The sequence below is a fragment of the Mchenga conophoros genome, linkage group LG19, assembly GCF_057382185.1.
Source record: "Mchenga conophoros isolate Kocher_MC1m ecotype Shallow Benthic linkage group LG19, M_conophoros_male_GT1.1, whole genome shotgun sequence".
Taxonomy (NCBI): domain Eukaryota; kingdom Metazoa; phylum Chordata; class Actinopteri; order Cichliformes; family Cichlidae; genus Mchenga; species Mchenga conophoros.
The window spans coordinates 9,824,407-9,933,377 of NC_140544.1; the positions used below are offsets into that span (position 1 = coordinate 9,824,407).

At 45.1% G+C, this 108,971-nt stretch overlaps 4 protein-coding genes and 1 long non-coding RNA gene across 7 annotated transcripts; 1 reads left to right on the plus strand and 4 right to left on the minus strand.

Moving 5' to 3' along the window:
- Positions 1 to 383: 383 nt before the first annotated feature.
- On the plus strand, positions 384 to 55,974 carry pxdn (peroxidasin). 3 transcript variants are annotated; one of them, XR_014890072.1, is made up of 26 exons: positions 384 to 752; positions 9,243 to 9,314; positions 9,540 to 9,611; positions 12,260 to 12,331; positions 16,515 to 16,586; positions 17,745 to 17,816; positions 19,024 to 19,193; positions 20,937 to 21,054; positions 21,142 to 21,311; positions 22,354 to 22,626; positions 22,710 to 22,985; positions 24,064 to 24,176; positions 24,383 to 24,539; positions 25,144 to 25,252; positions 25,909 to 26,066; positions 27,445 to 28,451; positions 28,651 to 29,147; positions 29,232 to 29,366; positions 29,456 to 29,664; positions 30,836 to 30,947; positions 31,486 to 31,618; positions 31,894 to 32,007; positions 32,701 to 33,283; positions 54,652 to 54,723; positions 54,837 to 54,970; positions 55,105 to 55,974. XR_014890072.1 is itself a non-coding variant. In XM_085258402.1 (23 exons), exons 1-23 carry the CDS (start codon positions 589 to 591, stop codon positions 32,824 to 32,826), a joined length of 4,401 nt encoding a protein of 1,466 aa, XP_085114528.1. In that variant the 5' UTR covers positions 384 to 588; the 3' UTR covers positions 32,827 to 35,791. The 3 variants fall into 3 exon arrangements, 2 of the variants coding, with proteins under 2 accessions (XP_085114528.1, XP_085114529.1); XM_085258402.1 differs by lacking the exons at positions 54,652 to 54,723; positions 54,837 to 54,970; positions 55,105 to 55,974 and having other exon boundaries at positions 32,701 to 35,791; XM_085258403.1 differs by lacking the exons at positions 12,260 to 12,331; positions 54,652 to 54,723; positions 54,837 to 54,970; positions 55,105 to 55,974 and having other exon boundaries at positions 32,701 to 35,791.
- On the minus strand, positions 46,293 to 52,956 carry ccr6b (chemokine (C-C motif) receptor 6b). Its single transcript, XM_085256943.1, has 2 exons — positions 52,794 to 52,956; positions 46,293 to 48,167 (listed from the first exon to the last, which is right to left on the minus strand). Exon 2 carries the CDS (start codon positions 48,156 to 48,158, stop codon positions 47,055 to 47,057), a length of 1,104 nt encoding a protein of 367 aa, XP_085113069.1. The 5' UTR covers positions 48,159 to 48,167; positions 52,794 to 52,956; the 3' UTR covers positions 46,293 to 47,054.
- Positions 55,260 to 57,479, minus strand: LOC146551743 (interferon-inducible GTPase 5-like). Its single transcript, XM_085258404.1, has 3 exons — positions 57,389 to 57,479; positions 56,452 to 57,017; positions 55,260 to 56,351 (listed from the first exon to the last, which is right to left on the minus strand). Exons 2-3 carry the CDS (start codon positions 57,014 to 57,016, stop codon positions 55,729 to 55,731), a joined length of 1,188 nt encoding a protein of 395 aa, XP_085114530.1. The 5' UTR covers position 57,017; positions 57,389 to 57,479; the 3' UTR covers positions 55,260 to 55,728.
- A 24,369-nt stretch (positions 57,480 to 81,848) lies between these two features.
- LOC146551744 (uncharacterized) lies at positions 81,849 to 83,128 on the minus strand. The gene is made up of 3 exons (XR_014890007.1): positions 83,058 to 83,128; positions 82,827 to 82,967; positions 81,849 to 82,761 (listed from the first exon to the last, which is right to left on the minus strand). It is a non-coding gene; the product is annotated as an uncharacterized LOC146551744 (long non-coding RNA).
- Positions 83,129 to 102,924: 19,796 nt separating this feature from the next.
- On the minus strand, positions 102,925 to 104,827 carry LOC146551745 (interferon-gamma-inducible GTPase 10-like). Its single transcript, XM_085257767.1, has 2 exons — positions 104,227 to 104,827; positions 102,925 to 103,775 (listed from the first exon to the last, which is right to left on the minus strand). The coding sequence occupies exons 1-2, from the start codon at positions 104,759 to 104,761 to the stop codon at positions 103,708 to 103,710; spliced, it is 603 nt and encodes a 200-aa protein (XP_085113893.1). The 5' UTR covers positions 104,762 to 104,827; the 3' UTR covers positions 102,925 to 103,707.
- Positions 104,828 to 108,971: the final 4,144 nt, after the last annotated feature.

The following is a 108,971-nucleotide window of genomic DNA, read 5'->3' on the forward strand; positions in this document are numbered from 1 at the left end:
TGCTGGAACATAAAAGTTGCTGGAACATAACAGTTACTACAATATAAAAGTTACTACAATATAAAAGTTGCTGGAACATAAAAGTTGCTACAATATAAAAGTTGCTACAACAAAAGTTGCTACAATATAAAAGTTGCTGGAACATAAAAGTTGCTGGAACATAAAAGTTGCTACAATATAAAAGTTGCTACAACAGAAGTTGCAGGGATGTTGGAGCCGTGAGCTCGCTGAGCGATGGTACTGCTGCATATGATCTCCTTTAGAAGAAAGCGGGAGGACTGTGTGTGTATCCGGCTGTAAACATGTTTGTTTCTGCTGTGAAGTTCTAACATGCGAGTGCACGGGGCGGACTCCCTGCTGCCCCTGCCGGTGGGCAGAGAAACTGCAGCTTTGTCCTGCTCAGAATCATTGGTCGGTGAAACTTCAGAAAGTTTCCTTCATTGTTTCAGGAGCTCCGCTCAGAGAAGGACAGCCGGGCTGCGAGCTTCCAGCCTGCGTGTGTGTGTGTGCTGCCTCTCCTCCTCCTCTCTGAGTGTGTGTCTGTGTGTGTGAGGGGGCAGCTGGTCGCTCGGCTCTGCTCGGTTAGAAATGGCGCTGCGGGCTGCGCTGCTCTCCTCTCTGCTGCTGCTCTGCGCGGTTCGGCGGTTCGGCCTGTGCTGTCCGAGCCGCTGCCTGTGTTTCCGGACCACGGTGAGATGTATGCATCTGAACCTGGAGACGGTGCCGGCGGTCTCTCCGCAGACCACCATCCTGTGAGTACTTTCTCCCGGCGGAGAGCGGCTCGATCCGCAAGCCTGCGGAGGGGGAGGCCCGAGACACGGTCCGAGTTAGTGTTAGTGAGGGTGGAGGGGGACGTGTGCACACCGAGCCGTGCTGCTGCAGGTTCTGGGGATCAGAGAGTGCAGGAGAGGCGCTTTTAGGGTCTCCGAGCTGGAGAAGAGGAAATCTTTCAGGACACCGCAGGCTGAGCTCAGGAGGAATCCGATGGATCCACCTTAAAAGTCGATCTGTGAGGTCACAGGAAGCCTGCAGGTCTTTGAAAGAGGTCCAACCAAGCTGGTATGAAGCTGAAGTTAGATTCTGGGGCTTGTGTCCCCCTAAACGGTCCCAGCTGGTGTTTTAGGGACACACCAGCAGATCCTGGTGTTGCTTTTTGCTTCTTGTGTGTTTGCATTTGTACACCGGAGCCAATCAGGGGTCTCGCACCGTTTGTGTTCTTCATATTTGTCCCAGCGACGTTTCCAAAAACTGCAGTTATGTGATTTATAGTTTTTCTGAGTAGAACAGCTCTGACGCTTTGTTCACTGTAAATATAAAATAAATATGAGAAAGATAAACACAGTGAGGGTGGGGGTCAGCTGATGTCCGGGTGGGTGTGGTCGTTTTCTAGCTGTGACGTCAAAGATCTTTGCTTCAGTTTTTTATTGAAAATGTAAATATGTGAGTTATAGATGTGATTATTCTGCTGTGCTTTCATTCTGGGCTTTGTTGAGGCCTGAGCTCGTATCTGACGCTGAGCCCGACCTTCAGGCCGGGTAGGAAGGTTTGGGTCAGAGTATTGGGCTAAAAAGTCCTCTGGGGGGGCATTCCCTCCCCAGCTGTTCCCTGCCCAGCTGTTCCCTGCCCAGCTGTTCTGTGAGAGTTCAGTTCTTCCTTGTTTATTGTTTATTGATTGTTTATTTATTTGTTTATAATCATGGTCTCTGCATGCACCTGAATCAGACGTTTTGCCATACCGAGCAGCTCCTCGCTGTTCGGTTGAGGACAGCCGTCCCTCAGCCCGAGTGTGGAGAAGAAGAGCCACGCTGGAAGCAGACTGCACATCGGGAGCACGGACGTTTTTCCACGCTCTGACGGCCATTGTGACCGGGCATCAGGAAACAGGTGGTCTCAGAATCTCTGCATCAAGCACGACTGTCTTACAGCCTCAGCAAGGAGCACAACATCTGATGGAGCGTCCGAGGAGAAGAAACCACAGAAGAAGGATGGAGAGGGCGGAGAGACAAAGACTTGAGAGAGTTTCAGCGAGCGAGGGGGCGCAAACTCTCCCTCTGCTTTTAAAACGGAAGCCTCGCCTCGCACATCTGGATCTGCTCGCTTTGGCGTGTTTGGAGGAGAACCACTGATGCTGTCACGATGCTGCGTCTGCGTGCGGCGCCTCGTGGCGTTTCAGAGACACGTTAGAGCGGCGAGGATGAGTAAAAGAAAGATGAAGACGATTGTGAGCGGCAGCGCTGCTGCCCTTCCTCGTGTTGGCTCGTTTCTCCACAGTGAGCTCTGACCCTGTGGCGGGCCTCGTCAGCACCGACTCCCAGCCTGGGTCAACTGACCTCTCCCAAACCGAGGCCCTCACGCCCACAGCGTCCTCGCCGTGGCGTAGTGCGTCTCAGTGACCTCCCCTTCCTTCTCTGATTGTCTTTGGAACTTTTTGTTGTTCATGTTTTTCTTCCTCTGCCATGAAAGGACGGAAATTCTCCGGCATGCGCTGGTCAGCATGTCATAGCGGCTCGGCTCAGCGGGAGAACACACAGCTCCACATCTGTCCGTCCCAAACATGTGGCCCCTTTGTCTTTAAGCGGGCACGTCATACGCCGCACTATAAATAGCTTCATCCAGGACAAAGGGGGCAACTCAGCCAGGCGTGCCAGAATTAGCCGTTCCCTGCCCGTCAGCCCTCGGTGGCGGCGCTGCCCACATACCCCAGAGGAGGCCTTTCATCTGTGTGTGGCCACAGATGAAAGGCCTGTTCAAGCGCTGATCTCAGCCTGCTGGTCGAGGTGTAAATGCATCTTCAATGCTCAGCACCGGTCATCGTCACCGCTGCGTGTGACGCGACGAGCCCTTCATCTGAAACTCTTTCACAGTTTCTACCGTGAGCTGTGAGGTGGTTTCAGGACGAGCTCGCAGCTGCTGCAGATTCTTTCTGACCTCCGTCTGTGGCTCCACAGGAACGGCCCCCGAGTCCAGCTGGCGGCGTGCCGTGGGAGGAATTTAAAGTGATAATATCACAGAGGTGGGAGATGATGCTTCACGTCAGCCCGTGTCTGTCCTGCTAAACCTTTACTACCTTGGTATTACAGCTCTGTTCAGATATTTGTGATTAGTCGAAACAGCACACGTGCTGTTCACGTGTTTATGTGAGTGACTGTTAGAGATGATGTCGCTCTCCACGAGCTCCTCCCAGCACCGATTGGTCTGCTTGGTGTGAAGGTGTGGGCTCAGCTGGAGGATGATGATGTTAGAGTCACAGAAGCTGAAGTTGATGATGTCATGTAAATATCAGGCAGAGCTGACTTTGTTTGTTTAGGCCCGCCTGATTCGATGATGTCACAGCCACGTCAGAGCGTGCAGCGCTGTTTTTTGCATACTTGTCACATTTAAATGTTAATATTAGACAAAGATAACTGAGATAAATACAAAGTGCTGATTTCCTTTATGAAGAGGAAAGATGATCTCTGTGTGAAATGTCTTGTTGAATCTGGGTCACGACACAAAGACCGTCCTGGTTTTGTGCCCGCAGCGTTCCTGTTTGGCTCTCGGGCCTCCACACATGGAGGTTTGTGTGTATTTGTCAGCTGTGTCCTCTGTGGACGCCTGTTTGAGACTCACGGTCTCTGCACATCTTCTCAGGGATTTGCAGCAGTGGGACGAATGGTCCTGTTTTGCCAACATGGGGTATAAACTGGTTGTTTTCGGTATTAGTGGCTCACACAGGGATGTGCGCTGTGAGTCAGCTCGGCGTGCATTCGTGTCACGGGGCTGAGACACTGGTAGTGTCCTCTCCCCAAACGGCCCGATATCTGCCTGCGTGACGGGCAGCGGCGCGGCCGCTGGAATGTGCTGTAGTCAGGGTTTGTGGGGCTCGGTGTCGGCAGCACAGTGGAATGCAGAGCCAGAAATCCCCACAGCTTTGCTCGCTCAGGCCGACCGGCCGAGATACAAACCAACTCCTTGGGTCTCGTGTCGGGGCACAAACCTGCAGTCGCTGAGGGTTTAACCTCGCCTCTCACCGCGCTGCAGGACTCCGCCCTTAAACTTAGAAAGCAGTTTTGAACTTCCTGTTATTATTGGAGTTTGTTTTTACTGGATTTTTGGTTAATTTGAACAAACACTTGCACAGCCGGGCTCTCCGCTGGGCCCCCACCTGCAGCCACGCGATTCATCAGTGGGTCCGTATGGTGCACGTCTGTGATTGGCTGTTTTGGAACACGCAGGCTGATTGTGGATTGTGTGGGGAGCGTGTCGGTCAGTGCACGTGTGCACAGACGCCTCGTCAGGCTGAAGGATGTGTTTTACTCCCAGCTTTAGTTCTCTGCAGGGAGCTGTAACTGTAATCACATTACATCTTTTTGTAACTACACAAACCAACATGCCAAACATGGCAGCTCACATGTTGTGACAGGTCACATTCTTGTTTTTGTGACTGGAGTCTGAAGGCTGCAGTGATTCTTTCAGGTATTTAAAATCATGGGGGCGTGGCCTCCTGCTACAGGTAACGCATGCATAGAGGCTGAACTCAACATCCAGCCTTACGCGGGATGTTTTCCAGATAAATGTCACGGCCATGTTTGGAGCTCCTGCTCTGCGAGGAGGCCGTTATGTACTCGTTTAACTCTGTGATTCGTACAGGCCCGGCAGCCGCTGGCAGCTCGGCATGCAAAGCCGAAGAGCCCGTCGAGCATGGTGAGGCGCACACGTGGCCCTCAGATGCTGGAGGAGCTGGGAGGCAGCCAGCTCCGCTCGCCGTCCGGCTCACGCCACATTCATAGAAACCTGAAATCCTCCCAGCTCAGCGTCAGAGCTTTAAAGAGGCGAACAGAAAATAAAAAGCCAGCAGGTCTGCGAGTCGGTGCCAGACGAGCTGCAGGTTCCTTGAGTGACCTGATCTGGGGTCAGATTACAGGTGCGTGCAGCAGCTGCGGGGCAGACGCCGCACTTTCACACAGGACCGGTTGCTTTTGTCTGGGTTTGTGTGCCCACCAAGTCCTGCATGATAATTGGCTTTGCCTCGTGTTTGTGATCTGGACGCCGGCCACGTCGGCCCCGTTCACACCGCTCGGCTTCTGCTCCTGCAGCTGATGTGCAGCCAGACGGGCGAGAACGTCGGAGGCTCACATTTACTCACCTGTGTGGCTCAGCGGCTTCACCTGGCTGCAGTGCCAGACCTCCACCTGCTGCAGGCCCTGGTCTCATGTGTTCGTGGTCTTTGTGAAGCTGTGAACTGATTTCCTTTCTTCGCAGGAACACCGTGCTTCACTTCCTGCGTGTCTTTGACTGTTTACATGTCAAACGGATCACAGCAAACACAATGACTTCCTGTTACTGTGGCAGAGAACTGTGAGTCGCATTATCGTGGAAATGATTCACAAATCTCAAAGAAAAATTCTGATTAGTCCATGAAACTGGCTCGGTTTCCATACCAACCCATCCAGGGTCACCACAGACCTGCTGGAGGTCATCCCAGCATCTCCTCTGATTACTGAGCGCGCTCAGAATGAACCGAGCAGAGCCGACGATGGTCAGGGTCAGAGGAGCGACTTTCAGAGACTTGTCAGAGGACGGGTGGCTGGATGAACATATCAGCTGCAGTGATTGGCCGAGTCGGTGTTTCTGCCTCGTTCCTGCTGTTTTGCTCGTTAGTCGTTCCCTCAGAGTTGGTGTGATGTGAGGGGACAGGCTGTGTGCAGTGTAGCATACATGGATCTGTTTGAGTGTTTCAGGTCGTTTGATGGGAGCAAACTTAGAAGTTCAGCAGTGGATGAGATCAGGATTTGCCTCCCTGCACTTGTGTTTGTGTACCTGAGTGTCTGAGTGAGCCTCTGTGTGGGAAATGCCGATCTTTTTCCACGCCTCCCTGCCTTTGCTCCCATTGTTGTTCATTTCCCTTTATCTGTGACCTGGGACGCCGTTCTCAGACTTGCTGTTGTGTGGGAGTTAGCCTTGCTGTCTGCCGGTTCCTCGAGGCGTGGGACCGTAATGGCTGTTATCTGACTCATTAAATCAGCTCTGCCACAAATAGCATTAAAATGCTGCGTGTGGATTTTGGGCCGGCCTGCAGCGCTGCGTGGACGTGCATGTCTACAAACACTGTTTACTGAGCGTGCTCCGCACTGTAATTTCCCCCTTTATGGACTGACTCACTCGCCTCCCCTGCTTTTCTCCGGTTTCTCCTCTTTCTAAACTATCGAGCGGCTCCAGAGACCGCCGTGCTCCTCGGGCGAGTTATTACATCCTGTTTGATTGTGTTGAGACAATTGAGGTTTTTGCTTTCGTGCTTGCAGAAGCAAGGCAAGGCAAGGCAAGTTTATTTGTATAGCACAATTCAACAACAAGGTGATTCAAAGTGCTTTACAGAGACATTAGAAACAAGAACAAATAAAAAGCATGATTTAAAATTGAATAAAACAAGCAAATAAACTAACTAACTAGTTAACAAACAAACAAACAAACAAACAACAGTATATAAAATCAAAACAGATAAAATCAGAAGCAGCGTCGACGTGCACGTTGCAAAGCTGCCTCCTCTCTCCGAGCGGGGATTAGACGTGGCTGTGGTTATGATGGATGGGCAGCGTCGGGCTTTGGCGCTCACGAGGGTTTCATTAACAGATCTGCAGACAGAACGAGCTCTGACACAAACACACGATCCAGCTGTAGGACAGCCAGCTTTCAGTCTGTCTCCTCCCGCTGCATTGGAGCGCTTGTCGGGGCCTCGGGGCTGATTTCACCGCCTCCCGTCCTTCCAGGACATTCTGGTCAGCTGAGCCTCGACAGCTGATGCTTTAAACACACCCGCAGACAAAGCTCTGCTGACCTTATTTAGCCTTCTCCACAAAGAGCCGCAGTCATGCCAGCCATGAAAGCGGCACACACTCGCACTGAGCCAGAATAACACAGCCACCGAGCAGGACGCGTTAAATCCGGTCCAGTTAACGACCTCACAGCCATCGGCAGCTCTGAGGGCGGGGTCGCATGTACGATATGGGCTTTTCAGACCTCCTAACAGAAGTTCATTATAAGGAGAGCTGCCTGATCCAGCACGTAGCCCCCCCTCCTCCTCGTCCTCACAGCTGGGGGCGGTGTAGGCGCGACGGCCTCGGCGTGTCTGGACAGAGCGCTCTGTGGGTACCGTACCTGCTCTTTCCTCGTGGACCCTCACGGCTCTGTCTTTGAGCTGCAGAGCAAACCTTTGGTTTGAGACTATGCCTGTCCTTAAGTCTCCGTTACATTTACTCTCACATGCATCACAGCACAACAGCAGCAGGTGTTTGATTAGACTAGAGGTGATGGTCTAATATTCACACATTAACTATAAAAGAATAATTTCTGGGATTATTAGACGTGGTATATTTCCTCATGTCTGCCCTGGTAGGATGTAAAGCAGCGCTCAGCCCTCATTAAACAGCAGAGATGGAGGATGCTGCAAACAGTCAGGTGTAGTTCAGTTAAAGACGGGAGGTCCTGCACCCGGCCCGGTCCCAGCTCTCTGGAGCGGGTCCTTTAAATATTGGCACGAAGGAATTTGTGAACAGGAATGCTGACAGGAGCCTTCAGTTTACCCAGAATGCACCCTGTGTAGATTTCTTCAGTGGAACTGATCAGATTTCAGGTGTAAGCTTTTGGATTTTCAAGTTTTTGGATTTCATAGGATGAGTCTTTAGAGTTGGGGGGGCTGTCGGGCTCTCAGCAGCCGGATGTCTGTCAGTTTGGGTCTGAATGACCCAGATGACTTCCTCTGCCAGGTCGGCGGATACGAAGAATGCTGGGAGCTCTGCCGGGGGAGGAGTTCTTCTAGAGGAGGAGGAGCGTTGATATTTTCCTGTCTCGACTCTCAGCTCCGTGACGATTCGGCCTCGTGGATCCGTCCTGACGCTCGTGTCTCTGTGGCGCTGAAAGAACATCACGGCTCAGATGTCTCAGAGCCAAAGACACAACGTTCAGATTTCACCAAGCTGGAGGAGTGGTGTGTTTTCAGCTCGTCGCACCGACGGCACGCTCGCTCTTATTAAGGCTGATTAGTGCCTGAGCTCATTACGAAGCCTTCTGCTTGTTATCTTTGGGGCTGATGTGCTTTAAATCGGTCCTCGTGATTAAAGCTCGATAAGAGCATTCCTGCCACATGAGTAAGACGCCCAGACATGCCTCAGGATGAGAGCGTGGCGGCTCTGCGCTGGACTTTATGGTCCCTGTTCAGCTTTTATCCAGTACTTACATCCTGCTCTCCTGCATGTTTTATTAATGAAGCACAGCTTTGCATTCATAGGTTTGCTGATTTTGAGCCTTCATAGAAGTGCTGCTTATTCATTTAGCTTTTTATTGATCGATTGATTTTCCTCCTGCATTTTCTCTGATCGTCATTTGGCAAAACTCATTATTAAAAGCAGCATTTAAAACAAAGATAAAGGTCGTTATTATTATTGATCTTCATTCATGCCAGTGCATTATTATTTATTCAATTATTCAGTGAAATAAATGAATGAATAAAGTCCAAGCAGACAAAATAATTAATAATAATAATAATTAATAAAGCAGGAAATAATTATTTCCATTTTATTTGTTTCTGTATTTATTAACTTATTTTACACAGATGCATAAAAAGAAAAATAAATGACACACAAATAAATGAAATGAGTGATATTATGTAATTTCTGGATCAGTTTCGTGCTATGCACATGAATTAACAGACGTTTACACTCAGGTCCATAAACACTTGGACAGACTTGGTTCTGTCTCAGTGAATTTGAATGAAACAGCTCAGATTCAGCTTTAATTCATTTGTTTACAAATGTGAGGATCACATGTTTAACAGTTCCTTCATCTCAGGGGCTCAAAAGTAATCTGACAACTTAAATAAGTAAAAATGTCCACGTCATACTTGGTTAAAAAGCCTCTGCTGGCACTGACAGCCGAGTCTTGAACTCGTGGACATCAGCAGGTTTCCTGTCTGTCTGAACTCAAGTCAAGTGGCTTTATTGTCATTCAGCCATGTGCAGGTGTACAGTGAGACCGTGGTGCTACATATGACAGACAGTCAACACGGGACTACATAACCTGCAAAAATGGCAAAAAAACTAAACGAAGACGGCGCAACAGAAATGTGCAAAATGTGCTGTTTAGATGTTTTATGGTCCAGTCTTGTCTTTTTAATAGAAATCTCCCAGAACAAACTGGTCTGAATGGATAAATAAATGTTATGCTCGGCTCGTGTTCCTGATTATGAACATGCTTTCTTCTATTTTCAGAGACCTGAGGTTCAACAAAATCAAGGATTTACAGCCGGGTTCCTTCAGGCGACTAAAGAACCTCAACACCCTGTAAGTGTTCTCCAGCCAGACGCACGAGCTCAGCGTGACGACGGAGCTGAAAGGTTCATGCTGACAGTCATGCCTCGTTCTGCTGCTTTCGCACGCGTGCAGGTCGGCTCGAGGAATTGAACGTCTCACCTGAGCTCGCTTTGCACCTCTGACCTGCTGCGGCTCTTTGCTAAGCTAACACAGTACAGGCACTGACACTGAAGCAGTTTGTTTGTTTCCCCTCAGCCTTCTCAACAACAATCACATCCGGAGGATCCCCAGGGGGGCGTTCGAAGACCTGGAAAACCTCAAATATCTGTGAGTTCAGCCGTCACTTCCTGTGTTTGCTGTGTCAGACTGTTCTCAGAAGCTTTTCGCTCAGTCAGCAGAAAGGCGCTCGTGCTGGAACAAGCCTCGCCGGGCGCTTCAGAAGCCGTGGACGGCTGAGGCTGCGTTGCGGAAATTGTGCGAATGAAAGGCCTCCTTTTGTCTGATCCTCTGTACTTATGTGTCTGGACGCGGTGACCTGCAGGCGTGTGAAGCCTCGGGCTTGGCTTTGTGAGTCACGCGCGCGATCATCCCGCGGCCTCAGCTGAGCTTGCAGCCGAGAGCTCAACTCGACTGTCAGCGCCAAACATCGGAAACTTAACGCCATCTTTAGTTCCCCTGCTCTGATCCCAGATCAGCCCCGCTGACCGCTCTTTAGTCATGGAGATGATGGAGCCCAAGTGACCTGAAACATGTAGAAACCAAACGTCCCTGATCCCCCACACCCACCCCACAGCCGTTTCTACTCAGTAAGCCAGAGAGCAAACATACACATTCCTGAAATACATGCCCCCCTCCACACACACACACACACACACACACACACACACGCTCACACACACACACACACACACACAGACACACACACACACACACACGCTCACACAAACACTCACACACGCGCTCACACTCACAAACGCTCACATACACAGACACACACTTTCATGTTGTAATGAAATCCTCAGCTGCTTTGATTACAGAGCTCACTTTAAAGCACAGTGGAGGTGAAGAACTGACCCTTTGAAGATGCCCCCCCCCACACACACACACACACTCTTCTCACCTCTTCACTTCCTTACAACCGTACAGCACCTCCCCCCAGCACTCCTCTTTATTTAGTCCTTCTTCAGCTCCGTCCTGTAAGCTCTCTCTTTAGTGCTTCATTTAGTTTTCTTTATTATGCATATGTGGAGAACCTTTGGAGAACCTGTGGAGTCCGGTCCCGACTCAGCAGCTTGTAGCTCCTCCTTCAGCAGCAGTAACCTGCAGTGATCGGTCTGTGTCATCACTGTGGGCGGGCTTTGGGCCGCTCTTCTTCAGGTCGTGCAACCCTACGCTGCCATGTTGTTTTAGAGAGAGTCTGAGGTCTGACCTCAGGGTGAATTTTTATGGGACGTCCACTCCTGAGAGGATTGTGAGTTAACACAGCAAGACCTGCAAACTGCCAAAACCTGTGCTTTCATAGAGGAGCTCATGCTGATGATGATGATGACTGTAGAGGTTGGTGCGCACCTCGATAGTTGGCTGTGTCAGTAGGTAGCGAGGTGCTTGGAGGGGGAGGTAGTGTGTTGTCCACTTTAGTGTTTAGGAGGCGTTTTACTGCTTCGTGCAGCAGAGCAAAGCTGAGTGCAGAGAACAGAGGGGGGGCAGCAGGGTGGGCCCTCATTCTTCCCCACAATCATGTTGTGCTATTAAACTCATGAGGCAACCGCGCACGCTCCCACCGCCGCCGCACTGCCAGCGGTCGTTACACAGCGATGTAACACGTGCTCATTAGCTGTTAGCATAACCAGGACTGTGAGTCTGACAGGCTACTGGTCCTCCCCTCTGTCCTCCACACTGTGTCCTCCCCTCTGTGTCCTCCTCTCTGTGTCCTCCACACTGTGTCTTCCTCTCTGTGTCCTCCCCTCTGTGTCCTTTCTTCTGTGTCCTCCACACTGTGTCCTCCCCTCTGTATCCTCCCTTCTGTCCTCCTCTGGCCCCTCCCCCCTGTGTGGGCGTGAGCAGCTCTGATTGGGACAGAAAGCAGATCTGAGTTCTGACGAAGTCCTCACCGAGATTATGGGCTGAGATGGCGTTCCCATGAATCCTCCCGTAAATTCCAGTGAAGATTGAAGGTTTTCCTGCGGGAGAAAAAATTCTTCCTGATTTTATTACTGTGATAAACTCAGCTGTCGAGCTAAAGGGAGCAGCCGGGCTGTGGTTCTGCTTCATTTCCATGAAAACGATCACTACAACAACAAAGTCCAATGAACGCAGCTCGGGGAGACGTCACTGCCGAGCGGTGGCGTGAAGCCCGACCGACACCGTGAGTCAGGCAGACGTGCAAAGAACAGCTCGTCACGAGTGGACTGAGGAGGGAGGTGAAAGGTCAGGCAGTCATTAGCTCTTATTTTTTGTCGCATTTCTTTCACATGTGCCACGGAGAAAAAACATGCACATGTCAAAGGTCGTGCAGCACAGGAACAGGAGACCTGAGAGCTGTGAGAACCAGCACAGCTCCACTTCCCCTGCCTGTAAAAAGTTCATGTTTTTAAGTTTTCAGGTGAAAAGTTGTAATGCTGTCATCAACGCTCATCTGTCACTTTGTTCCCGTTACACGCACACAGGCCACACCCCCCACCTCTGCAGTAGTAGATGTTTAGGATCAGGATCAACCGTGTCGTAAAACATCTCAGAGAGTTTAAGAAAGCTCGCGTTGCCGGGCGGTGCTCGCAGAGATCGTCTCACCTGAAGCTTGAACCGTTTGCTGCCTCAAACACTCACCTGCTGACCACACCTGTCCATGTGAAGCAGGACGGGCTCCGCCCCCGAGACACGTCTGAATACTTCTACAGACAGCAAACGTTTATCCTTTCTGTGTGTGTGTGTGTGTGTGTGTGTGTGTTACTAATGATGCTGATTATCTCTCCTTCCAGCTATTTGTACAAGAATGAAATCCAATCAATTGACAGACAAGCATTTAAGGGGCTTGTCTCTCTTGAGCAACTGTAAGTGACCTACTTCCTCTTCCACCTTTTCCTTCTGCTCGCAGCACCACTCCTCCTCCTTCTCTTCTCCAGCTGTAAATGCCTCCACCCCCTCCCCCCTTCCTGAAAAACAAACACTCCATAAAGCCTGGCAAAGTCTCCGTCATGTGACGTGTTATCTGCGAGCATGTTCTTGTGGCATGACTGCAGACTTTGCAGGTGTCATGTTTCCCCCACAGTGTGCTACGCCCACCCTTCATCCACCTTTCTGCTGCCACCGTGCATGCCGTGACTGCAGCCCCCTCGCAGCTGCGCTTGCCTCCCGTGACCCTTTCTGCATGAGTCACCAGTGTTTCCTCCACAGCTGCCCCCCCCCCCCCCACCTCTAACACAAACCGAAGGATGGACTCCGCCTGTTTCACGTGCACTCGTCACAGTTCCTCCGTTGGCCCTCAAGGGTGAACGTCGTTAGGTTTACTGAAGCCGGATCACAAACTCAGATCCCGACTCAGTGTGCGTTCTTCAGATCAGCTGATCTGAGCATTAACAACCACATGTACTGTGAAACCTGGACATGAGTGGGGGAAACACTGGCTTCATGCCGTGCGGTCAGGATGGCGGCGACGTTGCGCCCCTCCCTCCTGTGAAGCTTGCAGCATGAATTCACCTGCGCTGCTGGGACGTCCAGCACGGCTGCTGTGGAGCAGCGTGTCTGCACGCCACAGCCTGACTCGCTTCTGTCCCGCTGCAGAAACAGCTCCTGCTCTGATTCGCTGTAAATTTGCTGTTTCTTTGTGTGAAATCTGCATCGTGTGTGTTTAATCTGTGTGATGCAAATCCTGCCTGTCAGAAACACGTCGAGCTCCGTAAACCTGCATGTCCGACAGACGTATGTGTGGCTGTACACGAGGTCGTAAATGTGCCGATGGTCTGCTGTTAGGCTTCTGCTGCTCTTTCTGCTGCGTCTGCTGAGAAACTCAGGCTCAGTAATCTGTGAGGAGCCTGTGACTCACTGTTCTTCGCTGCAACAGAGAACAAATGGCCAATTCACCAAGTGCACTCCAACATCTGTTTTGAGTTTACGTATATGTGGGTTTTGAGTTTTAATGGTCCTGCATCATCGGGCGACGCATGCCAAAGGCTGAAGAGTAGCCCAACAGCGCGCGCCGTTCGAGTTTATCAGCGTGCCTGCGGTTTGTCAGGGAATCGGACCTGTGACGACACCGGAGCGAAGAAACCTCAGGGCTGAACGCGTCACAGCCCAGAGAGCCGCGGATTCATGAGTTATCAGCTGATCACCGATGACATCAGCCCGTCGGCAGACGTGATGGGAGTCACGTATCGGTGACAGTTTTTCAGTCAAATCTAGAAAAATGAAATTTTAAAACGCCCAGAACATCATCGGTAACTCCACCGTTTTATGTCATCGCTGTAACTGAGCGTGCTCAGACGGAGAGTTACTGATGTCCCCGTGTACGCGAGGGTGCCTGGATCGTCATCGTAATGTTGGATATCACGCTGTAGTGATGTCATAGTTTTGCATCATCACCCCCCACCCACCGAACTTCCAACCCTGACCCCGACTCGGACCTTGAGCGCCCAATTTTTTTAAAAAATTTTTCTGAGTGGACGTAAGCAGTTGCACAACTATGACATCACAGCAGTGTGACTGTTAGGGCTGCCACGATTAGTCGACTAGTCATGATTACGTCGACTATCAGAATCGTCGACGACTAATTTAATAGTCGACGCTCGTTTGAAGCTTTGTAAGATCACAAAAGACGCAGGAATGAGTAGTAGGATTTAAGAGTGTAATAACGGACTGAAACAGAAGATGGCAGCACTGCATGTACAAGGATGCCAGCTGCCGTTAAACCCCGAAGAAGAAGAAGCTGTGTCCCAGAATTCATAGCGCGGCCCAGCTCAGTTTCCAACAATGGCGGCAGCTAGTTAGTTTTAATATTACTCTTATTATTCTTTCTGGGTCACAAAATAAACGTTTAACATATTTTCAGGCGAGAATGTAGCTGTGTAAACCTCAAATATCTGCTCAGTTTATCAGGACACCACATATTTTCAAAAGCGCTCTGACATTTTCGGAGACGTCTGTTACCCACTAGCTCGATAGCTAGCCGGGGGCTAGGCTCACTAGCGCCGTGAGAACACCGGACTCCCGGCTTCAAACCCACCGCCGTCTTTCACTACTCAGGTTAAACATGATATATAAGGCACTTAGATAACTTCAAAATGTTATTGTTCCTGAATAAATCGGTTTGGCTGAGATTAAAGTTATAGTTTTTACACAGCTGAATAAACGTCAAGCAGACAGCTGATTATCAGAAGTGTGAGATTCTCGAGAATTTACTCCGGTGTCCTGTTATATTTTAGATAGCAAGGAGTTTATTAAACTTCACCGAAACAATCTGCACATTTCATTAAAATTTAATAAACTATCATCTTGTCTTTATTTTTAGTTAGCACAGACCTTAAACACTTAAAGCTGTAAGCTAATGATAGTTATATAAGAGCAGATGCTGCTGGTGCAATAAGCTGTATGGATGATGATCTGATTAGTCGACTAATCGCAAAAATAATCGGTGACTAGTCGACTATCAAAATAATCGTTTGTGGCAGCCCTAGTGACTGTGCACTTGAAACCTCGACAAACATGAATTGTGATGATCCACAAACCAACACTGGGACATCAGGTGCCTCGGACGCCCGCTGCTTCCTTCCTTCAGTACAAGGAAAGCTTGAATGAGCAGTGATAACCTGCTTTCAGCACTGACCTGTGTCTGAGTTTCTCCTGGTTCTGCGTTTTGTTCTTTGTATAAAAGTGAAACGAGTCGCGCCTCAGACAGCGACAGTAAGCTCCTCCCTCTCTGAGTGTTGGAGGCTTCGGCAGAGCTGACAGGCTTTCGCGACACATTCGAGGAAACGTTTCACCGAGTTAAATATTTCCAGCTCGTCTGCGTTTGTTTGGTTCCCGTAGCAGCCACACTGGGATGGTTCTGAAAGCGTGACGATACGATCGGTGCGCTCGTCTGGAGGTGTTTCTGTTCTAAACTCAAAGGTGTGGTGTACATGACGTCTGCTCTGCTGCTCTGACCCTCACCCGGCTGAACCTCACAGCTGTTGGATTTGTTTACCCCGATCTTGTATATGAGCTTCATTCTGTTTGCTCTCCAGTAAACAATCAGCGTCCCTGCTTTTCACTCAGAATCAATGATAGAGAGTCACACAGACAAACACAAGGGGGTGTCCAACTGCAGGCCTCGAGGGTGTCCTGCAGGTTTCAGACGTGTCCTCGATCCAACACAGCTCAGTTAACCTCGTCTCTAGAGGCTGGTAATGAACTGATCATGTGACTCTGGTGTGCTGACCCAGGCTGAGAACTAAAACCTGCAGGACCCCGGCCCTCGAGGCCCCTGCTGTAGACAAAGAGCCAGATTTACTAAAGACTGCTTCAGCTTTAAAAAGTACTTTTGTGATTTACAAACGAGTGTCGGTGGCGTTTGTTACACAAAGGTCTGGGTACAGTTAATTAATTGTTCCACTTGATTTAGAGCATTTAAACCACACAAAGGTGCCTTGTGAAGGTTTCCATCAGGCTGCACCATCGCAGCGTCACGGCGTGCTGCGCTGGCTGTAATCTGTGATTTTTCAGTCTGTTTGTTGGCCACAGTTGGCTGTGAGTCAGATTCCTTCCTCTGACTTTAATAAATCCCTGCGGCCTCATGCAGCACGGAGAGAACAATGACAGCGTGCACGCTCATGCACGTAGCGCTCTAACGTCATTAACACACGTGGGTCTGACAGTAATGCTCAGTGTTCTTCTTCTGCACATCCTGCGGGATGGCTGCCTGCTGCCCAGCCTCAGAGACCCCACCAGTTTCCATCAGTTTGCCCTGATGATAAAATCATTGATTCTCTCAGAGCTGCCTCCATGATCCTAACAGGCGGCGGTTTCCAAAGAGGCAGAGACGAGTTAACGCTGCCCTGTGTTTGTGTGACCTCATCAGACCTTCTTCATATTACAACCCAAACCTTTGCTCTCCCTCTGTAGCATCTTCATGGTTGCAGCCTGCGCGAAGTAAATCTGGCCCTGTAGCTTTAAGATAAGAGCCGGTGAAGCTCATCAGGACACTAAAATCACATAATCCAGTTTTACTCTGCTTTATCTACATTCTGCTCTCTTCTGCAGGTACCTGCACTTCAACAACATCGAGTCCTTGGAACCAGAGTCCTTCACTCATCTACCAAAGCTGGAGCGACTGTAAGTTCATCCTGCCTGAGCGTTCACCAAAAGCTTTTCCGAACGGTAATTTTAAGATCCGTGGAATAATAGAGCCACCGGTGCGACTGGATTTACTGTGACAGTTGATAGAAACCAGAAAGCAATAACTAGCATGATGTAGTTGGCGGGGAATGGAAGGAATGGCTTGGAAACAAAGAACGGAGAGGCTCGCGGAGCCCAGATCTGAATTTGAAGCAGACGGTACATGCCAGGAAGCGCTCGAACATCCTTCAGCTGAAGGAATGTGGACTGGAAGAGCGCTCAGACATTTCACTGATGTCAGAGGCTGCAGGACGGTTTCTGAGGAACGGCTGCAGGAAGTCGTGCAGGGTTGGTAGCACCGTCGCTCCCTGCATGTGTGTGCTGCAGGGTGTGCAGGGCTGTGTGCTAAGCCCCTCCACACACACACGGTTTCAGGACCTCGACTTTGGCTTTCACTATTTCTTCAGCAGTTTTGAGACAAATCAAGTGTGATTATTTTTGCCTGACCAGTTTTGACCATCAGTATTATGGGATACATCCCAGTTTAACTATCCTGCAGCAGTGCACTGCTTGTGCTGTGCACACTGTAAGCACCTCCTTACAGTGTAAACGCGGCGCGCACAGACGTGTGCCGACTTTCAGGCGTGACGAGCGATCGGCAGCAGGTGTCCTGATCTCTTTCACTGTTTATGAGCCAGCAGGGTTTCCACTCCTCCCAGTCTCCTGAGTAAAGGAGAGGAAGGACACCTGCTGCACGGGGAAAACACCTGAGGGTGGAATTCCCAGGCGCACACTCCGGTCATGGTTGGGAAATTTCTCTGCGGTCAAAGCATCGAGAGAGAGATGGAGAGCAGGATGGCGTTCCTGAGGGCGGGATGGAAAATTAATGTCATTTTGTGGTATTAAAAATGTGTTTGGCCCGAGACTCGTGTACACAGGAAAATGTTTTCATGCCTGCGTTTTAGCCAGCGTGAGTCATCATCTGGGAAAACGATCATATTTCTTCTCCCATCCCAAAAGATGCTATTAAAGGCAAATATGTCCTGTTATTAGTTGAGCAGATCGATTTTGGGACTGTGTGAGCCCTCAGAGTGTTTCCTCACTGAAACGACAGATTCCTGCTTGACGACTGTGATGTTTTTCTGCCTCTCTCAGGTTTCTGCACAACAACAGGATCACCCAGCTGGTGCCGGGAACTTTCTCTCATCTTCAGGCCATGAAGCGACTGTAAGTGGAAAAGACAAGCTCACAAACACATGCGAGACTCTGTGCTCACTATCAGACAGGCGTGTTTATCGGTTAGATGCCATGAAACCGCAGCGCGCTGTTCTCACGCTCGCCTGCAGCGCGCTGTTCTCACGCTCGCCTGCAGCGCTCGGCCCTCCCACAGCTTTTCCTCCCGTTGAGCTGCAGCAGATCTGAGTCCATCTGAGACGTCGCTCATATAAATGACTCCATTTAAGAGAATACGAAGTCTTTAGAGTTTGTGCTTTTCTTTATTTTCTGTCGTGTCTCTCCGGCTCACGAGTAAGTGTTCATAATAAACACGTTTCTGTGAATCCTCCTGAGCCACAGGATCTACATGATGTCATTAGGAACAGACATGCTTACATGGTCGCACAGCCCCGCCTACCGCTCTGCATATTTTCCTGGGTAATAACGATGTCATCACAGCATGTTTGTGTGTCTCAGAGGACTCTGATTACCAAACAGAGACTTCCTGTTTGCTTTAGTTACCAAACAGCCTGCAGCTCTTTGATTCCAGACGTCACGTTGTGCCGCACGCCGTTTACAGCGCTGCCGCCATGTTGCTTTTGTGGAGCCAGAGGTGACCAGATGATGCAAGCAGACATGTATCTGTGTCCAAACAGTGAAACTGGAGCTGCTGTTAGTACAGCAGCGATGTTATTGGTCACATGACATCGTTAAAATGCTCCAACAGCACAGACACTGCTCAGAGGTCCTGTTAGCAGACAGCGAGCTGCTGCCACCTGTGTCACCAACCACCTGTCAGTCAAAGAGGCCACGCCCCCAGTTTGCAAACTTTAAGCCTTATTAAAATTTAAGCAGACTGACTCACTGCTGGAGCCCCTGCTGGATGCTAGAGGTACTGCAGCTGGCTCAGACATGAGCGGAGGAGTTTGGCTCTCAGTAATCATGATGCTGATGTAGAGCAAATAAACATACAGAGCTATGAGCAGGTGGAGGAGGCTCCACAACAATAACCAGGTTTCCTTTATTACTTATAAATGAGCCTCGGTCATTTGTGAAGTTTTAGATTCAAATAAATATTCGAGAGCCTCGTCCCTGAAAAACCTGTGCTCACGTCAGGAAGGGGGCGTGTCCAGTGTGAGGGAGGGTTTACTGCTTATCCAGACTGCGGGCTCCATCTATCCACACATGCCCACTTGTCTCTGTGTTTCTGTGTGTGCAGGCGACTGGATTCCAACTCCTTGAACTGTGACTGCGAGCTGCTTTGGCTGGCCGACCTGCTGAAGCAGTACGCCGAGTCGGGCAACGCTCAGGCTGCTGCCACCTGCGACTACCCGAGCCGCCTGCAGGGCAGATCGGTGGCGACGCTCACCGCTGAGGAGCTCAACTGCGGTACTGAGAACAGTTACAGAATGAGTTATAGAAACAGTCTCCCCCCATCACTGGCTATAAAGTGGAGAAGTTACAGCTGTTTAACAGCAGCTGGATGTGCAGCTTGCATTCCTGGTTTCCTGAACGTCTCCTCTCATCTCTGCTGGACAAAGGAAGCAGAAAGCTTCAAGACTTTGGAGCCTAACAGGAAGCACGTCGGAAGTCATGCGTTACACACATCCACTTATTTTTATAGCCAAACTCTGCAAACTCTCAGACAGCCCCCCCAGCCCCCCTCCCTGCAGGTAAGCTGAGACACACACAGGTGTATCCTCTCTTTGTGTCTGCAGCCCCCACTTCCATCCTTCACACACCACAAACAGTCTGAGGGCGAAGGGAGCTCAACGTGTCTGTGGGCCCTGCGTCAGACCACCAGCAGCTGCTGAGATGGGCTGGCTGATAGCTGTGTGTGTGTGTGTGTGTGTGTGTGTGTGTGTGTGTGTGTGTGTGTGTGTGTGAGGATGGAGGCCCACAGGAGGCCTTTGTCCTCATTGTGAGACACTTTAGTTTGAGAAGTGTTTAGTCTGGTGTGAAACCGTCATGTTAGTATTTTGCTTGTTTTTCTCATCAGTCGACACAAAAATTCATATTTTATTTAAAGTTGTTTCATCAGTTAACAAGTGAACTCTGTAAAGTTTCATTTCTGTGCAGCTGAGTGCCGTAAAACAAAAGAGAAGAAGAAGAAAATCTGTTGAGCTCTGTCACAGAGAGGCTGCTTCAGCTCAGGTTGAACTGCTTTTCCTCGCTCGTCTGTGTCCTGATGTTCACCCGGTTTTATGAGCAGCTGTAAATCCCGCCGTCTCAGTTCTGCGTTTCCTGCGGCCATGGCTGCACGCTGAGCCGGCTGGCAGCTGCTTGTGTCTCCGCCACATTTAAACCTCAGCAGCTAATTCGATGGCCCCCAAACGTGCCCGGGCCTGCTTGGCGTGGCCCTGTCTGGAATGTCTGCCTGAAAACGCGGTGGAAGCCTTTCCACGCCCTCCTCCCCCCCTGCACGGTGGGTGGAGGAGCTGTCAAAACAAAGCAGTGGCTGGAGGTGAAGTGCCATCTCCTCACACGAGCTGTTTCTGGTGGGGACACTCGCCTCCTGTTGGTGGAGATAAACAGGAGGGCGGTGTGAAGTGTGTGGAGGAGGGTTTCCAAAATAGTCTCCTTTATGACTTAAATAATGACCAAAATTGACGAAATGAATCCCCAAAACCAGCATATCTGTAACCATGAGGGTCGCCCCCTGGTGGTCTGTAAATAAAGTGCAGCTTTAAGGAACCTGGCTTCACTTTTCAGATCTGGACGTTCATATATCATCCCGCTTGTGTTTGGGAGCTTTGTGTCTGTTTGTGCTTCAAACTCAGCACAAAGTCTCCTACCAACCAAAAAACAGGAAAAAATGAGGCCCTAATATTGAACCCTGGGGGACTCCTCCACTGGTCTCCATGTGCAGCTGCTGAACGAGTCATTCTCCGCTCTGTGGGTCAGAATGACGATGATCTTTGAACAAAAAGCCTCATGAAGTTTGCATCGTCCCTGTCCGACCTCCCTCTGGATCTGGATTTTAGCCCTGATATTATTGAGCAGGTTCAAAAAGACAAGACAGACTCAGCAGAAGCTCGATTCAGTAGGCTAAGAAATACATATGAAGAGACGTGTGATGCTGTGTGCTTGCTTATACATTACATCGGTTTTCTGTCTGATCTTCTCCTGCAGAGGTTCCCAGGATCACGTCGGAGCCTCACGATGTGGACGTGACGTCGGGAAACACCGTCTACTTCACCTGTAGAGCCGAAGGCAACCCTAAACCACAGATTATCTGGCTCAGGAACAAGTAAGGCTAACGGGTGGGTGGGTTAACATCGAAACGCATCGCACGCATTTACGAGCTCTGGTTTTTATCGGTGCGTCTTCCTCGTAGCAATGCGCTAAACATGCGCGACGACAGCCGTCTGAACCTGCTGGAGGACGGGACGCTGATGATCCAGAACACCAGGGAGACGGATCAGGGAGTGTACCAGTGCATGGCCAAAAATGTGGCCGGAGAGGTCAAAACGTCCGAGGTCACGCTGCGATACTTCGGAGCTCCGTGTAAGTGTGCGCTCCCGAGCCCGTTCACTGTGACAGCCTTAAAATACACGACATCCCACTGAGACGTTTAAAGACGGTGTTTGCACCAAGAGTTCCGAGGTCAGCAGGTCAGGTGTTACAGAAACATTCACAGCTACAAACTCTCAGCCACACATACAGTCTGATTTCATTAAGTTTCATTACTTATTACTAGTTACTTCCTGTCAACGCTCCAGACTAATTAAAGTTACTGTGGTTACCTGTTTGCGTATCATCTTCACACTGATGTCAGTGAAATGTAGGTGCCATGTTTTTTATGCACTCTATGCAGCTAAAGCTGTGGATGCAATGCATTATGGGATGCAGTCCTGTTTGCCTTTTTTCATTTCTGTTTATTCTTTCATGCATTTTATGGTCATGATTGATGTTGAGGCTGGTTTCTAAACGCTTTATGAAACATCAGTGAGTTTCACATCTGGTTACCAGAAGAATCAAAGATATCGTTTCACTTTTATCCCAGAACCAGTGTGAAAAACTTCAGTGCACTTCTGTATATGTGAGGGGCTTTTATTGTGAAAAGAAGCAAAAGGAAGAAGCCGTGTGTAGAATAACCAGGTTTCCTGTATGGATGTGGCAGCAACAGCAAGTCTGGAGTTCATGGCTGACTTATTTAACCTGCATCAGATTATCTGTCATGTTTCCATGACAACTGAAACTACAGCTAGCTAAACTGGTATTAAAGTTGCAAAGCTTTGGGAAAAGGCTGAAACCACATGAATGAGCTAAAATCTGAGCTGAAGGTCACGGCCAGCCTCTGGGAGCAGATGTTGTGCATTTCCTGTCTCTGTGTGGCTGTAAACCTCAGGTCCCCGGCTGTGTACACACTGCTCTGACTCCACTGTAATCACTGCCAAATAAGGACAGGGCACAGCTGCGTGCCGTGACAAACGGGGATGGTTTCAGAGTGGCATCATCGATCCCAGCACGAGCTGCCGCTTCACATCTTCAGATCTTTATTTTTGAAAAAGTGAGGTCACCACCGTTCCCATGTCTGCTCCTCCAGCACGGCCCAGTTTTGTGATCCAGCCCCAGAACACGGAGGTCCTGGTGGGGGAGAGCGTGACCCTGGAGTGCAGCGCCACGGGCCAGCCGCAGCCTCGGGTGTCCTGGACGAAGGGTGACCGGACGCCCCTGCCCAACGACGCCCGCATCACCATCACCCCCTCCGGAGGGCTCTACATCCAGAACGTGGAGCAGGCTGATGGAGGACAGTACACGTGCTTCGCCTCCAATAATGTTGATACCATACACGCTACGGCGCACATCATCGTACAAGGTAAATCAGAAGATCGATGAAAGGTGTGGGTGCTGTGTGCCTTTGTTGACCAATTAAAACATCATTTCCTGCTCTGCCTGTAGCGATCCCTCAGTTCACCGTCACGCCGCAGGACCAGCTAGCCCTGGAAGGCCACACGGTGGATTTCCCCTGCGAGGCGACCGGCTATCCTCAGCCGGTGATCGCCTGGACTCGAGGGGGCAGCCCGTTACCCTCGGACCGCCGTCACGTGACCCTGCCCTCCGGCACGCTGCGCATCACTCGGGTGGCAGCCCACGATGAGGGCCAGTACGAGTGCCAGGCAGTCAGCCCCGTGGGCACCACGCGCACCGCCGTGCAGCTCAGCATCCAGCAGAGAGGTGAGGAGGGGGGCGGAGCTTTAGGCTCTAAGAGCAGGTGGTGCATAGATGAAATATGGCTGCCAATCACAGGCTGTTTGTTTGTGTAGGTGGAGGGGAGGGTGGGAGTGGTGTGCAGCGTTTAAGTCACAGCTCATTGGAAGGTGTGTGTGTGTGTGTTCGTGTGCGTGTGTTTGTGTGTGTGCGTGTTCTGCAATGACAGGCCTGGCGTGGCACAGGAAAACACGGCAGCCTGTAATCCTGAGGTGACGCCATGTTTTTCCATGTTGTAATGCCTGTTAACACGCTGCAAAGTACTAGTTGCGTAATGGTTGCACACTGGAGCACTGTGTGAGCCCACAGCTGTTTCATGGAGAAGCCGACGTAGAGAGCGTGAAGTGACACGAGCGCGAATCATGAAAGCAACGGGAAAGTCCCACGTTTATCCCGTAGGATCAAGCCGTGTACAGTTTTTAAACACGTTTTAAAACACATTCATGTTTTATTAGAATTAAGAATATCTGTTTGCAAAAATATATATTATAAATATAAAACATGAATATTGGAAAAGACCTGCAGTACTGTCAACGACCACCGGGGGAATGCCTGCAGAGGTGACCTGTAAAAATTAGACAACCTCAAATTCAGCCGTTAGCAGCACGCCGGCGAGTGTGGGTCGGGTGAACACGCACAGAGAGAGTTCTTCATTCTCAGGCACAAAGACTTTCAGGTGTTTAGATGTCGATGAGTCTTTGTGTTCGTGCTGCTCGCTCTGCACAGGAACCGCAGGGGGCGGGGTCAAGACTCTGACAGTGACGCAAGGGTTCAATCAGAAATCTGTTTGTATTTATGTAATATGACTGTCTGTCTGTGTGTGTGTGTGTGTGTTCTGTCTTGCTCTGAGCTTCACATTAAGCTGATTGATGCTCCTGTGTGTGAGCAGAGGGAAGCAGCAGCTCTGGTGAAGCACAAACACTGCGACAGTAAAATGTTTGATGTCGGCTGTGATTGATTACAAAATGCACTTCACATGTGGACCCTTTGCTGCCCGCTCATTAACTTGTGTGTGTGTGTGTGTGTGTGTGTGTTACTCATTCAGTGACGCCTGTTTTCACGAATGCCCCGAGGGACCTGACGGTGGAGTCCGGGCAGGACGTGCAGATTCCCTGCAGCGCTCAGGGCCAGCCGCAGCCGGTCCTCACCTGGAACAAGGTGAGCGGGTAAAGAGGCGACCTCAGTGCAGGTGCAGAGGTCAGGAGGTCAGGTCAATCAGACCGAGAGGGTCCTAACGCTCAAACCAGACGCTGAGAGCCTTTGTAAAACTCAGACGTCTGTGTCCTTACACAAGCATGCACCGAGGGCTTAGTTCAGGCACCAGCTCTCAGCACCGTGACCTCTGACCTCTGTCTGTCTCTCAGGATGGCGTTCAGGTGACAGAAAGTGGAAAGTTCCACATCAGCCCCGATGGTTACCTGGAAGTGAAGGACGTGGGCACGGCTGATGCTGGACGCTACGAGTGTGTCGCACGCAACCCCATCGGCTACCAGGTGGCTAGCATGGTGCTAACTGTGACAGGTAAGCAGTGATATCAGAGCGCCGCCGGGACCAAAGGTCTGTGGCGCTGCTCGGTGTGTGTGATCTGCTGCTCAGCCGATGTAGCCGCGCTGTCGGGTCTCGGAGTGTGTTGCTGTTTCCTGCTGAGACTTTTGGAGGTCAGCGCTCTGCAACCGAACCTTAAACTGCATCAGCTGCTGGATGTTTTCAGTGGCACACGAAGACGAAGGAGCGCCAGAAATCACTCAGGAGGGAAGAGCTCACAGGATTTCAGTGAACTAAAGAACACCGGTGAACTGGAGCTGCTTACGGCCGTTACTTAAATGTATGAAAGATGGACACGACTTCCTGTTGGGTTTAGACCGCAGTCTGCCTCACGGCCTTACTCGGATATACCTCCGTACTTTTATTTTGTGGCTCTACTGGAGCAGCTCTGCACGATTCATTGTTTTTATCTCATAACAGGCCTTTGTGCAACTTTGTGCATCACTGTGGGGGAGGTGGGCGGGGCTTGTGTTAGGGATGACACCAACCTCTTTATTGAAAACTCTGGTTCTGTTTGAGATGTAAACCCTGGCCGAGCTCTGCTCGTGCTTGCTGATGTTCCACCTGTGTGTCTCTACAGTGCCCGCCATCAGCAGGGAGGGCGACACCTTCGTCAGCACGTCCATAGAGCAGGCCATCCGTACTGTGGACAGCGCCATCGAGTCGACGAGGAGGCGTCTCTTTGACGGGTAGGATATGACAAACACGCGATATGAGACTCTGACCCTCACGACGGCCTCGAGGATAAAAACCTGGAAGGCTCTGAAGTGTCTCCATTTTCCTACGCCACCACGTGTGTCCCTCTTCCCTGAGCCTGATCTTCATCTTGTCGTTATTGCTGCAGTGCATCATGGGATTGAGTGTAATGGTGAGACGTATGATGGGTCAGGATGAGAACATGTGTACCGGTGAGGTGTCCTGGGGTCATGTGACCAGGTTAGGAAGTCCTGCTCGCCAACAGCGCTGGCGTTGACGGCGGCGGTGTGATCGTGGCTGCAGCACCTCGCTGAGTTTCAACAGCCCGAGGCTCAGTGCAAGTTTAGAATAGCTGTGCTGAAAACCACCGAGCTGATGTTTGGAGGAAGCAGGAACGACAAAGAGTGAAATGATGGCGGCGACTCAGCTGCGCAGTGACTCAGACGCTGCTGCGTGTTTAAACTCTCCGACCTGCACTGGAGAAATTCCCGCCTGATGTTCTAGTCCTCGAGCTCTAACGGAAAATCCCCAAAGACCGGAGCAATCTTTCCTCCTGCTTTTGTTTAACCTGTCTTTGTCTCTTACTTCCACACTTACTGTCTCTGTGATCTGTCATATTTATTGTTCCCTCTCCTCCCTCGCCCTGCAGTCAGCCTCGCACCCCCGGGGAGTTGCTGGCTCTCTTCCGGTATCCGCGGGACCCCTACACCGTGGAGCAGGCGCGGGCCGGAGAGATCTTCGAGCAGACGCTGCTGCTCATCCAGAACCACGTCAACCAGGGTCTCATGGTGGACACCAACGGCACCGGTGAGCAGATTCAGACTCGACACGCTGCTGAAAATGCAAAACCACACCCTCGTGAACACTGAGCGCGCTCGCTGATCGGTTTAAACTGATCGGTCATCTCTGCTGTGCTGATATTTTGGGCACATATGCAGTTTCAGACTTTGCAGAATGAAGCTGCTGTTCAGCTTTCCTGAGTGGAGTCTTGTGGTGCCAATAATTTAATTCTGTCTATGAATCTCTCGTTGCTGTGCACGCCTCCATCCGTGCGCCATTTTCTCCTCAGCGACAGCCGAGGGACGGACACGTGACCACGGCCCGCTGACGAGGAGCCATAAACACTTTTATTAGTCCTCGGTTGGCCGCAGCGCCTCACCTACGTGGTTTGTGTTCACACTGGGTCAATTATACCTGCGCGTGGGGGGAGCACGGGGGGATTTTGATGTTTATGTGCAAAAGCATGTGGGGGGGTTGTTTTAGTTTCTGGCTCATGAAGCAGTCGTTGTTCTGGGGGGTTAATTTTAACAGCACGAAGGTCAGCTGATCTACATTTCACCATCAGTGTGACGGGAAATCGAGTTTTTCTTAGTTTTGAAATTAAATTTCTGGCTTTAATTCTCCTGAATCTGCAAGTTCTTCTAAAAAGTTTTGTTCATTTTTTTGTCATATTGAAATGTGTCAGTGTTTCCCTCATAAATCTGCAGTTTTCTCTTTGCAAGATTTTTATTTTAGTTAATTTTTTCACCATTTTTTCACTTCCTGTTTTTGCTCTTTGGGATATTTTCATCCTTGAAATGATAACAAAGGCTGAGTGTAGTTGACGCCTCATGTGGTGTAAATGTAGTGAGACCAATAGTGACAGTTTCAGGTTCACGGGGAAACGCAGGAACAGCGATGAACACAACAGACGGCGAGTTTGAACAAACGTTCGTGGAGGGAAACGCCAGCTCCCACGTTCTCCTTTTAACTCCCCAGTAAACAAACACGCAGCAGTGATGTGTGGGAACGTTCACACAGGAAGTCTCACCTCACACACGCTTGACACTTGCTGTCATGCATAAGTGCAACGCTGCACTGCTAACACACCTGAATGTGCTGTGCTCTCATTTCAAAGCTGATGGAGGGCGCCCTGTGGCCTCTGTGGGAGGGGCTCCAGGGCCTGATCCTGTGGATTACCTGATGAATGTGAGCAGGTCTCTAACCCGCGGCGTCTCCAGGAGGCGCTGTGGGCTGAAGCTGGAAGTGATAGACTGTATATAAAAGATGGCCATATCCACCGTGACATCTTAGGCTTTGGTTTGGGAGGTGTTGGCGTTAACAGAGGGGGCGGGGCCGAGTGTAGTAGCCGGGCTGCTATGATTACTCTGTGATGGACGTGTAAGCGTGTGTTTCCTTTCCGCAGCGTTTCGCTACAACGACCTGGTGTCCCCCCGCTTCCTGGACATGATCGCCAACCTGTCCGGCTGCACGGCCCACCGCCGCATCAACAACTGCTCGGACATTTGTTTCCACCAGAAGTACCGCAGCCACGACGGCACCTGCAACAACCTGCAGCACCCGATGTGGGGCGCCTCGCTCACCGCCTTCGAGCGGCTGCTGAAGTCCGTCTACGATAACGGTTTCAACCTTCCGCGAGGCGCCACCGACCGCGTCCATAACGGCTACAAGCTGCCGCTGCCGAGGCTGGTGTCCACCACCATGATCGGATCGGAGACCATCACCCCCGACGACCGCTACACACACATGCTGATGCAGTGGGGTCAGTTCCTGGACCACGACCTGGACTCCACGGTGGTGGCTCTGAGCCAGTCCCGGTTCTCCGACGGCCAGCTGTGCGCTCAGGTGTGCACCAACGACCCGCCCTGCTTCCCCATCCAGTTCCCGCCCAACGACCAGCGGCAGCTGCGGAGCGGCGCCCGCTGCATGTTCTTCGTCCGGTCCAGCCCGGTGTGCGGCAGCGGGATGACGTCTCTGCTGATGAACAGCGTTTACCCGAGAGAGCAAATCAACCAGCTGACCTCCTACATCGACGCCTCCAACGTCTACGGCAGCTCGCGGCACGAATCGGAGGAAGTCCGCGACTTGGCGAGCCAGAGGGGTCTCCTGCGGCAGGGCATCATACAGCGGACGGGCAAGCCGCTCCTGCCGTTCGCCAGCGGGCCGCCAACCGAGTGCATGAGGGACGAGAACGAGAGTCCCATTCCGTGCTTCCTCGCCGGAGACCACCGAGCCAACGAGCAGCTGGGTTTGACCGCCATGCACACCGCGTGGTTCAGGGAGCACAACCGCATCGCTACAGAGCTGCTGAGGCTGAACCCCCACTGGGACGGGGACACCATCTACCACGAGGCCCGGAAGATCGTCGGCGCCCAGATGCAGCACATCACCTACAGCCACTGGCTGCCCAAGGTAACGGCTCCGAGCTGATGGCGCCCGCGCTGCTCAGCTGATCATCAGGTGAGCTCAGGGTTAGCATGAGTGTGACAGCCCGGGACACAGAGAGAGGGAGGGGCTCACTTCATTCAGCTGTTTAATGTAAAAGTTGCAGCCAATGAAACGCTTCTCTGATGATGTCACAGCAGGCAGACTAACCCTCCTCTTCTCTCAGATCTTAGGTGAGGTTGGCATGAAGATGATGGGGCCGTACGGGGGCTACGACCCCAACGTGAACGCCGGCGTCTTCAATGCGTTTGCCACCGCCGCGTTCCGCTTTGGCCACACCCTCATCAACCCGATCCTGTACAGGTTAGATGAGGACTTCCAGCCGATCCCGCAGGGCCACATCTCGCTGCACCGGGCCTTCTTCTCGCCATTCCGCATCGTGAACGAGGGCGGCATCGACCCGCTGCTTCGCGGGCTCTTCGGCGTCGCCGGTAAAATGCGTGTCACCACGCAGCTTCTGAACACCGAGCTGACGGAGCGGTTGTTCTCCATGGCCCACGCCGTGGCTCTGGACCTGGCCGCCATGAATATACAGCGAGGGAGGGACCACGGCATCCCGCCGTATAACGACTACAGGACCTTCTGTAACCTGACGTCTGCTCGGACCTTTGATGACCTAAAGAACGAGATTAAGAATCCGTCGGTCAGAGAGAAGCTGCAGAGGTGGGCGTGGCCTCAGACAGGCTCAGTGTGACTCGCCAGAGTTATGGTATGAGCTCAGCGTGTTTCTATTTCCTCGTGTTGCAGGCTGTACGGCACGCCTCTGAACATCGACCTGTTCCCCGCCCTCATGGCTGAAGATCTGGTCCCCGGCAGCAGGCTGGGCCCCACCCTCATGTGTCTCCTCACCACTCAGTTCAAACGCGTGCGTGACGGCGACAGGTAGGTCAACCTTTCAGTACCGAACTGTCGCCGAGCGTCACGTGACCGCAACAAATGAATCCTATTTCTCTCCTTCCTGCCGTGTTCAGGTTCTGGTACGAGAACCCCGGCGTGTTCACGCCTGCCCAGCTGACCCAGCTGAAGCAGGCGTCCCTCGCCCGGGTGCTGTGCGATAACGGCGACAACATCACGCGCGTACAGCGCGACGTGTTCAGGGTGGCCGAGCTGCCTCACGGCTACATCAGCTGTGACGACGTCCCTCAGATCGACCTGCGCATTTGGCAGGACTGCTGCGAAGGTAAGAGTCAGCAAACGCTCGCTTTATTCTTCAGTTTACTCGACAGCTCAGATCACGACGACCAGGATACCTTAGCAGACGTTTGTTGTTTTCAAAACACAAACATTTATTTTAAGCTTGAATAAATTAAACTCCACTGAATAAATCACTGGTTGAATATTAGCATTCGAGTGTATCCCAGATGTGTTGAACAGCTGCAGCCCTGAGCAAGCGCAGAACAACAAATAGAACAGCCTGCAGACCCGTGAGGGCGAGAGGAGCTTTCAGGACGTTGTTTGGTTTTGGTTGTTTTTCTGATCTTCGCTGAGACAAAGTGGCTCTGTGGTCACAGAGGTCGCTGTCTCTGCTTCAACCTTTTAAAGTTTATTTTTGGCCCGTAGTGTGAATTTGTTGCACAAATCTGATCCCAGTTTTATTATTTTATACTGGTGCATGAAAACAAACCTCCATTATTAAAAAGAGGTTTTTATTGTGGTTGGAGTGATCTCAGTGTTTGATGTAAAGGTTTAGTCAGGAGTTTAATCACAGGATGGAAACATGTTTTCTTCTTTAAAGAGGAAGCAGACGCTGGTGATGAGTCTGCTCTCTGACTGCAGCCTCTTACATACTGCACATATTCACTGTATGAGGAGAGCAGAAACAATAAACAGAGAATATAGCTGCGTTTGCTAACAGTGACACGTGTGTGTTCGCTTTTATGTGTCGGCACAAGAGAGGAAGTGTTGTTGTTCTCGTCTTCTACACGCAGTCTGTGAATCAACCGCAGCTGAGATTTGAGCGTTTACATAAAGACCACAGCTTCCAGGCTCGTAAACCTGGAAGCTGCGTCACTGTGACAGTGGAGAAGGGTTTGTCAGTTTTTTCATCCTCCAGGATGACAAAAGCGGGATCGTTAGGGGGGTCGCGGTCGTCTCCCTCACAGCTCGATAAATGGGTGAGTCGTCTGCATAGCAGAGAGTCTAAAGGAGCTGATACAGTGCAAGACGAAGCACGTCAGAGAAGATTTAAACAACTCGCGCTAAGAGATGAGGGTACCGTGTGCTCCTGTGGTTGATTCCAGCACTTCAGCCTAAAAGCACTGCAGTCAGGTCATAAACGGTCCTTCTGTTGGCCTCAGCGACTCTGTTTTCTTCTTCTACTGATTTTCAGTGTGTTGTGTTTAACCCACCAGACTGCAGAACTAAGGGCCAGTTCAACGCCCTGTCGTACCACTTCAGGGGACGCCGGTCAGCTGAGCACAGCTACAAAGAGTACAAACCTGCCAGCAGCTCCCAGGAGAACAGGTAACAACACCTGTAAACTTAAACTGCTCCAACAGCACAGACGTTGTCCAGAGGTCCAGTTCAGGGACTCTGGTTACCCGAGTCCAGCAGATAGCTAGCAGGCCACGCCCCTAATCATGCAAACCTTCAGGAAGTATCCATGGAGACCAACCAGTTTGTGTATCAGGCTGTAAACATGTTTATATGTGCTGTAAAGTTTGAACATGGCTGACTCACTGCTGCCTCCTGTGTAATCTTACAGCGTTCCCTCGGTGTCAGCGGTCCTGGAGCGTGGGAAAGTCTGGCATCAGTTTTTAGGCCAGAAAATTCTTGTTTTACAGCAAAAATAAAAACACTTGTAGGCCTCAGAAACCTGCGACATACACTTACAGATGTGTGAGTCAGGTGACCTGCGATGTGGCGAGGAATGTTGTCCTGACAATACCTCGATAACAGATATTTGAGGTGTAGAATAAGTAAAACACTCATTTGTGCATCTTTGTCCTGTAAACTGTTAACTGTGAACATCTTCAGTCATTTGGTTTGTGTGTGTGTGCAGCTCAGTGGAGGAGACCCCGGGCAGTCTGGGAAATGTCTCTGCGACTTCCAGGAAGAGCACTGAGCCCTCCATCAACGACTTCCAGGATTTTGTCTCCGACATGCAGAAGACCATCACCAGCTTACGAAAGCAGGTGTGTCTGCATCCACAGACAGATGTTTGCAGCTGTTCTTTATCCTTTAAATCCAGATTGTGACGTTTGTGATCAAAGTGTCTGAAACTTCTAACCATCTTAAAAACGTTGCCATGTCTCACTGCTCAGAGCACAGTTAATTCCTCAAGAAGGGGTCGGCGTGCCGAGGTCGGTGTGCTGGCTCCGCCCTCTGGTCAGCTGCAGGTGTCAGTGTGTTTGGGGAGGTGAGGTGTGTGTTCTGACTTTTAAAATGTGTTGTTCTCATGTTTCTGCAGATTAAAAGACTTGAAGCCCGTTTGAGCACCACTGACTGCACTGACAGCGAAGGCCGCGAGCGAGCGGACGGCGAGCGGTGGAAAAAGGACCCGTGCGCCACATGTGAATGCAGAGTGAGTGTAGCGGGCAGGGCTGTGGGTTAACACGTGAACACGTCCTCTGTCAGACGCCGTTTAAATGTTTCTGTGAGTCTGGAAGCGTCTCGTCTCTTCGAGCAGATCTTGGCATCATGTTCAGTTTTCGTGTCTGACTGTGTTGCTGCTGGCGATGGCGCTCCGGTGTCAGACCTTCCCACCTCCTGCAGGCCTGGCCTCCACGCCGCTGTGTTGCCATCTTTCGCTCTCCTCTTCCACACCTCTCTGCATTCAGAGGGATGTTTGCAGTAATTGAGCTTGGCAGGCAGAAGCAGACGAGGAAGACAGTCTGCGAGCAAACAGAGCAGTCTGTGGTCGTCACGCACGACGACACAGCGAGCATGACGGGCAGGTCAGTCCCAGGTCAGGTGGTCCTGGTAGCAGGAGGCGGAGTGACCGGCTGAGGGTCACATGGTGTTATTGTCACAAGCAAACAAACAGAACCCAAAATCAAACCTGGGTTTGAACGCGATCATGTCGACCTGCCCTGGTTTGCAGCCGTGTGATTGGCTGTTGATCACGTGAGCTAAATGATGTCAGTTCTTATTGAACAGTTTAAGTTTTCTTTCCCGTTTTGGTGTTTTTGGCGTCTTTTCTGTCAGTTTCGCCTCACATCTCACACGTAACGACGTCATGACTTGTCGCCCTTGTTGTGTTTTCCCGCCCCGACAGGACGCCCAGGTGACCTGCTTCGTGGAGTCCTGCCCAGCAACCGAGTGCAAACGGCCCGTCAAGCTAAAAGGCAGCTGCTGCCCGGTGTGCCTCGAGCAGCTGACGGCGCCCGCCCGCCGCCCGTAACGACCCTCAGGACCCCCGCAAACACGCCCTCTGGCGTCTGAACGTCACACGCTCGCAATCAGACGCACGGAGAGGACATGAGACTCGTGAAATCGCGCGGCTCCACCGCCGCCAACAACCTCGACAGACCCAACAGCCTCGTCTCAGTTTTTCGTTTTCTTGACCCAGGGAGGGATTTTATTTTGTTTCCTGTTTGTTGCACCCAGCGGCGCGAGGCCTGCTTCGAAATCCTCCGGCGACGAGCCGCTGTCACTACGTGGATTTATTTCTGACCCGCCGGATGGACGAGCGGGCGTGAGACGGGCCGGCCTCTCCTTCCTCCCTGCGCCGAGGCTCCCGAAGAGCCGCGACCAGCCGCCGTTTGCCGTCCTGCTCCTCCCGCTCGACGATAAATCACAGGACAGGGAAGTAGATGGAAAGGCGGTCGCCATTTTCTTGTCTCACACAATATTCTCAGGTTAGAGATGCCGAAAACTGGTGCTATCCCCCGATTTTATCACAGTTTAATCACTAAACCTTCAAAGTATTTTGTTGTATATGCAAAGCAGCCTATATACACTCAGTATGTCCTTAATGCTACATCACAGTTGAGACGACTGTTGTACTTATGAGTAGAGTTACTGCATCTTTAACCCGCGGTGCTTTTTATCATGTTATTCTCTTCTTTTCCCTTTTTGTATAAATTGTTGCATATGAAGAAAATGTGAAGCCCTACAAAAATGTTTGTAATGCAAAAGAAATGTCTACTGATCTCTGCTCGTCGGTCCACTGACGACTCCCTCGCTGTGTGTGCCGGACGCTCGGCCGGCTCTCGCTCCGGCGCCTTTGAAAGAAACCCTGTTTGTACCACTGTGTTCACGTGCCGCGGACTTTATTCCAGTATTTTCCTCAGTGTTTTAAAGCCAAAAGTATGATTTTATGAGTTTATGTTTGAATGTTGTCCTGGTTCAGTATTCTCACTTTGACATGCTCATGTTCGGACCGGTGCTTCTGCAGTCGTGGGAAGATGAGCTCAGTAATTTCAATGAAACAAATATTTGACTGGATCTGAACAAGTTTTAGCACAAAGGCTTAAAGCCAAACAAACCAGTGTCTGTTTATTAAGTAGCTGAAACGATGCTTACCTGCCAGAAACACTCAGCCACAGTCGTGTGCGCTAATATCAAATATAAACAATTCGATTCTCATCAGGTGTCTGAATGAGGTTAACACAACCTGTTATCATCTATTGTGCAGACGCTAATGCAAAATGCAGAAACAACGTGATAAACCGAGTCCACTCTTAATGCTTCTGCAGGAGTCAGCGTCAGCGTGGAGCTGCCAATCAGATGCATTGATTAATTAATCATCATCATCGTCATCATCACCAGCGCCTCTATAAAAGCAGGAGCTGTGTCAGTTTGCAGGTCTGGATCTTCACAGCAGTGGACGTCCTAGAAAATTCACCGTGAGGTCAGACCCAAGAGTTCCGGCTCAAACTCAGCTAGCATGTGAAAGGTTAAAGGTCACGACAAGCAGAAGAAGACAGAACAAGCATGGGTCGTTTGGAAGCTGAACAGAGGGCAGATGTTTGTCCACCAACCTAACAGCTGGACCATGAACTCCAAAGATGCTGAAAACTCACAGTGGAGAGACCGACTGAGGCGGTCACACAGGAAACTTCCAGTGCTCCTCCATGAATCACAGGCTGGACTCGCATACACGCCGTCTGCATGAATAATGAATTAATGTGTCGCTTATTCCAGGTCGTATTTACCTAATTTTACAGACTTTATTTTGCCCTGATATGTAAAACAGAGAAACTTTTCTTTCTCTTGATTACAGTTATAAAGCTGCACATTTAAAGGTCAGCGTGACAAACAATGAACAGCTGAAATATAACAGAAATGGCTGCTGTCCATAACAGACTTAATGCTCTAATAAGTAGCAGAATATTGCTGCCAGTTTGTGCATTTATGGACAGTTTGGCTAAAAGTTGTTTAGATCCAGTTTAAAAGAATAAAGTGAGAGGTGCTGGGGGGGCGGGGTCACAACCTGCGGCTCCGCTGGCGCCGACGACACCGTTGGAGGACTGCGAGCAGCTCTGCTCTGCAGCTCTCTCGGTCCAAGGACACGCTTGCATTCCTTTGTCCAGCAGCCCCCCTCCTCGCTCCCCCCCCCGTTGGGTGTTTATATAGGTTAGGAATGCTCTGAGATATGGAGGATGACGCCATGTAGCCGAGCATGTGTGGCGCGGGCCTCTGACCCTCATTCCTTCATAATTGAAGCCATATGAGAGAGGAAGTGATGTTGGGGGAGGGGCGCTCAGGGTCGGGGGGGCTGTTTGTCAGACCGATTTACCGCCTTTCACACGTACTGTACTCCTCGTACTCTCCGTGCATTGACTCGCTCCGTGCGACACAATTCCCGATCTCGTCTTCCTGTTTTCCTCCGATTGTGTCGGAGCGTGTGCAGTTTTCCTTTCCTGTGTTTTCTTCTTCAGTGGTAACATCCTGCGAGCTGAGGGGCTGATCGGTGACAGTAAAGATGTCAGAGCACCAACAGTCACACTGGTAAACAGTATCACCTCATACTGGACGAACTGTGTTTACAGTGGTGCCTCCTTCTCCTGCAGCACCATGTTACTGTGTGTTCGTGTCCCCGTGTCTCGGTCACAGCTACTAGCTTTGGCTTGCGCCCCGAAGCTCTGTGAGCTCTTTGCGTTACCCGTCTGTGTGTGTTGATAGATGTGTGTATTTGTGAGTCCCTCTTTTTATTTCCCCTTGAAAAGGTTCCCAGTGTCAGTGGAGCGCACTGCCCTGCAGTACTGAACGTGTGTTACCTACACTGTCCTAACCAGTGGTCATTGTGGACAACCTAGTGCCTGTCATGACAGTTGTATTGTACCTTTGCCAAAGAATGGTTTGCACTGTAATGTATGCCTCTCAACAGTAATAATAAATAAAAAAGCCACATTTGAATTACAGTCACTTGTTGGTGCCTGTTCTTTGTCAGCTCATCATTAATGAGAGGACTTTTTTATTTGCTCATCACAAAATGACTTTTGTTTCACTGAACATGACTCGTCTGATTTAGTGTTCTGGTTTAAAGCAGATACTTGATCAGGTCCAAACTACAGAGTCTACAAGTTTGCATTTGACTCTGATTACTCTCAAGTTCCTGCACTTCCTGTTTGGTTTGTTAGTTGGTCTGTCAGTCATGACTGGATGGGTCCCATTACAGTTTTAGACCCATCCATCCCACTTATCCTTGGGGGGGGGCTGAAACCTATCTCAGGACGAGACGATGTGTCCGCAGACATCGACTATCAGTACGGTGAGTCCACCTCCATCCATACCTGTGAATATTTAGCCTTTTAGGAACTTTTTGAAATTCATCTTGACCACAACTCTCACGTGCAACAGGAACTCTGCAGATCTGTCCTCACATAAACTTCCTGCTGAGGTTAAACTGTCATCTGCATATAAAATGAAACCTGTCAGTAGATTTGGGGCTAACAGTAGTTAACCCTTTAGTGTAGTACCCACCTGGTCTAATCTCAGAATCATCGATGACCATCAGTTTTTCATTTGTCCTCTTCTAACTGCTGAAGTGCATTTCACTCTTTGAAATCAATCTGCTTTTGGAAACTGTGACCAGCAGACAAAACAGGAAGTCTTGGCTGAGATATCTGCTGCTACAGCAGACGCTCCAGAGCGGACCCAGCAATTCTTTGCCCCAACAGCCACATGAAAAACTGGGACTGTTGTGGAGGGTCGCACCAATAAGCTCATAAAGGGCTGAAAGTGGAGCTGAGCTGAGTTCAGTTTATTGGTGTGACTCTCCAAATGTGAACATCATCTCCTACCCAGGCTCCAGAGTCAACGGCCAATTCATGCAGCAGATGGAAGAGGACGTCTCGGCCCGAACATCTGATCGTCTCTGAAAACTCGTCTGCAGGTTAAAAGGCCTCAGTCACGCAGGCCTGCATGTTTCATGCAAACATGGAAACTGCAGTAATCTGCAAACATCCTAAAACCTCACAGGAGCTGTTCTGCTCTTTGCTACCTTCAGGCTCCGGTTCAGTAAATAACCTTCTAACCTGTGCTCCACTGTGTCAGGTTAATCAGACCCATCCTTTGCTGCAGTCGCTCACCTCAGCAGGGACACCGCCTACTCTGTGTTGCTAACAGTTGCTCCACCTGTTGCTACCGTTCACCGTGTCACTGACCTTCAGTGATCGCTGGTCACTCTGGCAGCTCTGTGGATGAGAGCAAATCAGTAACACACCTGCAAACATGAAGGCGACAAGACTGAGCATGCTGTGCCTTTAAACATTAGCATGTTAGCACACTAACTGCCAGCTTTTGCCAAGAGCAACAACAGCATCTAAACTATGTGCAGACAAGCAGAAAGCAGCTGTGAGGGATGTTTGCAAGGTGAGTAATATTAGCAGCTTCAGACTGCTGGCCACATGTGGGTTGAAGTAAATGAACTCTGCTCTGGGAGTTGTCTCGTTGAACTCTACGCCTGGTCTTCCACGCTTCTCCCCACAGACTCGGCTCTGGCAGCCGGACCGGAGTGGACAGAGCCTCTGGAAGGAAAACCGGACAGGGAAATGAGGTTTCCAGTGCTGCACAGATAAAAGAGCCTCAATCTTTGGCAGGAAAACACATTATCGCCCTGACAACAAGGGACCTGGCTCACTTGGAGATCCAAACAGGAATACACACATGGACTGTGTCTGGTTGTTTCCTTGTCTGCTGCAGAGTTTAACATGAAAGCCAAAGGTCCAGACTGAGCGATTCAGAGAGAGGTGGAAAATCTGATTATGTAAGTGTTGTGGACGGGCTAGATTAGACCAGCACGTCTCACACACACACTCAGCAAAGCAATGCAGACCTACAAAATCTAAAGCAACCCTGAGATCTGGATCGCCATACAGTGTGTGTCAGAGTTTGAGGCAGAGCACTGGAGCTAAACTTCAGGGTTTGGAAAGGACACGAGTCTGCAGCTGCACAGTCCTGGCTACCCGGCGAGCCGCCTGCTTCCCACTCATCACATACTGGAATTTCATTTAGGCAATTGGCCCTCAGCGATGCACCTCTCGCTCGCCAAGGTGGGGGATTCTTTCCCCTCGCTAATAGAACGTCATTCTCATTTCCAGAGCGGGGCGGATGAAAGCCAGAGAAGTGGTGTCCTGCTGAGGGAAAATGGGTTTTGCATCCCAGCACTCAAAGGACTGCGGTGATGGCTTGTGACCCCCGGTGGGTAGGAAGTGTCATGAGATGGATTCCCGCTAGCGTTTTTGGCTCTGACACATGAGGCAGAGAGTTTACAGGGCAGGTGTTTGCATAAAGCAACTGCTGAAATCACAAGAGATGCAGTTTAATGTGCTTCACCAAGTTATTAAGAATTACAGGCGCTTTATTTCATGCAGACGTAATCTTAGTCCTGCTGGAGGCACGGGGGGGATCTTTTTGAGAGCTCGTGGACTTGCAGCTTCCTGTGAGCGTCCTGCCAGAGTCCAGACAAGCAAACTGTAAGCAGGTCTGTGCTGATGGACTGCAGCTGAGTGTTTATCTTTTCAACAGCTTTTCAAAAGCTCCACACTCTCAACTCTCGTCTCTCCCCTTGTTGACATGAGCGACCCGCCCATTTCCTGCCTGTATGTTCACTTTATTCTGGTTTATTACTTTTAGTCTATTGATGTCATAATGTCATTAGTTATACGACAGCTTTGTTGGAGTTTGCTTCTGCTGCCTTGAAGTAGATCAAACGTTTATTTCAGGTTTACAAAAATACATGTAAATCATCACGATACCATGTGTATGAAGTGTAATCACAAAACTGTGAAAATACGTCTATAAAAGTCAAAAACCTGAAACCTGACCATGAGGTGCTGGCCTGTCACTGGAGCATGCTCAGTTAGAGACTGAGGCTACCCATAATGCACCAGTAAAAAACAAAGGAAAGCAAGCAACCAACACAATCACTCCCCACATGAATCACTCATCACATCTCTCGGCCTGTGACCTGTCCCACTTCCTGAAAACGAAACTCAAACTGGAGGATCAACGGTTTGACTCGCGGGAGGCGGTCGAGCATCCGTCACAGAGAGAAGAGTACAAGAATACACAGCAGGACTGCAGGAAACAGTTCACACTGCGAGGACGCGCTGATGTGCAGCGTAGTCTTCCTGCACACGGAGTGAACCTGGATGAAACTGGTGGTTGGGTTCAGACTCGCGCTGTGATTCTTGTCCTGAGAATTCTAGCTGCAGACGCCATGAGTGGGCGTGTGCTCCGGTCCTATCTGCCCGCCTGACTCGTCTCTGTGGTCACAACAAACTGGACATATCTTTAGGTGCTGGTTCAGAGCCAGGTCTGCCTCACTGCCTTAGTGAACAGATTATAATCACGAGCAGATGTTGGAATCTAAAGGCTGCATCTGCTGTGTATTGGTTCCTGTGGGAGCCCATCCCGTAGCCACTCACATGAGTCACTCAGACTCTGTGTACAGGCTTTTTACAGGTTCCAGGTTTAAAACCAAGAACCCATCAGTCAGGGAGCAAATCTGCTGTGAGCCCCACAGAAAAGTTCTCATCCTTCCTGTAAATGTTCAGATGTTCTGACTTCAGTGCACAGATTATTAGTCACCTGTGCTGCAGTGCTGAATGCAGGATTGGGCAGATTTTACTAAGACTGCATGTAAAGTTCATAAGCAAGCTTCACTCTAAATGCTTGCGTGCTTATCTGCCAGCGTTAACGATGGCAATCCAGAGCTATCGTAATGGGAGACAGTGACGAGGAAATGTTTGCATGCTCAGTGGAAAAGTTGTGCTCATCAAACCTGGCAGAGAGCTTATTGGCCTCATTTGCAGTAACTGCCTCTCAGGAGGTCTCTGTGGAGCTTCAGCCTGATGTCCTCAACGTTTCTGTTTGTATCACATCTACTGTGATGTTAGCATCAGCAGCTAACTGCTAACAAAGCATCTTTTCATTCAGCATGATTACTTCCTGTTCTTTGTGTCCAGTGTGCTTTGGACTGGACTTAATTCATTCAGTGGCAGTGATACTCAGAAAACACGAGGCATGTTTGACTCATTTATTCCTTCCAGCTGCTCGATGATCTTCGATATGTTTGTGAAATTCGTGTTTTTGTCCTGAGCGCTCGCCTCGAGCGCTTTAAAAAAAGTGAAGCAAGCACCTCCTTATGTCAAACGGCAGCCTTCCATATTTAGACTCGTGAATCTGAGAGGATGCTCACGTTGATAAGTATGGCTGCTTTACACGCACAAAGACCTCAGTTTTATTTATAACTGGTAACAGATGGGACCACCACAAATATGCATCTTGCACAGAGGCGCCATCAGCAGCAGAAAAGGTAATCCTAACAAGCTACTGCAGATGTGTTCAGGCATCGTATCCTCAAATAAAAGTGTCGTCTTAACACTGGAAGCATCGTGCATACATGACATAATGATTCCTGTGCACTGGAGGGGATGGGATGGCAAACAATGTTATTTATGTACAGTCACAGCCGAAATAATCAGCACCCCTGAAATCTTTCCAGAAAAAGCACCATTTCTCCCAGAATATTGTTACAGTTACAAATGTTTTGGTTTACACTTTATTTCGTTTATTTGCATTTGATCAAAAAACCCCAAAAGAACAAAAGTCACATTTGAAGCGTTTCACACAGAACTCGGGCTGGACAAAATTATTGGCATCTTTTCAATATTGTTGGTGAATTGTCTTATGTCAAGCGTATGACGCTTGTTTGAAATCACCTGTGGCAGGAAACAGGTGCTGGCAATGAAGCAATCACACCTGAAGCCAGTAGTAGCGTGAGTGTGCTGCACGGAGGACAGAAAGGAGAGCAGAGAGCTGTCTGAGGACTTGAGAACAAAATATGATTTTTTTTTTTAAACTTTTGCTCACTTTAGGTTCAGGAACATTTCATCACTTGGTGTAAAAAGATTTCCTTACAGGCAGTAAACTGCTCATTGGGCCATGATGAGCTGAGAGTGACAGATTTGTCTCTGTTGCTCATGCTAAAGCACACGGCAGCACTACCTGCTGCCCCGCTGGCTGGTGCTGCTCTCAGTCCCTGAACTCGGACCCACTTTCATCACATCTCCTGCAGACACGAGTGGCTCCGGATGAACTCCACCACACTGCCCTGCATGTTGAAAACAGATGCTGAAAGGGTTGAAGCCTGTGTGGCGTTGCTGCATTAGTCTGTGTGAAAGTGAAGGCTGGGTTGTTTGTTCCTCTTTCCTCCTCAGTCTCTGATTTCATTCTCAGCTTTGCTCTTTTCAGCTTCCAGCGTTTAAGTTACACAAATTAGATTTACAGCTGTAACTCGACGCCAAATAGAGTGCTACATATGACCCCCCTCCCACCAGGGGGAGTCTTTCCCCCCTTATGAAAATACCAAACTGCTTTCCCAGGTCTGTAAAGTGTGATTGCCTAAGCAGAGTGTCTCCTGTGGCTGAAACGCAGACACAGATAAGAGGAGGTTTGATCGTCAGTGTTCTCCAGGTTAGATACGATTATTTCAGGCGTGTGAGTGCTGGGCAGAGTAACGGTTGCTGATAGAGAGCCAAGCATGTGAGGACTGGCCGAGTGCCTTGCTGGCAGATGACTGACTGGCAGATGGGATGACTCGGTGCGTGACTGACTGATCGGCCCGCTGGTTGATTTGCCCGCATTCCTCGGTGGACGCCAGCGGGGTACAGTCTGACCCAGCGTGATAATCCTCTCCTCGCCTCCAGGACCCCCTAATCGGCCCTCCTTCAGGCATAAAATGGGCCAAGCACACACTGGAGGAATGTATGTTCACAGGCACACAAACACAGACTGTGACGCCAAAAAGAACCATCTGTCTGCATCTCTTAAAAAAGAAAGATAAATGACCTGTCTGCAGCTTTCTTCACAGAGCCTGGGAGAAAATAAAACTCTAAATCAGCAAAACCACTGAGAGACACTTGGATGCACGAGGAATCAAAACGAATGCATGTTGGTTTTCATCGATGGAGTTCATCTGCGACCGTATCTCTGAGGCCTGTCGGCGCTGACGGGCTGATGTCAGGTGCTCAGTGGGGGGGGGTGTCTGCAGCTCAGGGTGTTGCCCCTCGGTTGACTACATGACAGCGTGTTAGCATACAAAGACTTGGACATGTCTCCTGGTCCTGGTCTCAGGGTTTGAGTTCTGCACTCCTGATTGATGCGATTGAGTTTCTGTTTGGATTTCTTGGCTGTTTCAGTGCTCGCGGCTGTTTGTTCACTTGGCTTTTCACGTCTTGTTTGAGGTTTTTCTTCATACTTTGTGTTTCTGTGCCCAGCCGTGCTGCTCTTGGCCCTCACCTGTGTCTAGTCTTCAGTCAGTTCTCTGCATGTTCTCCATATTTCGCCCCGTTTCTTCAGCTCTTTGTCAAAACTTCAGTTTGTTTCGCTGAAGTCGTGCCCTGTTTGTGTGTGATATTCTGTTTCCTTTGGTACTTTGTTGGTGGATATTTGTCTTTGTCTCGTCTTCACACACCTTTGTGTGACACCACGGTGGAGGCTCAAAGAGTTTGGGGTCTTTTACTAATCTGTTGAAATCGCTCTCAGAGATCTAAAAGTGAAAAAATATTCATACGCAGATGATAAGACACTTTTTTTGTTTTTACTTTCTTAAAGATTTGACACCATGACAGCCTCCGCTGTGGTGTACACACAGCAGACCTCAAACGTAAGGACCAGGGTGTGGATCCATCTCTCCGTCAGACCTGTTCCTCGGATCTTCAGTTCAGTTCTTGTGTCATTTTCATACATCAGCCTTTGCTCCTGTTTCCCTTCATTAAGATTGACTTGCTGACAGCCGTCCTTCACTGAGAGAGTTTCTGATGAAGCTAGGGTCAGGGGTTAGGGTTCACTAACCCAGGCTTCAATGAACAGAAGATGATCGGCTGAAGGTCCAGATCATCTCTCAGGGCCTCCGTCAGGTTTCTGCTGGATCTTTTGCTCTTTTCTAAAGAACGTACTTTCAGATTCGTCAGCTGTAGATAATTGTTCTCAGGCCTTTTCTCCACAAGTTTTCAGTTCTTCAGGAATCACCCTGTTGGTGCAAAAAATATGCTGTTTCACTGTGTTATCTTTGGGATTTTTAAAAAAAATGCAACTAAAGAACGGTGAATAAATGTGTTTGTGTGACAGGCTGCTGATGACAAAGAGGCCAAAGATGCAGCTCTAAGCTAAGCTGTGACAACACAACACTGGAATGATTCATAGCTCAAAAACACTCCTCTGAAAACGTTCAGATACAAGTGAACAACATCTGGAAATGAGTGAAAAACAGCCAATGTCCAAAAACACCATTGAAAGACTTCAAAAATTGCATTTTTGTTTACAGCACAGTCGCCCCCTGCTGGACATGAGAGAAAAATACAGGTTTAAGGTACTATGGCACTGGCTTCACTTTTGTAATCCGTGTAAGAAATGTTGCACGTCTCCAAATTTAACTTCTAATCAACCAGCAAAGGAACTCAAAGTGTTATTAGCTGTGATTTGTCTCATTTAACCAGGTGTAGATTTGCTAACTAGGACCAGTGCAGCCAGGGCCGGCCCGTGGCATAGGCCGTATAGGCAAATGCTAAGGGCGCCGTCCATCAGGGGGCGCCACGCCAGTGCCACAAATGTTGAAAAAAAAAAAAAAAGTTGGTACTATTATTTCTAAATACAAAAAATAATCCCACGTTAATTAAAATGCAAAGTAAAGCTTATTTAATAGAAATATTATTTGTTACAACATTACACTACACTGCTGATGTAGGGGGGCGCCACCTAAAATCTTGCCTAGGGCGCCAGATTGGTTAGGGCCGTTTCTGAGTGCAGCTCCAGTTAAAGCTCACAGATAACCAAATGAGCCCCCACGATGCGTCAGTGACGACTCCTGAGAGAATCACTCAGCTGTAAGAGAGAAACCAGTGCTTTCGTTATCAGGTACCAGATGTTTTGACGTTCCTCATGAAAAGGCCGCACAGGAGAGACCTCTCTGAGGCCCTGAGGTATCTATCTATCTCAGCTCATCCATAATAACTGAAAAACATAAAACGAGTCATCTGGAATGAGCCCGGGGCTGATGGGCTCTCTCAGTCAACACGCTAACGTTTTACAAGCTGCCATTTCTGTGACGAGAGGTGGATGCTCATAAATCAGCTGATGCTGTGAGTCCTGACCGCAGAGACCGCTGCCGTTCCCTGCGTAGACGCTCCTCACATCCATGAAACTACCAACAAAGCTAGGCATGCAGTAATGATCCTATCCTGCCCCCTGGTGGTCGTATGTATGTATGCATGTAAGCGGACAGCCCGCAGTGGCTGCAGCTGCGTTTTTCTACAGTGCATGTGTCTGCTTGTTAGAAGCAAAGCAGTGGAAAAAGAAAAAGGAGCCGTCAATTCTACATGTGCTCCAGTCATGTATTTCTCTGCAATTACAGACTCTGTGTAAACATCTTGGTATCAAAGTAAAGCGAACGCTTGTGAGATTTCTTTAGAGGTGTAAATATTACAGCAGAAGTTACTGTGTCAAAGTTACCGAGGCTGGAGCAAAAAGAAGTAAGAATATTTTTTATCACCTAATTTGTTTGTATTATATTGGTTATAAACTCTTTGAAAATATGCACAGTGGACAATAAACTCCAGGAAACCACATATGAGCATCATCTGTGCAAACACAGAAATTACACAGTGGGTTTAATGAGGACACAGGCCGGCGTTTGGCACATTGTGACACATCTGTGAGTAGAAATTTCTGTTGAACAGCAGAAATGATTGAACTTTATTTACAGGCCTAAAAAATGTTTGTTGTTTGAATATTTTTTGAAGAATTACCAACACTCTCAGTATGATGGGATGGTTGACGTTGTGCCCCAGAGTTGATTAAATAGGCTGAACTTCGGCTTCTATTGGCTGATTTGCATGGCTGACAGTAGAATCACAGTAACGTCACTACATTTACATCAGTCCCACAAGTCAAAAGTTGCAAGGTGAGAAAAACGTGCTGTAAAATTTACAACAATTTACGACTCTCTAACTGGGCTGGAAATGGCGATTTGATGTGAACGGCTCTGTGTTGGTGTCCAAGGTGGAGGCCTCACAGAAGGGTCGTAGCAGTTTTGTGGAATCGCTTCATGTTGTAGTTTATCGAACGTGAAACGTCTGCGGTTCGGAGCGTAATGAAAGCGTTGTCTGATTTGTGACGTTCGCTCCAGTAAATCTGAGCTTCGGTTGTATTTTGTTTCCATACAGTTGGTGAAATGATGCTCTTTTAATTGTTTGTTATTTTACCTGTTTGATGGTCGTAGAAATATTTTTATGAGCTTTTATTTGAGATTCAGGGTTTTTGTGGCTCCCACACGACTGTATTTACATAACAGGTCACACAGACGCAGTCACCTTTGTCTGGATCGAACAAACAAAGCCTGGATGTAGTTATGTGACCGTGTAAGGATTGAGAAGCTATGGGTAAAACTTTAACAGTAATAATTCAACAGTGTTACTAGTGCACATTTGCCTGTACTGTAGTAATGTGTTCACAGTTCATGCTGATGCAGCAGCTTCCAGCAGAGCGCTGCCATTGTTCAAGCGTGGACTGATCTTGTTGTTATAGAGGTTTCTGGAGCAGTGACTGACACAGTTTGGAGTTTCAGTTTTAGGTCAGCCAGCGTTTGATAGAGTGCTTTATGTCTGAGGTACAGCTGTTCAAACACACAGTCTAACACTTTGTGATACTTTTTAAAGGTTTTACACATTTTTCTGGTCAGTACGGCAGCTTTGTCCTCAGTGTTTTTTATCTCTATGGAAACTTTGCAGAGGAACTACAAACGCCAGCACAGATTTTGACTGAAACTAATTTAGTGTATTAGAGACACAGTTTCCTGCTCCAGTGATCATAATTTCTCCATTAATGACAGTTTCATGTGTCATTTCCTGTCCTGAGGCCTTTACGTGGCACAAACAATGACATGTGAGGTACAACATGAACTCACACATCAGTGCTCAATAAAATGTTTTATGTGTGCTTTCAAAAGTCTGACCTGCGCAGAGGTCCCTGTCCTCCACAGCAGGCTGCAGGAGCATGAAACAGCTGGATTATTGAGCACACTATCTGTGCTCGTGTCTGTAGCCTGTGAAACCTCTGCTTATCAGCACATCTGAGAAAGTCATTGTTGGAAACTGCACACGGTGTCACAATCTGCTGCCACACTTCTCTTTTCACTGTTAATCTGATCTACATCTAGTTTTCCCATCTTCCTGTTTCTCCAAAGCCCAGTTTAGCTGTGGTGTTCCCCAGAGCCCCGTGCTCGGCCCACTGCTCTGCTCGGGTTACCCACTTCCTCTCAGACATGATACTCAGAACTGTACGATGATATCTATCCACAGAGAAACCACGCACACAATATCTTAAAAATACATTTTAGTCTGCAAACTTTTGGCACATCCAGTTAAATTAATAATTAATATTGATTAAAACCCTGATATTTTCATACAGTTTTATTCAGATAATGCAAAAACAAAACAAAACACAGGTCTACAAAATGCCAAATATTAAAAACAGCAGGGCAGGTGTACAGCATGCTTCAAGAAAAGAAGATGAGGTTCAAGTGACAGTTATGGGAAGATCCAGAAAATGAAGAAGTTTAGCTTCTTATCTTTAAAAACAGCAGATTTAATCATCATACACAAAAAAGAAGCTCCTGCTGGTGACACGAGAACAGGAATAAATGCCTCGACTGTAATACCAAATTATTCCAACAGGGCGCTTCATTCTCAGATTGCAGGATTATGTGTTTACATGTTCATGTCACAGAAAACCGACCTCGATGTCCCAAACATCCAAACCTGCCCGTTAAAAAAAGTACATTATGTTTAGTTCAGTTAGAGATGCGGTTTATAGCATCAAACTTCATTAGCAAAGAGTACAGTTGCAACCTGCACGACACAGTTACTTCTAAATCACAAGAACAATACGTGAAGTCAAAGCGTGAGATTCTGCTGCTGTGTTTTTAGTTTGATGGATAATAAGCTGCTGTGGTCACCTGTGTTTCTGAGGACAGCTGTTGGACTTGATGTCGAGTTTTGTGTCATATAAACTGGATGCAGTAGATGAGAACATCTCACAGTCTCTATGATTAAAGCACAGTTTCATAGCAAAGCTTGAGAGCGATGAGCGCCAGACTGATTTCCCTTTATAGCTGAAGTGTTAAGCGCTGAATGACGACATGTTGTTGGAGCCTTCCGACAACTTCAGCCCTGACACGCAGATCTCGGACGTGCCACGTGACGAGCGAGCGGTGTAGATGTACCTTTTGCTGAAGCACCAGAGGTCCAGCATGATCTGGCGGAAGTGGTTCCTGAACTTGACCCCGACGAAGGCGTAGAGGAAGGGATTGAGACAGCAGTGCAGGTAAGCGACGGTCCTGCAGATGTTGAGAAATTTGAGTTTAAGGTTCTCGGCGTCGCAGCTCCTCTGCTTGAACAGAGACAGCATGTGGATCAGCAGGGTCACGTTGTACGGAAGATGGCAGACGATGAAGACAGCAACGACCGCCAACACCACCCGGACGGCCTTGTGCCGCTGGTTGCTCTGCGCCCTCAGCAGTGTGTAGATGATGCAGGAGTAGCAGAACGCCATCATGCACAGTGGCAGCAGGAAGCCAACAGCCATCTGGAGGCTGGGTACCAGCAGCTTCACGAGCGCCGCAGTTTCAGTCTGGTTGAAAGACATCTGACACATCACGGTGACGCGGTCAGACCCCGGGGAGTTATCTTCAGAGGGTTCAGTGTAGATGAGCGTGGGGAGAGTTAACGCCACTGCAAACACCCAAACCGCCAAGCAGATCAGGCGGCTGTAGACGAGGGCACGGGAGCGCGTCCCAAAGGAGCGCGTCGCCCGAACAATCGCGATGTACCGATCGCAGCTGATACAGGCGAGCAGCAGCATGCCGCTGTAGAGGTTAATGCTGTAGGACGACCGGAGCACCTTACAGGCCACCCTGCCCATCGACCAATCGTGCTGCTCGTTGTATATGACGAACGGAAGTGTAGCCACGAAGATCAGGTCGGCCACGGCCATGTTGAAGAGGTAGACGTCCGTCATGGTCTTGGTTCTCTTGTAGAAGCTGTAAGTCACCATCACCAGGACGTTGCCAATCAGGCCGAATCCGCAGATGATGGAGTGGATCAAAGTCTGGGTGATGACCTCACTGGCGTCAGGATCCATGATGCAGAAGCCGTCGTCATCGATATATGTCTCAGTACCGTTGTCATAGTCACCGAATGTCGCGTTTGCAGGACTCTCCGTCATGTTTGCGACCTGGAGAAGAAAAGAAACATGATGAGTGAAGCACTGACTGGAGACATTTGCAGAAGGACCTGAAACACGCTGTCAGTGAAGCTTTGATCATGTGATGTTGTTCAGGTTGAGCAATGAGAAAAGAGACTTCAGAGAGGATCTCCGGCCTCCATTGTTCCCAGTAGATCTGACGTGTTATTTAATGCTCCACCGCTCACAGAAACCAGACGTTGTACATTGTAAAAAACGCTTGTTTATAAAGAATTAAAACACATAAATTGTGAATGTTTCCTGAAAGCTGTCCAGCTGCTGCGCTGCCTGGGTTCACCGTCCTGGAGCCGACCTTTCTCGTGTCTTTGGGTCAGTCATGTTGACATCAAGGATCCCTCCAGCGTGAAGTGTCTGACGTGCTACATGAGCTGAAGCCGCGGCGTCTGCTTCCACCAGTCAGTGAAGGTCTCGCAGTCACATGTGGGTGTTTTGGTCTGTGCCTCTAATAGCTTCCTGTTTCTGCCACGTATCCACGTAAAGCCGCCACAGCAGCTCCGACCTTAAACTTCAGCACAGTGTCTTTGGTGGTTTTTGTGTTCCTGTCTGCTCTGTGCCACATAACGATCTCTTCTCCAGATGAGTCTGTCTCATCCATTTAACAGCAAACTCAGCAGAACGAGTCTGAGACGCAGATGCAAAAGTTTCAGGACACTGAAGTTGTAAAAGTTTACACACCGCCTGATTTCTAAATGTATGATCGTGTGACGAATAATATTGTAATAATAATTTTTAACATTGAACCAATTTTAATTTGAATCAGATCCTTTGATTTGAAGGAAAACTTTGTAACATCAGTTGTGTTGGGTAGTTTGTGATGTGATTCTCACAAACAGCTGAATTACTGTGATTTCTGTCCTGATCTAAAGCTGCAGTTTTACTTCCAGATGTAGAAATCTGTGGTGCCAAAAAAAAAGCCAAAATTAATCATCTGTGTGATGACACCAAAGGAAAGCCCTGTGCCATCATTAGAAAGCAGGTTTGACCTCTGACAGACCACTGCGCTGTCTGATGAAAGAAGATATGAAGAGTTCAGCACCAACAATACAAATCAATCCAGCACAGCGTGCACCCTGCACACACCGGGGGTTGAGACTCCTCACACCTTTTCTGGTGGTTTCAGAAAATAAACCATCGTTCTGTGTCAGCTGTTCCTCTGGTTATGAATGACCCACTTTCAGCCCGAGGCGACGCCTGCACAGGTACGCCGTGCTTTGTGCTTCGCTTAGAAAATGATCCGATTGTTATCAGAGGGCATCTCAGATGTAATGAGGTCAAAAAACAAACACTAAGAGCCAAACTGAAGTGAGAAAATCACAAAAAAGGGAGTGCAGAGGCTTTGTGTCTGCAGAACTGCACTTTTTTGCATTGTTCAAACACAAACGAAGATTCTCTGAATCAGATTCTGATTTCTGAAGAAGCCGGCGAGCTCTAACCTCCAGTCCGGATAACATTTCATTCACTCGTTAATTTATTTATTTGTCAATAAAACTATGCTGTTGGATGAGAAGTTAAAATCGGTCTAGATGCAGACAAACCAAATATAATGATGTCAAATCCAAACAGTCAGAATCTTCACAGACTGGCTTTTACTGCTGAGTTTAACTGTTTAGTATTTAGTATTTATTTATTTATTGTCATTGTCAGAGAACAATGAAATTGTTGGGTCAATTTTAGAGTTTTTATGCTTCATTTCAGTTTGTGGCTGTGAGGTCGTCACATCTGTGGCTGTAAAACTGTTTCAGAGCTCGTTTGAATCATTACTAACATAAAAAACAAGATCAGATTTATTATTGTTATTGTTGAGAATCAGAGGAACTAACGTGATGAGCTAAACGTGTGGATAAAATGTAACAGTTTCAGATTCACTGAATCTAGATTTTATCACCTCGCTGTTAAATTTTGTGCTTTTTCCAGGAGAAATCTTTAAACTATTTTTAGTAAAAAAAATAAATTTTGAAGTTTTTTTTTTTAATAAAGCATTTTTACTTGAGATCAAACCAGGCCACACGTGGGCCGTGACCTACAGACAGTGTGTCACCTTGATGAGATTAAAGTACCTCATTTGACCTTCTTTGAAATCCTTTCGCAGAATTAAATCATCTAAGACTTCAAACGTCACTTCTTAAACACGACGACTCAGAACTGTTCACAGTTTTTCTGATCTGAGCTGATATAAAGCAGCGAGGGTGGGAGAGTGTGAGAGGCAGAGGAGGATGAAGGGAGGAAGATGGAGGGCAGCGCGTACAGACAGTCCTAACCCATATAAAAAGCAGAGGACATGCAAAGTGTGAGATTAAAATGTCTCACTTTTGATGCATTCATGAACGTGGGTCTGTGCAAGGATCCGTCTGCAGGCTTTGAAGCTGTTTCCCACATGAGCTCGTTCATTGTGTCTTTGAACAACGTGTGATTACAAAGCTGCTAAAATACAGATAATTAAACAGGAAAAGTTTCATTTTTAGTTCCTCTCCACCAACAGTAGTGTTTGAGTTAAACATGCCTGTAACAAAAATAAGCCCACATAACAACAACAACAACAACAACAACAACAATAATAATAATAATAATAATAATAATAATAATAATAATTATTATTATTATTATTATTATTATTATTAATCCCAGAAATTACATGAAATGAAAACTAAAACTTATAAAGCAACTAAATCAAAAAAATCTGTTTAAATTTAACTAAAAAAATCCAACATGATAATAATTCTGCTTGTTCAGCTGTTTATAATGAAAACAGCAGGAAACGGAGAGAGCTGACCTTCAAAGTAAAAACTTTTAAGCAGCATTAATAATTAATATTATGTGTTGTTTCTTTGTTAAATTTTAATTCATTGATCTGAGGAGACTCCTGTGGGTCCTGAGGTCAGGGCCCAGCAGTCACTGGGACGCCGGCTCACATATTTCACACCTTTTCACACTTCCCACCAAATTAAAATGCTATGTTTAACACATGAAGCTTTACATGGACATGATAATAATAATATTTAAGTGTGGGCTGAGTGTGCCGGTGCTCTGGTTTCCTCCTGCAGGCCACAGACTTGCATGTAGGGTTAATTAGTGGCTGTAAATTAGCTGCAGGTGTGACTCGTCTGTAATCTGAGGTCCAGCTCTGCTTTTACTTCACGTGTTTGTAGAATTGCTGTAACACGTTTCTGTAGCTGCGTTAACAATGAAGCCTCTGCAGCGCCGTCATTAGTCTGACTGACTGTGTCTGTCTCCTAATGTGTGGTTTGCCAATAAGACAGTTTTGGTGCATTGGTGAGGTTTGAAAGTTGAGTTTGGGGTTTAGAGATTTGAGTCACAGCAGTTGTGGAAAAACCATCAAAGCAGATAGAAACGAGGGATGGAAAGAGTTTGGGCGAGCGAGAAGGCGTCAGTTATTTCACATGAAATCAGAGCGCGATGGATCCGTACGAGAGGAGGAAGCATCAGGACAACTTAATGTTCCAGTCACTTGTCCTCGTTTGCTTTTTCCTCACACAGCATTCGTGCTTCTTATAATTATGATAGATGACACAAAAAAACAAGGTCATGGCTCCTCCCACCCGAACGCCTCAGAATCTTTTTTTTTTTAGGTACATTAACTCGTTTTTTTAATGAAGCATTATTATTATTGTTTTAATGAAACATTGCTACACTTTACTTTCATACTGTGGATGTTTTCTGAGTTCCAGGCCCTGAAATCCACAGCCAGTGGGTTCAGATTTAAGCATTGAAAAAAAATTCCAGCATTTTTTAACAATGTCACAAATCCATCAGATGTTCACATGAAATGTTCAAAGCTGAGAAACACATTGAAGCTCTGTTTAAAAACCAAAGTGTTGGAGCCACAAGAGTCCAGAGCTACAGATGGTTTTCGCTGACAGGCCGTGAGCATCGGTATAAATAAACTGCAGCGGTTTGATATCTGTGACACAGAGGAGCAGAAACCAACCTCAGTGTCCTGATGTTTGATCTGTTTCTGATAAATCACAGTGCATTCTGGGTAAACCTTCGAGGCTCGTATTAGCATGTGGAGCAGGTAGCAGTCAGATTAATCTGTATTTGACCCCACGATCGTCTTAATTACGTGATTACCTGATATGTATCGTTCTGTTTCTGGAATGAGGAGGCAGGACATGGATGCTGTTTTCACAGCTTTGAGGAAACACATTTAAGTTCTGAGTAAATGGACCCTGCAGCGCCGCGATAAAGACACAAACAAGAACTTGAACTTCTTTAAAAACCTGCCGTGAGGAACAAATGTGACAGGCTGATATTGCTCTCACTTTACCTCTTTCAGTTCTCACTAACCTCAGTGAGGCTGTTATTAATGAGAAAGGCAGTAAAGAAAAGACAACACCTTTCTAAAAATGCAAACTGGGAACAAACAGGGTTTCATGTTTTTGCAGAACTGGCAGTTCTCCAAATATGAAATAATATCTGTGAAAGGCATTTTATCCTTTAAAGTCTGATCATTTCTTTAAAACTTTAAAATTAATTCTGTGTTGCATCTAAACAAACGTTTCTTTAGATGCAGCACAGTGAAAACAGACACACTAAAATCACAATGCAGTGAGACAGTAAAGTGTAGAGCATGCATACCTTGCAGAGCGTTCTCCCTGAGCCGATATTTTTCTGACTCCTGACAGAGCGGCGGCTCTTTAACAGCTCCTCGCTCTGTGTGGGTAAGAAGACGGTGATGGCACCACAAAGAACAAAACCTCAAAGCAGGCGCAGTCAAAGCCACGTTCTCTCGGGCTCGATGACTGTGAAAAGCTCCTCTGATCTTCGCACTCACACGGAGCTTCCTTATCTGATGGTTTGATCAGCAAAGCCGTCACCAGCCGCGTGGGGACGTTCTCCCTACGCGATTTACCCGCCCCCACAAAGGTCACGTCTGACACGAAGGATTTCTCTTTTTTGTGGGAAACTGTAACATTTGATTTGCTGGCTTTATTTAAAAATGCTAATCTGTTGCCTTAAAACAAACAAACAACAACTTTAGAGTTATGAGATACATTAGTTAAATAAACCCGGCCTAGATTTGGAAGGAGAACCCACAATATTTGCATTGTGTGTCATCCGTGTGCTCCATACACCGCACTGTTACAGTAACACCAGTGACAGTGGTTTGTTACAGTAATAGTAAAAATAAAGTACACCTTTCCTCTATTCTGAGGTCTTTACATATCAGGGAATCATGAAATTCATCCTTTATCAAACACAGCAAGAACGATCTTCTTTGGACAGACGAGACCAGCGTGCAGATGTTTGCAACACCAGGCCTGATGTGAGTCATAAATCCTGTGTACATCAAAGTAGTATTTACTCATCTGTGAGGTCGTCTGTTCCACAGCTACAACTGGGACCAAACTGGGACCAAACAATCAACAGAACAATGATCCCACACAGAGGAAATCTAAAAAGCATTTCTGGGATTTTTATTAGTTATTTATTAACAGCATTATCAGTGGAAAACAGGTAAATGTACAAATAAATACTGGATACCAAATCAAACATCCAGAAGAATCCAAGTTTCTTTCTTTCTGTATTTTTAATACAGTTTTACATAATATAACATGTTATACTTTATTTAATAAAATAAATTCCATTCAAAATAACAGTTAATAAGTAAATAAACTTCAAAACATTTGAGGTTTTTGCAGGAAGTTTGCCTCCATCTCTGTTGTTTTCTAACTTTGAACAGAAACTGATGATGTCAGACGTCAGCTGCAGGTTTTCTGGGAGTTTGAGAGCAAAGCTGAACTTTATTTCTCTGTATTTACGGGATAATATCTGAGACAACAATCAGAGATTGCTCCACAAAGCACCAAGTTCACCAAACTCTAACTTTTAACTCAGAGTTTCCAGTTTCACAGAAACGCATGTAGGTGACAGGACAGATTCACTGTGGCAACGGGTAAACAACGAGCAGAGCTTCAGGGAACTGAGGAAGATGAAGACGATCAATGTGGGGCATCATCATCACTCAGTCACCATCTGGCCAACTTGTAGATTATAGATAAAACTGCAGTTCTGCCAAATTTCACATCTGAGTTTTAAATCCAAAGATTCAGCTTCACAGGGATGAAGAGCAGGTGGAAAAAACTGGAGATAATAATACGAATCAAACAGATGAGGCCGAGTTTACTGACAGACCTGTGATATTAATGTCAGTCAGATATTCACAACATCACCTGTGATTATTTTCCATCCCTGTAACTGATCACAACCCAGTAAACGATTGATCACTGATCAGCGTGTGCTCCGTGTTTAGATTTAGATTTCTCTGTGTGAATGTTCACTGCAGTGCGTCTCCTGTTTCCTCTCCTGCTGCTGTTTGTGGCTCCAAAACAAACTGACAGTATTTGGTAGTGAAATGGCGCCACCTCGTGTCTATGCGATGCATTTCACTGACGTCACAGCCAGTTCAAGTTCATCCTTCCTGTCTTTGTTACAGGTGATGAGGCTGTCATTGAAGGACTCAGGATACATCTGATGGCTGCAGTCTGTTCTGTTATTTCCTAGATGCGTTAGTATTCTCCACCATTAATCCTCATTCTGTTTTGTGCATAACGTAAATCTACACCACAGAGTCAAGGTATCTAATATTGCGTCCACCCTGCACCCTGTACATGCACACAGGTGGACGACGTCTTATGCAGAAGGTGCACTCTGAAACAGACAGGAGACTGTAAGGTGGAGTCAGGTGGAAGCTGAAGAAGGAGGAGACAGCCTCTGGGTGGTGTAGAAGAGTATCAGATGACTGAAGTGCTGAGGTAAGTTATAAATGATATAGTGGCTGACCTACACACTAACACTGATGTTTATTTATCAATAACATTTTATTAATAATAAACAGGTGTGATGGTGATAAGTAATATAATTCATATCGTTATTATTTGTGTTGTAGTTTCTCACTTTGGCCACCAGAGGGCAGTGAACACTCATCACAATCCACAGTCAACAGCAAGTAAAAACATCAAAACAACCCCTGATTCTCACATTACATCAAACAGTCTGTTTAACTCTGGAAGCTATGATGTGAAAATATAATACAGCAAAACAACCAGTTTCATCACAATTTATTCAAACAACAAGACATGTTTGAGTAAAGGTAGAAACAGCTCAGATAAATTAAGTTCAGTGAAGTCCCTACAAATCAGAGAAAACCCCAACAATCAGACATCACTCTATGACGAAAGACCTGGTGACAGAGGGAAGGAAAAACTGCCTTTAACAGGAAGGAGACCCAGGAAGTTCAGCCATCTGCCGCAACTAGTTGAAGCTGGGTCATTGTATCTCCTGATGTCCTGAGGAAGCACTTACACAAAGGAAAAAACATGACAATGACTCAGACTTCTACACTTTACACAGTTCATATCTGAATAATATGATGATGTTTGTTTCTGTATGTATGTGATGATGAGAAAAGTTTGAGTGTGTGAAGCTGACCAGCTGTGCAAGGAGACTGGTTTACTGAGTTTCATGTGTAAATCCCAGTTTCACTGAGTTTCATTGCCTTTTCCTTTCACGCTCAGACCAGAGCCTTATTTAACACCTTCTGAGCGTCTTCAGCGAGCTGGTTGAGGATAAAGTTCAGAACTCTGTAGGTTGTGACGAAGGAGAGGCTCATGGCTACCGGGATTCCCACTATCGGAATGAATCTGGATACTTCCTCTGCTCCAATTAATCCAGCTGCTCCTCCAAGTTGGGCGAACACCTTCAGGAAGAGCTCTTTAGTAATTTCCTTCGCAGCCACTGGTGAAATGATGACATCACGCAGCTCAGTGTATGACACAGCTGTTCTGATAGCGAGTCTCTTCAGAGATTGGACATCGAGACCAAACGCATGTACAAAATGTGTGACAGCACCAATGAGCACAGCAACATCAACAGCAACAGAAAGCCCAGGAACGGGAACAGCTGCAGCAGCTGCAGACAGAGTGGCCAAGAGGTATAAGTGTACCTTTAAAGCCTTTTTCTTCTTGCTGATGACGTCGGGGTTGACGTTGGGCATGACATACAGCAGAGTGTCTCTCTTATCTTTGGGAAGCTCTGTCTCTAAGGTCTCTTGTAAGAGAGAGAAGTCGTACTTGTGGAGCTGAAAACTCGACATTAGGAAGACTCGTGGAGACTCGATGCCCAAGTCTTTGAGTCCTGCGTCACAGAGGAAACATGTCAACACCATCAGATTCATACAAATAAAAAACGATTAAAAACGAGATTTAAATGATTTTGAAAACTCGACCTCACTCACGTTGAACGCAGTCGTCTCTGATTTTTGTGAGAGTTTTCTCTTTGCTGGAGTCGGAAACACTTTCCTCGGCTCGGATATCGTTGTCAATCTTTGAGCGAACAAAGTAGAAATTTTTCTTCATCTTCTGAATCTTCTGAGCGAGTTTCACGTCATTTTCTCTGAAGCGAGTGTCTGAGATGATGAGGAAGAAGTCATACTTGTCAAACCCAACAAGCTTCAGGTATTTCCTTGCTGGGAAGTCTTTGGTTCCGATTCCAGGAAGATCCCATAAAGTGACGTTGGGATTATCTGGATGGGGGTACGGTGTGACCTCCGACGTCGTTTCTGTGACACCAGTAGGAGCAGCTCCCTCGTCTCTGTTCTTTATCCCCCTGAAGGCATTAATAAAGGTGGATTTACCTGCACCACTTTCTCCTGTGATGGCGATATTTAACGAGACATTGGTTTGCTTTTCTAAATATTCTTTAATCCTTTTTGCTGCTCCGGCCGTGTCGTTGTTCTTCAGGGCTTCTTTAACTCCAGGAATTTGTTCTGGGCACGAATCATCTGGATCCTCCATGCTCATCCTGACAGAAAGAAAAACATAAAGACTTTTATTTTGGAATGCAGACATATACTATTGATAATCAGTAATGTTACTGACGGCACACGGACACAGCACATGTGGGCAGTAAGTGATTAAAGGTAAAACGTTAAATGTCGGTAAAAGACGTGTTTATATGAGAAAACACTGAGGCCACCAAAGTCTCTTCCTGGGGTTTGTTGAGTATTTTTACATCCAACATTAACATTAATTTACAAATAATATCTTTCTATAAACCTGAAACTTTTCCTTTTCCTTGACTTGAAAAAATAATTTGTGCTTATTCTCATTCTTGTTCTGATAGGACAGCAAACCTGTCACTTAACTAAGTTTAAGGTAACAGCAGGTACTCACTGGATTCTTCGTACTGTTGACACACACACAGCTGGATCAGCAACAACAGCGATCGGTGCTTCAGTTTGTTCTCACCTGGTTGTTATAGAGGTGCAGAACAGGTGAGGGCAGATCCACAGAGAGCGACCAATGAAAATGCTGCAAACTGAACCAACCAGTTTGTTTTTACTCTTTTTTTAACTGCAGGGCCCTATTTCAGGAAGCCGGTTTAGTGCAAACTCTGAGTAAGTATACCCTGAGTTAACGAAAACTCTGGGTTTTCGGTTTCACAAAGCGAGTTTAGATTAATTCTGAGTTACTATGACGACACACTCCGTGAAGCTAACCTGCCCCCTAGCAGGTTAGCTTCAACTAACCCTAACTTTCTCCGCCTCTTTGTCGGAAACCTGACTGTAGGAAGTGTCAGACATGGCGTGCCCCTTCCTTGAATAGCCAGTAGATGTTGAAGCCCAAATTCTCCGCAGAGCTCTCCGCCGGGAGAGAGTGATTAGAGCGCGTTTGGACATTTTATCATTTCCTGATGATTTTCTGTGTGAACGTTACCGTTTTTCAGCACAATCTATAATTTCTTTGAATAACATCCTCAGGCCTAATATTGCTCATGTGACACATCGCGGACATTCTCTCAGTTCTGTACATATTATTTGTATTGCACTTCGGTTTTTTGCAAACGGGAGCTTTCTGTATAATATTGGTGAAGCTGAGCACGTTTCCAAGGCTACCGTCTGTCGGGCAGTCAGGAATGTTACAGTTGCACTGAAACGTCTCCTGCACTCGTTTGTGGTGTTCCCCGGTCATAGACCCACAAGATTTATCAAAGAGGGATTCCACAAAATTGCAGGTATCAGGATGAAGAACACTTAATTCATTATATGGTGATACTTGAACTACTACTTAAATTTTACATTTATGTTCACGGTTCCCAGGCGTGATTGGCTGTACAGATGGCACTCACATTCCAATCATTGCTCCTTCAGTAAATGAAGGAGACTATGTGAACAGGAAGTCTTTCCACAGCATTAATGTGCAGATACATAGTTCCCTGTAGCATTTCAAACTAACAAATTATTTCATTATAGTAATGGATGCTAATTTGTGTTCTCTGCACTGTGAAGATCATATGTGATGCTGCCAACATTATCACAAATGTGGAAGCCAACTGCTCAGCCTCTGTGAGTGGTGGTGGTGGAGGACCCCCACCTGTTTTTCGGGCCTCCGCTTTTTTTCTGTTGGCTATAACGGGTCACATTTGAGCATACAGAGTAAGCAAATATGTACTTGTAATGCTCAGATAATTTCAATAAGTGCTTACAGAGGGGAAATTAATGTAGCCTCTAACTGCAATCGATTTACATCGGACAAACAGACCAAGCACTATGGCTCATAATACAATTACACCTTACCTGTTTGGACTATATTTTTATATTTCATTTTTACTTGCTGCCAGGAACGTTTGGGGCCTGTTGGGTTGCACCTGCGCTCACATCACATCACAAAATAAAATGTATAACATAAAAAATAAAATAAAATATAATAAAATAACGTGTTAAATGGGTGGAAATCCCTAGATCAATGTTTAAATTAACACTCACGCATTGACTCTGTCGGCTATGTTTTGCCATGCATGCTCCCTTTCTTTTGCAGCTGAGGCTGTGTTACTTTTTTTCTGCAAAATTTGCATGTTATCGGCATATGCTGCCATCAGAATTTCGGCCTCAAGCGATGTAAAATACATTGACCGCGCCTTCTTTCCCTCCGTCTCCATGGTGACTCGCTTAATCTGTGCTCCACTAATCAGGGCTTTATGTATCCTCGTGCGCGCGTTTAACTTGGGGTTAAAGCAACTCCGCGTTGATTGAACTAATTGTTATCAGCCTTTCTGAAACCGAATATTCCGAGTTGGACAGTTCGGGGTTACTCAACCCTGCGTATCGTTTTTCACTCTGAGTTTTCCAAACCGGCTTCCTGAAATAGGGCCCAGGTGTTGTTGGAAACAGAGAGGAAGGCTGTGTGTTGATAACAGAGCTGCACCTGCAAGAGCAGCAAACATCATGGTTAATGAAGTGAACCACAGACACTGTTTGGACAATTAGAGTCTAATACTTAAAATCCACGAGCACCGCCTACAGCAGAGCTCAGCCAATAAGATCACTGTGTTTGCTGCTGTGATGGGCGATGAGTCAAAACCAAAGAATGTTCGTTTTGTTGTGTTTTAAGTTCGACTGGTTGTACCTGAGTTTGGGCGGAAGTTACACACACACACACACACGAAGCACAGGCTGAGGAGTGGCAGCATTCTTACACTCATCAATCACCCAAAAATGTAGACGTAGTTTTAATTCGATCGTCCATCTGGGCCTTAGAGTTTCTGATTGTCATACTTTTATCTCATTTAGTGCTCAGTTCTGATAAAAATATTAATTGTAGATGATTTTAACATCCAGATGTTGAAAATCAGTTACAGTAGCCTTTACATTTAGAATAATGGATTACACATGACTGTCATCACAGTAGGTGTCTTTCTGAAAGTGCTGTAACTAAGTTTAAGGATCTGCTGTTAACAAAAGTCTCAAATGAGAAGTGGTCATGGGCCGGCTGAGTTATCTGGATTTTTCCATGGCGTCCCTGTGTTCCCGCCTCTGGGCGGAGCCCTCGTCACTACACCTGTTATACTCACCTGTGGGAGATCCAGGCCAATCTGCAGGCAGTATTTAAGACTAGAAGAGGAATCAATCTGTTTCACCGTCCCCAATTGCAGCTTCTCCATACCTCCATTAACCAACCTGTTCATCGAGCCCCCACTCCAAACATTCACTGCTGTGCCTTAGTTTTACTGTCACTGTTACACACTGAAGGAGGACGAGGTTCATCCAGGTGCACACTGAGGCTTATTGCTCTGAAACACAGCAAAACAGCAGTTCTGTGTTACTGACAGCTTTTGTTACCATAACTGTCCTGTGTTACTTTTGTAAGGGATTACTTGGCCAGTCACTTATTTGTCAGAGTGACTGTCTGCCACCTACTGGTTACTGAGTTAAAGCAGATGACTCATAAGCTGGAGAGGAAATGCCGTGTCACAAATTTAGAGGATCATCATTTAGCCTGGAGAAATAGTTTGTTGCTTTATAAGAAAGACCTCTACAAAGCCAGAACATCTCACTACAACCCTAAGAACCCTAATAAATATACAGTCGGGGTATTTGTTGATTTAAAAAAAGCTTTTGATACGTTACAACATTATATTTTGATTTCTAAATTGTATAATTATGGTGTGAGATGAGTGGCATTGAATTGGTTAAGGAGTTATTTAGAAAATAGGTCGCAATATGTACATTATCTCGGTAACACCTCTGAAATATTGAAGATTGTATGTTGTGTTCCTCGAGGTTCTGTTTTGGGACCTAAACTTTTTAATTTATATATTAATGATATCTGTGACGTATCAAAAAGGTAAAATTCTATTTTATTTGCAGATGACACAAATTTTTATTGCTCTGGAGAGAATTTGAAAGATTTGGTTGAAATTATGACTTCTGAGATGTTAAGATTAAAAATATGGTTTGATGTAAATAAATTACCCTTGAATTTGACAAAAACGAAATTCATGATATTTGGCAATCGTGTAAAGGAGGAAGAAGTTATTATGTCCATTGATGGAGAATTGATTGATAGAGTTACTGAATTTCGCTTTTTGGGTGTAATAGTAGATGAAAATTTTAGGTGGAAATCACATATTGAGTATATTAGAAAGAAGATGGTTAAAAACATTTATATTTTGGGAAATGTTAGAGATTTATTAGACTATAAAACAATGCGCATTTTATATTTTTCATTGTTTTTCTCATATTTTAGTTACTGTGTGGAAATTTGGGGGAATACATATGAGAATACTATACAACCTCTAAACTTATTACAGAAGAAAGTGATACGAATGATTCATAATGTTAATTTATTTGTATGTTCTCTATATTTATTTATAAAATCAAAATTATTAAAATTAGGAGATTTAGTGAAACTACGGACACTATTAATTATGTTTAAGGCTAAAAATAATATTTTGCAAAGAGTATTTTTAATGTGTTCAGGGGGAGAAGATAGCAGAAGGAAATTTTATTTTAAGCATCAGTTAGCTAGGACAACACAAAGATTAATGAGTACAACGGTTAGCGGTATATGACTGTGGAACTCTCTTCATTATAATTTAAAGAATTGTATAAGTTTACATTGTTTTAAAAAGTGTTACATGCTTAAAATGATAACTCAATATGAATGAAATTGGAGTTCATTGAAAAAGGATCCTTTATAATTTTTTGTTTTATTTGTTTTAATTTTATTTTTCTCCTTGTTACTATGTGGAGTGGTATATTCTGATTGTAAATTTGTTGTTTGGTTTGGGTTAGGACCGGAGATAAATGTTAATGTTAGTTTGTTCCCTGATTTTTGGTGCCCACTTGTAATATACGTTGGAATGTAGATAGCGGGCAGGGTTTAATAAGAAGATTTTCTTCTTCCTGCTCCTTTTACCACATGGTTGTAGTGCTTTTTGATAGAAAGTGTGGTTGGTTTGTTTGATCTGTTGTACCAAGTGTGAAATAAATAAATAAATGAAAATGAAAGGACAACCCCAGGTTCAGGTACAGGTTCAGCTCTGTAACCAGGCTGACAAACAGTCAGAGCTCTGTTGAGCCAACCGTCCCTTTAAAACAGAGGTGGGGGAACTCCAGGGCCCTGTTTCAGGAAGCCGGTTTAGTGGAAAAACTGAGTAAGTATACCCTGAGTTAACGAAAACTCTGGGTTTTCGGTTTCACAAAGCGAGTTCAGGGCCCTGTTTCAGGAAGCCGGTTTAGTGGAAAAACTGAGTAAGTATACCCTGAGTTAACGAAAACTCTGGGTTTTCGGTTTCACAAAGCGAGTTCAGCTGCAGCCTGAGTGAGTCACTATGACGACACACTCCGTGAAGCTAACCTGCCCCCTAGCAGGTTTACTACAACTAACCCTGACTGTCTCCGCCCCTTTGTCGGAAACCTGACAGTAGGAAGTGTCGGACATGGCGTGCCACTTCCTTGAAGAGCCAGTAGATCGTGAAGCCCAAATTCTCCGCAGAGCTCTCCGCCGGGAGAGAGTGATCAGAGCGCGTTTGGACATTTTATCATTTCCTGATGATTTTCTGTGCGAACGTTACCGTTTCTCAGCACAATCTATAATTTATTTGAAGAACATCCTCAGGCCATATATTACGCATGTGACACATCGCGGACATCCTCTCAGTTCTGTACATATTATTTGTATTGCACTTCGGTTTTTTGCAAACGGGAGCTTTCTGTATAATATTGGTGACGCTGAGCACGTTTCCAAGGCTACCGTCTGTCGGGCAGTCAGGAATGTTACAGTTGCACTGAAACGTCTCCTGTACTCGTTTGTGGTGTTCCCCGGTCATAGACCCACAAGATTTATCAAAGAGGGATGCCACAAAATTGCAGGTATCAGGATGACCAAAACTTAATGTATGATGTGGTGATACTTGAACTACTACTTAAATTTTACATTTATGTTCACGGTTCCCAGGCGTGATTGGCTGTACAGATGGCACTCACATTCCAATCATTGCTCCTTCAGTAAATGAAGGAGACTATGTGAACAGGAAGTCTTTCCACAGCATTAATGTACAGGTACATAGTTCCCTGTAGCATTTCAAACTAACAAATTATTTCATCATAATAATGGATGCTAATTTGTGTTCTCTGCACTGTGAAGATCATATGTGATGCTGCCAACATTATCACAAATGTGGAAGCCAAGTGGCCAGGCTCTGTCCATGACTCACAAATATTCCGTGAATGTACACTGAGCACAAAATTTGGACATGGTGAGTTGAAAATACTTTAAAATATGTAAAGACCAATTGCTTCAGGGACATTTGAACTGAAGTGTATCCTTCTGTCTTAGGAGAGTTCACTGGCTACTTGCTTGGTGATAGGGGGTATCCATGTTTACCCTATTTGCTTACCCCTTACCCTGACCCTGAACCGGGCCCACAGCAGCGATATAATCTGGCTAATTGCAGGACAAGAGCCAGAGTTGAAATGACTATCGGAATGCTTAAGGCCCGGTTCCAGTGCCTGCAAAGACTCAGGGTCACCCCAGAAAGGGCATGTGACATTATTGTGGCATGTGTGATTCTTCACAACATTGCCACAATTAGAGGAGAACACTGTCCTTCTGAACCAAACATCAGCAGTGATCCAAACCATGAACATCCTGACCCTCCCACGGACATACAAGATGGAAGTGCAGTCAGAGACACCATATGTCACAATCATTTCCTTTGACCCATCACCTCAACATGTTGAAAGAAGAATAAACAGATTTTTTGTTCAACTGGCTTTATTGGTCGCCTGTGTTTCCTGTACACAAAGTATTAAAAGATGTAAACCTCATAAAGTGTCTCTGTTGCTTCCTCCTCTGTAACAGCTGTCAATGTTTCTTCATTATTTTCCTGTAGTAAAGAAATAGACAACATTGCTGTTCTACTGTAAACTCATATAATCTGTGGAGTATTACTCACAACTGCATGTTGGTCTGGCTCAACAGGAGGCTGCACCAGATGCAGTACACCACCACCATCAACTGATAGAATGAGGTTTATACAGGTCACTTATAACTTACAAGGGACCAAATGGCAATTAACAAACATACCTATCACCTTACACTTCATTGTCATTATGCTCTCAAAGACAACCAAGACTGAGGGAAGGCAAAATCAGTAGGAAAATTACTTCACTACAAAATAATCCATTATGGTAAAGAGTTTATCAAATGAATGAGTGGCACTGCAAAGGTGACTGTGAAGAAAGGATGTATGCACATCATGTATTATTTTGAATTTACCCCTTATGTAGGCACTTGTCTTGCGGGGTTATTGACTCAGAGGATGTCCCCGCAGAGATGCCTTCGGCCACAGGGCGCCCACTGTTTTGGCTGAGGGCCAACTGCTCAGCCTCTGTGAGTGGTGGAGGACCCCCACCTGTTTTTCGGGCCTCCGCTTTTTTTCTGTTGGCTATAACGGGCCACATTTGAGCATACAGAGTAAGCAAATATGTACTTGTAATGTGCTCAGATAATTTCAATAAGTGCTTACAGAAAGAAAATTAATGTAGCCTCTAACTGCAATTGATTTACATGGGACAAACAGACCAAGCACTATGGCTCATAATACAATTACACCTTACCTGTTTGGACTATATTTTTATATTTCATTTTTACTTGCTGCCAGGCACGTTTGGGGCCTGTTGGGTTGCACCTGCGCTCACATCACATCACAAAATAAAATGTATAAAATAACAAATAAAATAACATATGATAAAATAACGTGTTAAATGGGTGGAAATCCCTAGATCAATGTTTAAATTAACACTCACGCATTGACTCTGTCGGCTATGTTTTGCCATGCATGCTCCCTTTCTTTTGCAGCTGTGGCTGTGTTACTTTTTTCCGCGGAATTTGCATGTTATCGGCATATGCTGCCATCAGAATTTCGGCCTCAAGCGCTGTAAAATACATTGACCGCGCCTTCTTTCCCTCCGTCTCCATGGTGACTCGCTTAATCTGTGCTCCACTGATCGGGGCTTTATGTATCCTCGTCCACGCGCTTCACTTGGGGTTAAAGCAACTCCGCGTTGACTGAACTACTTGTTATCAGCCTTTCTGAAACCGAATATTCCGAGTTGGACAGTTCGGGGTTACTCAACCCTGCGTATCGTTTTTCACTCTGAGTTTTCTAAACCGGCTTCCTGAAACAGGGCCCTGGCCTCAGGTCCCGAAGGTTTTAGATGTGTCCTTGATCCAACACAGCTGATTTAAATGGCTAAATTACCTCCTCAACATGTCTTAAAAGTTCTCCAGAGGCCTGCTAATGAACTAATCATTTGATTCAGGTGTGCTGACCCAGGGCGTGTTATCTAAAACTTGCAGCACACCGGGCCTTGGTACCTGGAGTTCCCCACCCCTGCTTTGACTAGTAATGATTTCATGAACTTCTTTACAAATAAAATGTAACCATTACTGAAATAAAAAAGCCAAATTTGATAACTGCTGATATTTTAGACTCTTTCTCTCTGATCTTTCTGAGTTAACTTCAATAATTACTTCCTCCAAACCATCAACGTGTCTTTTAGACCCCATTCCTACAAAACTGCTCAATGAAGTCCTGCCATTAATTAATGCTTTAATCTTAAATATGATCAACCTATCTCTAATAATCAGCTATGTACCACAGGCCTTCAAGCTGGCTGTAGTTAAACCTTTACTTAAAAAGCATCTCTAGACCCAGCAGTCTTAGCTAATTATAGGCCAATCTCCAACCTTCCTTTCATATCAAAAATCCTTGAAAGAGTAGTTGTCAAACAGCTAACAGATCATCTGCAGAGGAATGGCTTATTTGAAGAGTTTCAGTCAGGTTTCAGAGCTCATCACAGCACAGAAACAGCTTTAGTGAAGGTTACAAATGATCTTCTTATGGCCTCTGACAGTGGACTCATCTCTGTGCTTGTCCTGCTAGACCTTAGTGCAGCATTCGATACTGTCGACCATAATATCCTATTAGAGCGATTAGAACATGCTGTGTAGGTGTTACAGGTACTGCACTGCAGTGGTTTGTATCATATCTATCTAATAGACTCCAATTTGTGCATGTAAATGGAGAGTCCTCTTCACACACTGAGGTTAATTATGGAGTTCCACAGGGTTCAGTGCTAGAACCAATTCTGTTTACATTATACATGCTTCCCTTAGGCAGCATCATTAGAAGACACAGCATACATTTACACTGCTATGCAGATGACACCCAGCTCTATCTGTCCATGAAGCCAGATAACACACACCAATTAGTTAAACTGCAGGAATGTCTTAAAGACATAAAGACCTGGATGGCCGCTAACTTTCTGCTTCTTAATTCAGATAAAACTGAGGTTATTGTACTCGGCCCTGAAAATCTTAGAAATATAGTGTCTAAGCAGATTCTTACTCTGGATGGCATTACCACAGTAACACTGTGAGGAACCTTGGACTCATTTTTGACCAGGACATGTCCTTCAACGCACATATTAAACAAATATGTAAGACTGCTTTCTTCCATTTGCGCAACATCTCTAAAATTAGAAATATCCTGTCTCAGAGTGACGCTGAAAAACTAGTTCATGCATTTATTACTTCCAGGCTGGACTACTGTAATTCATTATTATCAGGATGTCCTAAAAACTTACTGAAAAGCCTTCAGCTAATCCAAAATGCTGCAGCAAGAGTCCGGACAGGGGCTAGAAAGAGAGAGCAGATTTCTCCTGTATTGGCTTCCTGTTAAATCCAGAATTGAATTCAAAATCCTGCTCCTCACATACAAGGTCTTAAATAATCAGGCCCCATCTTATCTTAATGACCTTGTAGTACCATATCACCCTATTAGAGCACTTCGCTCTCACACTACAGGCCTACTTGTTGTTCCTAGAGTATTTAAATGGGAGGGAGAGCCTTCAGTTTTCAGGCCCCTCTTCTGTGGAACCAGCTTCCAGTTTGGATTCAGGAGACAGACACTATCTCTACTTTCAAGATTAGGCTTCAAACTTTCCTTTTTGCTAAAGCATATAGTTAGGGCTGGACCAGGTGACCCTGAATCCTCCCTTAGTTATGCTGCAATAGGCGTAGGCTGCCGGGGATTCCCATGATGCATTGAGTCTTTCCTTTCCAGTCACCTTTCTCACTCACTATGTATTAACAGACCTCTCTGCATTGAATCATATCTGTTATTAATCTCTGTCTCTCTTCCACAGCATGTCTTTATCCTGTCTTCCTTCTCTCACCCCAACTGGTCCCAGCAGATGGCCCCGCCCCTCCCTGAGCCTGGTTCTGCTGGAGGTTTCTTCCTGTTAAAAGGGAGTTTTTTCTTCCCACTGTCGCCAAAGTGCTTGCTCATAGGGGGTCATATGATTGTTGGGTTTTTCTCTGTACCTATGAAGCGCCTTGACTTTTGTTGTGATTTGGCGCTATATAAATAAAATTGAATTGAATTAAACTCCAGTGCAGATTTTATATGCCCATTTTCAAAAAGCCAAGCTTTTTTGTTACGCCTTGGCACATGTGCAGTTAGATGGTCTGGCAAGAGAATCTCTTCTTTGGTGAAAGACTGAGCCACAGAATGTGACCTGCTTAGCTGTGCTGGAAACCTAATGGAGGATAAAGGCAAAGTAAACATTTCTGCATGTAATATACTCACACTTCTCTGATCAATGAAGTACATTTTATTAAAAAAAAAATACACCATGCTGTACACATGTCCAATTAATAAACACCCTCTAGCCCCATGGTAGCTAGGATAGGCTCTTGGAATCCTGAATTGGATAAGTGGAAGAGAATGGATGGATGAATGGATGGGTAGATGAAAGGGGTGGGGAAAAAAAAATCGATACTGTGTAGTATCGTGATATGTTTGCTAATAATGTATCGATACAGGGACAGCAGAAATCGATATTTTGTTACAAAAAAAGTTTTTGTGGACTGACTTCAGAGCATGTTGATCCTTTTTCTGAGCAAGAACCCTGACATTCCTTCACTGTCCAAATGTGTTTAACTTTTTTTTTTGGCAGCAATAAACATGACAGTTTACTTATTTTAATTTAAGACATGTTTTATTTTAATTAAGTTTAAAACTTTTTTATTTAATGTAAAATTATATTTTGTTTTAATTTACTTTCAAATTCTTCAGTTGCTGAATGGGCTGCATAGTTATCATAAATTGCATAGTTCAGAATAGCTATAATTGTACCAGATGGTTGCATTCAGTTAAGTTGGACTAGACTGTAATACAAACCGTTCAGTTTGTCAACATTAAAACTGAGTGAAATGAGAGAAAGACTGAGTGCGAGACTTTGTTATTAGATAAAATGAATATTGATGAAGTTTACCTTTATGTACAGAATCTGAATATCGCAAAATATTTTTAAAAAATTGCAATAATATCGTATCGTGGGATGTATGGTGATTCCCACCTCTAGTAGATGATGTAAGATAGTGAGATGGGTGGGTGGAGAAACTTAACAATCACATAAAAATATTTTCTTAAATTCACGGAGTACTTTTTGTTGCTTTAAAAAAAGTTTCATTAAATTATATACTGACAAAAATTATGCATTTTTATGTACATTAAGTACATTTTCTGCAACTGATGTGCTTTACTTTTACACAATGTTTGCAGATTAAGGTTACGGGACGTGAAATATTAAAGAAATCGCATGTTTCCACAATTAAACAAATTAACTGTTGTGCACATTGTAGATGGGACCCATTGTGGGGGACTCCTGTGATGTGGAAGGCACGTTCTCCATAACGTTAGCTGGTTAACCAGGGGCTATCTGACTGGAGAGGTTCACTGCATTTGGTCTTCCATGATGAAAAGGTGAAAAAATTTCTTCATCAGTTAGGGCTGTTCGATATAACGATATACAGTGGAGCAAAAAAGTATTTAGTCAGCCACCGATTGTGCAAGTTCCCCCACCTAAAATGATGACAGAGGTCAGTAATTTGCACCAGAGGTACACTTCAACTGTGAGAGACAGAATGTGAAAAAAAAAAAAAAAAAAAAATCCATGAATTCACATGGTAGGATTTGTAAAGAATTTATTCGTAAATCAGGGTGGAAAATAAGTATTTGGTCAATAACAAAAATACAACTCAATACTTTGTAACATAACCTTTGTTGGCAATAACAGAGGTCAAACGTTTACTATAGGTCTTTACCAGGTTTGCACACACAGTAGCTGGTATTTTGGCCCATTCCTCCATGCAGATCTTCTCGAGAGCAGTGATGTTTTGGGGCTGTCGCCGAGCAACACGGACTTTCAACTCCCGCCACAGATTTTCTATGGGGTTGAGGTCTGGAGACTGGCTAGGCCACTCCAGGACTTTCAAATGCTTTTTACGGAGCCACTCCTTTGTTGCCCGTGCGGTGTGTTTTGGATCATTGTCATGTTGGAAGACCCAGCCTCGTTTCATCTTCAAAGTTCTCACTGATGGAAGGAGGTTTTGGCTCAAAATCTCACGATACATGGCCCCATTCATTCTGTCCTTAACACGGATCAGTCGTCCTGTCCCCTTGGCAGAAAAACAGCCCCATAGCATGATGTTTCCACCCCCATGCTTCACAGTAGGTATGGTGTTCTTGGGATGCAACTCAGTATTCTTCTTCCTCCAAACACGACGAGTTGAGTTTATACCAAAAAGTTCTACTTTGGTTTCATCTGACCACATGACATTCTCCCAATCCTCTGCTGTATCATCCATGTGCTCTCTGGCAAACTTCAGATGGGCCTGGACATGCACTGGCTTCAGCAGCGGAACACGTCTGGCACTGCGGGATTTGATTCCCTGCCGTTGTAGTGTGTTACTGATGGTGACCTTTGTTACTTTGGTCCCAGCTCTCTGCAGGTCATTCACCAGGTCCCCCCGTGTGGTTCTGGGATCTTTGCTCACTGTTCTCATGATCATTTTGACCCCACGGGATGAGATCTTGCGTGGAGCCCCAGATCGAGGGAGATTATCAGTGGTCTTGTATGTCTTCCATTTTCTGATGATTGCTCCCACAGTTGATTTTTTCACACCAAGCTGCTTGCCTATTGTAGATTCACTCTTCCCAGTCTGGTGCAGGTCTACAATACTTTTCCTGGTGTCCTTCGAAAGCTCTTTGGTCTTGGCCATGGCGGAGTTTGGAGTCTGACTGTTTGTGGCTGTGGACAGGTGTCTTTTATACAGATGATGAGTTCAAACAGGTGCCATTCATACAGGTAACGAGTGGGGGACAGAAAAGCTTCTTACAGGAGACGTTACAGGTCTGTGAGAGCCAGAGATTTTCCTTGTTTGAGGTGACCAAATAGGGGAGACCGGGGATAGTTGTAACATTTTTGACATTTCTGTCTGTAAATTGGAGCTCTTTTAAGGTAGTGGATTCAAAATGTAATGCAAAGTATTTACATGTCTCGGCTATTAAATAGTGCAGCTATTTTCTCTGCAGCACAATTACCCATTGCATGGTATGGTCTCAAACACAAAGAGTGAAATGTTACAATTAACCCCATAGTCTGGGTTAGTTGTAACATATCCTGGGGTGAAATGTAACACAATGAAATAAGGGTACTAACAAAACATTAACATGTAATCTTTGTTTATTCAACACATGAATGCACTTACATCCATTTATGTAGCTGTGTGTGTGTGTGACAGAATGCAGAAATCTAGCTTTTGAACATATTCCAACCCCCCCAAAAAAGACAAGTTATGGAATTTTCTGCAACTGAATATTTCATTAATTTTGGTTGGTCTTCCTTGAGTTTGGCCTCATTGGCTCAGTGGGCATCGTAACCTACAACTCTTGCACCAATTTTGAACATAACAATGAAGCTGAAAAAATGTAGTTGTTCACCAGCATCGCAATTCCATTACTTTTTATCATGGCTTACCTTGGTGTGGTTTGCAAAGTGCTTCATAAAGATGAGGAAATCTGTTTCTTGCACCCATCCTGACTTATTTCCACTGCCAGTACTTCCTACTGGTCCATCTCTGACACAGTGGTCTGCATAATGTATGTGTGGGAACACAAACAGTGGAGGAATTGTGTTGCCAATGGCATTAACCGCATATACAAATGCGACCAGTGAACCTCTCTCTGCTGATGTCGTTGCCCCAACTTGTTTAATATAAGTTAAAGTAATAGTGTGGTAAGTTGTAACATCTGCATTATTGTTACAACTGACCCAGACTGTTGCTGTTACAACTGACCCAGGCTCCTATAGCCATGAACTAGCTAACATTACAGCCAACGGCTAAAACATTAGCACTATAGACCTACACAGAATATATCCCCATAGACATACAAATAACAATTTAGGTTTGATGAGTTTAACTGCAAAGCAGATAATGCTATTACAAATTGAAATAAAGTAGAAAAACATATTTTTTGGCAAACAAATTACTTTTTTTCATGTTAAATTGTCTGTGTTTGACAAAATGTGCTGATTTTCCACATGTGATAGCAGAACTGAGTTGGGCATGCACAGGATGAGTCACATCATTTGAAACTTAGCCCTGATTGGAGAAATTGGAAGTGTTACAACTGACCCACGTTACAACTATCCCTGGTCTCCCCTACTTATTTTCCACCCTGATTTACGAATAAATTCTTTACAAATCCTACCATGTGAATTCATGGATTTTTTTTTTCACATTCTGTCTCTCACAGTTGAAGTGTACCTCTGGTGCAAATTACTGACCTCTGTCATCATTTTAAGTGGGGGAACTTGCACAATCGGTGGCTGACTAAATACTTTTTTGCCCCACTGTATATCGGATGACGATATAAAAACGTCTATCGTTTCATTTTACGCTATCGTTTGTTTCGTGGTGTCGCAAAATAAACTGTTTACGGCAATATTTTTATGGTTTTGTTGGTCACTGTTGTGGCTATATTCATTTCTTAAAGTTCTCTCTTTCTCTTATATTTAATATAACCACACTACTGACGGACAAGCGCCTGTTTTTATGCGTTGAGGTTAGCAACAACGACGGTAACACCATTGCGTGTCTGCTTATGTTCCACATAAACCTTTCACAATAAAGCTCAATATCCTGTTAAGACTTTTCAAGATAAACCGAATCACGTGAAAGAGCAGATTATTTACGGATGAGAAGCAAAACAAGAGCCGCCAGGTGCTAAAAAATACAGGCTTTTCCCCGCAGCACGACGTGTAATAAACACTCAAAGAAAACGGCGGCCGTTACAACTTATGTCTAAAAATTCACGCATTAGTTACCGTATTTTCACGACCATAAGGCGCACTGTGCTAAAAGGCGCAGTCTCAGTTATGTGTGCCCTTACTGTATTTAACACACACATAAGGCGCACTGGACCATAGGGCGCATACAAGTACCGTATGCGTATTTAAAAATAAAGCGGGAGCAAACCCGAGTTCGGTACCTTACTCACATTTCTATTACCGGTAATCGTCATCATCAACAACACACAAGCATACAAGTGTGCGTATTTAAAAATAAAGCAGGAGCAACTCCCCCTGACTTCTGCTCCGCGGCTGCTGGGCGAGCCCTCATCTGGGACTCTCCTCAGCTCTTACTGGAACAGTGGCGCGGCTGCCCCTCTGTTGGTCTTCCATGGTCTCTTGTGTTCTGGGGGCCTCTGGATGTCTGGAGTTTTGATCTCCTCCATACCCGCTTCACACCCTGGAGGACGGGGCTGTGGCCCCCCCACACTCCCTAGCAGATCATTACATGGAGAAACCTTTGGAATGCAAGCATGCTGATCCACACAGGTATGCACACATGGGTATTCACAGACGCGGACTAAAGCTTTCTTGGCTGCTGCCTCAAAGCACACTGTGCGCTGTCTATCTTGCGTGCTGCACAATATCGTTTATTATTTAGTAAATATTGATATCTATGACTAGCTAGTTTATTGTGATGGTGCTTTGTTTTCTCTATTATTATGTTACTCTTTGTTGTTTGCTGTCTCCTCTTTTTTTTTTTTTTTTTTTTTTTTTTTTTCTCCATACAGGTGACCCAGGAGTTCTTTTTTTTTTTTTTCTCTCTCTTCCCCCCCCTTCTCACCGTCTCTTCTCCCCTTTGGTTTTCTTTCTTTCTCTCCCCCTCTTTCTCTCATTCATTCCCCCTGTCCTATTTATTAAAAAAAAAAAAAAAAAAAAAAAAAAAAAAAAAAAACGACAAAGGATGAACTGAAGCTCTGCCATCACGTAATGTCGCATACTGCTGTTTCTGATGTCATTTAAGAAAAAAAATAAATAAAAAATAAAGCAGGAGCAAAACAAAGTTTGGTACTCACATTTTTATCATCAATCAAACCCATCAAAGTCCTCATCCTCTGTGTCTGAATTGAACAGCTGCGCTAAATCTCCATCAAACATGCCAGGTTCACTGTCTTCACCGTCAGAGTCACTTTCCGTGCCGTGCGGCTCCTCGGAAACGATGCCGGCTTTTGCGAAAGCTCGAACAACAGTGCCAGCAGACATGTTAGCCCAAGCATGTACAATCCATTGGCAAATTGTGGCGTAACTCGCCCGGCGCTGCCTTCCACTCTTAGTGAAACTGTGGTCTCCACCGGTCATCCATCGCTCCCAGGCCGCTCGCAGCCTTACTTTGAACGGGCGGTTCACACCGATGTCCAGCGGTTGGAGTTCCTTTGTCAGGCCTCCCGGAATGACAGCAAGCTCACAGTTCATTTGCTTCACAAGTTTTTTCACATCGGCTGTGAGATGGGCACGCATAGAGTCACAGATCAACAGCGATGGTGATGCGTGGAAAAAACCACCTGGTCTCCTTACATACACCTCCCTCAGCCAGTCTTTCATCATTTCCTCATCCATCCAGCCCTTTTCATTTGCCTTAATGATGATTTCTGCTGGAAACTTCTCTTTAGGCAAAGTCTTTCGCTTAAAAATCACCATAGGCGGCAGTTTCTGTCCATTAGCATGGCAGCCAAGCACAACAGTAAAAGAAGACTTTTCATACCCCGTTGTGCGTATCGCTACCGTGCTGGTCCCCTTCTTCTCCACAGTGTGACTCACCGGGATGTCAAAAGTGAGCGGGACCTCGTCCATGTTTGTGATGTGGCTGGGCTGGATGTTTTTGTCGCCGATGTGTTTGCTGCAGTAGGAGCGGAAGATGGCCAGCTTTTCCTTATACCGGTAATCCGCTGGAAGTTGCTGCGCTACCGTAGTCCTGGTCCGGATGGAAAAATGGCACCGTTTCATAAAACGAAAGCACCAAGACGGACCTCCTTGGAAATGTTCAATGTTCATCTTTAAGCTAGTGAAACTGCTTTTAGCCGAATGGTGACCGTCGAAACGCTTCTCCCGCTCGCTCTTTGCTCGATGATCCACCGCTCGAGTCTTTCCTCCAGCTCGGGCCACCTCGCCTTATGTCCGCGGAAACTCAGCTGCGTTTTCTTGACCTGCCGGAGCTTGTTTTCCAGCTTCCTCCATTTGCGAACCATCGATTCGTTAATCTTAAATTCTCTCGCCGCTGCTCGATTTCCATGTTCCTCCGCGTAGCTGATGGCCTTCAGTTTAAACTGTGCTTCGTAAGCGTGTCTCTTTGCCATTTTCAGGGTTGTTAAAACAACGATGTCCTGCATAATGCACATACCTGTTCTTTTATACAGGTATGTGCGATTGTCCCGGTATATACGATCAACGCCCACACTTCACCCTTTAACGTTCTCATGGTGTTCTCTACTACGTCCTCCTTACAACACATAGGGCGCGCCGCACTTTTTGAAGAAAATCTAAGACTTTTAAGTGTGCCTTATGGTCGTGAAAATACGGTAAAACACTCGACTCCAGCTACATGAGGCGCAGCTGGAAACACTTCCCGCAAGTCGAGCTGCCCGAGATTCACAGAATTTACAGAAAATGTTACATTTTTGTGATTTATATCGTTATCGGGACAATAGAATTGTTATATCGGGATATGAGATTTTGGTCATATCGCACAGCCCTAAATAATTATCTGAATCTCACAACCAAAGTTTTTATCTGACGTAAAATGCATAGAAATCATACATATACCAACAAGACTGTACATCACTGTCACAGCAGCGTCTGTTTTCATTCAAAGGCTTTAATACCTGGTGGGCCGGTCTCTAGTCTAAATGCCCGGGCTGATTTTTTTTTGTCCCAGTCCAGCCCTGGACACGACATGCAGTGAATTAATCTAAGATCACATTAACATGTGTGTCTCTGTATTAAAAAACATGCCATATTGGCCCAGTTTATTTTTCTTATCATTGTTGTGAGGAGACCATAAATAGCATTTGCATTTTCTGTTGTACAGTTCATTTGCTGTTATGTATATAAAGTGTCTTTTTTTCGCTGATAGCTGCCAACACCTGCGAACAAATAATTCTATAAAGTTGTTCTATATAGTGTGCAACGGTTAATATAGAGCGTTATGAAATTTATTGCTAATGCAATCATATGGCACACTGACTTCTGAGGAAATTTTAGATGCACTCATCATCAGAAAGGTTGCCGACCCCCGTTTTACCCTTTCCAAAGGACCAGATCTCAAATCTGGTAAATCTGTTTTTGCTACTCTGTCACATCACCAAGTTGATCATAACCCAGACATGTCAGCTCTAGAGTTCATGCTTCTGTTTTTAGATCAGGTGGAGAGGTGAAGACCAGATCAGAGCAGCGTCCACTGTGGGTCAGGAAGTGGAATGAACAAACAGTTTTTTGTCTCAACTTCACAACGAAATTCATTTCCATCAGGTTAGTTCACTGTGACGCTGGTATTTCCCAGTGGAATTATTAAGTAAACTTAAAGTAAAGTTGCGTGAATGTCGACAGTTGTGAGAATTTGGAAAAGCAAACAATAGAAGACATCTTGGTGGAGTTAGGCCTGTGGACAATCTTCACAGATATGTTTTGCTGTTGCATTCAAACTTTGTTATTATTTACTTTAGTAATGTTTAAGTAAAATGTGCTGTCAGTGAAAATTAACAGAAGGTAAAAGTTTCTACTGTTCTTTTAATTTAAGCCATGCTTGGTATTCTGTCTAAAAAGGTCTTTGACAAGGTAATGGCTGTAAAAGGCTCGAGGAAGAGGAGGTGATACTCCTGAAAGAGAGGAGGCAACACTGACCATTTCTCAGGTGAAAATAAATGAGTTTGCAGAAAGTGACTGTGGCGCAGAGATGGTGACTAACACCTGGGACTTAGACTCGAGTCACACTTAAGTCACAAAAACTTCAGACTTGACTTGGACTCGAGCTTTGAGAACCATGAGTACCATATTTGTCTATAAGTTGTCCGTACATTCTGGTTGTGGTAGTTCAGCATCTAGCTGGCATTACAGAAGAGGAGCGAGTATAAAGGTAGTAACGTTTTTTGTTGTTTTTGTGTCAGGTAATTTAAAATGCAGTGTTTCTATCAGTTCGACAAACATCAGCAAAAACACAAACTGTGTGCAGTTTGTCTCACAGTGTGTTGCAGCTAAAGGTCCAGCTGCTTATTTCACAGGGAGAAAAAAAGAAAAAGAGCTAAGTTCACTCAGAGATGGAGAAAGATAAGAAAGAAGGACGGGAGAGGAAGAAGAGAGCTTAGATTTAAAGGGAAGGATGCTCAGTTAAAGCTTACATGCAAGTCATAATGTTTTTAAATCTGTACAAGTGACATTATGTTTTTCTGCTGCTAATCAAACTGAGGCAGACTAACTGTGTTATTTAAAGGCTGTATGAAAATCCTCTGCAGGATAAACAGGTTAGTTTGCTGCACTGTGATGGGTTAAAGTAAAGAACAGTGCGTGACTGCTGCACAGTGGCTCTCGTTTCATGGACACAGTTAGCTTACATCAAGTGTAGCAGAGACTCATATGAATTTTATCTGATGATGGTTGTATAGTGTCTAATATAAAGAGAGCATAAACAGCGTACTGTCAGTGTAGAGGATGAAATCAGCCAGGACAACTCATGAAACATCTGCTCACATCTGGATGAATCCAGGTGTGTACATCCACAGAGAGCAGCAGGTCAGCTGATCACAGCCTGTACACTAAGAAAATCTACTGGAACTTTTAATTATTGTGAGCTTGATTCTTTTCCCCACACTGAGACATTATAACCACTTTTAGTGTTCCCCCACCTCCTGAATCCACTTTAACCCCTGACTGCACATATTTCCTGTTTAGAGGCAAAGTCCCCTCTACAATGGAGGCAACAGGAAATAGAAACATATTTTTACTTTCCTTCTTTTTCTCTGCTCATGTTCAACTGAATGAGTAGAATTATTAGAATGAAAATTTAGACTGAAATAAAGTTTGTATTCCTTTCAAATACAATAATATAGCACATGGTTCAGGCAACTTTGGACACAAACAGCTGGAGCCACAGCTGTGGTTGTGATTTGACATTGTATAAATAATTGTATTGAATTGAATAGAAATGTCCTCCAAAGAGGTGCTTTTTACTTTCAGTACATTTCTGAGCCTGTACTTTTTTACTTTTACTTGAGTAAAAGTTGAATCAGTACTTCGACTTTACTGGAGTATTTTTCAACACTAGTATCTGTACTTCTACTTAAGCACAGAATGTCTGTACTGTTGGCACATCTGAACTTGGCAGAATAAACCTGTTTTCATCTACAAACAATGTCACCAAAACCTGTCACAGCCACCATACTGTCCTTCTACTGCTGCCACCACTGGTGTAAGCTACATTTTCAGAAGAGTAGTTTTAGTTTTAGAAAGGTGAGAAATAAAATGTGCATGTTACTCTACTCTGAACCGTGTTTTCAGCTTTATTTTTATTATGTGGCTATTTTAGGAGACTCGACCTGTTGTTATTGACCTCTGGATTTCTGAAGCATTCAAATAACAAGTCACACGAACATGCTAATGCGACCTTCATCTCTGTACCTGACGAAGGTCACACAGACCGAAATGCTATAATATAAATAAGGACAGTGGAAGGACAGCGAGTGAAAGAAAGCATTGAGTTTCCAGCTAATCTAAGCTTCACGCTAGCTCCATAGTCAGCATAGTAATGACCTGTCCATCGTTTCATTTTGTAAACATCATGCACAGCATTTAGAAAGCTGCTCACTTCTTGATGGACCCACACCTTCCACCATTTTAGTGTTATTACTGGTAAATCACTCTCACTGAGTTTGTTACAATAAAAGTCCTGCTAGTGACATCTTAGAGTAGGTTTACTTTTGGTTTTTCTAACGTTCCTAATACAAAGATCCTTTCTTCTTTTTGCTATATAGATCCCTGGTGTTGGTCATGCCATAACATGTTCCTCCAGAGTGCGTACATGCCAACCCTCCCGATTTTTCCAGGAGAATCCCGAATTTCAGTGCCCCTCCCGAAAATCTCCCGGAGCCACCATTACTCTTGTTACTCTTTCTGGGTCGCAAAATAAACTTTTAACATATTTTCAGGCGAGAATGTAGCTGAGTAAACTTCAAATAACTTAAACATGTTATTGTTTGGCCTTTTTCAGTATTTTATTTGTTCGTGAGGAAATCGGTTTGGCTGAGATTAAAGTTATTAGATTAGATTAAATAAAAACTTTATTAATCCCTCGGGAGGGTGCCTCCGGGATTTTCACACAGCTGACTAAACGTCAAACAGAAAACTGATTAAACAGAAGTGTGAGATGGTCGAGAATCTACGTCAGCGTCTGATTATATTTTAGACAGCAAGGAGCAGACGGCTGAGTTTCACTCCACTGAGAGAGCTCATGACTTAATTCTGAAGGCTAGACCGTCCCATTTCACAGTCGCTCATCTCCCGGCTTTCGGAGGACCTAGACCGCGAAGGCCAGGTCCTCAGGTGGATGCAGCCTCTGAATTTGGACACCCCGGCCTGTTTCCGGCTGGACAATAATAACGGTGACATTTAACTTATTTTATCCGATAAGTAAACACTGTAAAATTCAAATGTCTTGTATGTATATGTATACCCCCCCCCCCCCACCCCCACCCCAACAGCCCTTTTGAATGTCTCCCTACCTCTGAGGTCTCGAGGTTGGCAAGTATGCCAGAGGGACCTCTGTGATTTAGGTGCTGTACTGTTGGGAGTATTCATTAAGCTATGCATTTCATACACAGACAATTGACATTGAAAACTAAAGATAATCCATCCATCCATCCATCTTCATCCGCTTTATCCGAGGCCGGGTCGCGGGGGCAGCAGCCTAAGCAAAGAGGCCCAGACCTCCCTCTCCCCAGCCACCTCCTCCAGCCTATCCGGGGGAATACCAAGGCGTTCCCAGGCCAGCCGAGAGATATAATCTCTCCAGCGTGTCCTGGGTCTACCCCGGGGCCTCCTCCCGGTGGGACATGCCTGGAACACCTCACCCAGGAGGCGCCCAGGGGGCATCCTTGTCAGATGCCCGAACCACCTCAGCTGACTCCTTTCGATGTGGAGCAGCAGCTGCTCTACTCTGAGCCCCTCCCGGATGGCCGAACTTCTCACCCTATCTCACCCTAAAGATAATTTAAGCTAAATATTTGTAATTATAAATAATATAAGGTCTAAAACATAATTAACAACTTTCATTGATGTGTGTGTCTGCTTCACAGCTCAAAGCTTTTGAACACTGCTTGGTCTGATCGACATAGGATTTCAGTATTTGGAGAGGATAAATCAAAATACTTTTAGTGACATTTTGATGAGCTGCCTTAGATATTACAGGCCACTGGAATAAAGTTACTAATGTCCCCCCCCCCCCAAAGAAAACAAAAACAAGATAAAAAAACAAAACAAACACACCCCACCCACTGAACTATAGGTAAATGTTTGATGTTTAAATTCACATTTGCCCATATTACCCCATGTCTGAAGTGACATGTGTATTGGCTGTCTCACACAAACATGTATAGAATCACTTTGTCACTCATGCTTCAACAACAGGTTGGATGTCTGTTCCCCCCCAAAAGCTATCCTTTGAAAATCCAGTCTGTACCGTTTCTTCCTGCACCAAATGTGACGACAGTATTCAGAAAACGCACTTTGAGCTAATTATTTAATCATAGCTCTGGTTTTACTCGGCCTGTCAATTCAATTTAAAAACTGGTCTGTACTTTGAAGTTGCTGCATCTTCATGTGATTTGGACACTGGTATGTTTGTCGACGCCAAAGGGTTAAATCACATTTTTACTGTTTATAAAAAAACAAAAACTCTGATGATGGCAAATGCATTTATTTTCTCTCCTCTAGTATGTATAGTATAACACAGTGAAAATCAGTGGTACTAATATGAAGCATATGTAAAAAAAAAATAAATCTTTAAGGCAGATCTATGCAGCATCCACTCATGATAACTGATGCATGAAGAGTGACCCTTGAAGACATCAGTTATCAAAGACAGACTCTACACAGACTTCCTGGGTCTGTTACAGCATTTACAAAGACGGTGAGATGTGAACACAAATGTCAAGCTGGTGGGAATCACCAGACACCACGATACAATCTCAATATATCACTTTATCCTGCTTGAGCTCAACAGTATGTTTTTGGTGCTGTTATATTACAGTTCAAACAAGTGTGTCCCATCCTTACTGTGTTAAGTTTAAGCCCAGTTTTGTAATTGTACAGCACTGAGAAAAGAAATAAGCCTCCTCGCTGATGACACAAGACTAAACCAATAAACTACTGTCACACTGTGTACTCCTCCTTTGACAGCAGACTCAAAGATTTAGGCATCGAGTCTCAACAGGTCTTCTTGGTGTCCAAGTTTGATCTCCACCTGTACGACTTCTGTCTCTTACATGAGACCTTAAAGAGAGCTTCTGCTGTTTTCTGATTTCCTGGATATTCAGTTTGAGTCTTCCTGACTGTTGCTTTATCTTCAGCATCCTTAATGTCACCAAACAAAGGATCTTCTGAGTTACTGGGTGGAAGATGGAAACCAGTTGAATCCAGATGAGCAAGCTCCACAGGAACGCTGCCAATTCTCATCACATAGACGTTTCCAGTTCAGGAAGGCAGAGCAACAGCAACAGAGAGAAGGCGGACAAAGCAAAACTCCGGTAGGCAATGATGGAGTGCAAGTATTTTCTTAAATTCTGTTTCTTCGTTATTCTGTTTCTTTTCGTTCCGGGACCGTGTCTACGTAATTTCGTTCTACCTCATATAAGCATGTGACGCGAAGGCAATAAAGCTCCTTGAATCCTTGAATAATAACCACTGTTAAGTAGACAAAGAGACGCTGTAGTTGTCACAATTGAGAGTAATTCTTCAGATTAGCAATAGGTGAATCTCAGCTTCCCAATTTCAATTAAAGTCAAAAACACAAAAATCACAGGAGAGGAGCAAAGTTCTCTGCCAGCTGTTTTATTGAACAGTGCAGCTCAGCAAAACAGAAGGAAAAGCAAAGCTCCCCTAGGGTGTTTTCTGTAAGCGCATGCAGGTTGGGACCAACCCCAAAGGACAGACAGCAGGAAAAAAGCCCCGAGGGCTTTCCCAGGCCCCCTTTTAAAGGTACCAGTAGTCCCACCTCCTGCTGCTGAGTAACTTTCCCACACGCCCAAAAACAGCAGGTGCAGGGTCAAGTACGGGCCAGAGTTCGGGCAGGGCTCGGGCTGAGGGCCCGGCGGGAGGAGCAGCTGATTTCAATTCTATTATTCTTATTTGACTTATAGCAAAAATGAGGCCAGCTCCTAAATCGACTCTGAAAACTAAAAACAAGAAATATAACAGTTGACCTGCTTTAATGTGAAGGTAAGAAAAAAGGCAGCAGATGTGCTGAGTGATCCATGAATGGGTGAGGTTATCGAACAGCCTGTAAATAGTGTGCTACATTTAAACCAATAATAGTTTAATCAGGTGACGGTCACAGCTCTGCTGATGTTCTGAGTGACTGCAACAGAAGGGACAGACAGAGCAGCTTTAAGATTGACTTTATTCACATTTTAAACACAATTTAATGTTTAAACATTTTAAACAGAATTTAAATCATCAGTTTGAAAACAAATTATTTTAAGCATGAATAAAGTTTCAATCACTCAGATGTGAGTTCAGCGATGATGTAGGTTTGTTTGATAAATTTTAACTTGTATTGGTGCTGCTGCAACCGCTACTTTTGTCACTGTCACTGTCTAGCTCTTCCTTTTCTTTACATCACTGTCTGTCTGACTGCCTGAGTCTAGTGAATGAGCTCTCTTTGCACTTGGCTTTTCCTGGTTAGTCTCATAGCACTCATCAACAATGTCCTTTGTTTCTGAGAAGCATCTGATGCAGTGAAATGGACCGCTCTCTGGTTTGTAACAACGGAATATATATTGATCACCAATCACCTCTGCAATTGCAGTCAGAGCTTTTTTCAACTCATCTTCAGGAATGGACCTTTGGTTTTTCGGATCTGTTCTAGGTTCAGAGTAAGGTTTCTGAAACACAAGTGCATACTCTTTGCCCCAGCTTGTCATAAAATCAATAAATTCAAGGATATGTTTCTTGCTATCTTTGTCTGCACATCTGTCTGAACATGGAGACAGATATGTGTAGATGAGCAAGAAGTTATCAGTGCGTTCATCCTTCCACTCATCCATAATGTGTTTCAAAACACGGTATTCTGCATGGTTACCATAAGGTTTTGCTGCAACCACTGAGTCACCATAATAAAATTTCGCATTTCCGTTGAAAGACTCTTGCATCTTTGCATCTCTGTTGAAAGACTCTTGCATCTTTGCATCTGTGTCGCGTGAAAGCACCGCTTCAAGGTCCTGATTCAGCTGATTCTCCTGGTTCACCAGGTTCCCTGGGATCTTCACAGCAGCACAAAACTGGTCCCTTTCTGTATACCTGCCAAATAATGCAAACTTTAGAGAAAGCCTTTGATGTGTGACTGATGCTGTTGGTGTCCTCACCTCGTCCTGATGATTTCTACAGTTTTAGTCAGCCACTTCACATTAACATCCCCCAGACTGGTTCCAGCTGACAGCAGCAGGGCCAGCACGGTCCAGGACAGCAGAGACCTTTGCATACCTGACATGATGTAAACTGCACACCTGCACAGGTCACATTGGTGTTATTACAGCTCAGCACAGGCTGACTTCTGCCAAAGTGTCTGCCACACTGCACGACAGAATCAAACTCACCTAAGAGCCGGAGTCGAATCGTCTCACCTGTGGAGTCGACGGGTTGCTGTTTGGTGACTGAAGCTCAGTGTGGCGGCTCGAGGGTTTTATAACGGCTGCACCGACGTGTCTCTGTTATGCAAATTAGATGTAAATGCTTCTTTCATATATATCAGTATTATCTCATCTCTCTTCATGGAAATGGGAAGAGACTCTGCAGCTACGAGTCTTGAGCAGTTCTTTTGAAACAGTTTGCTTGTATGAAAAACTACACTGATGTTATTTGTCTTGGCTCACAGAATTGCTGGTGTGTTGTTCACATTCAATTTTGGATTTGGGAGCTCACTCTCCCACTCATCCCAAGCCTGTTGTAGATCAACAGGGGCTATAGGTTGATCCCACAACTTATTTTTCATCCAAACTGGCTGGAGCAAGATTTTGGCTGTAATGGCAAATATATATAACCTAATGTGTTGTGCTAAGATGCTAGTGCTTTGTAAACATTTCTCATTGTTAGGTTTTGGTAGAAAAATGATCTGTAAACCCCAGTCACCACTTGCAACACTCAGAGTGTTTGTCAATAGCTTATATTGTTAGATTTTGTTGTTCCAGACAGCTTTCCAGCTCTCTCCCCACCACACTACTTCTCCCTGGAACTGCTGGCACTCAAGAAGGAAGAGCGTGATCGCTTGATGAGCTGCAGCTGACGTGCCAGCCTCCACGAGCCTGCTGCACCACCCCTCCTCTGCAGCTGAGACAAATGCTATGTCCCAATGAAGGTGCCGTGTCCTTCGGAGGCAACATTTGAAGGCCAATTATGTCACAGCGAGGCGACAAAGGCCATCCCAATTCAAAGGCTGCTCCAAATGCGGCCGACAAATTCGTCCTTAATTTCCCCAGATTTGAAGGATGGGTCAGGTGTATCCTTCATGGCCCAACCAATCCCAGAATTCATAGCGCAGGTGAATAAAATCAAACAGAAAACTGATCAAACAGATGTGTGAGATGGTCAAGAATTTACTCCAGTGTCCTGTTATATTTTAGATAGAAAGGAGCAGACGGCCGAGTTTATTAAACTAAACCGAGACAGCGGTGACGCAAATCTGAAGGCTAGACCGTCCAATTTCACAGCCTTGCACTTCCAGCCTTCTTGGTCTTCGGAGGACCCGGCCCATGTAGAGCGTGAAGGCCGGGTCCTCAGAAGGATGCAGCTCCTGAATTGGGACACAACCAGCGACTACACCTCGACTACACACCCCCACCGCCTGATTGAAGCCAGGGAGCCGTTACTTTGTTCCACTGCAGTAGAATCATCCAGCTTGACATAACACATTGAGCATTTTTTTCTTCACTGGCTTCTTTTCACACTACTGCATTAATCATTGACTGCAACGTGTTTGTCTCTTTATTTTCAAGATTAAGTGACAAATCCGTGTAAATATCAGTTGATACTTTCAACATATTAATACATTCACACTAATACAGACTCTGGGTATCAGAAAATTGCATAAGGAGAGTCTTTCTTTTGACATGCTGAGACAACACAAGACTCCAAACGATTAGAAATCTATTATGTGCTTCTGTGCAAACAACTTTGCTGCCCTGTTAAGTTTTTTTAGGTGACACCACAGTATGAGTTTCTGTCACAGAAATACCGTTGAATCTAAATTTGGTTAAACCCAACATGATTATAGCCTTGTTTAAACATGCACAGTTTTGAATTTCCCAGACTCAGACCTTTCTTTATCAGCTAGTGAATAAACATAACTGGTTTCCATAGAGATTATTTAATCTACAAACTTTTATGTGAACCACAAAGACTGCTCTGTGGAATTAACCGTTACCCTTTCCTGTACACTAAAGTCCACTTATCACATTCTTCCAGGGAAATGAAGAATATCCTGTCTCCATAAAGAATAGTCACCTGAACACTGAGTTCCTTTGTCTGCTGGTATAAAGCTCTATGCTGTGTCCTCACACTGTGCTGTCCCAGCCTCCAACAGGTTCATTCTGCATCACACTATTACTATGTACACTACAAGAGCTTTTAAGTAAATGTTCATACTATCACATAACATATTATTTGTATAGCATATCTATCTATCTATCGATCGATAGATATGAGATTTTCTCGCTGCATAGAGATGATGGATGGTTGAGTGGCCGACAGAACTGAAGACTGAGCTACAGGTAACGGGGACACTGGAGACTGAACTGAGGTCGACTGAACAGGAGACTGCCCTAGAGAAAAATCACCTGAGTGATCAACCCAGAGATAATCAGCAAGAAGAAATAAGCTCTCAAGCGCCGATTATATTGGTTGGCCACTCTGTCTGCAGCTGGAGCAGCTGTTCCAGTTCCTGGTCTCTCTGCTAAAGTTGATGCTGCTGTGCTGGTTGGTGCAGTCACAGATTATGTTCATGCATTTGGTCTCAATATCCTGTCTTTGAAGAGACCTTTTTACAGAACAGGTGTGCCCTACTCTTATCTGCGTGCTGTCATTATTTCACCACTGACTGCAGCAGAAATAACTAAAAAGCTCCTCCAGAAGGTCATGACCCAACTTGGGTGCGTAGCTACATTAATTGTAGCAGAGGAAGCATCCAGATTTATTCCATTCATTGGAATCCCAGCAGCAATGCATCTCTCTTTCACAACAAAGTTATGAATGTTGTCCTCAACCAGCTCACTGAAATTGCTGAGAAGGTGTTTGAAAAAGCTCTGGGTCTGTAAAAATAAAAGACAATGAAACTGATCAGTGTGTCCGAGGCCTCAGCAGGTCTCATTTCCTCTGATCACAGCAGAAACAACAGTAACTTCTCCCAGCTTCACATCAACACAGGAACAAATGTGATCTCAGATATGAACTGTGGCAACATTATAAACTTTGTAAAATGTAGAAGAGCTGCTGAATAGTGTTGTTTTTTCTATTTTTTGTGTAATGAGTTTAAACACTTTTTGATGTGGCATCTCTCATCGAAAATTACATTTTCTCTGATTTAATAAAATGATGAAACTGATTTTTTGAATCTGAGTGTTTGATGTCATGTGATAAGCAGACGTGTGTAGAAAAGAAACTGCTCTGTGGCGTTTGTTTGCTGTTGACTGTAGAGTGTGATCAGAGTTCACTGCCCTCCAGTGGTCACAGTGAGGAACTACAACACAAACGATCCCTATGAACAGTAATGTTCATCTTCATCATTCCTGTCTGGTATTAATAAAATGTATTTTAGCATATTTCATAATATCCTCCTAAACTTGGGGGGGATAAGTAAACCTGGTGAATCACTGAACTCTCAGCTTCATTGGAATGTATCATTACAGGTAAATGTAATATAGAGGTCCCTGTTTACTCCATAACGCAATAATTTATTTGGTACATGTATACAAATCTATAATTATAATCTGAAACTAAACTGAGCGACTTTCAGTGACTTGTTCTAAAAATGAACCTACAGTCATTTTACAGTCATCAGAAATATGAGTCTTGGTTTTCCTGCAGAACATTTCAGGCTGAGCAGCCAATCCCAGTCAGAGAGAAGTGGATGTGACAGAAACACAGCAGAGAGAAGGACAGAAGGTCAGAGCTCTGAATTCAAGGAGCAAACACACAAAACAAGACGGGAAGAAATTTTATAGGCTGGAAATACAAAAAGCTAATGAAGGACAAGCTGGTAAAAGGTGGATGATGGTGCAGCAGTAGAATAAAATGGATAAAATAAAATAAAAATAAAATGCAGTTTGGTGGCCCGGTCTGAAATGATAAACTGACTGCAGTTTTTAAATTTAACAATTGGTTGTGATGCTGTGTGTATTAATAATAGCAAACTATATAAGGATAATAAATAGAGGAAAGATTTACAGGAAAATTAAACATTCCTCGTGTTTTCATCTAGTTTCAAAAATCTGATCTTAAACATCAAGAACCCTGAACAGTTTTTATTCTCCTGCTGCAGGTTTGGAGGATGTTGTTTTATTCTTGTCACACAGTGGTGACAATTATTGAATAGATTATATTAATGGACCAACAGGTTTGATTACAGGAGCATAGCCGTGTGTTTAAATGAGACGCAGAGGCAGGGATGCAAATTTAAAGAACAAACCAGCTTTAGTGAACCGAACCACAGATTTGACAACCACAGGTTTATGCCACAATGATGAAAAAGAAAATTACAAAAAACATTTTAATACATAAAACTACCAGCATAAAGACTTGGCCACGTGTTAGTCCTCAGGTCTCAATGTCGGGCGCACCCTGGTAACCTGACTTTGAAACGCTTCTAGAAAAATCTGATTACACAAGTTGAATTTCCATGAAAATCCCAAACATCACTCACACAAAGAGAACATCCCTCACAGCAGCTTATTGTACACAGACCCAAATAAAAACTTATCTGAAGGGTAGAGTCCAAAAATCTCTGGGTTCAAAAGAAAATAAGAATCCAAAAATGTGAGTCAGTGGTCTTAAGCATCACCAGCTGTGTGTGAAAGTGTGGATGAGACAGTGGAAAAGAAGGGAATCAGTCTCTCTGTCTCTGTAAGTAAGTGGGCTAAATCACAGGAGGAGTCCACCTCAGCACCAGAGGACCTGTCAGCAGAAAGGGTCAGAGGAATAATACAGATATTAATTATGCTGTTCTAGCTAAAATCCACAACTTAGGTCTTTGCAGACATCATATTTCACATCAATTTGTAGGTAAAATATCAACATTTGCAAAAAAAACCCCAACATTTGTCTTGTACAAACTTTGCATTGCTGCAATATATCTTTGAAAATCTTTTTTTGTTAAAATTTAGAAAAACAAACACTTTCCAAACACAGTGTTGGAGCCATATGGACTTTGTGGTGATAAAGTGTTGTGTGTATGGTGTTGCTTGTCTATTCCAGGGATTACGGTTAGCTTCTTTGTCACGTGGGAGGTGTTACCCTCATGCCTCACTGTGTTCAGTGGAATATAACCAAACTTGTCAAAAGATTTTTTTTTTTTTTAATTTTAAAATTTCAGTGTGAATTTCTTAATGAACGAGTGGGAAATACATTCACCTGGTTACCGGTCGGGCGGCCTTGAGAATGGGTGAGTAGGGACAGTGTGGTTTTTGTTGACCGTGTTCGCTTGTGCGTGTCAGTCGTCTTGTCTTGTCTCGAGCCTTCAAGTAGTTTGTACGTGCTCGGGTTTGACTGCGATGTGGATGGATTGCTGAAATATTCGATAAATGCTCAGTGGAAAATGTTTGGAGACTGATTAAAAACAGCAAAGCAGCATTCCCTACTTCATCCTTGGAGTGGATTCATTGATATCAAGTCACTTCATCCACATTGAAATACTGCAGTTATTTGCTTTTATGGATTTCAAGAGGTCATTGAGAAATGGAATCACTTCAGTGTGAACAGACTCACGCTGCACTGAAACTGTAATTGTACACACAGAATCTCAGCTGTGGAAACATAAAGCCAGACATGCAATAAACGGCTGTGTATGGAAGAAAACACTGATTGCAGCGGTTATTTGTGACGTGTCCACTGGTGAAAAGTCTGCTGAGCTGTTTCTGATGCATTAAAGACGTGTAACTTATCGCGTTCATTATGAATTTGAAATGACTGATTTGTCAAAATGTGGTTTGAATCATCTGTAATAAGCTGAGTCAGGGATTTTTCTAAAGTCAGAATGACTAGAAAAGTCTCCAAAAACTTGAAGCATTTGAGGGTCTGGCTGCAAAACACAATGTCAAACTCACTGCAGAGTCTTTGGGAAATAAAATTGAAAGGTTGCAAAAGGAGCATAAAATAAATGTGAACAAAATTAGAAATCTGATTCCTTCAATGAAGGTCTTGATGGATGCTCAGTCATCCAGGTAAGTAAATCGCAAAAGGTTCACATTCAGATGAACAGAATCAACCTTTATTTCTGCAGCATTCATCCTTTGTCTTTTTAGTTGCTGCAGTTCTTCAGAGATTTTTAATCACTGTTTTATCATCATTTAATGATGTTTCTCATTGGAGGAGGCGGCACTCGAATCATTTCATGCAGAAGTAAATGATTGTAGATTAGACGCAGGAGGGGGAGGAGACGCAGGTGAATGTAATTAACAACAATCAAATCAACAAATCTGAAACAGGAGAATAATAAACACAGAGATAAGAGGACTCACACTACATTCAGCCAAACGATGAGTCTGATGTTCAGATGTGTGGCGTGTAAGACAGCACTGTTTGTGAATGAAGACATTTGACTCAATGAGAAATGAATTTAACTGAAATATTATTTTCATTGAACTAAAATTATATCAGTGCTCTACTTAATATTGTTCTTTTTTAAATTTTGTATCTGCAGAATTTCACTTCAGCATAGATCAAATGTTTGTTTTTCATTTCATTTTTATTAACTTAATTGTGACACATTAAGCAGAGTATGCTAAGTTTTAAAATGTTATGATATTCACAAGAATATCATAACATTTGTTCTTGTGAGCATGCTCACAAGAACTGTTCTGCTTCGTTCGCTCAAAGATTGACAACAATATACAAGCTGAGAAAAGAAAGAGACTCAAGCAAAGAGGAGACTTCCTGTAGGAAGGTGAGTTTCCTATGTGATCATGTATTTCAGAGTGAGACAAATTTTGGGATGTTTTCTGGGATGCGTCTCCCTGGAGGAAAATGGCCCTCTTCCTAATGATGGCGATGCAGCTTTTTTTTTTTTTTTTTTTTTTTCCCCAGTGGTTTTTACACTCAACACAAATTAAAATTATTGGTTTGGCTCCTCTTAGCTTGCTGATCCTTTCTTGATATATTTTAGGCTGATAACAGCAGATTTTCTTTTTTTAATGTATTAAAGTAGCTTTGCATCAGCTTTAGGCAAACATTACTGTTTGTTAGACTCCCTCGGTGTCCTTTCTTTAAAGGGTCATTAATGATTCTGTAACCTGATTTCTTGTTACTGCTGTTCAGACTCTGGGCTGTGGGTGAAGGCTGAGCTACTACAACTAACTTTCCATAATAAACACCAACACAGCAGACCTCAGCTTTGCTACCTCTGCTCGTGCATGTACCCTAACCCTAAGCTCTGATATGGTGAGCTGTATTACGCGAGTTGTGAGAAGGTGGTTGCTCTGAGAACAAGACTGACACACTGTTTAAACCATATGTCAAAACATTTTTGAAATTCAAGCAGCAGGCATCTGGTTACCCAAAAAATGTGAAAGCAGCTGAGAAACAGCAGAAGTTTGAAGACAAAGGACATCAGAACCCACTAAGATTGTTTTGTTTTTGTTTTTTCTTTAAACACAAATCAGCAGTTGTAATAAACTGCGGTTCTCCATGTGAGCAGAAATGCCATCTTGTGAGCTGATTACAGACCCTGACAGATGATTAGTGATGTTTAGTGACCACTATGACATCAGCTTTGTTTCATCTCTGATGATGTAGCTATGGTCCAGTGGTGTCACGCTGATGGTAGAGGGTCGCCGGTGAAGGATGTGAATGTCTTTGTCAATGACAACAGCTTATGCAAGGCTCGTGTTGTATGACTTGTTACAGATTCAGTTGTCTTCACCTCTCATCCCAGTGAGTGGGTGCTTCCATTAGGCTCATATCTCGGCGAGCTGACTGATGAGCTCAGTGATGGTGGGTCTGGAGAGGAGGATGATCACAGTACAGAGTTTGTCTCCGGTGGTCCAAAACCCTATGCTTTAGCACAAAAAAGGGTAAGACTCAGGTTAAGTGTAAAGGTGTAACACTCAGTGCTGTTAACTCTAAAGTCGTTACCCCCGAATCATTGAAAGGCTTAGTCCGGGTATTTGTGGCCAACAGGGGATGCACATTTAGTTGCTGTGTCTGACACCATCAGGTCAGGTGGTCTATAACAAGGGAAGGTGCTGCCTGATTATACAACGCTCCCTCATGGATACTGAGCAGGATCAAGCCTTTGATGGAACGCTTCAACACCCATTTAGTCTGGTTATTAGTGGGCTGAGTAATTGTAGAAAGACTTTCTTTGTCAAAAGCGTCATTGAAAATGCGTCCAGCATTATTTCAACCAAAACTGATAATATTGTTTACATCTACTCCTGCTGGCAGCCTTTAAACAGCTTCTCCAGATAAGAAAAATCACCTTTGTGAATGTTGTACCAGAATCTCTGCGTGACGATGACCTTTTACCTCCCGATAAGAGCAACTTGCTCATTATCAACGATGTTACAGCTTCTAACAGCGTAGAACTTCAAAACATGTTCACACAATACGTTCATCAGAGGAACTTGGGCTGCATGTGTTTAGTTCAGAATTGGTTTAGGCAGGGAAAATCCAGTAGAACAATTTCACTGAACACTAGTTACTTAATTCTGTTTATTAACCCTACAGATAAATACCAAATCTCAATTTTAGGTAGACGGATGTTTCCACGTAGTACAAAATACTACTTAGAAGCTTTTAATGATGACACATCTACCTCATACAGGTATTTTCTAATAGATTATAAATCGAGAGTGCCTGACTATTTAAGACTTGGAACCAAATTGTTATCAGACCGTCAAGTTGTTAAAGAGGTAAAAAAGGATGTCGTCTTCACGGATGTGGAAAAACTTTGCACTGCTGGAGGAGTTGTATAAATCCCTGCCTAGTGTATGGAGGAATATTATTAGTAATGCCTAACATGGATTTTATTAATGGGCTGTGTGAGATGGCTCTCAGTGCTTTGAAGGGTAACGTCCTGCTGACTGACCAACAGCAGACAGCAAAAAAAAAAAAGAAAAAAAAAGGGGGGGGGGGGGGATCAGGCTGGTTGCAGACAAAAAGGACAATTTTGAAAAAGATGAGATCCATCAACTAATCTGGAGGATTTTTGTTGCCGTTATTAGGGGCTGCCATACCCTTCATCACCAGTCTTACAGCAAAAGGTGAAAATGGAGCACACACAGAAAATGTTTTTGGTTCCACAGCAGCAGTTGGACATGTTAAACCATCAGCAGCAAAATGCAGCTTCCATCAGACATGTAGTGCAAAATGAGCTCAACAAAGCTATGGCTGAAGTGCTGCAGCTATCAGATTTGGAAGTATATGAGAAGGCTGAAAAGTATTCTGGTATTCTTCAGAGATGCCTTTCACTTGTGAGACAGGGCAAGAGTGGAAAAAATGTACTGACTCTCTTTGCCCGATGATGCTAATCAGGATGCGTCTGACTGTCAAGCTAATGTCGGCGGAGGTCGTGATGGTGGTGACAGACAAAAGGACATGTTCGTGGACAGAGATGGGCAGTAACGCGTTACTTGTAACGCGTTACTGTTATCCGATTACTTTTTTCAAGTAACGAGTAAAGTAAGGGATTACTATTGCAAAAACGGTAATTAGATTACCTTTACTTTCCCGTAGGAACGCTGCGTTACTGCGTTACTAAAACCGTGATTTTTTTGCGAGAATGTCTCACGACAGTGACGTAAGCGAGTGCGCCGTTAGTGACAACAGCTGTGTGCAGATCAACAGTGGATCATATATCGAGTACGGGAGAGAGTATGAGCGTGCAGCGTTTAAAGCGTGGAAGTACTGACCTTACTTTGAGTTTGATTCCATAAAAAGTGACAAAAACATTAGCGTCCATTAGCATTGTGCGTGGGAAGAAAACATCTTTTTACAGCGAAAAAAACCCCTAAACTTCCAAGCAAGCTCCGAGTAGCTACGACGTAATGGGAAACTCACAGAGAAACTGCCGTATCCTTCCACTGACTGCTGTGGCACACCTGCACCAGGGTAAACCTCCGCCTACCCAACTCCTGCTTTACAGGTGAAAATAGAGCAACAGGACCGCTGAGTCTTTGACTTTATTTATTTTCTGCTGTGTTTTACTTGCATCTATTTGAAAGACTGAGTGTAAACACAAAAAAAATATATTTTATGTGCTGGAATGTGCAGAAAATAGGTTTAAATATTAAACAAATTTCTTCCAGTCAGAGAATGTTGCATATAATAAAATTTTTGCTTGATGCATAAAGTTAAAAGATTAAAACTAATAAAACAAGTTAAAAAGAGACTTTTCCATTTGATTACATTTTGTATGATGGATTATGCAGAAAAAGTAGAATTGGGCTGAAAGATCTATCGCTTTATCACCTATTCAGGTTGTAAATCGTGTTTTTAAAAAGTAACTAAGTAATTAATTACTTTTGAAAATAAGTAATCAGTAAAGTAACGGGATTACTTTTTTGGGGGGGGGGGGTAATCAGTAATTAGTTACTGATTACTCTTTTCAAGTAACTTGACCAACACTGTTCGTGGATGAGGTTTTATCATATATGCCAAAAATGCAGAGCTTATTTTAACAGCCCTCACCCGTGCATCGGGTGTTTCGTGAAATAATGGGGCGAGATTATTATTGACAAACAAGTAATCAGAGGTTCTCTTTCATAGCATTCGTTCCGTGTCTCACTATGGGAACGCCTCCTGTGTGACCTCATCAGAAGCTCAAATACCATTACGCCAGCCCTTAGAGGCTGACTAAGTGATGCCCATGTCAGGAGGGCTAGTGCTTCCCTATATAATAGGCTGACATAGCATCAGATGTCATTGAAAAACCTCTTCTCGCTTCTCACAGACGCCTGTAGACAACTGTGCTATTGGGTGCTAAAGCTAAACTGTCCACAGATTTGAGTGAACAACTCGGTCACCGGGCGTTTTGTTCCCAGCTTTTCAGTTGTCCACTAGCATACAAGCAGTAGCAATACTGTTCAGTAGCTAGTGCTGGTGTTAAGTAGCAATACTTTCCTAAAGCGAAGTAGCAACACTAATAAAGGTACCACTAGCTTCACCATCAGGTAGCAATACCCTTTGGCGCTAGCAGTTTCAGCTGTTAGGTAGCAATACCTGTAGAAAAGTAGCACTACTTTTCACCCCACACTAGCTGAGGAATAGCAATATTCTCCACACTCAGTGTCGGTCTCGCTAACGTGCGCAACCCTCTAGCTAGCCATGGCTATGACTGACAACGAAGTTGTAAAACATTGTCCTTGCGGCAAGAAGATTTCTGCCTGGGATACACACCCTGTGTGTGTGGCATGGCTAGGCTTATCACACGCTCAGGCTGCCTTGACACCCACACACTGCGCGGCTTTCCCATGCAAACTACTCCACCGCAGGCTAGCTCGCCAGGCTAACCTGTCGGGTGGTGACCCTTTGCTGTGTGAGGCTGCTTCAGCGCAAGGAGAAATTGAGATGCCCAATGATTTGGCCACAACACCAGGGCCGAGCTGGGCAGAGGAAGACCCTCAGCCCATTGCGACTGCTTTCCCGTCGCTGGAGGCACACGGAGAATGGGAGTTTTTTTTCCCCCCATGCTGGAGTCACCCGGGGAGGAGATGCTAACAAGGATGGAGATGAGTCGGCTGACTCGGAACTCCTGCTGTCTGACGACGACGAGGAAGATTCCACCTCCTTGGCTAGCATGAGCTGGGCTACAAAGCCCTCGGCTACCGGCGAGGTTGAAAAACCGACACCGCCGTCTCCCCTGGATCTCGACATGCAGGACATGTGCAAACGCGCAGCTGCTAGGCTCAACATCCCGTGGCCCGACATACAAATCGAGGTTGTAAAAGCTCGTTTTGACGGTAAGAAATTGCAGAAGGCGACAAAGACAGGGAAGCATGTGTTGCCTGTTTTCCCAGAACTACTCGATGACATAGCGGTGACGTGGCCGCTATCTCACAGCAAGAAACACCCCATCACAGGGAGCTCTCTGCTGGATTGTGAGGGGATGGAGTCTATCGGCCTCCACCAGATGCCACAAGTGGAGCCGTTGGTAGTGAGCCATCTTCACCCGAAGACGTCTCTGTCCTCATCGGCTCCATCCCTCCGCCCCAAAACAGACTGCTTCCAGTCTAGCCTCACAGATAAGTGCTACAAGGCAGCGGCTCTGTCAGTAAAAAAGTCCTGACACGTGCATCCAGGCAGTTTGCCGAGGGCGCTGTCGAGTGTTGTAAAACACATGAAAAAAATCAAACATGGTGAAAAACAGAGCAATGTCTGCCATAACGCAGCCCATGGAGACTCGAATTTCCACGGCTGTGATAATGTAGATGAGCCCGTCACCTCAGCCAGGAAGGTGGTCTCAGATGCCTATCTTTCGGGCTGGGGGGGCACCCACGAAGGCAGAACAGTGAATGGGGAATGGGGCCCTCACATGCACTCCACCCACGTAAACTGTCTGGAACTGCTGGCAACACTTTCTCCCTTGGCTGAGAGGTCATCATGTTTTAGTGAGGTTGGACAATTCCACTGTTGTGGCCTACATCAACAGACAAGGGGGTCTGGGGTCCCCCAAGTTACACACACTGGCACACAGGCTGATTGTCTGGAAGCAGTGTTCACCTGCTGTCACTGAGAGCAGCTCATGTGCTGGGAATCTTGAACTTTGGAGCAGATCTTCTCTCCAGGGGCAACCCACTGTACGGAGACTGGAAGCTTCACCCAGAGGTGGTGAAGCAGATCTGGCTGCGATTCGGTCAGGCGACCGTGGACATGTATGCATCCAGGGAGAATGCTCAGTGTCCCCTGTTTTACTCACTGCGTGATCAGAACGCTCCACTCGGGTTGGATGCTCTAACTCACGAGCAGTGTTGGGAAGGTTACTTTTAAAATGTATTCCAATACAGAATACATGCCCCAAAATGTATTCTGTAACGTATTCCGTTACGTTACTCAATGACAGTAACGTATTCTGAATACTTTGGATTACTTAATATATTATCATGCTTTTTACAACAACGTGAATGTACTATTGCTGTGTGATTTATTACTATTACTGAAGGTCCGCGACTTCGAACTGTAGTAAAGGGACCTCTGACTAATGCGGCGGGGTCCCTGTCGGCTTGTAGCCAAAAAATAGCTTTACTTTGTTGTGTGGGTCAACTTTTCTTGCGAGAGACAGAGAGAGGCGTTGAAAGACTGCTCCAATGGAACTTATTGTTTTCGGAGAAAAACACGAACACGGTGTACAGTCGAGTCTTAATAGCTTACTTACAACTGGGCTCGTCAGGCACTCTTCTTGGCTGAAGTGGTTATTATTATATTTACATGCTTCCAGCTCCCGTTTTTCCTCGATGACAACTCGTACCTTTCCACTCCCCTTTTTCTCCCTCCTCGCGCTCACAGACCCATAACGTGTATGGCAGTCCTTTCTCCCAGCAACACGGACTACACTCCCTATGATGCTACATTCTTTAGAGCTATGCTTGTAGCATTCTGCCTGTTAGCTTAGCACAACAACAAGGACAACAACAACGAAAAGGCGCTCTCTCACCCAGGAAACACACAGTCGCAGAGAGAGAGAGAGCGTCGCCCTGTAACCATGGCAACCGTAACGCTGCCGCCTGGAACAACAGAACGTAGCTGTCAAACAAAACCCAAACAGTCCTGACCCGCGACAAAATGAAACAGGAAAGTACCGCAGTGTAATCCATTTATTTCAACAAAGTAACTGTATTCTGAATACCACCTTTTTAAACGGTAACTGTAACGGAATACAGTTACTCATATTTTGTATTTTAAATACGTAACGGCGGTACATGTATTCCGTTACTCCCCAACACTGCTCACGAGTGGCCAAGAACCCTTCTCTATGCTTTTCCCCCAGTGGCCCTCATTTCTCCAACTCTGGCAAGAGTGAGAGAGAGAGAGTAAGTAAGTAAAATTTATTTATATAGCACATTTCACAGATAAAAATAACAAAGTGCTTCACAATAAGATCAGACATACAAGTTAAAATTAATTAAACGCCCGTTTGTATAAAAATGTCTTCAGCTGCTTTTTAAAGGAGTCAATGGAGTCAAGACAGCGTAAAGACAACGGCAGGGAGTCCCACAGCCTCGGTGCCTGAAAAGCTCGATCCCCACGTGTTTTAAACCCAGTATGTGGGACCACCAGTAACCTTTGACCTGACGACCTGAGTGCTCGAGATGAAGCATGAGGTTTCAACAGGTCAGAGATGTACTGGGGAGCTTCATCGTGCAGAACTCTAAAAGTTACAACTAAAATTTTAAAATGAACCCTAAAATTTACCCAATGTGAAGAGAAGCCAAAACTGGAGTAATGTGTGACCTCTTGTTTGTACCAGTTAAAAGTCTTGCCGCAGCATTCTGTACAGACTGAAGGCGATCCAGAGCTGGTTTGTTGAGACACGTAAAAAGACCGTTACAATAATCCAAACGAGAAGACATAAAAGCATGAATCATCTCAAGGTCTGCCTTTGACACCAGTCTGAGTTTAGAAATGTTTCTTAGATGATAAAAACAGTTCTGGACAAGTTTTTTTTAGAGTGTTTCTCAAGAACTGTCAAATATAACACCCAAGTTTCTGAGACGCGACTGAAATGAAGGGTCTAAAAAACTGATATGCTGCCTAATTTCTGAGAGCATGTGATCAGGTGCAATAATCAAGGTTTCTGTTTTATCTGCATTTAACTGGAGGAAACTGTAATTTAACCATTGTTTGATCTCAGACAGACAATTATTTAAACACGACAATTTATAAAACTCAGAAGCTTTGAAAGAACAGTATAACTGAATGTCATCAGCATAGAGATGATAAGAAATATTATTGTAACGTCTGATAATTTGGCCTAGAGGGAGGATATACATCAAAAAGAGAATCAGACCTAAAACAGATCCTTGAGGTGCCCCAGAAGGCAGAACTGATGTTTCAGACAACACATGATTCATACAGACAGTAAAGGATCTCTGAGATAGATGCGACATAAACCATTTAAAACAACACCAGTAATCCCAAACAAGTCCTTCAGCCTATTTATCAGGATGCTGTGATCAACAGTATCAAAAGCAGAGCTGAGATCCAGCAGAACCAGAACAGAACAGAAAAGCGGTTTCAGTGGAGTGTAATGTGCAGAAACCAGACTGGAAAATGTCCAGAACATTGTTCTTCTCCAAAACGTTGTTAAGCTGTTCTGCAACTGTTTTTTCCAAGATCTTTGACACCAATGGTCATTTTGATATTGGCCTGTAACTGCTTGGAAGAGATGGGTCCAAATTTGGTTTCTTTAGCCCTTCAAGACCTACCATAGAACCAAGGCCGCCAGAGCTTACTTTATATTTTTACATGCTGTAGTGCCATTTTAGGGAGCATTTCAAGTTGATATACATCAATACAACTGTTATAGCCCACATTTTAATAATATATATGCATTAAGTCCATAGTAATGACATAAATTGCAAAAAAGTGCAATAAACTACAAAAAAATTGAAAATTGTTTTTGTTTTGTTTTTTACATATATTTCTACTTGGAGAAATTTAAGAGGCTTATGCCTCAAAACTTTAAATACAAAAAAGTTGCAAAAAATAGTTTACAACAACAGGAAATTTATTTTGAGTGTCTTCATAGTTTTATTTTTGAGATACACCAATTTTTATATACTGCAGAAAAAATGAAAACAATCTTATGATGCAAATTTGAAAAGAAAACAGCATGTGCATCAAAATAAATTATTTTAAGCAGTGCAATTTGAGTTCTAAGCATCACAGAAACTATTCAGAAAAGCATAAAGTCAAACATGACTTATAAAAACACCTGCCATATTGGTTTTGAGGGGAAGACTGTTGGCCAGCATCCCTTAATATTCCGTTTCATGGCGTAAATTGCCCACATCTAGGCCACTGGCTCCATCGTGGGACCTTCCCACAGTATTAGCTGCGCTCTCCTGTTGCCCGTTTGAACCCCTGGAACAGGTTGAGTTAAAATTTCTGTCCTTGAAGACGGCTCTATTAATTGCTTTAGCTTCGGCTAAGCGTGTAGGAGAGATCCACGCTCTCTCAGTGAATCAGTCATGCATTCAGTTCTCCTCGGATAATGCGAGGGTCAGTATGCAACTCAACCCCGACTTCATCCCAAAGGTTGTCTGCACATGTTCCCCTATAGAACTGCCGGCCTTTTGCCCACCGCCTTTCTCCTCAGAGGAGCAAAAGCAGCTGCATACCTTGTGTCCCGTCCGTGCTCCACGCATTTATATGGACAGAACCCAGAGTGTCAGGAAAAGTGACCAGCTGTTTGTGTCCTGGGCTAAACCAGATATGGGAAAGCCTGTGTCTAAACAGCGCTTCTCCCATTGGGATAGTAGGAGCAATTGCCCTGGCCTATACTAGCAGGGGCCTTCAGCCTCCTGCTGGCTTGCGTGCGCATTCCACTAGAGGTCTGGCAACCTCATGGGCTCTCTTTAGGGGAGTTTCTATCCAGGTGTGTGCAGCTGCATGCTCTGCCTTTTTTGAGCTTCTGATGAGGTCACGCGGGAGGCGTTCCCCATAGTGAGACACTCATTCATGCTACTCAGAGAACCATGGTTATACTGTAGCTCAGGTGGCAGAGCAGGTCAGCCCCTAATCAGAAGGTCGGTGGTTCGATCCCAGGCTTCCTCCTGGCTGCATGCCAAATATCCTTGGGCAAGATAAAGTAGTTTTTTGCCTACTGGTGGTGGTCAGAGGGCCCGGTGGCGCCAGTGTCCGACAGCCTCGCCTCTGTCAGTGCACCCCAGGGCAGCTGTGGTTACAACGTAGCTTGCCATTGCCAGTGTGTGAATGGGTGGATGAGTGAATGTAGTGTAAAGCGCTATACAAATGCAGGCCATTTACCATTTACCATTCATTACTTACTACTTGAACTGCTGTGCATATTGTTTTTCCCTTTTATTTACTTCTCAATCATGATGATGTTTTTAAAGAAAAGTTTGTTACTGTGGATGTTTCTAAATAATGTTCTCTTTTGTCATCTTTTATTATCATTTGTTACATAAAATCAGTATCCACACAGCACAAGTTATTCCAAAACATACAGAAATGGGTCTTTTTTATTTTTTTAAACAAAATGACAAACCATTGCATCAGTACAGACAAGATCGTCGCCGTACATATTAATTAGTCTTGAATAAGAGATCCCTTTTTGTATATGATATTAAAAAAAACCACACAATGTTGTCCACAGGTTACTGACATTACCTGAATGACCTTCATCGGCTTCCAGGTTAAAGCAGAACAATGAGTGACCAACACCAAAATCCTCACGGGTTGTAGCCAGAGGTCTGTCCTTTAGGTGACGCCCCGTGCTGGTTATACTCTCTAACATATTGACGCCTATGAAAATGTTCCTGGAACAGTTTAGTGGGGTAAGAGTGGCCGTCGACATGCAGACACATGAACTCAATGCCGCAGTTTTCAAAATTAAAAGGTTCGCATGTATAGCTTGCTGTAAATCCCTCACTGACAAAACCAACTATGACAAACTTTGGTAGAGTTCCTGTAAATCCATGATCCTGTGAAGAAACGCGGGTCCTTCCGGGGATGGAGAATGTCTTTAACCCACACTGTCTATTGGGTATTTAGCATTAGCATGTTGTAGGGCTTTGCTGTGTGCCAACCTGACAGTTGGTGATACACTCACCAAGGACTCATGTGCTGACAACTTCTTACCGAATGTCTGGGTTCACGGTAATATAACCTGTCACTGTCAGTCTTGTCATGAATAGTATGGTCAAAAGCTCTTATAAATGGTATAAACATGTCATCTTTCTTAAGTCCAAAACACTCTTGTTGTCTTATTTTGTAAGAAGTTAAAAAATAATAAAATAAAACATGAAATAACTATAAATGGCACTTACATTCTTTAAATGATAGGATCGGACTGAATCATTTACAGCCTACAGACTAATATTTTTTCCATCCTCACGTCACAGAAAAAAAGTGTGTGTGAAGAATAACATTTACCGACGTACTTTGGAGCGCTGATCAGTGCGGACTCTCTCTTCAGCGCTGTTTGGGTCACCAGGTAACCTCACATGTTCGTGTTTTTCTAAAACAAAGTAACAACAGTTGTGTTAAAAACAACAAGCACAGAAATGCATCTTTAAAGACCCAATAATGATTTTGTGGTTTGTCAGTAGCAGCGGCTAAAAAGTAAGTTCATGACTCATTTGAAACGCCAGATAATCTGAAACACCAAATAATCAGAAACACCAGTGGTCAGAGTAAATAAGTTGAAGAAGCTCAGCTGCTGTGTTCTGAGTTACTGGGTGGAAGATGGAAACCAGTTGAATCCAGCTGCCAATTCTCATCACATAGACGCTTCCGGTTCAGGAAGGCAGAGCAACAGCAACAGAGAGAAGGCGGAAAAAACAAAACTCCGGTAGGCATCGATGGAGTGTAAGTATTTTCTTAAATTCTACTTCTTTGTTATTCTGTTTCTTTTCGGTCCGGGACCGTGTGTACGTAATTTCGTTCCACCACATATAAACATATGATGCGAATAACAATAAAGCTCCTTGAATCCTTTAATAAAACCACTGCTATGTAGACAAAGAGACGCTAAGTAATAATTAATAAAAATAAGTCTGCGAAGAATTAAAATAATTACACCAAAACCAGTGGAGCCAGTGTCCACTGAGCCAGAAGATTTGTACACTACACAGTTTTTACACATATGATGATAGTCATATAATGATGTGTTAAAATCTGAGGAACCTGAATTCGCTGTCAAGTAAATTATTCCTTGTGCACCTGTGGTGCTCTGTGTATTCTGACCTTTGAACTACAGCAGCTCGTCTGTTGGATCAGACCACAGGACCAGCCTTTGCTCCCCATGTACATCAGTGGGCCCTGACTGCCCATCACCCTGTCACTGGTTCACAGCTGTTCCTTCCCCGGACCACCTTTGAAAGATACTGACCACTGCAGACTGACAAAGCCCCACAGGTGCTGCACTTTTAAAGACGCTTTAACAAAAACACTGATGGCGAGGTGACTGGGTAAAACCCGCTCAAATCATCACACTCACCTATTTTTCCTGCGTAACTGAACTGTTCTATCTTCTTCAGGAGAGCCTTCCTCTGTACGTGGTTAGACTGAAACTTTTTTAACACTGTTCATAGGAGAGCATCTCTGGGATTTCAGCTGCTTTGTTAAAATCACAATAAGAATCATTTGTCCATAAATAACTTGTGTAGGCAGGATGCATTATGTGCTCACTTTGAGGCTGGATGTTTTATTGACAGGATATAAAGAGCGTGCTCAGAGTCAGAGCTGTCATTTCAGACATACCCACACCTGCATCCTGCTCCATCATTCAAAGACACGAGGACACCTTCACCTCCTGCACGAGTTCTGTCAGATGCTTTTGATTCCCCACAGAGGACAATAATCCAAAGATGTTAGACTGATATAGAATTTTATTCTGCACATGCACGGATCAAATGAACATGTCACAGGGAGTAATTTGATATTTCCAACAAATGGAGACATTGTTGTGACGGCTTCTGTTACATTTTACCAACATTAGGTCAGAAAATCATCTTATTGTTATAAGTAACAATGCCAACATTTTTCATCAGTAATATTTTATCAATAACTGGAATGCTGAAAAACAATAATATAATGCACGCATAGACAAAAACAATATATTACAGTTCATGTTTGTATTGTGTTGTAGTTCCTCATTGCGACCACTGGAGGGCAGTGAACACTCATCACAGTCAACAGCACACAAGCACCAGGGAGCAAGGGTTTAAAACGTATTAAAGTATTTATTATGCTGAAAGATAAAATGTTCAACCTCTATTATAATAACTCTGCGTAACAATAATAATGGATTGGATTTATATAGCGCTTTTCAAGGCACCCAAAGCGCTATACAATACCACTATTCATTCACTCTCACATTCACACAATAATATTAATGATTTCTTTTAATCAAATTTATATTTATTCATTAAAAGGTTTTGTATATTTATCGGAAATCTCATTTAAATATAAAACAAAACGACAAATGTAATCACAGTTTATTAAAACACTGAAAAGACAATATATGTTCGATAATAATAACTGCTGATGCTAATAACAATACTATTAATAGCTGCCTTAAGATTACATATTAGTGTGTGATGCTGGGAGAAGTTACAATGCTGTTTCTGCTCTGATCAGAGGAGATGAGACCTGCTGAGGCCTCGGACACACTTATCAGCTGTGAGGATGCAGTGAGATTATGAATTTTATTATTTTGAAACAAACACTGTCTAATTAGAACAAGTTAAAAGCTTATTTGTAGATCTATGCTAGTTTCAAAAGTGTCACTACTTTACAAAATCGACATGTTCAAGCCAGAACTCTTTGAAAGACCCTCTGAGCATCATCAGCAAGTTCTCTGAGGATAATAGGCATAGCTTTCTCCATTACCCGATAACATCTTCCCCTTGGGATTGAGCCCACAACCGATTCAACGAAGTTTATCATGCTCAATGCAAAACGTAATTCAGATGTTACTCCAACCTGGTTCAACACCTTCAGCGGGAGCTTCTCAGTTATTTCAGCTGCAGCCAGGGGTGACTTGATAACGGCACACAAATCGCTGTATGACAGACCTGTGCTGGCAGCAAGTTTCCACAGAGATGGGATATCAAGACCAAACGCATCTACCACCATTGCAATAATAATGTGCAGCCAAGGTAGATTAACAGAAACAGTTAGCCCAGGAACAGAAACATTTGGTCTACCAAAGCAGGCCACATTAGGTAATCGTAGATCCATAGCTTGTTTCTTCTTCTTGATGATCTCCAGGCTGATGTTGGGCATGGCCAGCACAAAAGCATTCCTCTTGAGTTTAGGAAGTTGTCTCTCTAAGGTCTCATGTAGGAGAGAGAAATCCTACTTCCGAGGCTTAAAGCTGGACACCAGGAACACCTTTGAACACTTGATGCCATGTGCCTGAAGACCTGTAATACAGAAGGAATCCATGTGACAGATTATTAAGATGGAGTTTATTAATTTATTTTAAGAAAATGTTCTTGTGAGATAGAGAGATGAGCTTGTAACATAGCAGAGGAAAAGAAACACCTTTATGTTGGTGGAGACCAAAAATGGTTTTTACTGGACAAACAAATGAATAAAACAAACATCAGCCTAAAGTATGATATCAAACTGACGGGGCACAGCCACCTTCTCTCCTTATTTGTTTATTATTTTCCAGTCTAACAGGCATTTTTCAGGACAAAGCTCAACAATGGTCTGACCTCTGCACTAAGTGCATGACTGTCATTAAGAACAGGACGATCAGTATGAGTGAAAAAGCAGCCAATGTCCAATGCAAACTTTGAAAGACCTCTAGAAGAGAAAACAGTGCAGTGAACATTTCTCTCTCTCTGGTATAAATAATCACACACTCACCTTGAGCACAGTCTTCCTTGATCTTTGTAAGAGTCCTCTGTTTGCTGAAGTTTCTCTTTCTTCTCTCGGCTCCTAAATCTTTGTCAATCTTTGAACGAACAAAGTAGAACTTTTTCCCCATCTCCTGAATCTTCAGAGCGAGTTTCACATCATTTTCTGTGATGCGAGTCTCTGAGACGATGATAAAGAAGTAAAACATCCTAAATTCAACACGCTTCAGGTACTTCTCAGCTGGAAACATTGGCGTTCCGATTCCAGGAAGATCCCATAAAGTGACATTGGGATAGTCTGGATGTTTGTAGGCTGCGACCTCTGAGGTGGAGTCTCCATTTGCAGGTGCAGCTTCATCATCTTCATCTGTTAAACCTCTGAAGGCATTTACAAAGGTGGATTTACCAGCACCGCTTTCTCCTGTGACGGCGATATTTAGTGGAATATTTCTTGTCTTTTTTAGATATTTTTTCTTTATCTTTGCAGCCGCTGCAGCAGTGTCGTAGTTTTCTATAACCGATTTAACTCCAATTGGATCATTCATGCTCGCCTTTGATTAGAGACAGAAGGTGTTATGGTAACAGTTTCTGAAGATATAAATCTGAGCAGACAGCAGTGTGCAGTAATAGAAGACCGCCCTGAGCTAAAACAGGAAGCTTCTGTCTACGGTCTCGGGTGGGAGATAATTTTTACCATATAAAGTCACATTTTACAGATACCTGCACTCAGAGCAAGAAAGGAGGAGGCTTCAGTTGCATCATCCATGCTGTGCATGCTGAGTGCAGATTAACAGTGGCATTCATCAGAGTTTCTGCTGAAAGCCACAAATCAAACTGGCAGCATTTCAGAGCATTTGCATGTCGCCTGCACGTGGCCGACTTCCTGCCCTCCTCACCAACTCTGTGCTTCATGTGGCTTTCATAAAAAATAGATGCTGTGATGCAGATGATGTGATGCAGAGTGGAGCGCTGCGGCTGGGATGCTCAGAAATGCGCTATGGTGTAGGTGGTAGGATCTCGAACACCCACCAAACATGGCTACAGCCACGTGATCTCTCTGCTTGTACAACGCTCAGCGCATCAGTCACAACTGCATCCTTATCTGTAGATGAGGACAGTCTGTTCCATCAAGCTCACACTTCTGCGCTCAGTGTCAACTCTGAGTTTGATGGACCAATTGGAGCAGCAGCTACAGCGGGAGCACAAAGTGCTGCAGATACAGAGGAGCAGAACTGTGAAGCCTCTTTCTTCACACTGCTGGACCTCCATCCATCTGCAGCTGTAGTCTAAAATCTAATCTGTTGCTTTTTGCTAGATTTGCAGGAAGAACAAGAAGAAATGCTTTTCATATTTAGGAAACTGTAACATGAGGATATTACTCTATTGTGTAGCAGAATAAGTCTTTGGTTTAATAAAGCATTGCTGATTACTAGTTGGTAGCCAGTTGCTTTATGTAGTCCTACTATAAATAAAAACTGCTATCTGTTGCCCAGGTATCTGGGTTTCTGGTCACCTGATTTCAGTAGATGTTAAAGGTTACATTTTTACCATAATAAGGTCACATTTTACAGATAATTGCACTGAGAGCAGAAAAGGTGGGGGCCTCATCCATGCTGAGCAAGCTTGAAACCCGGACCCCCCGTAGCCGGTTACCAAGATTACGTGAAGTACCCTCAGAAGGTCTGCTAGATGATGTTAATGCAGCACTACGGACTATACCTACAGCCACGATTACCGACACTAACAAGCTGATCTACAATACGGCAGCAGTGATCAGTGAGATGCTTGGCTACAAGTTGAACAGCCACAAGGAGCAGTACCCTCCATGGAGAAGGAGGCTAGAGGCTAAGATCAAGGTAGCACGGAGGGAGGTTAGCCAACTATCGGAGTTGCAGAAAGGCGCGATGAAGAAGGTGCATAAGAAGTACAGGAAGCTGTCCATACCTGAGGCCTTGGAAACTGCCAAGCAACGACTCACAGCCTTGGCCAGCCGCTTGAGGAGGTACACCAGAGAGATAGAAGGCAGGAGAATAAACCAGCTGTTCTCCACGGAACCAGCCAAGGTGTACTCTCAGTGGCAAGGGAACAATATGGGGAACAATATGAGAACAGCACCACCAAGGCTGGAGACGGAACAATACTGGAAGAGCATATGGGAGAAGGACGCAACCCATAACGGCAATGCACAGTGGCTAGTGGATCTGAGGGCAGACCATAGCAACCTCCCTGAACAGGGTCCAGTAACCATCACAGTGGCAGATATCCAAGAAAGGGTCTCCAGTATGAAGAGTTGGACAGCACCAGGGCCCTACATAGTTCACGCCTACTGGCTGAAGAAGCTGACTGCACTCCACGAGCGCCTGGCAGCACAAATGAACCAGCTGCTCGTTAACGAGAGACACCCAGAATGGCTAACCGAAGGTCGGACGGTCCTGATCCTCAAGGACCCCCAGAAGGGACCGGTCCCCTCCAACTACCGACTTCCCCTGCCAGTGGCGGACTCCCTCAGGTATCGGTGCGTTGGTGGTTCTTTGTGTCTGGGGGTGGGCGTCCAGGTACACACCGGCTCACTCCTTGGCGGCCGCTTATCGGGGCCTGGAACCTGGGGCTCGCTCGGACCACTTCGGAGGTGGGGTGCCCCCGGCCTCTCGGCCTGGGGCTCGGTCACTCAGGCACAGCTGGCTGCCGGCGGAGCTCACGGGCGCGTCACTGCAACTGCCCCTGGCTTCTGCTCCGCGGCTGCTGAGTGAACCCTCATCTGGGACTCTCCTCAGCTCTTATTCCGACAGTGGCGCAGCTGCCCCTCTGTTGGTCTTCCATGGTCTCTTGTGTTCTGGGGGCCTCTGGATGTCTGGAGTTTTGATCTCCTCCATACCTGCTTCATACCCTGGAGGACGGGGCTGTGGCCCCCCCACACTCCCTAGCAGATCGTTACATGGAGAAACCTTTGGAATACAAGCACGCTGATCCACACAGGTATGCACACAGGTGTACACACGGGTATTCACAGACGCGGATTACAGCTTTCTTGGCTGCTGCCTCAAAGCACATTGTGCGCTGTCTATCTTGCGTGCTGCACAATATCGTTTATTATTTAGTATCTACTGTTATCTACTGCTAGCTAGTTTATTGTGATAGTGCTGTTTTTTTTATTATGTTGCTCTTTGCTGTTTGCTTTCTCTTCTGTTTTTTTTCTCCATACAGGTGACCCAGGTGCTTTGTTTTTTTTTTTTTTTTTCTTTCTTCCCCCCCTTCTCACCCTCTCTTCTCCCAATAACCTGCCTCAGTACTAAATGGAAGCTCCTGTCAGGCATCATATCGGCTAAGATGAACAGGCACATGGGTCAATACATGAGTGGGGCACAGAAAGGGATTGGCAAGAATACCAGAGGCGCAAAACACCGGCTACTGGTAGACAGAACAGTCAGCCGAGACTGCAAGACCAGACTGACCAACCTGTGCACTGCCTGGATTGATTACAAGAAGGCCTATGACTCAATGCCCCACAGCGGTTTAACATATTGCCTGGTTCTGGCAAGGATTTGGGGAGCACTGGTCCACAGTTTGAAGTAGCTTGTCCAGAACTGCACCTGAGAACAGATGGTGATATATCAGAATACATTATTATTATTAACACTTGTAAAATAAAAAAATAAAAAAAAGCATATACAGTGCTGTGTAAAACAATTTTCCTCCTTTCTGATTTTGTTATGTTTTGCATATTTGTTACACTTTGTCAAAAATTCAAGGGCCTCTCAAGGCGTCGTTGTCGGCTACCAGTTTCACTGTCTGGGTTTAGCATTTCTTCTTTTTCCACAGTGACAGCACCCAACCAAACATTTTTTGTTTTAGTCGTTACTCATTAAACATCACCATGCTACAGCTTTGGGTTTAGCAGTCATTTCAGCATGCACATGATATAGCTAGTAGTTAGAGGATATACATAAGGAGACTCTTTTAGTATGGTAAATAAAGAAACGGGGTCAGCCTGAGAAGAGGAAAGAATTCACACGGTATGATTTCTGGTAGTAATTCTAAATCTGAGCTGTTAGTCACTTGTCTCCCCAGAGATGCTTTAAAAGTTAAAGTTTCACCGTGACCTGCAAAACTAAACCTTCTTTGGAATCTATGTTAAAGCATTGCTTTTTTTTTTTCTTCCTGACTTAATTCCTATATCATGTCTGCCTGGAGACTTGGTCCCTGCAGCTTTCATACAGTGGCTTGCAAAAGTATTCGTATTCGTAGTCCTTAGATGTGCAAAGCTGGTAGAGACAGACCCTAAAAGACTGGCAGCTGTAACTGCAGCAAAAGGTGGTTCTACAAAGTATTGACTCAGGAGGCTGAATAATTACGCACACCCCACTTTGGAGTTACTTATTTGTAAAAAAAAAAAATGTTTGGAATCATGTATGATTTTCCTCCCACTTCTCACGTGTACACCACTTTGTGTTGGTCTTTCATGTGGAATTCCAATAAAATTGATTCATGTTTGTGGCTGTAATGTGACAAAATGTGGGAAAGTTCAAGGGGGCCGAATACTTTTGCAAGCCACTGTATATATATGAAAGCATCAAACATAAATAGCTACGGGCAAGGCATCTCAAAATTGGCGTACTGCTGGCAGAACAAAGTCGACAACCTCAGAGATGATCCCTGTAATCCATGAAACATAAGGGGACATCAGTATGTACTGCTTTTCACAGTTTTTAAGAATGTGTCATGACTCCAATCAGTACATTCATACTGATATTAGAT

Bases quoted from the DNA above. Each gene is read 5' to 3' on its own strand.
- ccr6b (XM_085256943.1), bottom strand. From the start codon at position 48,158: ATGACGGAGAGTCCTGCAAACGCGACATTCGGTGACTATGACAACGGT.
- LOC146551745 (XM_085257767.1), bottom strand. From the start codon at position 104,761: ATGAATGATCCAATTGGAGTTAAATCGGTTATAGAAAACTACGACACT. The intron at 103,776-104,226 runs GTGAGTGTGTGA...TCTGTATTACAG, and splicing joins CAAGGAAGACTGTGCTCAAG to GTCTTCAGGCACATGGCATC.
- pxdn (XM_085258402.1), top strand. From the start codon at position 589: ATGGCGCTGCGGGCTGCGCTGCTCTCCTCTCTGCTGCTGCTCTGCGCG. The intron at 25,253-25,908 runs GTAGGATATGAC...CTCGCCCTGCAG, and splicing joins AGGAGGCGTCTCTTTGACGG to TCAGCCTCGCACCCCCGGGG. The intron at 29,148-29,231 runs GTGGGCGTGGCC...CTCGTGTTGCAG, and splicing joins GTCAGAGAGAAGCTGCAGAG to GCTGTACGGCACGCCTCTGA.
- LOC146551743 (XM_085258404.1), bottom strand. From the start codon at position 57,016: ATGAGCATGGAGGATCCAGATGATTCGTGCCCAGAACAAATTCCTGGA. The intron at 56,352-56,451 runs GTGAGTGAGGTC...TCTGTGACGCAG, and splicing joins CAGAGACGACTGCGTTCAAC to GACTCAAAGACTTGGGCATC.